Source organism: Cryptomeria japonica, chromosome 6 (assembly GCF_030272615.1).
Source record: "Cryptomeria japonica chromosome 6, Sugi_1.0, whole genome shotgun sequence".
In the NCBI taxonomy this organism is placed as follows: Eukaryota; Viridiplantae; Streptophyta; class Pinopsida; order Cupressales; family Cupressaceae; genus Cryptomeria; species Cryptomeria japonica.
Window position 1 is genome coordinate 638,924,930 of NC_081410.1, and position 144,179 is coordinate 639,069,108.

The window sequence follows — 144,179 nt, forward strand, 5'->3', positions numbered from 1 at the left end:
TCTACCGGTAAAGAAGAAATCTATCTTCTCACCATCGACTGAGGTTAATCTGCATGATATTCAATTTGCTACAATATCCCCAAAGGGTTACTTCTCAGTTGGATGAAGATTCTCCTATAGGTGGAGGGTTACTCTGTTCTACTGGTGCAGAGACAGTTTCATCAACATTTTGATCTCTCTTCCTAATCCATTGTTTTGAAAATTCTTGCTTTACCTCATCTACCTTTTCTTTGCCTTTCAAACTGGATCCTTTATTATTTACCGATGAAGTCTTACTTCTACAGAATTTTTCAATATTTCGAATCTTGTTACAAGCATAACAAGTTACATTATTCTTATGTATAACCTTTTCATATCCTACGCCGGTTTGTGTTTTGCATTGATTAGATAAGTGTCCATATCTTCCACAAACATAGCATCTCACATTCATTATGTAGTTTTCTGAATTATGAACAACTTTGTTGCATTTGGAACATTTACCGGTGGGTGCATTAATATTATGATTGTTTCTAAATCTACACTGATTTGCTCTATGACCATACTTGTTACAGTTAAAGCATTTCCCATTAAATTTATAAGCACTAGGTTGTCTTACCGGTTTACTGTGATCATGATTGCTTGCAGTACTAGAACATTCTCCAACTTCAAATCCAAGTCCATTAGTATCTCCATTTGGTTTCTGACTTTTCAGCATATCATCAAGTTCCTCTGAACTTTTCTTGAATTTCTCTTTATGTTGATTTGCAGTAGCCAAGTCATTTTCCAGAATTCCCTTTTGTCTCATAAGCTCAATTTTATCATGTTGCATGTGAATTAGATATGTCTTCAACATATCATTTTCATGACTAAGTCTTAGATTTTCATTTCCAGCATCATTGAGTCTCCTAGCCAAGTCTTCTTCATTCTTCTTCCTCTCTTCAATGTCTTTACAAAACCTCATAGTCATATCTTGCATTTCATTCTTCATGTTACAGTTCTCTAATCTCAACTTGTTCGCAAGTTCATTAAGAGTTTCCTTTTCATCATCATCTTTTTGCATCTTCTCATGAAGTTCTTTTATTTTATTTTGAGCTATAGTAAGATTCTCCTGAAGTCCTTGAATGAGTTCCTGTGTAGTCCTCAGATCATCTTCAAGTTTGATATTCTTCAACTTCTCTGCATCATAATCTACAAGAGCTCCTTCCAATTGTTTTCTTAAGTTCTCCATCTGTACCAGTGTCAGAATCTTCTTCAAGCTATTAGGCTTTTGAAAATAGAGGACCAGACTCTGATACCAATTGTTAGGATTAATGACAGTCCCAAAGATACTGAGAGTTGGGGGGGGTGAATCAGTATCTAACCGGTTAGCAAAATATTTAACCTTATTAAGAACTCTACATCCCAAAACAGTGTACCAATAAATAAGAATTAATGCAGCAAATAAGAATAATAGAGACAACATAGAGAACACACCATAATACAAGATATTTAATGAGGAAACCCGGTGTGGGAAAAACCTCAGTGGGATTTGTGACCCACAATATTGACTCACTGGCCAATGAATAAATATTAATTACAATGAGGGGCCTGCACATGCAGGAAGACTAACTGCCTAGAGCTCACTGCTCAATAAGAGTCACACTGACTACAAAAGTAGATTATGAAATCCAATACAATGTACAACTTCAAATCAACATCAACTATGCCAGGTTCAGTACCGATTTAAGCTCATTCTACAACCAAAACCTTATACAAAATTTACCTTATGCATTTGCATATAACATCCTTCCTTTTCCTTATTTTACTACTCTCTCATTCATTACAAAATGACTTACAAGATCTCATACATATATGAGTCTATTACAATGTACCATGTCGGCTTTACAAAAGATAATTACATTTAAATACAATAAACAAAAGTTTATTCCCTATCGGCTGGGGTGCCGGTATGCATTGTTGCCGCTACCGGTGAATGCCTGTCTGTGTATGTAGATGTCTATTGCCAGTGCCAGTTGTAGACACCCAAAATTGTCATGTCTAATTAAATAAATATTTTATTTATTTAATTACTTTAGTCTAATTCTTCTATTAATTAAATAAATCTTTATTTATTTAATTAATTCATTTATCCTCTTCTAGCCTTATTTCTCATTTAAATAAATACATTTATTTATTTAAATTATCCTTTTCCTAAATTAAATAAATATTTTATTTATTTAATTGATCCCACTTCTTCTATTAAATAAATAAATATTTATTTATTTAATTAAGTCATTAACCTTTTCTACCCATGACACATGTCATTCATCTCTTAATTCATACACTACCTACCCCTTTCATTATTTTATTATTTCTTTTACCTACCCTCTAATCATAGCCGACCTCCTTTTACACCTCTCAATCTTATCCCTCCATTTTATATTGTGTCTTCTATATAAGGAGATGCTTCCTTCATTATCAAACCCTAATCATGCATTCTAATAAATTTTATACACTTGACTACACTACGATCCTACTTGCAACCACATTCCGTTCTTTGTTGAGCTCTTGTGCACATAAAATCTGAGAACAAATATATCAAGCAAGATCAATGGAGATAGGAAGAATGGAGATCCAAACCCTATTGGACATGTGATGGTATAATCTTTGTGATTTCGATTGATTTGCATTGTCTTAGGTAATCTTCATATGTTATGGTGGATCTTTGTTGTTGTTAGGCTAGGGTTTTGTGGTTGAATTCATTTAGCCTTTCAATATTGTTATTATTGTTATCCATTTTCACCATATACATTTTGGCACGCCCGGTGGGACTCTTGTCCCTTTTGCATTTAACATCCTGGTTGCAGATTTTGTATTTTGAAGTTGCAGATCTGACGTTTTCGGCAGCATTTTGATATTTTCGCGTTTGCGCACTTTCGGATCGTGTTTTTGATTTTCTGGCGCATCTGTGACATCTGGAGTCGCGTCTGTGTTATTGGCAATATTTTATTTTGTAGGTTCCAGGAAAGTGCGTTTGTGTTATAAAATCACGTCTGCGATGTTTTTAGCCGCGTCTGTGTCCAAAAGAAGCGTTTGCGTTCTGTAGTAGCGTCTGTGTCTCACAGGACCGCGTTTGTGTCACCCAGTCACGTCTGTGTTGAGGGTAATCACGTCTGTGTTCACCAGTTTCAAATTTTGGGTTTTTATTGATTCAGTTTTCAGATTTTGCATTTAGGGTTTCAGATCTGGTTTATTTTGAGCTAACATTTTCAGATCTAGCTAACGAAATTGGCGCAACTTGTCTTGAAAGCTAAATCGTTTGGTTGAAGGCCCCTATTTTCACAAAGTCTTTTGAGTTTAAAATTTACCTAACTTGTGTGCTTGCAGGAAGAGGTAATCATTTGAAACAATCCAAACTACTAATAAATCTTTGTTGCAGGTCCTTGGCAAGGGTTTTTGGATTTTTATTGTGTGCCTTGTTTTCATAGACTAGCAAACACTTCAATTGGTGCACTAAAATTGAATCATTGTCTTTTGTGTCTTGAGCAATAGGCTTTTTTTGTTTAATCTTTAGAGGGCCTGTCTTCCTGTGTGGTCATTAGGACTACTAGTGAGAAGAGAATGACCCGAGTGGTAGAGAGGAAAACCCACCTCTTCCAAACCACTATAAACAAATGTATTCATGGTGAAAACTATGGATAACGTGTGCTGATTAGTTCATACCGACACTATGTCTCCCCATAAACCCGTTTGATCAAATTTATTTGATCAGTTGTAGGGCGTAACCCCTACCAGCTGGGAGCCTGCTGTATTTACAGAGCTGAAAGTGCCGCATGTATGGCCACACGAGCGGATGCCTTTACTAGCACCTTTTTGTTTTAAAGGCCCAAATCCTTCTAGTTGTTGGGGCAGGAGGTCGGACCTTTGGTAGCGGCCCACACACATACAGTTCTTAGTAGAGATACAAAGTTCGCCACGGGGAGTTTTCGTGGGGACTGATGCTTGGTTGACCCGAGAAGTGAGTGCCGAGGGTGGAGCCAGTGAGGTCAAGCATCTAAGTATCCGCTCTGAATAGCGTAGCCTCGAGGGTAAAACCTCATGTGGGATCAACAACTATTGTCTTGGCCAACCATAAGAATTGTGCTTGACTTATGTTAAACATTCAAAACATTCAAGACCAAACAGCAAAACATTGTGTTTTTTGTGTCTTCAAGTGTATGCAAAACATTTTTACATCAAACAACACAATTTTATTGGAGTCATTTTGAGTCTAAACACTTGCAAACATTGAGTCCTCATCAACATTGTGTCCTCTTGTCATGAAAAACAATCAAACATTCAGATTTGGTCACAACCAACAACTTCACAAATTGGAAAAATTTTATAGTCCAGCAAACAAGAGCAATCAGTTTCGGAATTCTTGAGCTTCCTAGGCTGTTTCTCCAGGTTTTCATCTAGCATTCAACTTGTCTTTGGGTCTCACAAAATCCATCATTGCTTTACACCTTACATTACATTCACATTTGTCTAAACTTGAGTCAAAAGGTCACTTGCTTGTCCTCATCATACTTTGTCAACACACTACATACAACAACATTTTGCTAAGTGGTTCCTCATCAAGGTTTCTTACCTTTGGGTCTCATTTGGTCTTACTTAGAGTCAAGGTCAACTTACCTCATCAAGAGAAACTATCCTCTCTTTGGAAGTCACACCTACTCTACTACATACATACTTGGTCTTACACTTTGGACATTGCAAGTACACCTCAGATTAATTTACATTCCATCCAACTCTTGGTCTTCCATACTTTTTCCATTTTCATCTAGTCTCACACATCTCGGTCAATACCTAGTTCATGGTTGAAACCCGTCTTCAAAAATCTAGGAGAGAAACTAAAGAGGCTCAAGAGTCCGCAAACATGAGTTCTTATGAGTATGACAATGATATCTTTTTCAATTCTGATCATACTACATTACCTGACATGGATGTCTATAGAAACATTCCAAATGTTGAGAACATGGACACTACAAACAACAATGCTACACATAATGACAATATGGACAACTTTTCCGTACATTCAGCAGATGTGGAAGAATCCATTATGGATCCCTGTTTCAATCGATTGGTTGAGGAAATAATGAGGAGGGATAGACAATACTTCTTACAAATGATGGCACAAAGTGGAGCCAAGATACCTCATGATTTTGACATGTCTCAAATAATGGAAAATCGACCTTTGCAACAACCTCACTCCAACATGGATCAAAGGAGACCTAATAGTGGACGCAATAGAGGACCACATATGGTACCTAAATCACCATCATCTTTGTTTCAAAAACCAGAGGTCCCACATACACATGGTCAAGCATATGATACTCACCTTCGTAGACCATTATGGAAGTCTTATGTAGAGAAATATGCTCAATCACATATCAACGCTAAGGATCAACCACCAAAGCAATTGGATATTCAAAGGCATGCTCAAAATTTGGACACAAGGAAACCCCGTGTCAAATTTGGGGGCAACACATTAGAACATGACATGCCTGTAGAGCATGGTATACATGGACAAAATAGATATTTCATTCCTCAACATGAATCTATACCAAGTGGTCCATATACGCAGCATCACTATAGACCTCCTCCATATGAACATGTGTATGATCAATATCATCCATATATGCAACATGCTCCTCCTCCAATTGGTGCCTCAAGCATGGGGTATGGTCCAAGAAGTCGATCTCCACCTAAGAGTAATTTGGAGCAACAAATCAGGGACTTACAAAAGAAAATGGAGGACATAAATACACCAAAGCCAACATACACAATGAGAGACATATGTCCCTATCCATTTGACAAAAGCATTCCAATGCCTCCATTTCCTACACACTTTGTGACGCCTAAGTTTGATAAGTATAGAGGAAAAGGGGATCCTAAGGCACACATAAGACCGTTTTTCACATCTTGCATTGAGGTAGCAGCAGAAGAGACATATTTGATGAGATTATTCCCACAAAGCCTAGGTGATCAAGCTATGGAATGGTTCTCCCAACTTCCACCTGGTATTAAGTCATGGGGTGACTTAGCAAAGGAATTTGTTCAACATTTCTCCTACAACATAGAGATAGACATATCAGTCACTACTTTGTGCAACACCAAGCAAAAAGAGGGAGAGTCTTTTGCATCATTTTTATAAAGATGGAGGAATCTAGCCAACAGATGCTCTTGTGAAATTCCACAAAAACAAATGGTAGAGATGTTCACCCAGAATGTTAAAAAAGACATTGGTTATGATTTAAGAAAAGCTTGTTTGTCCACCTTTAAGGATGTCATTGAAAAAGGCTTAGCGACAGAAAAGGTCCTAATTGAACAAGGAGTCATTAAGATATTCAAGGAAAACAAAGATGACTTTAAAGGAAAAGACAAGCCAAGATTTGGGAATAAAAACAAGAACACAGTCAATGATGGTGTTGTTGATGCCAATACAGTGCGACCCAAATTTATTTTTTCTGGATCAAATCAGGTGAATACTCAAACAACTTCTAAATCATGAAGGAAGTACACTCCATTGGGAGAACCACTTGAGTCAGTTTTCAAGAAGCTAGTGGCAAACAAAGTAATCACTATTCCAGATTTTTCTCCATATGAGCCAAAGGTCAAACCAAATTGGTGGAATGATGATGAATATTGTGAATTTCATAAGAGCAAGGGTCATAAGACAGGAAATTGTCATCGAATGAAGAACATCATACAAGATCTCATTGATAGGGGTGACATTGAGATTGAAGGACACTCATCCAATCAAGAATATGAAATGTTTAAGGAACCATTCCCAAAGCATGACAAGGGAAAAGCTAAAGCCACAGATGACCAAACCAACTATACTAGAGCATCTTATAACTATGATTCAACCATCCATCACATCTCGATGGACAATTATGTCTCTACCATTATCATCAAGGACAAAAACCCTGAGAATTCTACCCGGAGACCCAAGATTGTCCTAAAAGGCATTGGATCCTCTTCCGAACCTACCTCTGAATGTCATGTTACAACCCGCTGAGGTAAAATCATTTTGCAAGGTGCTCCAGCCAAGAACACCACTTCTTCATCAACTAAGCCTGAGTACGACCTTGTAGAACAATTAGGGAAGACACCCGCACTCATCTCCATTCTTGAGCTCCTATGCATATCCCCCGCACATAAATCCATTCTTGACAAAATCTTGAGAGAAACTGTCATTCCTACTGATCTGAATGTGGACTAGTTTCAAGCCATGGTGGGATACCTTTCCATTCCACACTCCCTTACATTCACAGAAGCCGATGATGCCTTCGTAAGTCAGCCACATAATGCACCATTACACATTGAAGCCTTCATACACAAACATAGAATCAAACGAGTCCTGATAGATGGAGGAGCAGGTCTAAACATTTGTACATTGAGCACAATTAAACAATTGGGATATTCTGATAAAGCTGTGAATTCTACAAACAAAATCACCATCAAGGCATATGACGATGAAGAGCGTTCATCCAAGGGCACAGTCACCTTACCTCTCAGAGTTGGGCCGGTTACAAAGGATGTGGTTTGTCAAGTCCTAGATCTAGATCTCACATACAACATACTCTTGGGACGTCCATGGATTCATGAGATGAGCGTAGTCCCTTCTACATATCATCGATGTATCAAGTTTCCACACAATGGAGTTGAAGTGACCATCAAAGCGGATCCAAATCCATTCATATATTGCAACAATCTGCAACCTAGATCCAAAATAACAATCCCAGTTAATCAACAAGTTGTTCCATCTTCAGCATATGTGGATCCAGAATCATTGAAAGCTTCTACATCAAAACAAACAGAGCTCAAAGAAAAATTCAAGGTTAAAGACCTAGGATGTGGTGAGTATATATTTCATGTTGACCAACTCCCACTATCTCCTAAGACATTCAGTCGACAAGAACAATCTATAAACAATTTACAAGGAATTGGGTGTGAACCACCTAGTGTTGTGGCTACTGAGTCTGAATGCAAATCTCCTCCAGTGGTACAAGCAACTCTTGATATCAATAGTCCTAAGAGTGGTTCCAGTGAAGAATCTATTGAGCATATCGCCAGCCCTCTTGATAACTCACATAGCCTTACCATATCATCCACTTATTCCATTTCCACTCCACTTCCAGACTTGGATCAACAAGAATTACAAAAGCCCTTACTCATTGGGGATCAAAAATCAAGCTTTGAAAAGAAAAATTTAAAAGTCAAAAATAAAGAAAAGTGCTTTAGTCCAAATCAAAATCAAAAGCTATTGGACTCTGCAAAAATCAAAGTCAAGGATAAAAATCCTATGAAAGAAAAAGAACAAGAATTGATCTCCCCCAATATCAAAATAACTGGGGGCAAAATTTCTAAAATTTCAAATCAAAAGGCATACTTGTTGATCCTAAGTCTCCATCATGTCATCATACTTTCACTTCTTTTCACAATCATAAGCCTTCATCACTCATCCACTTGTTCTGCACATCCTTTCCCTTCTAGCGATACATCAGGGACCTTTAATGGAGCTTCCTCGAAGGACTTTGTTATCAGGGATGCCCAAACTTCTTTAGGTGACACACATATGGGCCTACGTAGTCCACACACTAGTAATTCTATCTCAGTTCCTTTATCAAGGAAGATAGTCACTCAAACTACACATCATTCAATCAAGGAACAATGTAGCTACAATCAAAAAGTCAAGCCTCACACATTTGAGGTAGGTGATTTGGTTCTCAGAGAAAACCCCAAAAATCGGCAAGACAGAGAGAAGAAGGGCAAGTTCAAACCAAATTGGCTTGGTGCTTACATCATCACAACAACCTATGGATCTGGTGCATATCAGCTCTCAACTACAGAAGGTGAACCTTTGGAGGATCCTATCAATAGCATGCACCTTCGCAGGTTTTACACATAGCTCTTCAAAGTATCCTAATTCAAAAAATACAAAAAAATCAAAAATTTCAAAAATACAAAAAAAATCAAAAAATTTCAAAAATACAAAAAAAAAATTATAAAACAAAAAAAATCGTTACTTGGTGAAAACCTGGCAAACAGGCGCCTTGTGACACAAAAACATTGAAAAATCGAAAAAAGTAAAGAGAAATAATTTTGTCCAACGGTGAAAACCACTTCGGTGGCGCCCTGGGCAAGTACCATGGTGAAAACTGGGTCACTTGCGCCATGTGTAGAGACATTGCTCCTCCCTCCTTCAGGATTCTCTTTCATCACTTCACTTTGCACACACTCACGACCAATTCATCCATAATAAACTTACCCATTCCCATCATGGCTTGTTATTGATCTCCCTAAGATTGGTTAGCCATTCATAATAAACCTCCCTTTTCATCCCTTTCCATCCATAATAAATTAGATCCTATCTGTGGCTAAGGCAAAATCCTACGTCTAGTAATGGGTGTGGAACTAAGAACATCACATGTTTCGAGGAGTACAGTTTCTTCCAGCTTCCTTCAGTCTATTCGCGCACAATCTGCAATAAAGCAACATTTGCATCACAGATCCGCAATAAAGTTTCATCTTCTCCGCAATAAAGTATCAATTTCATGGATTCAGTCAGTTTCAGAGGAGACACAGTAGCAACAATGGGCTTCAACAAATCAAATCTTTCAACAGACTCAGACAACATATGGTTCAGTGCTATCTATCCATTTTGTGAAAGTGAACATTGTGACCACAATCAAATAAGATTTATACAAGTGATAAAAGACACTAAACTTGAGGACTACAGTGAATGTTGGTGTCGAGTCTTGGTTTTCTTTTGATTTTATCTTCTTGGTGACATGTCTTTTAGCTTTTCCAGGATGTCTCTGACTAGAGATTCTATCTCCAGGATGTCTTTGACTAGAAAGGCGAGGATGGGGTATCGTCACCTATTTGTATTTGCTATCTGTGGATTGTCTCTTAGTAATGCTATGACTTGTCCAAGGATATGAGGACACTGTGAGTCTAGTATGAACTGGGGCATTCCTTGTTTGTGACTGTCTTATCTCCATGCAAACAGGTACAATGACTTTCTGGGTCAAACATATGCCTCGATTGTCATAACCTATTTTGCCATAATAAAGCTCAATGATGATAACGCACAAGAAGCTCTTTCACTTTCATATCTTCTGCCTTCCATCCCCCTTTATTGATTGACTTCCATCATCCTTCTCGAGTCCGCGTAGCCTGCTATCACATGACTAAGTATAATGACACACCAAAAACATTTGCATTTCATGTAGTTGCACCTGCATTACCACATATAAGCATTTCATACATACATATAAATATCACAACTACATCACATCCTGCACACAACACCTGTTAGCACAATTTACATTTGCATTATCATATTCTTCCACATTTCATATATTCACATTTGCATCATGCATACACATATAAAACATAAAAGAACAAAAAAAATATATATTGCATTGCATCATATACATATTTGCATCCATAACATAAAACAAACATCACATAAGAACATCTCATCATATAGGTACACATGCATATAACTGCCGCAAAGATGAATCATCTCATATATATAATCATAAAGTGTTATGATACAATGATGTCAAAATCATATGGCTACAAAAGCACCCGTAGGTGTCTACAATACAAAAATGGTACAATACTGATACATAGGGAGCCCTCTACGGCTATGATGAACTCCCTCCCTCAGAGCCGCCTGGCCTCGATGGAATCTGAGCCCCTGAGGGACCTGCCCCAGGATCATCCCACCTGTTCCCTCTATCTGGTGGTGGTGGATGACCCATAACCCTACCACTCGATGCCTGTCTCCTCCGGCTCCCTCCCGTAGCTGTCGCTGTACGCGACGGTCTATGGAAGCTCCTCGCCTGCTGATCCACTGGCACTGCACCATAATAGAGATCCCGCCAGTAGGCAATCTCCTCCCCTGCTCGCAAGACATAAGCATATCCTGCCCCTGTGTCCTCTGTTGCCTGTCTCTCGGCCCTCGGTGCTGTCTCAGCCTCTGTATAATGCTGAATAGCCTGATCCCGCTCCCGCTCAGTATCTTTGAGCCTCTTCCTGAGTCGATCCCTCTCCCTCTCCAACTCTTAGATCTCATCTGCCTGACCCTGACAGATCTCCCTCAGCTCTATCAGCTCATCCTCCTCTACGTCATCCCCCTCCAACTCTACCTGTGGCTCCCCCTGTACGGGTGCCTACCCCTGTGCCTGTACCTGTACTGGTATCTATCCCTGTCCCTGTACCTGTACCTGTCTAGGACCCTGTGCTGCTGGCACCTGTAGTGGCAATCCACTGCGACCCCTCACCACCCGAGCTTGTCTCTCCTCTCCACCCTCCCTCCGAGGTGCAACCCTCCTCTCTCCAACTGCTCCCCTCCTCCTCCGTCGGCCTTTGCCCCCATCACCTCCACCATCATCATCATCCCCACCCCCATCTCCATCCAATGGCTCTCCCGGATCTGTTAAGCGTGGGAAGGGATGCTCTGCCCAGTATGCTGTGTACTCAACATCCATGCCGGCATCCTCAATCTCTGGCCACATGTCCCAGGGTAGGGGCATCATCTCTACCAACTGCGTAACTGCCTGATCATATGACAGCAAGGGCCCAAACTGTGCTTGATCTCTGATAGTCCGTGCATACATGCCTGAGCCCTGTGGCATCCTCTGGATCCTGCCAAACTGCCTACCAACCCTGTCCACTAGCTGCCTCTCCAGCACATAGGGTGTCTGCCCAATCAGATACCTGCTCTAGAAGGTGTAAGGAAGCTCAACTGCATCATCCTCCCATTGCTCGCATCCTAGATATGGCCTCCATATGACCACATCAATATCATCTATCACCCGCCGCCAATGCTCCAACCTGCTAATCCGTGGCTGCGACATGATCATATCATACAAATGCACAAAACTGCGTCCATGACCCCTGCCTCTAAAGTGTATCGGCCTCGTCACTAGCAGATGCTCATAAGCCCACACCTGCAGCAATGTCACCCCGCAACCCAAACCCACTGATCCATGGTATACGAACTGATGCAGCTCATAGTAGAGGTGTGCCAACACACACGGTCCCCAAGCATATCTGGTGTGCTGCGTCACCAGTGTCTCCAGTGCTCCTCCCCAACCCATAGCCAACCCTCGTGTCGCCCTATCCGGACACAAGAACCCACTGATCGCTCCTCCTACCACTACCGATAGCGCTAGCCCTGTGGCTGTCATAGTGTCCCACGCCACATGTCCTGCCCTCATCTCCAGTCTTGGGTCCTGGAATACTCGTCTCAGGGCCTCCTTGTCTCCATCTCGATCGTATGGGATCAGCGCCCCATCGATCGGTATCCTCAGTATCCTATATACATCCTCTAGGGTGACTATCATCTCACCCATCGACAAATGAAATGTACAAGTCTCGGAGTGCCATCTCTCCGCCAGCGCAGTCAACAGTCCCATGTTCGCCTGAAACTCAGGCACATACAGAACATGTCTCAATCCCATCTCCTCAATAGCCGCTCGGTCCTCGAAGGTCAGCTCAAGTCGCAACCTCTGAGTCGACGGGAATCTCTCCCGTGACTCTAGCATCGGCAAATACTCCTACAGTCAAGCAAATCACTCATGTCAGTCATAGTGGCATTCACTGTTCATCACAAAATGCTACTTTTTTATCTAAATGCATATGGCATTCTATCCTAGTAACACTCACTGTTCATCACAAAGTGTTGCTTCTATCCTAGTGGTACTCCCTATTCATCACAAAGTACTACGTGTGCGACACTCACTGTTCATCACAAAGTGTTACTCACATTTGGCACTCCCTGTTCATCACAAAGTGCTGCTCATATTTTAGTACTCCTTGTTCATCACAAAGTACTCTATCTTGGTACTCACTGTTCATCACAAAGTGCCTTGATCTATCCTAGTTTTCCCTAGAGGACCTGCTTGAGTGTATCCTCTCAGCAGCTTATCCAATCGACAATGTATGTTCATCACAGAACTGCCGATTTGACCTAGAAGACGCAACTTCACACTTTTTAAAACACAAACGCACTTACCTGACATAAACATGCTTAAAGATTGCACAGACGCGCCTGACAAACACAGACGTGCCTATGCTCTGCACAGACGTGCCTGGGTGACACAGACGTGCCTTCTTGGCACAGACGCGACTGACCATCACAAACGCGACCGCATTTGACACAGACGTGGTTTCAAATGCAGACGCGCCTGGCACAAACACAGACGCGCCTCGCGCGCACAGACACGCCTGGCACCAACGCAGACGCGCCTAGACGTTTTTGGACATTTTTTGGACCCTAGTCTAAGCGCATTTATTGCCCTACCTACCATGCAGTAATGACAATAATAAATGTGTCAAAGTACGAGGAGGTTTGGTGGTACTTACCGACTCTCCTGCCTCTGCTAGCCTCTGGAATCAGCGAACGCGGTCGAATCTGTGAACAAAGGCCATCGCTGCTGACTGCTGCTGCTCTATTTTTGCTCTGCAATCTGCTCTTGTGGATGTGTAGATGACAATGAGGATGTATTTTCCCTCGTGGTCTATCTTATAGCCTACCCTACCCCTAGCCCTCGTTTCCTGAGTCACTTTATTCGGTCAGTCCATTCTATCCCATCTTTCTTATTGAGAGATTGTCTGCGATCTTTTCAGACATTTTTTCATCCAATCTCTCGAGGGGGCATATCATTCCCATCTTGGGGCAACTTTGTATCAGTTCATCTTATCTTCTTTGAAACAACGCGACAAGCCGCATTGTCTCAAAGAGGGGCAAAATGTAAACATCCAAAATTGTCATGTCTAATTAAATAAATATTTTATTTATTTAATTACTTTAGTCTAATTCTTCTATTAATTAAATAAATCTTTATTTATTTAATTAATTCATTTATTCTCTTCTAGCCTTATTTCTCATTTAAATAAATACATTTATTTATTTAAATTATCCTTTTCCTAAATTAAATAAATATTTTATTTATTTAATTGATCCCACTTCTTCTATTAATTAAATAAATCTTTATTTATTTAATTAAGTCATTAACCTTTTCTACCCATGACACATGTCATTCATCTCTTAATTCATACACTACCTACCCCTTTCATTATTTTATTATTTCTTTTACCTACCCTCTAATCATAGCCGACCTCCTTTTACACCTCTCAATCTTATCCCTCCATTTTATATTGTGTCTTCTATATAAGGAGATGCTTCCTTCATTATCAAACCCTAATCATGCATTCTAATGAATTTTATACACTTGACTACACCACGATCCTACTTGCAACCACATTCCGTTCTTTGTTGAGCTCTTGTGCACATAAAATCTGAGAACAAATATATCAAGCAAGATCAATGGAGATAGGAAGAATGGAGATCCAAACCCTATTGGACATGTGATGGTATAATCTTTGTGATTTCGATTGATTTGCATTGTCTTAGGTAATCTTCATATGTTATGGTGGATCTTTGTTGTTGTTAGGCTAGGGTTTTGTGGTTGAATTCATTTAGCCTTTCAATGTTGTTATTATTGTTATCCATTTTCACCATATACACCAGTAACTGCTGGTGGCTTACTAGATGAATGCTAGAAGGTTGCCAGATGGTTGCCATCAATGACAACATCAACTATTCTCATAAGAGTGTAGGATGCCAACAGATAACTAGAAGAGATTCCCTCTTTTAACAATTTTCTTAATTTCTAGCTTAAGTCCTTCTTGAAGCCTCAACCACTTAAATTGTAGCTTAGTTTCGTTGTTGATTTCAATAGGCAAAGGAAAACTCATTTTTTTTTATTACTTTACTTTCATGATCTTTGAAAAGACAACCAACTCTAGATCATCCAAGATCCTCTTCAGAAGCTCTATCAAAGTTCATTATGATCCACCCCCCCTTTGACAAAATCCATCTGTCCTTAAGCCTATGCTCTTGCATAGACCCTAGCCACCCCATGAACTAGGGTTAAAAAAATAAATATTATTTGTTTAAATATCATCCATTTTAAATAAATTTTTGCAAAGATAAAAATACCAATTACATAGATCACACCTTAATTTTCAATTATAATTTTTTTTTCACAATTTAACAAAACCATTTTTAACTCTTAGTTCACATTTCCTCATTTAAATCAAATTAACTTAAATATAATAAATATGAACAAAATCATTTATAAGAATGCCCTCTACTTTCTAAAATTATCATGTAGTTTTTTTTTCTAGTTCAAGGGTTTTATATCAAACTTGAATTTATTTAGCTATTTGATAAGAGAACATTAGCGATAGATTGAACTTCTTCAACTACGAGCCAAGGATTGAGGGTTATCCATTTTGTCAAAGTCATTTGAGGCACGATCTCGACTTCATCCCTTATGATATTAGAGATTTGCATTGGCCCGAGACACAATCTTGACCTCATCCCTTATGATGTGAGATCGTTGCACTTGAAAATACTCCATATTTCATAAACTCATTTATAACCATTCAACTTCCATTTAGACCAAAAAAAACCATTGAAAATTATATATTTTCAAACTTAAAAAACCTTTGATGTGTTGGAAGACTACTTTCCTATCTAAACCCTTTTAAGGCATTTCTTTTGCCAAAGTCCGCCAGGCCAAAAATATAAGCCAATATTTAGGACACTCACTTATCTTATTTACACTTGGCAAGATTTGATGCGAATTATTATTATTTTAATATCCGAGATGCAGGTTAATGCGATCAAACAATGGAAATATTAAAATACAAAAGCAAACAGGCGGCTTCAAATCAGAGGCCTCATCCATTAATTCTTTCTGAATCCAACATGACAGAGCTTTTAAATTTGGAAAACAAATTTTGTTAGAACACGTTTACATATTAATGCGATCTGAGAACTAAGAGAATGGCGTTAAAATTTATGTTGTGCTTGGCATTGTTATTTATGTTGGGCGTTTATTGCAGCAATGAAGGCGATAACAGATTTGATCCCCAGTGGCAGCTGCTCACTCGCAAGAATTTCTCTACACAGATCCAACAGCGCGAATTTGTGCTTCTTATGGTAACCGTTCCATGTAAGTTTGTTTTACTGTGATTCTTGTTTACAGCCATTCAAATCTTTTCGATTTATAAGTAACTTACAAGATGCTTGAATTTAGTCGACTGTTGTATTTATTGAAACAATGGTTTGTTTTACTATAGTCTTTGTTTACTACCGTTATTTTCTTTTGGGATTATATTCAACTTACAAGCTCCCTTAACTGAGTTCATATTTGAAATTTAATCAACCAAGGGTTTGTTCTTCTATTTTTTGTCGATCTTTTAAATTCCCCCGGGACTCCGTCAGCTTAGTTACCATGATTGAAGTGTATATCCTTGTTCATATTTGTATCGCATCTACAATTGAATGTTGTAGATGATGCAATTTCAAACCTCAATATTTGTAAAGATAACTATATTACATGTATTGTGGGGATTTAAACACGAGTCTCTACTATTAAAGTCTTGATGATTTATTGCTTGGTTTCATCTCATTTAACTAGGTTTATTTTAACTCTAGTTTTTATTTACTACCATTCTTTCAATTGGAATTATAAGCAATTTAGATGCTCTGAATTTAGTTGTTGTTGCAATAACTGAAAAAATGGTTTGCAAAAACAATAGTGCAGAGTTAGGATTGGATCTTATTTAATTTTCTGGTAAAATTTTGGTTGAGGTTATGGGTTTGCTTTAATCAAGATCAAGTTGAAATTCTCCTTGTCATTTTTACACTATATTATACCAAATTTGTGTTGGAATTATGCGCTGGCTTCTTACGGTGGATAATTCGAATCTGGTTTGTGGTTTTAATAGTTCTCCCTATTATAGATAGATGTTTTAGATGTTATTTTATTTGCTGGGTAGATCTTGGTTGAAATTATTGCTTGCCTTTAATGATGGTCAAGTCGGAATCTGTACCTTGATTGTTACATCACAATTATGCCACATTTCTCCTGGAGTTATGTGCTGTCTTTTTGCTATGGGGGATTTAAACGTTGGTCACAGTTTTAGAGTTATCCTATTACCATCAGACTAAGGCTGCAGCCCCTGAAGTGCACTTAACAATAGTTCCACCACATTCTCCCATGTTTGTTATAGTTGCCAAGAATCAAATGTTAATAAGGGGTTTGAATGTTAATGAGGAGGAAGCTGAAAATGCCAAGAATGAATGGAGCAGCAAAGTCAAGAGTCAAACTTATACACTTAAATAGGTTCTACAAACCAATTTGATCTATGTGGCATTCATCATCATCACTTTATTATATTTGGGAAGTTTGAAACTAGATAAAGCACTTACTAGTTACAAGTGGCTCCCATAACTATTAAACTACAACTCTCTGGACAATTTAATTGGGTTGTACACAACACACAGAATAGTTTTATTCTGATGATTTTAAATTTTTTAAATAAAGATAACCTGAATCTTGAAAACCTAACCAAACCCTTGATGCCTTCACCAACCACAAAACCCTGCTATAACAAGTTGGAAACAAGTCACGTTGCTGATGAATTGCTGAAAAATCTTTCCTTTTGTTGACATTTTCACCCTGAAACCCTAGATTGAAACTTCACAAAATCCGCATAAATCTAATTTGTGCTTGGAAATCCTAAGTTTTAACCAACAAATCTGCAATAAATTACCTCAAATCCTAGCACCTATTATGCCTTTGAATGCTCCAACTTTGCTACAATTGCACCAATCTAGAATATGAAACAATGAATCAACCCTGACAACATAAAGAAGGGAGCTTTTTAGGTGTTTGGTTTCACTTTATGTTCCAAAACATGCTAGAAGCACTTTTGAGGAGTCTCTACCACCAGAAAATGTCATAACCTTCCTAGGGGTTCTTTTCTAATGTCTTTGTCATTTAATTTGGCAAAATTGGTCAAAGAGCACTCCTTGGTCTTGTCTTCTTAAAACTTGGTCTTATTAGAATAATATCTTTCTCTTTGTGTTATTAATGGTCATTTAAGTTGTTTCTAATTTCGCCTCTAGTTAACGATTGTTTCTTTGAGAAACATCATCTTATTAACTCTATTTAAAGGAGCTTTGTCTCCTCGATTAATTGAACAACATCGATTCTTTGAAATCCATATGCTTTTGCATCTGTATTATGGTATCAGAGCCTTGGTTATTTTCGAAATAATTTTTCAATTAAAAATTCGTCATGAATTTTTAATAGTTTTTTTGAAAAATTTCTTTGTTTATTCGAAATTGCTACTTTGGCAGTTCATTTTGGCTGTAGCTACTAGGGTTTTCTCGCTATTTTCTGCCCCCTCCCGCGACCCGTCTCTTTTGCATTTCGCGCAACCACGCGACATGTTTTTTCCCGCCTGCAGATTTTTTTTTTGCCATTTTTGGAAGAAAATCTGCATTTTCGGCTAGGGTTTTGACCCTCCAGATTCAGTTGAAATTTTTTTTTGAGCACAGATTCGTGGTGGGTTTTTCGAGATCTCAACTGGGTCATCATTAGAATTTTCTGGGTGTCTCGATTTTCGTGCCAACGGATCGAGATTCCGACAACAGATTCCTTCTAGGTTTTTTGCAAGGATTTCTGGGTTGTCTTCAGATTTTTCTGGGTCAACTGGAATTTTTTTCTTGAAATTTGTGCCCGCCGTACTTCATTTTTGAAGTCTGTACCTGCATCTGCCTTTGTTTTTGCATTGGGATTCGAATTTTTTGAATTCCGTGCCAGTGCCTCTTCTCAGTTTTTCATTTTCTGTGCATTGGGAAGCGTGCAAGATGGCGTCACTGACCAACTTGATGTTGGAAGGCAGTCAGGTTTTGTGCACTTAGCATCTTCTCAACACCTCGTTTTTCGTGCCTCGAAGAGCGTGAAGATGGCTTATGGGCATCGATGTTTGTTTTGGTTTTTAATATTTTTTTACCTAAAAAAAATTCTGATGGGTTTTAATATTTTTTCCCTTGAAAAAATCTGTGGGTTTTAATAATTTTGTCCTAAAAAATTATCTGTGGGTTTTTAAATATTTTGTCCCTGTAAAAAAAAAATCACAAGGGTTTATGATTTTTTCCTCAAAAATTGTACTTTGCTGTAGTCTGTTTTTAGTCGCACCTGGAGTTGTTGTGCGAACATCTGCACTAGTCTCTTGTTTGCAGTCTATTTTCGGGCATCTTGCTCATCTGCAATAGTTTGGAGGGTTTGCTGATTTTTTCCTCAAAATCGTGACAGCGGTTCTTGGTGTCTCTGGTTATAGGGAGGGACAGTTCTCCAACATCAGGTTGGACGGTTGGTGTTGTTTTGGGTATCTCCAGAATTTCTGCAGTTTCTGGGAGGGTCGGTGGCAGACTCATCTCAAGTGACAGAGTTAGTGGCAGGCTCTTGTCTTCTGTTGCAGCGTGTTCTAAGAAGAAGGGGGCAACCTTCTCTATTATTTCTCTTGGTAGTTAGAACAATGACCATTAAGGGAGGGTATTAGAATAATATCTTTCTCTTTGTGTTATTAATGGTCATTTAAGTTGTTTCTAATTTCGCCTCTAGTTAACGATTGTTTCTTTGAGAAACATTGCCTTTGTAACTCTATTTAAAGGAGCTTTGTCTCCTCGATTAATTGAACAACATCGATTCTTTGAAATCCATATGCTTTTGCATCTGTATTAGGTCTAATCACTCTAGGATTGCTTTTCTATTATCTCTACCACTTTACTTGGCAAAGAGCAATTAGGGGTGCTTTTTTGTCACCTATCTCTAGCACTTAACTTGGCAAACAAAGCCAGGAGCACACCAAGGGACACTTTGCCACTTAAAGTTGATTTAAATACACGAGGAGCACTTTTGGTGGGTCTTCACCACATAAAAGGGTTGAAACATGTTGAAAGTAGTTGTGGAGATTGTCACCAACTTAAATATTGATACTAACCTGCTAGGTGTGTTTCTGGTCCTTTTTCATCTCTTGGACACTTAGATGAATTCATTGCTTCTTGCTTTCACATACAATTGGACAAAGCAACCTTAAAAATGACACATCTTGCTTAGGTTAGAATAAGCAACTAATATATCATGGAAAAATTAATGACCCTTAGCTATTAATTTGCATCAAATTGACAAATGATCATGACATAAATGCAAAAAAGGCTTCAATGTTTAAAGTTTTGTACGGTTGCAAAACTTTTTGTTCCAAATTTCTGAAAATTTCATCTTTCAAATCCTCCCAAGGGTTTAAATGGTTGTTGTAACCTCATCTAAAAATGTAAATGAGAAGTGAGAGTTCCTACATGGACGTTTGTATGGACTATCTCCTTTAACCTGGCATACAAATAGTGATGAGAAAGTTCTGCTGAACATTCAGTATACATCCTCAAATGCCTGGGTGATATGATATTTGTGTTAGCATGTAAATTATTGGATTGAGAGGAAGGAATATGATTATCAATTTAACGATTTATCATCATTTGTAATATCCTCATTTTACGCTATACTATTCTATGAGTGTTGACTAGTTCTCAGGGTTTTCCAAAGGTTTCCAAGTGAGTTTGGAGAGTTCCAACGTTCTTGGAGAGCTCAATTTAGGGTTTTCTTGGCATCCGATGGTGCTTTGGAGTTCAGTTGGCTTTCAGGTTTGTAGTGACACTCTTTGTAGCGTTTTGGGCCTTTTGGTTTGTTCTCCACAATTCTTGGAGAACGCTTCTATTTTTATTAAGTGCTTGTTCTAGCACCTAACATCATTCTTCAATGCTAGTTCCTTCTTGGGGTGTTCAATTTCAATTTTCGATGTCTTCGGGGTGCTTTCCACAATAAATGATTTTTAAGTGAAATTACTTAAATATTTGCACTAAAGTTATAAGGTAACATTTTAATATTCTCGTTATTGTTTAAATATTTTTAAAGTGATGTTATGTACTTGTTGATGTGTTTTTTATGCACTTCGAACACATAATAAAATACCAAAGCATTTTACCCTCCCTTGAACAAAATCACCTCAGATGCTAAATATTTGATCAACTAAGACGATTCCAAGGTTTCTACGGTCAGTTCTTGATATGTGGGTAACTCAATGGTTTGATGTGAATTGCTGTTTTCATGCGGGGACTTACACAATTGTTCTAAGATCTCAAACTTATCATGAATGGAGTAGGCTTGCCAATGATTTCAAATGACTTAGGATTTTGCAATTTGAGCTCTCAATCTATTCTAACAAAGATTTTAAAATAAAATGCAAAAGAGGAAGGGTTTAGAAGTTCTATTTTAATCTTATCTTAAACCTAGAATGCAAGAGATAGTGAATGATTCAATGAAATTCAACTAGGCTAGGTATTGCCTATTACAAACAGTAATTGGTAAAAAATTGGATATATTATCAAATGATCATATGATCATTAAATAGAGTACAAAGGATCGATGGTTCTAAAAGAAACAATCGATAACAAATAAAAAAATTAGAAACTTCTAATATGTACAAAATTACATTATATTGACCATTAATAACTAAAGACTAAGATATTATTCTAATACCTCCCATAATTGTCAATCTATCAACTACACCAAGCTGCCCCCTAAATTTTACAAACTTTTCTAGGTTGAGAGACTTGGTGAGAATATTTTCAGTCTGATCCGCAGTTGGAACATATTGCAACTAAACTAATCCGTCTTCAACAAGCTTCCGAATAAAATGACAATGAGTTTCCACATGCTTGGTTCTTTCATGGAAGACATGATTCTTGGCAAGTTTGAGTACTCCTTGATTATCACAGAACAAGGGAGTTGGACCTGCTTGAGATATTTGCATATCCGCAAGCATCCGACGAAGCCAAACTGCCTCACAAGCTGCCTTAACTGTCCTCGATACTTTGCTTCTGTCAAGGAGAGAGCCACTGCCTACTGCTTTTTAATAGTCCATGTGATTGCACCAAATCCCAAACTGAACACATATCCAAATGTTGATTTCCTGTCATCAACCGAACCTACCCAATCTGAATCCGTGAAACCATTGAGTCTAGGATCGTGACTCCTAGTGTAAAGAAGTCCATAATCAAAAGTGCCCTTCACTAACACAGCACATGCTTCACTACTACCCAATGATCAATCTTGGGGGCTGTCACGAAGCGTGAAATGTAGCTCACTGCAAAACTGAGATCAAGTCTAGTGGTAGTGAGATAGATGAGACTGCCCACTAGTTGCCTGAATGTTGTTTCATCTACAGGAGGAGAATCAGACTTTGCTGACAACTTCAGTCCTGTCTCCATAGGCGTGGAAGTAGGTTTACAAACCTGCATTCGAAACTTGTCAAGCAAGTTCCTGGCATTCTTAGACTGAGAAATAAAAATGCTACCATCAGTCTGCCAAACCTCAACATCTAAACAATAATGGAGAAGCTCCAAATTTGTCATGTCAAAAGCCTTGCACAGGTCTTGTTTGATTTCTGCAATCAAATGTGTTGAACTACCAGTAATGATCAAGTCATCCACATAGAAACAAGAAAGAGAACATCATCACTAGAGTGTTTGACATACAGATTTGGGTCGGAAGGACTACGTTGAAAACCATGAGCAACCAAGTATTGATCAATCTTGATGTACCATGCTTGAGGAGCCTGTTTGAGTCCATAGAGTGCTTTCATGAGTCTACATACTTGATGTTCTTTGCCGGCAACCTTGAAACCAGGAGGTTGCATCATGTAGACTTCTTCCTGCAACTCACCGTTGAGGAAGGCACTCTTAACATCCATTTGATGGACTTTCCATCCAAATTGAGTTGCAATAGTGAGAAGAAGACGAATTGTACTCATCTTGGTAGTAGGAGCAAAAGTCTCCTCATAATCAATAAACAAATTTTAAACAAAGGAGAGAAATACTCCTTATATAGAATATTACAAGAGGATCTTTCCATAACAGAAACAACCAAAAACAAAAACAAGAAAGGAAACATTTTAGACAGAAACTAAACGACTATATTACAATATTACTTTAATATTAGAGACTTCCTTCCAGATGCTAATAGAGGAGATTTGTGAGGCTCCAACTTTGCACTTGTTCAGTCTTTAGAAATGTTAGCAAGTGAATTGGTCATTGTGATTATTTCCTTGACTTGTCCCATGGGCAATAATGTGAGGTTGCAATAGCAAGAGTTATTATTGTTTGACAAGTGATTTTCCTTTGCATTTTAGAGGGTCAGCTCTCTTGTATGGTGAGGTTTCTGGGTACTTTTAAATGGAAAATATAAATGGGAACAAAAATGGGAAAAACAAAAGTAGGAAATTCTTAAATGGAATAATTGCTGATAACCATTAGGGTTTCTTAGGAAAACAAGAAAAGGATCAAAAGAGTATTAAGAATTAAATAGAAAGGCAGGGTTCAATTCCACATACACCATTAATATATAGATAAAAACTAACTAATTTGCATATTCTATAAAAATGCAAGGAAATAATGAAGAAAAAGCTTCCGTATTAAGCATAAAAATAACACCTAAAACCACAAAGGGCTAAGAAGGCACAAAGTCCATCAAAAGCTGCATCTTATTCTCCAACTCAGTTTGGTTGGATAAACAAAACTGCAAAAATGTCCCTTTACATCCTTTTCTTTTTACAATACATAGGCATTAAAACCTTACCTTGTCCACTCACAACTATTCAACTTCTCTTTTAGGGCTTTTCAAATGTTTTAAAATAACTAAAAAACAATGCATTACTCTCTTATCAAATGCTGGGACAAACTGAGCTAGGAAATCATCTTCTTGTTTTGAAACATCTTCTATCCATGATCCAACCTCTTGATATTTATTCCTCATTGCCTCATAATCAAAGGGGTATCCATGAGCAATAGAAATAGGTGAGACAAAGGTAGGATCCTCACGCCTTAGGGAATTCATCCCTTCAATATATTCTTTGAGTGTCTTGTTCTCACTCTCAAGCATCTCTTTCTTTTCAATAGCCTAATCCAACCATGCCTCAATTGCCTTGATAGTATCATCTAGCTCTTGAAACTCTTGCTTCTTTGTAGTAGGTCCAAGGTCAATTGTGGTAACTTGATAGTCCATGGGAGTGATCACATCTCTAGTCTTATCACCCGTCGGGACAACCACTTGTGCAAGCGCGCTCCTGTATCGTCTCTAGTAATACTAGAGAACATCTTCGCCTTCTCCTTTTCCTTTTCCTTGCCAACCCTGGCTAAGAAGTCATAAATATCTTTTGTGGGCTGTGCCTCTATCACTTTCTTCTCTCCATGTTACTCAGCAACCAATCAGGAATTGCAGAAAATTCCATCCTATCTTTGTTGTATAGATCCTAATCAAGTTCTCTCAAGGCTGAAATAACATCATCCTCCATTTCTTTCTCCTTGGTTAAATTCACCACATTATTGCCCAAATTGACCTTAAGCTGAATTGTGGGAGATCCTTTTTGCTCTTCATCATCTTCATGTGGTGCCGATTGTGTTGTAGCATGTAAATCTTGATCATTCTCCAATAGGATTTCTGTGTCGGAACCTTGTTCGGACTCATTGTCCTCTGTCATATCATTCTCCTTCACAGATGAGGAACTCATGATAGATTGAGGAGCGTTAGACTTATGCTTCTTTTGCCTTGAATCCTGGCTAACAATCTCCTTGCCTTTTGTTTGTCATCCTCCAGGCATACCTTTCCTTCTTTTGGGAGCTTGACTTTCCTCATCATTGTGTGTTCCAACATTGCTTATTGTCCTTTCATCATCATTGAGAGAGGACTCCTCATTTCTCATCTTCTCATAGGTGAGGGTGACCTCTAGTTTTCTCAACTCATTAATGTACTTGTCTACCCATTCCTTGGAGTGATCATTTATATCTATCATCAAAATATTCAAATCTACTAACTCAGGTTGCGACCGACTAGGCAACATGATAGGCTTGTCTTTCTCCTTTGCATACTGTGGGTGGATAGGATCCTCATCATCCTGCACCTGATTTGGAATAGAGAAGAAGTTACACCTCCTCATGAAGTCCACTGACATCCAAGACCACATCTTTCTTCTAACTGCGAACTCATCCATGAGATTGGCCCAATAGTCCTTGATGTCAATCTTGTGTATAAACTTCCCTCTCATAATCGTTACAATTCTCTGAAATGGATCGAATCAATCCCTGCCTCTATAGATTCCAAGATGAAAGAATTCCAATTCCCCATTAATTGTCTCTGCTGCTACTGCGGTGGGGCATACCTCCATCATCTTCCCAAGTGTGATAGGAAAAGTAATCCCTTGCCTGTGCTTCGCCTTCTGGATGAAATCATATTCTTAGAGCTGCCTCACTACCTCAAGTAACACCATTTTATCTATCGGAACTAGGAAGTTTGTATGGTTCTGACGTGAATCCCTGAATCCTTAGGTATGTGAAGGTAGGAAACAGGATATACTATGATCTGTACTTCTCAATGAGCGTCATTGCCTCTTTAGACGATTGTTTATGTATTCCGCCTTGCAGCAACCTTGTGATGTACATGGTGAAAGCATCATTCACCCTTCTATAGTGTTCAATCTCATGCAGTTGGAGTTGTGGATAACACTTGTACACTTTGTATTGTCCAGGCTCGTTACCAACTTCGCCCTTGCATATCAATCCTTTGTATACAATATGTCTTGCAAGCATGTAGACTAGGTAGGAAGTCATGTAGAATGTCCTTGTTTTTCTAAACGTCTCAACTGGATGTCTAGGTTGTCACTTATAATCTTTGCCCAGTTGATCATCACCATTCCTCTCGCTATCTCTTCAATGAAATAATACATCCATGTCTAAAATAGCGCCCCTTGAGGTGCTCCCATGACTCGGTTGAGTAGAAATATCAAATCACTGTACTCCTTAAAGTTTGAGCATAAGAGTCTCTTGGGTAACCTAGAGTGCTAACACTTTGTCTCAAGGACCCACTCGTTATTGATAACTGTCAAACATGACTCCGATCTTCTTTCAAATTTAGCTTGAGCCTCTTCCTTGGTTTTCTCTTGCATGTCTTGATATCTAGGGATTCCAAATGCCTCCCCATTAGACTCCTCAACTAGGTATGCAAGCACCAACCCTTTAGGAGATTTGATAGGCCTGGTTTGTGGGTCATAATGCTTTGCACACTCAATCATGAGTTCATTGCACTGAATAGGTGGTGGAAAACCAGTTGCGTGGTAAATTCCATTCTTCATAATATTAGCTGCCAAGGATGATGGAAGGTGATTATTCGTTCCAAAGATTCTCTGTCTCATCCTCCTCATATCCAGGTGCTTCATGTTGGTGTCTCCAATCTTCTTCCATCGGGATGTTAGCTGCGACTCTCAATAGTAACCTTCTTGCACAACCTTCAGCTGAGTCTTCCTTGGTGATATCTCCGCTTTCGACATGGCACTTGTATGAAGCTGGAAGTCAATATCATGACAAAGTAATTCTAATAATTCATTTTCAGAATTACCCTAAGTTCTGATTTTTCAAAATTTTCAAATTTGTGAGCTCAAAAATCAGAAATTTAAACAATTTATAATGCGAATTCTGAAAAATGTGTGAATTCCAATCAAAATAAATTATATCGCCTCTCATAAACCTGAATTTCAGACTTTATACAATTCTGATTTGATCACTCAAGTCTGAAAACACTTCACTGTACTCAGAATATAGAGGAATTTGATGTCTAAATTGTCATCTCAGTTCTGATTTTCTGAGTAGAGAGGTCTGAAAACACCTCTGCAACCTCTGTTTCAATGGCTGGGAACCTTCACAAACATAGCGCTACCTCCACACATGGGGCAATTTTGCCCAATAAGGTGGAAATTAAACACGTTAAGGCACAAACAATCGTTTGGATCTGCGAATGAGAGCTGGGATCAATACAATGCAAAGTAATGGTGGCTGGAAATGTTGTCACAGCTGGGAAAAATGTCTTCAACCAGCAATGGCGCCCCTTCTCAATGCTTAAAAGGTCTCCCAATAATGTCGCCACAAGGGTCTTGAACCAAATTGCGCCTTCCTTCAGCCGTAGCAAACCTCTCTTTGTCTTCTTCCAGCTCTTTAACTGTCAAATCAGTCACAATATAATATAATATAAGGCGCTGGACTGTATGTTTTATTCATGTTTTCACCTTGTAAAGTCACCACACAGCCAATGTGGGATAAAAATTTACTCTTACCAGCACATAGGAAAATCGATGTCAGCTGGGACACATTCACCTTAAAAATTTCACTTGAATTCAATCTTTAGCCAGTTGGGGAAAATTGAAGTTTGAACCCCATTGGGACACATTATTTTCACTTAAATTCATCCCATTTTGCAAATTATAACCTTGAGGGGAAAATGGACCCTCATTTGGACATTGAAATCCCATCACTTAACTCATTTTACCTTACAAATCCACTCCGAGGGAAAATCGATAGTCATCTAGACACATAAATTTGATCATTTTCATGTAAAATACCCTTGGTAGAAATTTGACCTTGATTGGGACTCAGCTTCCCGTCAAAATCTTGTCAAAATTCATCAAAATGCCCTCCAAGGGAAATTTGAACCCCATCAGGACACATTAAACTTGTCATTTTCCATCATTTTGTCCCTAGTGGAGAATCGACCTCCATTGGGACACATAAATTCATCCATATTTCACTTCCTTTCAATCATTTTCCCTTTGGTGGAAAATCGAACCTCATGAGGACACTCAAATTGCACTCAAACTTGGTCATTTTACCCCTTAGTGGAAAAACGTGGGTCATCGAGACACACATACTTCATACATTTTGCTCTTGTAGGCCTAGTGGAAAAACGACCTCCATTGGGACAACCTCAGTGGAGATTCCTAATGCATCGGGATTTTCCCCAAAAAACACTTGCAAATTCAGTCCATGAGGGGAAAAATGCACCTCATCGGGACTGAGACTGTTTTCATCATAAAAACAACTCTTTTTGCTCAAAAATGGAGTGGAAAATCATGCTCCATTGGGACAAAGTCCATTTTCACCTTTATTGCTCAATGGAAAAACGCCTCCCATTGAGACTTTTCACTTTTATGCCTTAATTTCATTATTGGGGAAAAACATCTCTCATTGGGACTGTGATGATTTTCACACTCAAAAAGCCCAAACTTATCAAATTTTATGATTTAGCAAAGTGGAAATTCTATTTCTATTGGGACTTTTAACATTTTAGCTGGATTTGAGGGGTGGAAAACTGGAGTCCATGAGGACTTTGTGCATTTTTGACCTATTCCACCTCCTAGGAGTGGAAAAACGACTCCTATAGGGACTTTTGATGCTCTAGCACAAAATTCGCACCAATTTGCAACATTTAAAACACATTTCGCTCACATTCTAAGGCAAGTTGCAACCTCAAAACTTAGAACTCAGGATCACCTTGACATTTAACATTTTTAAACATTTTGGATCCTATTGACTTCAAAAACTCAAAATTTTAACATTGCTCACACATTGAAGACCTTTGAACATGATCATATCAAAAATGAGACTTGGGCATGAAAGCTCAAAATTGCCCCTTGGCTGCCAAAATCCCTAAACTAACAAAGCGGAAAGCAGGAAGGAGGGGGTCCCTGTTTGCAATGGGGTGATGTGTGAAAAGGTCACAACAGTACCCGAGTTGGACACCTAGGGAAATGGGGAGTTAAGTTGTTTTAAAATGCTAAAGAGGCCTTGTTTAGGGAAAATTAAATAATTTAAAAAGTTAAATTGCCCTAATTCCCTCCAACTCTATAAAAAGGGATTTTGGCTCTCATTCTTTTCATTCAGAGTTTGCACACTTAAGGAGATGTTGTTGGAATGAATAGAGGAGTTGTTCTAGGAGATTTTGAGGATGAAAACACTCTTCAATCTTATTAGTTTTGATGGTGAAAGATCCATCCTATCGAGGCCAGTGTTTTCACACAGGAAACGCATTGATTTTCATGAAGTATTGATTTCTGGGATTTTGTCAAATGAAATTTTTCAAGGTGAATTGATTTGCAAAATTTCTGAGGTTATGGGTGATTGTATTTTGGCAGATTTTGGTGTTGTTTGAGAAGGTTGCAGGTGCTTTTCTAGCCCTAGCTGTACACCCTCTTTGAGCAGGTCAAACCTAACATTTTTGGATGGTAGGGTTAGATGAGTGATCACATTTTTGTGGGTATCGATTCGATGGATTTCTTGCTGCTAGGCTATTAATCTTCAAGTGTTTTTGAGGACTTTTCTGCAGGGGTTTATTTTTCTAGTGTGATCGAACGTTCTAGCAGGCCATCGCCCGTCCCACTAGTTTGAGCTTGGCATGGGAGTTGCAGGGTTAGATGCCTTGCTTTCTGGGGTAGTTTCCTGTCACAAGTAGATGTCTAGCACTTGGTTTTCCATTACAAACATTTCCAAGCTGATCTTTGATGTTTTGGGGAAGTTAGTTGAAGGTTATGGGCAGTTTGCCTCTGTTTTCCAAAGCGCCTGGTAGCTGGAAATGACTGTCATTAAATTGCAGACCTGTTGCTTGCTTTGGGAATGACAGGAATGGAGTTAAGTCCTTGATTTTGGTGCTCTTTCATTAAAAGAAGTTTGGTAGGGGCTGTCTACAGTTTGGATACCTTTCAATGCAATATTCATTTGCTGTTCAGGCTTTCAACAGCATGTTTTTGGATCCAGTTCAGACCTGTTCACCTTTGCATAACAGTTTCAGATCATGGGAATCATCCGTAGTATCTATTGTTGAGGTATTTAATATGTATTCCTTGAGAACTTTCCAAGTTATGTAATGAAACTTTCAATAATATTTATATGCTTCAGTAAATTTGCATTAGCAGCCACTGGTATGTTAAACAGTTATGTATCAGATTTATGACAACAGCATAATATCAAATGCATGTTCAAACTCATAAATCAGAATTTATAACAGCAAGGAAGTCTATGGTTTTGTGATGAGTTTCATTCCTGTCTACGAAATGAGTATCCATTTGATTTGTTGAACACCAAGATATGTGAAAGTAGATGAAATGACCAACGAAGCTCTATAACAGAAATTTATGACACCAAACCAAAGACTTTGTATGCTCATCATTTTGTCTCGTATTGTGGTTTCATTCATAGATGGAACACTCGCAGAATACTCGGTGAGTTTCAAAAAGTCAAAAACTCGCCGAGTTTTTGAGTCTGCAAGTTTTTACGACTTTAACTCGCAGCAAAAAAACTCGCCGAGTAAGCAAAAACTCTAGGGGAGTTTCTTTTAAAAACTCCGCTAGACTAGAAACAAAGGCCCAAACATGTCAAAAAATTATCAAATTTTGTTTTTTCAGGTCAGTTTCATTCTCTTCATCAGAATATACACATGAAATATAACATTTATATTTCATGCATAGTTTTAAGACTCGTGGACTTGCCACGGACTCGCGAGTCCATGGGAGCCACGAGTTGACCCACCAAGGACTCGCAAGTCTTTCAAATGGACTCGTGCGACTCAAAAAGAACGTCTTGCAAGCTAAAAGTGAGTTTTTTTTTTTTTTTTGCCTTCATTTGGCATAACTGAGGGAGTGAAAAATAAAAGAAAAATAACACCCGACGCCTTTATAAAATAATAAAAGTATTTTTGGCCTCGCGGGGCGTTGCCCCTTGACCCGCAAGGGGCGATGCCCCTTGACCCCAACTTGGGGGCGCTGCCCCCAAACCTCCATCGAAAAATATAGGGGGAAACTGTGCGATGGAAGTAGGGAAAATTTAACCTCCGAGTCTGATTAGTCTCCATATAACAACATAATTAGCATTGAAGAAATCTTGGTATTATACATTTTAGAGTCGAAAGTTTGAAACTATGAGTATGAATGATGAAATTTCAAATATTGCGCGTTTGTAGATCATATGACATGTGTAATGTTTCAATTATGGCTCTTATGTTCACAAAAAAATTGCGCTCAGAATCTTATGTCAACATTGTAGTTCATCCAGTTGTGAGCACAATTAGAGCTTGTTTGAAGCCATCGACATGAAGAAGAGGAGAAAGCTAGCTCAAAAACACCTCAATGACCTTGTCTTTGTGCAATATAATTTTTGATTGCGCGTAAGGAAGGTAGAGGAAGTAGCAGGTGGTCTACTTGACTTGGATGATATAGATCCTTACAAGGATTGGACATCACAGGAGCAGCCTCTATTGTTTTCTGAGGATGACAACACTGATTTGGAGAGGCAAGCTATGGAGGAGGAGGGGGGTGGATTTGGTTTCACGCTGGATGACATTGAGGAGGAAGAGGATGAGGATGAGGAGTCATTGCCAGTGCCACAAGCAGGTGGAGACATAGCTTCATCCAGGATGGAGGATGAGCTAGCCATACCGAGCGAGGAGGCACAATCATGCCCACTGCAGACTTCTAGGACTAGACCCTCTAGTTTTACCTCTCCCCTAGTTTTAGCTACAGCTGGGAAGAGTAAGTTGTAATTGTAATTTGTAATGATGTATTTACTATTGTTTTACAAAAACTATTTACTATTTTGCTTCCAGCCATCAACATTCCTCATGAGGATGCGATTTTGTAGACACTTTGCATTTAAATATATCTAGAATCAGCTTGTTTCTTTTGTGTTATCATTTATTGACTCATTGGATGCATCTTCTCATTAAATTTTGCAATAAAAATGCATTTTTTATTAAAATTAAGCGTGTTTTTACGTTGCTGAGTTTTTTGCCGAGTTTTTTTGAGTTTAACCCGAGTTTTTATCTCAAGGGCATGGCGAGTCGAGCCGAGTCGCGAGTAGTCCAACTATGGTTTCATTAACTGGAAATCTTTCAAAATTTTTTAGGGGGTGTTATTACATCATTGTGTAAGCTTGAAACAATCTACTCACTTGTACTGAATTGTGAAATGTTACTTACCCCTCATATACCTTAGGTTGCACTTCACTATATATTGATAACTATACTTTATAATGTTCATGAAACCATGACACAATACAGATAGCATTACAAATATTCGGTTTGGTATTTGTCAAGTAAATCAGGCTACTAACTAATCTTTAATACAAAGCCTCATTACTGTGCTTCAAGTACTCTATGGACAATTGTAGTCCTGCCATCTTGAGGATTTTTGAAGGCCCACACTTTTCCATTTGGAACTTCTTCTAATACTGGATTTTCTATCTACAATGACTTTGTTCTGTTAGGTTATCACCAAGTTAGGATTTGTGAAAATGATACATGTAAGATAGTGCTCAAGACCAAGCAATGCCTGTACAAATGGTAGGCGATCTGGTTTTGATTGTGTAATGCATCATTCACATTCATAGCCTCAAATTGTCATTGCATATCTTACTGATATAACTATGTTTGAGATGTGGGAAAGGTGCTTAGATTATTTGGAGCAAGTTTGGGAACCCTACGTTATAATCAGCTGCAAGTGAACCTCAAGAAGTGAGAAATTGTGCAGCAATCACTTGCTTATTTAGTCTTTCTTGTGGAAGGCAGAGGGCTGACAGTTGATCTTTCCAAGAATTGTGCTATGTAGGTTGCAGCATAACCCAATATTTTGATGGAGGTACAAAAATTTCATGAAATCAATTCCACATCTTCATAACTTCTTCAACAAATTCTTAAGCACAATATAATTATTGAAATACTTTGTCAAAATAGTAAAACCCCATGACCACGATTTATTGAAAAATATCATGAAAAACAACCCACCCTGATTTTTTTTGGAAAAAAAATCTGAAAACCCATGAAAAACACTTGCAGAGCCATCGTGGTAAAAGCCCTAGGTGCAACAAAAACCCTACATTGAGCATAAAAAGATAACCCACTCCATGAATTCCAAAAACTGAGCAGAGTGGAAACCCTAGCTGACGTGAGTAGAAGTTTGTGCAGACCTGCTGCCGTCGCGATCATACCAGTTGCTGTGAGAAGGTTATAGAAGCACATCTTGCAATAAATAATTTTCCATCCAATAAAAAAATGCCCGATTCTCCACACTAGAAGCCAAATTTATCAAGAATGTGTTTACAATTATATAGTTTTTCTATTAATTCTATGCCTCTCTCCCCAATCAACAAGATCTACAATGTACCACAAAAATCTAAAATCAATCCCCTTCAATACCACAAAAATCATTGTCAAACTACAAGAGTAGACTCACACCAAGTGATGTTTCTTTACATGTGTACAAGCCATGGTTCAATAACAGAGAAAGGTATTGAAAACCATTAAAGACAATGAGGAGAATAGGGAGATTTCGAGAAGGAAGAATGAAATGAGGAGACAAAGGAGGCTGCTTATCAAAACCTCAATCCATGATTAAATTTTTCCCATGCATGAACAATGATAGAATGCAAAAACCTTACCTGTGCCATGTAACCAGCCTTCCGTTATAATGCACCGAGTCTGTAATATCCCACCTTGATTTGGATATTTTGTTTTGAAGTTTGTCATTTTGATTTTTTGTGTGTTTACAATTTCTGATTTTTTGATATTTTTGCATGTAATGGAAATACAGGAAATAATAATGAAAATACTGAAATTACAACCCCTAGACCTTTTCATCAATAATCACCCCACAAATCAGAACTAAATATTTGCTTAAATCTGGAATGATTACATAGCCAGTTTGTGTGCTCTGTCTGCTACGAAGGATCAGCAAGGAATAGCACTGTTTGAAACTATTTTAACTTAGCCAATAATCAGCAGTTACAGCAAATCTGTATGGCCTAGGGTTTAAACTAAAAATCTGCAATTTTGGTGCCCTTGGGTATGCTGATAATTCTGATCCAAAATTACTCCAATTTAAACCTAGAAACCCTACACTGGGTCCTTGAAATGAATCAACCAGCCCTTGAATTGGTGCAGTCAGCAAAATGAATGCTTAGCACCACTAATCTGCAATTCATCCTTGTCCAATCCGCCCTTTGTTTTCCTCTTGTATGACTGATCTAAACTTAATCAGATTGAATTCCAATGAAGCACAAGCACAACCCCTGAAATGGAGTTATCAGTAGGGTATTCTTGGGTGATCTTTCACACCTGCAAATACCATTCCTCTTGAGGGATTTTGTCCTCAAAGAGCCATTACTCTCAGCACAACCAGGAAACCCTTCTCAGCTTTTCTTTTATATGTGTTCAAGAATGAATATGAGAAAGCATTAAGTATGCTTTTATACCTCCTTAAAATCCAGGCCTAAAGTGACTTTTTTAAAAAACTTTTAAAATTATTTACTTTCAATGTCTTTTCAACTTCATAAAGTTGGTGGTCATAATCACTTAAATTAAGTTACTTTATGATGCATATGTATTTAAGTCACGTTACCCCCGTTATGTCGTCATATCATAAGTCACTTTATTTCATTAATATCATTAAAGTTTAAACATTAATTTAACTTTAATAATAACAATATCTTAATTTAATTCTCCAAACCACGATGAATGCCAAATAATAGACCACTGTGACAATTTGCCAACATTTCCCGATATAGAAGTTGCCAACTGAATGATCCCATGTGAAAGTATGAGCAACATAACTATGTGACTTACTAAAAATACTGAGTTTGAATAAAGTGGTCCGAGAATGCTCTAGAAGGGCCACTGCAAAATCCTTGAGAATACTGAATTAAGCACAAGATGGTTGACTGAAGAGCCATAGAATACCCTTAGAAGGGCCCCTCCACACCATATTATTTCATGGGGACTATGTGATGAACCAACCTCTGCAATTGATATCTGCCTAGGAAAAGGGGACATTACAGATTCTGTAATGTCCCCATTTTTCCAGTGATCACTCAAGAATCTTAGAGTTGCATGTTAGCCATCTCCATAGGCAAATGATGGGGTTAGGAGATGTTTGGTCCACTAGGAGGAGCTATACTTAGCCAATTTTAGAGCTTGGTGGGAAATTATTCAATAAAGTTTATAATAAAAGCTTATAAAAGCTTATAAGAGGTTATAAGTTACTTTTTTCTAGTAATAGAAATTTTAATAAAAGTAACTTTATGAAGTTATAACTTTATTATTCAAAAGTTAATAAAAGTAACTTTATAAGTTACTTTATGACTTAAGTGAATTTATAATAAAAAGTTCCTTGCACACATTCCAAGGAGAGTTTAATAATTAAAAAGTGGTTAAAATTTCATGATGAAATAACCCTCTTGCTGGGTGTATCTTTTTAAGAAGAGAAGATTCTTTTGGAATCTTGAAAAGATGCTTTCAGGGGTTCGATTTGGGGTTTTGGAGAGAAAAGGACTTGTACGTGCATTTTGGGATTCATTGTGATTGAATATTTTTGAGAAGAAAACCATTTTGCAGGTCTGCAACGTATTTTGCAGGTGTGTGGATTGGAATTGGGGACGTAGACCTCCATTTCTGAGAGAAAGGACAAAAACCCTTTCATATTTTGTCAATTTGGAGTTCTGGGAATGCTTATATCTGACCAACAAGGGTATTAATCAAGGAATTTTGACACTTACAGCAGCAACTAATCATGAGAATCAGATCTGAGCAGTTTGAGGGCAGATTCTGGTGAATTATTGCAGTTTTTGGCCAGCCATACCTCTCCCAGCCTAGCCGTACATTCCTAAGTTGCTTGGTAATTCACATAAAATAAATTGGAGGGTTTACGTTTGGTTTTTTTGTGCAAATTTCATTGTCAACATTAGGAATAAAGATTAGAATCATTCTTTCAGGTTTATGATTTCCTTGGAGAGAGATATGAACAAATTAGTGTGGAAAATTGACCATTTTCAGTGAAGTCTCTTGGGGGCCTGAGGGATACAGCAGCAGTTTGGTCTATTTGTGTTAGATTTGTTTTTGATAATTATTATTTAAGAGAACAAAACTCATTGGAGCAGTTAGGATACATTGGAAGCTCCTGTAGCAGCATTTGGGTTCATTCAAGTCAAAAAAACAGCCTTATTTATTGGCATTTTTTAATTGCTGTTAGAAAATCAGTCACTCTGAAATTTATTTGCAGTCATTAGTTTATGTTTTATCATTGTTATTCAATTGCATTGTCAAAATTCCAAGGCACTTATATTGCAAAAACACAAAAAAGACATAATATCACAAAAACAAACATATGAAACCAAATTCCCCTACCGTTGGCCAAAGAAATCAGAATCAGAAAATTAAATCAGATTGCTACATTCAGTAGTCAGCATCTTTTAGTGGTATCAGAGTGATGAACGTGCCAACCTGGGGGTCATCAGAGTAATTCTATGCATCGGGGCAGATTTGGTACCTATAGGTTTTACACACGCAGGAGACCTAGAGTGGATTTGAAGTTTGTCACTGAACCACCATTTGAAACTAATATGGGTGATATTCCAGAAGGACAAAGGAGCCCTCCTAGAAGGGAAAGACAAAACTCACTCAATCCTGATGACATCATGAGGAGCTTGGCTGAATCACAGCCAAGAATTGTTTAGGCAATTAACAGTTTACAAGACACACTGGAAAGGATGGATTTAGGGAATCACAGAGGAAGGCACAGGGGTCGTAGAAGGACAATTTCAGCTGCAGGGAGTCGTGGTAGCAGTAGGACTTCATCTTCCTTGGGAAGTGCATCCATTTCACCCCGGAGAGATAGGACCCACACGAGGACAACTGATAGGCCTATGCTTCCTCGGTTCACTCCTAGAGATGAACCACCAGTGGCTGATCCACATAACGAAATCACTTTCCAGGATTCAGTTATGGTTGCCAGCGATGAGTGGGCTCGACTTCTAGCACATGTCAGAGATGCATTTCCCTCGCTTCAATATTGTATGCAACACCGTGATTCCATGAGAGGGGACCTAGACAGTAGTGGAATAATGATATGAAGAAAGCTACTGATAAGTTGACCTTATCCACTTTTGATGGCAGTGGCTCCATTAGTGCACGAGCGTGGTTCCATAAGATGAACATATACCTATCCTTGAAACCCATGGCTGAAAATGAAGCCATTCAGTTTGCTGTCCTGCATTTGGAGGGTGTTGCCTATGATTGGTGGCACCATGGATTGGTCACTCAGAATCCTGCCCTTATTCATTCATACCCAGAGTTCACAGAGAGACTGATTGCTAGGTTTGAGAAGTGGAACTTTACTACAGGGATTTAGCTCTCTTGAAACAATCGAGACATATATATTAATGAATTTCATCGTATAGCAGTGATGGTGCTTGAGATGCCCGATAGGAGGGTAGTAATGCTTTTCATAGAGGGTCTTCATGAGAGATACCGTGGTTTAGTCAAGGCTTTGAAGCCTAAGACTTTGCAGGAGGCTATACAACTTATCTTGGACTTGGACACCACACCTCCACCTTCTACATTTCAGCAGAACAGGAAATCTTCTGAAGGTTCTAAACCTTCTCAGAATTCATCTTCACAGTTACCCAGTGCACCACCTCCTCCTAAGATGGATCTTGAATCACGAAACAAATTAAGGAGGAAGAAATTGTGTTTCTCATGCAAGGAGCCATGGGAACCAGGTCATAGATGCCTTGGAAAAGGCAAGGCACATCTTATAGAGGTCTTTTCTGATGGTGAGGATGAATAGCTGCAGGATACAGGTGATGAGGATACATTGGCTTTTGCCAATATTACGATTGCCTCATCAGGAGTACCTTGGGGTTGAAAGGAATTCTTGGGGGGTAGCCAGTCGATTGCTTGGTAGATACTGGTGCTACCTACAACTTCCTTAGTGAGTGGACTGTAGAGAAATTTGGATTACAGGTTGAGAAACTTTTAGGATTTAGAGTGACAACTGCTAGTGGTAATACCTTGAGTTGCACTATGAGAATTCCTCAACTTAGCCTTCAATTGGGAACTTATCTCTTGATTGATGATTTCTATATGATATCGATAGAGCAATATGATGTGGTTCTTGGTATGCAGTGGCTACAATCCATTGGTAGGTACACATTTGATTATCATAAGATGCAGTTAGAGTTCTCAGTGGATGGGAAGGAAGTGGTGTTGAGAGCTTCAACGGATGGCAAGCCTAAAAGAATGATAGCATGCTGGTTGGAAGCTAATATTGTTACCAAAGTTTTAAAACTCGGACTCGCCACGGACTCATCAAACCAAAAATTTGGACTCAAACTTGGACTCGTGAAAGACTTGGCAAAAAAAAAACCGTAGTTCTACAAAAAAACAATAAAGAAATTAATGCATTTAGAGAACATAAGAGCCATAATGGAAACGTTACACATGTCATATGATCTACAAACACGCAATATTTGAAATTTCATCATTTATACTCAGTTTCAACTCTAAAATGTATAATAGCAGCATAAGTTCATAAATGTTTACAAAATTACATATAATGATATGTCCAACTCCAAATGTGAAAAACAACAATGAACAAACTAAAGAGAAGACTACATCTTCCTCTTTGTATTTCTCCTCCTTCACACCCTACAAACCTGTCATAACCAAGCAAGAATGCCAAATGAGGGCAAAAAAATTAAAAAAACTCACTTTTAAAGCTTGCATGATGTTTTTTCTGGGTTCCACGAGTCCATCTGAAAGACTCGCGAGTCCGTGCAAAAGACTCTCGAGTCTTTCAGACGGACTCACCAAAACTCGCCTCGCGAGTCGACTCGTGGCTCCCATGGACTCGCGAGTCCATGAGTCTTAAAACACTGATTGGTGCATCTTGTAGTAAATCAGATTTTGTGCACTTTGGAACAGCTGATATAGAACAATCTTAGAGGTTGAATGAGGATTGGTTGGCAAGAGCACGACATGCCAAATTGATAGCCCAACAAACTAAGAAACGTCTCCTTCATATTCATGACATTTGCCACATGGATGATAAGAAGAAATTGGAATTGTCTAGTTCTGATTTTTTAGTTGATGTTGGTCACCTTCCATATAATGTTGATGAAATTGGATATGATTTTAGAGGAGGGACAGCCAAGGACATGTTTGTTAGCGCCAACTTGGATGACACCATAGGAATGAATACAAGGGAAATATTCAGTCCCGATTTTCAGACTTATAACAACAGTGCTTCATGGTTCTCTTGTTATGGTATTGGTGCATATAATCATGGGAAAATGAGCCATAGTAATTCTGTAGTGTTGGGTACGCATGATACATGCTTTGGTTTTTCTCATGATGATGGACATGCTTCAACTTTGGGATTGCCACCGGCTCTTTTAATGTGTCAGCGTTATTCTTATTGTGTGATGAATTGTTTGACTTCGCATTCTCCTATTTCAGCTCCTACCGTGGATTCCTCATCTTGATATGGGATTCCGGAATTGATTTGCTTAGGAAATTTTATTAGAGTGGAGCAGTGGGTTGCTTCATGTTGCTTGAGGACAAGCAATCCCGGGAAGGGAGGACTGTAATGCCCCCATTTTTCCAGTGATCACTCAAGAATCTTAGAGTCGTCTATTAGCTGTCTCCGTAGGCAAATGATGGGGTTAGGAGATGTTTGGTCCACCAGGAGGAGCTATATTTAGCCAATTTTAGAGCTTGGTGAGAAATTATTCAATAAACTTTATAATAGAAGCTTATAAGAGGTTATAAGTTACTTTTTCTATAACTAGAAAATTTAAATAAAAGTAACTTTACGAAGTTATAACTTTATTATTCAAAAGTTAATAAAAGTAACTTTATAAGTTACTTTATGACTTAATAAGTGACTTTATAATAAAAAGTTCCTTGCACACATTCCTAGGAGAGTTTAATAATTAAAAGGTGGTTAAAATTTCATGATGAAATAACCTTCTTACTAGGCGTACCTTTTTAAGAAGAGAAGATTCTTTTGGAATCTTGAAAAGATGCTTTTAGGGGTTCGATTTGGGGTTTTGGAGAGAAAAGGACTCGTACGTGCATTTTGGGACTCATTGTGATTGAAGATTTTTGAGAAGAAAACTATTTTGCAGGTCTGCAACGTACTTTGCAGGTGTGGATTGGAATTGGGGACGTAGACCTCCATTTCTGAGAGAAAGGACGAAAACCCTTTCATATTTTGTCAATTTGGAGTGCTGGGAGTGCTTATATCTGACCAACAAGGGTATTAATCAAAAGAATTTTGACACTTACAGCAGCAACTAATCATGAGAATCAGATCTGAGTAGTTAGAGGGCAGATTCTGGTGAATTATTGCAGTTTGTGGCCAGCCATACCTCTCCCAGCCTAGCCGTACACTCCTAGGTTGCCTGGGAATTCACATAAAATAAATTGGGGGGTTTACATCTGGTTTTTTTGTGCAAATTTCATTGTCAACATTAGGAATAAAGTTTGGAATCATTCTTTTAGGTTTATGATTTCCTTGGAGAGATATATGAACAAATCAGTGTGGAAAATTGACCATTTTCAGTGAAGTCTCTTGGGGGCCTGAGGGATACAGCAGCAGTTTGGTCTATTTGTGTTAGATTTGTTTTTGATAATTATTATTTAGAAGAATAAAACTCATTGGAGCAGTTAGGACACATTGGAAGCTCGTGTAGCAACATCTGGGTTCATTTAAGTCAATAAAGTAGCCCTCCAGGCAAGGCGTTGGACTCCTGGTAGGCCAATTTTGGCATATCATTGTTGAATTCTACTATTTATTGGCATTTGTTAATTGCTGTTAGAAAATCAGTCAATCTGAAATTTATTTGCAGTCATTAGTTTATGTTTTATCATTGTTATTCAATTGCATTGTCAAAATTCCAACGAACTTAAAGCACAAAAAAAGCATAAAACCACAAAAGCAAACATATGAAACCAAATTCCCCTACCGCTGGCCAAAGAAATCAGAATCAGAAAATTAAATCAGATTGCTACATTCAGTAGTCAGCATCTTTCAGATTCTATTCTCGAAACCTTCAAATAAAGATTTAATGGGGCCTTGTAATGCCTTAGGATCTATCCACATCAAGCTTAACCAAATTAGACAATTAGGCAAATTGTTGGCATTGGAATTTGCAATTGTGGAGAAAGTGTCTTCACTTGCACCATAGTTAGCTAAGAAGTTTGCACTCTTATTGGATTTGTGCTAGCAATGAGGAAAGCTTATGAACTGATATTTGGCCACCATTAGTCTTACTTATTGTAGAATGCCAATTATTTTGGAGCTGTCTTCTATTTATAGAGAAGGGATGTGGAGCTCTAGAGGTAGTTTGAGTCCTTTTACTGAGATCCAAGCCTTCATTATATGTTTCATGAGGATGAACATTGAAGAGGCCCTAACATTGAATCATGGAGGCCATTCATATGCTGGTTTTCTATTTTAGCAATGACTAATTTCAGTAGTAGTTATTTCTAGTGTAATGTTTTGGGCGAAGGAGTGCCTATTTCTAGGTCTTTTTTATTAGTTTTTTATTTTCTTAGTTGTACTTTAAATTATATTTTCTTTAAAGTACCTTTCTCTGTGCAGCTTTTCAACAGCCTATAAGCGTTTATTTTTAAAGCTCACTTTTTGGGATTAAAATGATTATTTTAAAGTCCCAAGGATTGGGTATGTGTAACCTATAGATAAGTGCTTTGAGCATATAAACCAGGGGAATAGAACATGCTATGCTTATACTATAAAAACTTTTGTTCAAGTAGAAGTAATTATTGAAAATGTGTTTGTAATGCCATTAATTAAATTGGAAAGTGGATTTTACCATCAAGCTTTGCGTTGAGGTTATTTGTCTACTTAGGTTGTGGCTTTGTATATGATCTAACTTTTTAATTTATGGAATCATGTGTTCCCATGTGTTATTCCTTCAATTGTTGTTTTCATTGAACATCCGGTCTTTGTTTTAGCCAGTTGGAAGGTTTTGTTTGTGTGTTTAAATTATTTCATTCTTCAATTTCAAAAACCTTGTTTGGAAGGCATGGGTATTAACACCCTGGTGCTTGTATGATGTATCTAAAGCAAAAAAAAAAACGTTGGCAAATAGTTATTTTCTTTACGAAAACCACCCTTAGAGAACATTGTAAAGTGTGCGTAGCTGTATATCTTTTTTGTAAGTTTTAGTTTAAGGCCAATTTAATTGAGGTTTAAGTTAGTTTAGGTCTTAGGGGTCTGCCTTTCCAAACTTGAGTTGTTTTACCATGCACATCTTTCTATTTTAAGTTGTCTTGTAAAAGACAAATTAAAATGCTAATAGGCACTATGGGTCTACTTTGTTTTTGTGTTGGGACCTTCTAAGACACAAGCCCATGGTCAAGAGGTAGGTGAACTTCACTAGTTTCTTTGCAATTGGGTGTTCCTTAGCCTTGGAGATTAGGAAAGGTTGCACTCTAATTCCTTATGGGATTGTTTAAACAAGTTCCTTAAACCTGGACATTTTGTGATTATTAGGTCTTTCATTGTGCTTGATAAAGACGCTATTTGTTTTACTGGTCCAGATCTTGTTGCAGATGTGTGACGATGTTCCCTCTTCATTCTTGGTCACTCATTTTGATATCTTTAGCTATATTTTTCATTTGGGGTTCCTTTTCCTACTTGGTTCACCACATGTAGATATGGTTTTGGGGTATTAATCATTTTTAATTTACCCTCTCTTTCTTTGATTCTTTGTTTTTGCTTTTGTGTTTAGTTACTTTTATAGCCCAAGTTCATTTTTCTTTAGTTCTTCTTTGTTGTAATTGGTTTTTACTTTTGTGTCTGATTGACCTTATTTCATATAATATTTTCTATCAATTTGCTTTCTTTTGGGGTGTTATTCCTTGTCATTCCTGATTTCTCTCTAGGATTATCTAGAATATGCACTAGGCACTCCTTTCACCCAATTTGGTCATTTGTGTACAACTATATATGCATATGTAATTTACATATATACAAACACACACACACATAAAATATTCATTGTAGTAGTATTCCATATTTATGGCATTGACATGGTGTCATAGAAGTATAAATGGAATTCAATTACCTAGTTTCAAAGTAAGAAAAACTTGGCAAAAGCTGGGGAACTAAAATGCAAGTACTATCACTATTGGTAAAAACAAAGAAAAAACTTATTTCATTATTTCATGTCAAATTTAGTGCATATAGATCAAAATAAACATTATACATTATAAACATGTTAAACAATAAAAAAATGCTTAGGACTTTAAAAAAATCCTTTTTACTTTCACTTACAGGATTTATACAAAAAAAAGCAAATAGCTGCCCTCAAATAGTAGATGAACTCGTCATGAAGAATGGCCTACTATTTCAGGGGCAACCTTGTGTTTTCTTACCTAAACTCTCATTAGGATATAAATTAAAGCAAACCCTCATTGTGGTTTAATTTTCTTTTTGAAAAAGAATCTATTCAAAGTAAAAGAAATTTTAAAATAATTTAACCCCAACCCAAAACCAAAAATGTTAAGTTGGTCTTTGCTCTATATTTTTCTAGCGTAAAAATGAGCTAAAAAAGATATATAAAAAATAAATCAAAACCACTCTTTGAAAAACTTGGGAAATGACATGGCAAATGCTGTAGGTTGTGATTACTGGGGTATTTTCAAGTGCATCGATACTATGGTATATATTTGTGTTTGTCTATGTGTAAGGTGCATATATGTGTATACACATATATATGTATGTATGTATATTTATTTCTTAAGACAATTACTGATTTTTTGCATTCAAAAACTAATGCAGGGTCTGGAGAATCTAGAGCTTTAAGGAATGAACTAGTGCAACTCATGAAATATTCGGATGCACAATTTGAAAGCCTAAGATTGATGCTGATCTACAGAAATGTTGAAAAACTTCTTGGCGATGTACTGGTTGGGAACAAAGCAGTGAATTTGTTATTCTATCGACAAGGCGAGCCATATAAATATAGTGGGAAACTAAGTGCTCAAAATATATTAGCTTCTGTTTGGCATGCTATGACAATTCCTTCTTGTGATATACCTCTGAAACAATTGGCCACTTTAGAAGATGTGGAATCCTTTGTACAGTCGACAGACAAAGGAGTGCTTCTTTTTGACAGCTGTGGATGGGCTCAAAATACATCAGGCAGTGAGAAAACAAAAAAGAGATTCTCTGCCATTAAAAAAACTAATTTTAAAAAATCAAACAAAGGTATTAGTAGCTTTAATACCATTTCAGAAATGAATATACGTTCATGTTGCGTATTATTTCATATTATTTTTATTTGGTATAGTAGGATTTATTTTGTAGTCTATGCTGGAAATTGCTTATGGGGATATCTGGGAAAGGAATCTGAATAACTATCATGCTGGGTTACCTATGCATATTTGATGTCCTATGTCAAACAGAACCATGAATTAGAAATAGAAAATGTTCATCTCTTTATTGCATTGATTTGAAGCTAAGATATTGATCAAACTAATGCTCTTTCTGTTTCAGAGGAGAGTTTTGGAAGGAATAACCCTGGAACTGTTTCCAAGAAGTCAACTCTTACAAGCCAGTTGAAGCTTGAGAGTGATGACACTGTCAAGTCCATAACAGTGAATAATCTAGGGAGAGACAAGAACATAGAAATGTCTCCTAAATCATTATCAATGATTGCAAAGGAGCATGGGTTTGTGACTGAACATGAAACTTGTGAGAATGCCAGAAGCAGTTTCTCAACTCTCTCAAAATATGGTTTATGCTTTGCAGGCCATGACAAAGATTCAGCAGAGACAGAAATAAGCACAGCTGTAGTGTCTAGTGGGAAAGGAAGTTACCATTCTTCAAGTGAATACAAGGATACCCTCTTCAATAAATCATCTTGCACTTTAGAAGAATATAATAATTTTGAAATTTTGTATGCTAACCTGTCTAGGTTTGCAAGGGATAATATGCTTCCACCAGAGCGACAAAAGTTTGGGATTATTTCTAATAGGACAGCCATTTCTGCTCTGAGCCTTCCATTTCATGACAGACCATCAATTATTCTACAATTTCCAGATTGTCCAAACTGCTCTAAAAGTTTTAATAGGGGAAGTGATCTTGAGGAATTTATGATGACATCTCATCCTCTTGTTACTGAGGTAGGCCTCTACTTTTGTTTCCATGCAAACCTTTTTATTTTTCTTGAATTATACAACTCGTATGCATAGTTTAAGTTTCACAATATTTCAGCATACATCTGCATCATTTTAGAAATTCAGACTCTGAAACGTAATACATTCATAGCTGCATATAGATTTGTATAAACCATGTGTTGTGCCCATTATCCTGTTAGATTGCTCAATAATTCTGAATTCTGAATAATAACCATCTTTTATTGTCTTTTGATGAACATTTCTTTGAATCAATCATATTCGTTCATATAAGCTTCTACCAATTTCTTTTGGCAGTTTGTTAGGGTTACTGAAAAACTAAAATAGATACAAGTTTCATATAGTTTGGAAACTATTGATTACTAGTAATATCTATTGCATGCACTTCGATGACATTATGTCATCTCATAAGCCTTTTAATTCTCATTTCAGATCCCATTTAGCTATTGATAGTAGAAATGAGATCAGTGACAACCAAGTATCGGGCTTTTAAACTTAATTACATCCCACAATGATTCTCCAGAAAAAAACATTTGCATTTTCAACAATTTTTTAAAATGATATCTGAGCACATTCCTTCTTTGTTCAAGTTTACAGATAAGAGTTTCAGTTTATGCTGCTTGTTTTATGGCCAACTCTCCAAGTTTAAGTAAATAAGGTCAATTGATCTTAGAAGAAATATATGTAATTGAATGAATAAGATAGTCAACCCTAAGAAAGGGGAAATTGATGCAGCTGATAAATAATAAGCGTTGCAATTAAGGCCAATAGAAAAGGAATACTAGTTTTCTTCATGTACGTTCAAATGCATTGATTGTCTGAGGAGAGAGAGTGGGAGGTATTTTGGAAAGTAAATGGAAAAAAGGCTATAAAAAGCATTTATTTGAGGAAAGGCAAGTGGTACTGGCAGAAGGGCTACCTTGACAACCAAGCTGATAGCAAAGAATTTTCTCAGATGGTCTGACCAGACTTTCTTTAGCATCTTGTGACACTGCTTGCGCTTTCTGTTTCAGGGAGATAGGTGAATATTTATATTGTCAAAATAATTGCTATTTCTACTTTCCTTGCTCCTCAGCTCATTTCTTATAATACTATAATTTTAGATACTTGTTAATGCTTTCTCTGTTGTCACTTTCTTGCAGTAACATTCAGTGGCTATTTATGAATTCATTCTATTCTTTTGCACCATGTAATGTATAATGCTATGTTCCATGGCGTTTCGGGGACAGGGATGGGGGGATGACAGGGGATGCATTTTGGGGACGGCAGTCTGAGGGCCTTTTTTTGGGGACGGCAGGAGGAAGGCAGTCTGAGAGTCAATTTTTCTGAGTCAATGAGCAGCAGTACATGTTTAATACCATATCAAGAATTTTGAAGTTTGCAACTTTTTTGAATGATGAAATCAGAAATCCAAATCATTGCTGTTATTGTATTATATAACTTATATCATCAACTATGAATTCGAATCATGATATATCTATTGCTGTTGTACTATTGTTGTTGTTGTCACTGTTGTAATGATTAATTTAATTGCTGTTATAATGCTGTCATGATATATTTATTGCTACTGTTATAAGTGCTGTCATGTTATACTGCTGTTATAATGCTACCATGATATATTTAACCAGTCTTTTTTTAATTCTTATGAACTTATGTTTTATAAACATTATAAAAAATTGCTTTTTGGATAGCTGTCCCCAACATGTTTCCTATTGTCCCCAATTTTGGGGTTGCATTCTAGGATGTTTTCGAATTTTCTCATATTGGGGGGTCGGCTAGGGGACATCCCCTAACACCCTGAAATGCCTTAGGGGACAGGGTCAGGGGTTTGAGGGGTGTGAACAGATCCTCGTGTAACATATGTATAATGGTTAGTGAAAATAAATTTAATTCTTTCTGGTAAGTGGGCTCCTTTCCTAGTAATCATTAACATAGATGAGGAAATAAAATATTAAAATGTCGTTAGTGTAAATGAGTCCCATAACAGCGAAAATTGTTTGGGAAAAAAATTGGTAGATCAAAAGTATAGGAGCAAAACAATTGGATTTAAAAAAAACGTATATTATTTTATTTTTTGGCAAAGCGCTGAACGAGTGTATATATATATATATATATATATATATATATATATATATATATATATATATATATATATATATATATATATATATATATATATATATGATATCTACAAAGATTAAAGTATGACAAAAGGAAGTCAGACTCAACATCTGAAACCTGTTTGGGAGCAAAGCTCAACCAGTAACTATAGATAAGAACAATAAAATAGATGCTGAGAAGACCAAAATGGGAGCCATGCTTGACCAATAGCAAAACAAAGTACTAAAGATGTTTATACAATATATTGCAAAGAGAAACTGAAAATTTGTCCCAGTCTAGGATATTCTCCTCAATTTTCTCTTCTTTCACCTTGACCTGAGGGGTGAAGAGAGCAGTGTGATGTGGTCCTTGTATATTGGTTGCATTGGATCTGACTGGTTTATCTGAGAGCTCTATTGGTATTTATGGAGATTTGAGACGACCCAAAGTATTGATTGTGTATTTTGGCTTTGGTCTGTGAACATGTTTGTGGCTTACATGATTGACATGTAAATCAATCGCTCAGAATTTGTTCTAAATCTGCTCCATTTTTACAGGTCCCAACTGATCACCATATGTAAATAGGGCCTGACCAAGACTGCCTTCATTCTGCACTTCAAGAGCAACTTTAAACACATCACATATTGAAGCATGTGTGGAGGTTTCCATTAGGAAAATCCCTCCATTTCTTCCTTGCCCTCGAAGAAGTTATATCCTCTAATGGCTTCATCTTGCTTGATTGGCTATATATTCATCATGCACAAATTCCACCGCTCTGTACCAGTTGCCCATAAGATTGTATTAAATCCAAACAGTTAGACAAAAGTATGGAAAGAATTTGAATTTTGAGATGAGAATAATAGCCGAGAAGGGGTAAAGAGGACGTGTTCGCTTGTAGTTTCACTAATCACTTCCTCTACTTGGTTGCAACTGAGAACAAAAGTCCTGCACAAATGGTCATGGTTGAAGATATCCGAGACGGGAAATTCCCATGTCCTTACTAGAAGTAGGGTTGATATGCCAAATTTGCTCTGTTGGAGGATGTTGCCATTGGCAAGAAAGTGAATAAAACAGAGTGGTTTGAATGCATCAAATGAGGGCCAGTTTCAAAGATATAGGAGGGATATTACAATTTGCCAGCTCACATCTGCCAAGAAATAAATGTCAAGATATTGCTTGGGATTATCTGTGTTGTGAAATTGCCCTGTTACACATGCGAATTGATGCTTGCAAGATGACACCGCCACTGAAATATATTGGGATTTAATGCGAAAGTCTTTCCAAAGCATATGGTGATGTACTCCACATCTTATTTGGGAATGTACTTTACAGCTGGAACATTATGTGAAATGATTATGAGGAAGTCTCAAATCATTATCATGATGCAATGTGATGCATCATATTTTTTTTGAATTGATACCTGCAAGACCAAAAAACATGTTAGAATTATTAAATATTATGCGCTTCGCTTTGGATGATTTCTACAACCTTTTGGTAACATTGGATAGAATCATGATTAAAGGTATTGATGTCTTCAGCTTGATCACATCTTCTATTTGCTATCCAATCTACTAGCTGATTATGTTCCCTGTAGCAGTGAATGATCTTGAACTTATTAAAATTATTCATTAAGTGCCACACTTGTTGCAAAATATATTGGATCCTCCAATTTTGTGAGCGTATGTGTCTATAAGCGTTCATAATTAGAAGTTAATCTCCTTCTAGTTGAATGCACTTTATTTTTAAACTAGTGACAAAATTAAACCTTGAAGCAATGCTTGTGCTTCTGATGTGTTATTTGTTCCCATGGGAAGACTTATTGCTTTTATAATGACTATTTTTCCTGAGTGATCACAAATCACACATCCGTCACTTGATTTTCCTGGATTTTCTCTGGCAGCCCCATCAAAGTCTAGTTTTACTTTTCCTTTTGGAGGTGGGATCCAAGAAATTTCGCTTCTATCTAGCCTTGGCTTTGCATGTTGGATAGACTTCCTTGAAAAGGGAGCAAAATGGAAAAGGGAGCAAAATGTGTTTCCACTCCTTAAAAATGAATGAATCCCAATCTGAGAAAATTGATTCCACTTTTTTTGTTTTCACTACATATGCATTTACCACTTCTGAGATCGATTTCTCAGTTTTATTAGAGATTTGGTTTACATCTGGTATCTCTTTCTTGAAAATTCTTTTGTTCCTTTCCCACCAGATGTTCTAGAGAATCATTGGTGGCACAATTCTCCATATGCTTGCATAGAGTGATGTCTTCTGAAGTATATGCCAGTTTGAGAAAATTTCCCTGAGTTTGTTTGGTAATGGGGCATACCAATTTAGCTTTTTCTTAATGTTTAACCAATAGGTTTGAGCAAAAGAGCATTGTATTAAGAGATGATCCACGTCCTCTTGAGTTTCCCTACAAAGAACACATTTGAATGGTTGTAAAATCTCTAATTTTGTTAGCTAACCAAGTAAAACATCCAGCTTTAGGAAGAATCATGTCATTCCAACAAAAGGAGTAAGCTCTTTGGTTCTTTGTATGTTTTCCTTGACTCAACAATGATTAGTAACTTAGTTTGACCGTGTAGGCACCTGATTTAGAGGGCATCCAAATTAGTCTATCAGGTTCATTTGTGTTGGATATGACCCTTTGGTTTAGAAGACTTTGCAATATCTCTTTTTGTTCATTTAGAATTGGAATATTCTTGAGATCTTTCCAAACCACTACCTGAGAATTGTCATAAGTTGTTTGAAAGTAATCTTTTACTTTAATGCGCTAGGTAAAAGATAATGTGTCTTTAGCTTGTCTAAGCTCTTGAATGCTGTTTAAAGGTGGATACCCATCGCATGAATCATCCTAGAATAGTGCATGATCTCCATTATGGATTTGCCAAGAGAGATATGGGGTTATGACTTCTTTGCATGATATCATGAAATACATGGCTGATCCTATTGGTGGATTTGAAATTGTAAAAATTCTGCTAGGAGCTGCTGATCTAAATATTTGCTTTGCATAATTTTACACCAGCTTGCATCTCATTTTGAGTACATGTGTGTTGTGACAGATACACACATCGCCCCATTGCAAATGGGGACCCCTGCTTTTTGCCTTCTGGGGTGTGTTTTCTAGGTCTTTTAGGGTTTTGTCTTTTAGCCTTTGCTTTTCGAGTGTCGCCAGGGGGATCACTAGGATGGCAGGCTTTGCTTGAGCCGAGGTGAGTCTTTGGGGCCCCAGAATTAGGGTTTCTTTGAGAGTCTTCCTTAGGGCCTGGTTTTGCTCTTGTTACTAATTGTGTCTTGCTTGGTGAGTGAGTGTCATTCTTGAAGGTCTGAGCTAGGTCAAGTTGGTGAGTGATGAAGTCTGGAATGTCATCCTGATCTTCAAAGGCCCTGAAATTTGGCTAAGTCTGGAATGTCCTGATCCTGAAATTTGACTGTCTGGAAAACTGAAGAATCCTCCAAAAACTAGATTTTGCAATATAACTCCTGGAGGTCCGAAACCACTCTCAAACATCCTGACAGTATATATGGAATATAACTTAAAGTATAAGAAAGAAGAAAGATATAAGGAAATGTCACTTTAAAGTAAATGTTATATTCCATAAAATGATCCTGGCAGAGAGTCCAAAATGTCAAATTTCGCTCTTGACCCTTCCAAAGGGTCCAAAGCGAATTTCGCTCCTGACCCTTCCAAAGGTTCTAGAGCGAAATTCTTGAAAACACTAATTTCTCCCTTAGCCAAAGTCAGGATCAAGATGGAGATGCATGAGGAAGTATCTATGTTTGCTTCCCAAGGAAGATTAGAGTTTGAAAAATCAAGAATCAAGGTCAAAACATGATTTTCGCTCCTGACCCTTCCAAAGTGTCCAGAGCGAAAATGTAATGTCCCCACTTTAGCAGTTGACCAAGTGTGTGTGCGTTAGCCTTGTTCTACATGGTCCCGAGGGCTAACGAAGGGTTTAAAGGGATCCTGAAGTGTTTTGGCCTAGTCATTTCCAGTTTGGGCCAAAACGAAGTTGATTTACTCAGTTTCAGGCATACTTACTATTTTTAGTAAGTCAGCAGGACATAGTGGAGGCCAGTTTTGGTGTTTGGATTTGACACTCCTCGGTGAGAGCTTTCTGATGAGCTATCACTCGCATTATTCGGAGTCCGATTGCTAATACATTTTAATGCCTGAAGTTTTATTAAAGTAACATTTAATTTAATTGTAAAATATTAAAGTGTTACTCTAATATTTATTTTATGGGGATCTGCACCCAAGGGAGACATAAGTGAATATTTTTTATATTGCTCATCTTTTATCCCACATTGCCGATGAGAGTTGAGTTGACCCTTGGAAAAAGAATAAAAGAAAGCGTTTGTGGCTTCAATTAGATATGTTGAATATGAGAAGAAATTGGTGTATGAGTTGCAGACACGTTCTTGGCATCAGAGGACGTCTATCCTCTCTTGTGACATTCTAGACGTCATTCCCCTGGGGTTTGGCCTTTGGAATCCATTGCTACCAGCTTCATTATCAGGCAGTTTGGGCACGTTTCTAGCTATAGGCAGATTGGATGTCTTGCTGATAACTTCTTCTCCGTTTGTCCGATGCTTATGCCACTTTGAGGGGATGATATATGAAGACATTGGACTGACTGAAGATAAAATATTACTGTAGCAACCGTGTCACTGTAGCAGCCGCGTCACTGTAGCAACGTCACTGTAGCAGCTGCATACTGTAGCATCTTGTTAGCAGCAGCCTAATGCTATGGCCCAGGCTATCACTCTTTGAAAACAATATTCATGCCATTCTATTGCTGGAGTATTTAGTGAGTTGTATCATTGCCAATATTGCACTTAATCTGAAAATTATTATAAATACAGTGTGCTGGTTATTTCAGTTGTGTGTTTATGCTTTCATTTTCATATTCATGTTACATGCATAGATCCTTGTTAATAGGGCACAAAAAACAATACAACAAACCATTCCGGAGTCATAAGGGTTGTAACACAAAAAACAGAGAAATTAGGGACTGCAAGCAAAGTGTTTGACGGAATTACTTTATAGCTGTGATTTCCTTTAGAAGTGGATTTTGGGGTAACCATTACAGAAAATCCTTATAACCCTTGTTTTTTTCCTTATTTTGGCTTGGTGTTGGCTTGATGGAGGTTGAATGGGTATATTTTTGCCTTGAGAGGGAGTTAGAAGCTTTGAAGAATCAAGATTTTAGCTCAAAAGGAGAATTTCGCTCCTGACCCTTCCAAAGGGTCCAGAACGAAATTTCCTATAAACTTCATTTGCTTCCTTGTTTTAGCTTGAAACCTTGCTCCTTAGATGGAAAACGATCTATATTTGCCTCCAGGAGAAAATTGAAGTTTGAAAAATGAACAATCAAGCCCAAATGGTGATTTTCACTCCTGACCCTTCCAAAGGGTCCAGAGTGAAAATCAACCTAAGAATCATTTCTTGCCTTATTTGACCAAATTTTGATTTGTAAGGCATCTTGAAGGGAAGAGTGGACATGTTTGGACATTGGAAATGTTTGAAAACTTTGAAAAAATGAAGGATTCTAGCCAAGAAGGTGAATTTCGCCCCTGACCCTTCCAAAGGGTCCAGAGCGAAATTCCTTGCAAGCCTATTTTTTGACCTTGCTTAGACCAGAAACCTTGTTTCTTGGGTGAAGAATGATGTTTTGTTACCTTCTAGAGAAGATTGGAGTTGAAAAGATGAAGGATCAAGTCAAGAATGAGATTTTCGCTCTTGACCCTTCCAAAGGGTCCAGAGCGAAAATCCTCCTAGACCTCATTTCTTTCCTTATTTGGCCAAATTTTGATGTCCAAGGTATGTTGAAAGAGAGAATGGGCATATTGAAACCCTTAAGGACGTTTGAAAGAGTTGAGGAATGAGTGTTTTAGCCAAGGAAAGAAATTTCGCTTCTGACCCTTCCAAAGGGTCCAGAGCGAAATTCCTTACAAGCCTATATTTTTTTACCTTGCTTGAGCTTAAAACCTTGTTCCTAGGGCGAAGAGAGATGAGATTTTACCTTGCAATGAAGATTGGGTTTGAAAGAATGATGATTTTGGTCTAAAAAGTGAATTTCGCTCTAAAAAGTGAATTTCGCTCCTGACCCTTCCAAAGGGTCCAGAGCGAAATTCCTAAAAACCCTTATTTTCTTAGCAAAATCAACTCAAACTTGGGTTTCTATAACTTGGATGTGAGAGGAGAAGTGTTTTCTTGCCTTTTAAGGTGGATTCAAGTTGAAATGATGGAGGAGTGAGCCTAAAACAAGATTTTCGCTCCTGACCCTTCCAAAGGGTCCAGAGCGAAAATCCTAAAACCCATCATTTTTTCCAAAATTTGTGCCAAGCCATGCCTAGACTAAGGTGAGGGATGCCCTTGAATTGATTGTTGTCTCAAAAAATGATGATTTTGGGCTAGAGGAAGAATTTCGCTCCTGACCCTTCCAAAGGGTCCAGGGCGAAATTAATTATAGGTCTTGTCCCTAGCCATGATTTCTAGCGAAATTCTCTTTTCTAGTCACTTTGAGGTCAAGCGAAATGTTGCAAGCATGGGAGAGGGATCCAAGGATAAGAGTCCAAGTAAACAAAGTGAAAAGAATGGAATTGAGTGAGGATAAACAAGCAAATCATGAAATTCGCTCCTGACCCTTCCAAAGGGTCCAGGGTGAAATTGTGCAAAACCTATCTTTTCCCTCAAATTTATGCCAAGTCTAGTGTGGGTCAAGATTAGAGGTGTCCTTAGGCATGTCCTTGAATTGTCAAGAGTCATCAAATATGAAGAAATGAGCTCAAAATGAGAATTTCGCTCCTGACCCTTCCAAAGGGTCCAGAGCGAATTTTCTCAAAACCACCTTTTTTCCCAATTTTGTGCCAAGCCTAGTGCTGACTAAGGTGAGTTTTGATGGGAGATGTCCTTAGAAATAACTTTGACTTCTCAATGATTATCAAATGTGAAGGAATTGAGCCAAAAAAGTGATTTTCGCTCTTGACCCTTCCAAAGGGTCCAGAGCGAAAATCTTAAAAACCATCTTTTCTTCCAAAATTTGAGCAAAGTCAAACTTGGACAAGGGTGAGAGAAGTCATTTGGATTGCCTTAGAGTGGATTTTAGTCACCAAGAATGCAAATTTTGAAGCCAAAATGAGAATTTCGCTCCTGACCCTTCCAAAGGGTCTAGAGCGAAATTCCTAGGATCACCCTTTTTTCCTTGCAAATCAAGTCAAGTTTTTGGTTTTTATGGCCTAAATAGGAGTGAGGCGATGTGTCCTTGATCTTGGAGGTGGATTGGAGTTGAAAAGATGAGGAAATAAGCCTAAAATAAGATTTTTGCTCCTGACCCTTCCAAAGGGTTCCAGAGCGAAAATCCTAAAAACCATCTTATACTCCAAATTTTGTGCTAAGTCAGTCCTAGACTAGGGTGAGAAAAGCTATTTGGAATGCCTTGGAAAGATGTTTGACCTTCAAAAGTGTGAATTTTGAGCTAAAAGGTGAATTTCGCTCCTGACCCTTCCAAAGGGTCCAGAGTGAAATTCTTCATCTACCTATTTCCTCCTTGTGTCAAGTCAAGACTAGGAGTCCTAAGGTGTAGTTGAGGTTGAAATGATGTTACTTTGCTCTGCAAGATGAATTGAAGTGAAGAAAATGGAGAGTTGTGACCTAAAAGGTGAATTTCGCTCTCGACCCTTCCAGAGGGTCCAGAGCGAAATTCCCAATTTCACTCAAATTGCTCATGATAGAGGTCAAGGCGTGGATCCCTGAGCTCTGGAGGAAGAAAAACTAGTGTGTGCTCGCCTTGGAAGGTATTTTGGAGAGGAAACATGATAGATTTTGTCCTAAAAAGTGAATTTTGCTCCTGACCCTTCCAAAGGGTCCAGAGCAAAATTCTTAAAAACCTCTCTTTTGCCCCAAATTTGCATCACGATTGGTGTTGGTTGAGAATGAGGGCGTCCTTGGGCATGTATCTAAGCAAGTACGGTTGCAAAGTGAGAACAATTTGAGCCAGGAATGCAAATTTCGCTCCTGACCCTTCTAGAGGGTCCAGGGCGAAATTCTTATAGGGCCTATCCCTGGAAAGAATCTTGAACAAACTTCATTTTAACATCTTCTTTTTGATGATTTAAGGTAGGAAGTGCTATGTTGAAATAAATCAATTATGAGTCCTTAATCATCTTTTGGTTTGTCTTGCAGTTAAAAGAAGACCAGGCCAAGACAAGGACGACCTTCTCCAATTCAGCATCAACAAGGACGGCCTTCTCCGGTCCAGCATCATCAGGGACGACCTCTTCCAGTCCAGCATTTGAAGGAAAGGTACACCATCCATCCTGCACATCAAAGACAAAGGAGGTTAAAGCAAGGGTTCGTTGAAGAAGCAGACAGTGTTAGAAGAGTTAATTAAAGTTAGCTTCTCAACACCATCAAATTGAGCATCTACCAAGTTACAAGTGTCAGACAAGGTGGCATCCCAATCATCACTCCTCCAGTCGGATTGGTCCACCTCAGCGTGTCCAAATTCAATGTACCTGACTCATTGGAGATGGCACAAACTTCGATGTACCTACCCCGGTTATCCATTGGTCGAATATTCCAGAGAAGACGTGTCCAAATAATGCAATTATTTCATTGGCCATAATTGAGTTGTAACAAACCCTAATTAGGGTTTTCATTGTAAAATCTCGGCCATTGAGCTCAAGTTGATCTGAGCCATTGAATTGTATTGAGGGCACTATATAAGCCCTGGCTCCTCATTTGTAAAGGCTAATGGTTAGCTAATAGACAACAGGGAGAAAATAGTTGATAGTCGATGAATAGGTCATAGAATAGCAGATAGAATAGCAATTAGAGTAGACTAGGAAGAGAAGACAAGACATTGTTGCCTTAATTGTAAAGGCTTCTTTTTCATTGAAGATATGGTGAAATATGTCGTTTCGTTGCAATATGCATGGTCTCTTGTTGAATCTTCATTTTAGATGATAGATAATTAAATTGAATGAAAGAAGTCGTTGAATGCACCTATGTGGAATCCGTGTAATCCATACCACTAGCCTCTTACTGATTGTAAGTGCGCCCTGCATGGTCAACTGGCATAAAATGAGCTTAATCTCAAGTCGTCACATGTCTATTGTTCATGCATTAACTTGAATGATGATTAGTATCTGATGGTGTCCGATTTGAATATATTTGAAGCATCCCCCAGAAGATTGCACTGAGTTGGTGTTGAATTGTTCAACTTGATGGTGAGACCCAGCCCAGTAGGACTCCACCTAGTCGTTCATCCATCTTCTCGCATTCTAGGTAGTAGAGTAGACGTCCTGAACCCTGCATCTTTTGTCATTTGTTTGTCTTCCAGTTAGTTAATAGGACCTGTGATTCCAGCAAATCAGATGTTTAGGTCGTCAAGTGTAAGTCCCCTTGTGATTCCAGCAAAGTCACATCATACCATAGAGAGCTTATCCACACGTAGAGATCCTACATAACAAAACCTTGGAGTTACTCCGACTGATCCTTTAGTGAGATCTTCAGCAGTCGGGAACTTTGTTCAAGAGAGGATAAGATACTTCGGTATTTTATTCTGTGTTTGTATGTGCATAAAAAACACATCAACAATGTGCCAAACTGTGATGTCCCCATCTAAACAATCAAAACATGATAATGCCTGCTCTAAAATAGAATTTAATAATACATAATAATACAATTAAAATATTAAAAAAACCAAATATATGAATGAACTAAATAAAATCTTAATAATAATAAGCAAGATTTAATATATAATTTATATTTATTAAACATTAATATTAATTTCATATTTATCAAATAATAATATAAATTTTACAATTTTATTTCTGTTTTTAATCCTTGAGCTGATATTTGCTTTTGAGGCTTTTGCCCAAAGTCCTTGCGGGCCCCACTTCTCTCTTCTTAATGGTGAAGGAACACAATGGACCACTGAGAGGGGGGTGAATCAATGGTAATCAATAAAAACTTTAAGCTTCTAAAAGATCTAAGCATTAATAACTTTAATCACAAGACTTATGAGCAGAGATGTTGAACAAATCAACACACACATAAGAGGCAACCCATAACACAAGTGCATACAAGGAAAACCCACGGTGGGGAAAAACCTTGGTGAGAAATGCTACTGGAGTCTACTGCTCCAATCCAGCCTCACGGGTAAATCACTGAATACAATATTTAGGGCACCAACCCAAGGAGCACCAACCCCTGAAGTTTATGGGCACCAACTTAAAAGAGCACCAACCCCTACAGTTTATGAGCACCTACTCAAATGAGCACCAACCCCTGGCTTTAGGGAACCAACCCAAGGAGCACCAACCCCTAGCTCTAAGCACCCACTCAGAGATTACAATGAGTATAGATTACAAATACAAGTTATATACCTTGTTGCAAATGAAGTTTTGCAACACCTTACTGATGTGCTCTCTTTTTGATCTCTTCTTTGTTCTTTCCTCTTTGTCTTCTCCCTCTCTGTTCTTAGATCCGTGCTTTCTACTCTTTGTTCTGCTCTGCTTTCCTTCTGCTGCTCTTTTTGCCTCTGCTCAACTTCTTGCTGCCTCAAATTGTCTCCGCTTTCTGCACTCTGATCACTGGACTTTGCTGCTCTCTATCTCTAATCTCTGCTGCTTTGTCATCTCTTCTCTTTTCCTTGCTTCTAGCTGCCTCTCTTCATTTTAACTCTCTGCGACCACACTCTCACAACTGTCTGGTGTCACACTTGACGTTCACTCCTCTTTCTTGGTCGCAGATAATTATTCTGCTATGCTTTCTATCTCTTAACATCTACACATCTACATCTTACTACAGGCTCAACTGCTTGTTCACACCGTTCACTCCATGTGAGCCAACTACCCCAGTCAGATCACATTCACTGCCTTGCTCTACTCTTCACCGTTGCATCCATCATCAAGACCTGCACAAGGTCGGTCTAATCTTAACTCATTAGACATTAGACAAGATTTGTTTGCCTCGTTATCATGCATCTGATCTACACACATTCCTATGCAACATACATATCGTCCATTTAGTCGGTTTGCATTCTCCCAGTTGGCAATTCAAGTTCCAAGACCCGCCAATCTGTATCCTTCACATACTTTGAACTTGAGCCATTGATTTGATGGATTCAACTAGGAAGCCTTGAACTCAGCTGTAATTGTGGTGGTTCCACGTGCCACATCATCATACACCTTAGCCATTGCGTTAGACCACTCTCTGTCAGTTCTGCCACTTGTCCTCAAAGCTTTGCCAACTCAGCTGCCTCATCCACTCTTGTCGAATCACATCAAATTGCCTCTTCATTCGGTCAACTCTGTATCTGCAAGATTTCCCTCCAAATCTACAAGCTTAGCTGCTTCACCTATAGCTATCTGATCTCATCGCCTGTCCGTAAGATCTAATTTCCTGCATGTTTATCATCTTGAGCCGCGCACCTGTCTGCTACTGGATCGCCATTAATGAAATCACCATCCTTTGTCGACCTACCCAGACAAGATCGATAACTATCATACTGAAATCCACCGCCACCAACTTTTGCGTATGTGATTCGTTCTCTGTTCATCAGGGAGCCTCATGTCTTCATATTCTTCTTCCAGATCAGATGGTCAAGATTGGTCGGCCACCATGTAGATCATTTTGCCTATCGACATGCAGACATCTTCTTATTCAGCGTCCAAGTCACTTGGTCAATCCTAGTCAATTTTCCACGTGGACCTCTGAGTCTATCGACTTGTAGACATGACCGCAAAGTCGGTCACAATCTTCAATTCTGTCGGCAAAATACCCTTTCATCATTCCGACAAGTGTCCTTTGATTTGATCTGTACATGCCACATCGTCAGGTCAAACTTGGTCAACGCCCATGTCGACTATCGGGCTATCCAGATCAGTTGAACTCCATGCTGTAACTAACCTTTGTGTTATGCATATTGCATGTATATCTGCTTGTTCTACCCATGCGGGATAAGCTTTTGTTTGTTCTCAAAAAGCCTCCCCTTTTCTTTGTTAGCCCGCGTCACATATGTGTAGCTTCTTAACCTACGTGAGATAAGCCTTTGTCTTTTGCCTTATTACTTTCTTATCCCGCGACCTTCTCCTTATCGCCACGGGAACACACAGGATAAGCTTTGTCTTCCCTTGACAAGCATCTTCTTCTTCTATGTTAGCCCGCACAAGATTTTGTGTGCCTCTTGACCCACGCGGGATAAGGTTTTCCTCTTTTTGTCTTTTCTTTTCCTTATCCCACGGGATCACTGCATAACCATCTGTCTCGTGTGGGATAAGGTTTTCTTCATGGCATGCTTTCACTTGTTAGCTCGCACCACATTAGCATAGTCTCTTAACCCACGCGGGTTAAGGTTTCTCCCTTTTTGTCTTTGCTTGTTCTTATCCAGCGAGTCTCTTCTCATCCCTGCTTGGTCACGCGGGATAAGCAGACCCTTTAATGCCTACTTCGCTTTTCCTTAGCCCGCGGGCTTCTTCACATCCCATCTTGGTCACACGGGATAAGCAGGCCCTTCACTTCCTTTTGTTTTCTTATCCTGCGGACCTACTGACATCATCCTCGTCTCGTGTGGGATAAGCGCCTTCAAGTAATCATCCTTCGATTCTTGTCCCGCGAGACCATTTCTCTCCAAGTTTCACCATGCGAGATAAGGAGGCACCTTTACTTTTGTTAGCCCGCATGACATTGTGTGAGCTTCTTAATTTGTGCGGGATAAGGGAATCTGCAATCTTCCCTTCAGTTTCTTATCCCACGCGAATTTTCACTGCCGGCTAATATGATGTGGGATAAGAGAAACAACCTTGTTTATCAAACTTAAGTGATCCCGCGCGACGTTTGTTGGTCATTTTTGACACCACGGGATAAGAGGAAACATCTCTCCACTTTGACCTCTTTTGACTATCTTATCCCGGACAACCATCGTTGATCACTTTTGACAACGCGGGATAAGAGGGACTGCCTTGTTCAGCAAACATAAGTTACCCTGCACAACCATCGGTGGTCACATTTTGACAACGCGGGATACAGTATAACATTGTTCTCTTCACTTAAGTGTTATCCCACAGGGTATTCAACACTCAACCTCAATGAAACTCTTATCCCGCACGACTAGTGCATCTCACTTTTCAACGTCACGAAGTAGCGGGATGCCGACTCATGCATAACGGGTCCCACATAGACATAGCACAACTTGAGTAAACCACTGAGCCACCAACACATGAACATATGCACGCACTAGGATAGATGGCGACCACTCGAATCCAACTTGGCCTTTTCGGTTAAACCCAATACTTTGATAAGCGACAGAGGCCGTCAAGTTGAACTACCATGAAACAACATATTTGAATATGCAGTCCTTAAGAATCAAACCTGATGGGTCCAACGTACTGTGAGGCATATGTAGATCAACTCTAACACTAATTTGCACTCTGTAGTCCATATTCTTTTGCAACATGCAACGTTACTGCATAACCTATGTGTTATGCGCTTCTCTTGACTTCGTGTTATGCACACTTGCTACTTGCTTCTCCGCATCTTCACCAACTCAGCTCTGCATACACACATGTTGACATCAATGACAACTTCAATGCCAACAATCTCCCCTTTTGGCATAGATGTCAACACCAATCTTCACCAACTCAGCTCTGCATACACACATGTTGACATCAATGACAACTTCAATGCCAACAAATGGCTGGTGGCTGAAGATAGTGGAAGGACCCAAGAAAACACACATGAAAATTTCTCAACTCACCAGTTCCTTGAGCTTGATGGTTGCTGCTATTTATAAGTATCTAGCATATCAAATGGTGATCTCTGTGGCAAACCAGATTTGATGTATGTCAGAATGGTCTCCCTTGCAACAATATAAAGTCCTTCCAAACTCTTCTAAAAGTGAAATACGAACCACTCAATGAGCCACATCACCTCTTGTCTCTATTCACAGGCATATCATTCCCTATGCTGCCAATATAATAATCTTCAGAAATATTATTGCCCACGCAAGTCGTCATTTGATGCCATAACACATATGTATTGAATCGTCTAGGAAGTGATTATAGAACAAACATTATACTTGCCAGCGAATAAGGTATAAACAATTACAATACACAAACAATTATGAAGGGCATTAAATCCTCATCATCGCCGCTCAAGAAGTATATCAAGGGATGTTATCTAATCACCAATTAGTTACCCATTCAAAGGGTGCAATTATCATGGGAAGTTAAATATTCAAGCGGTACAATTTGCCCATGAAGAAGTACGAATATGAATAGGTGTGTCTATTCCCAAACATATAGTTGCAACCATACAACACCATAAGATATTTAATGAGGATCAATCTCATTCATAGTGATAAGGAATTGGGAACAGAAACATATCGCTGTTAGCAATACCTGAAGATTGGCATAAGCAGATTGATATATTGGACAGAGTAAACCATTGCCAAAGCAATATATATCAATTGTGAGGCATATCGTACATCAGACCAGCATTATTCCTTTATCATGATTAGTGATTAAGTGATTTCATTTCTAGTATAACTCATAATTGTATATTGGATGTTGCTATCAATTCCATATCAATCTTGCATATTTTTGTAAGAAATAACAGTTGATAATTTGTGTAATATCTCTCATTGGTTTAATTGCAATCATTTGATATAGTGAGAAAGGGAATACACTAATCATTATCACATTTAAGAGATGCAATCTGTGTGAAGAGTCACGATTAGGGAAATACATGTCTCTTATAGTCAAGAGATGCAATCATTCAGATTACAAGATATATATTATGGATCAAATGGGAACAGTTTAGGGGATGGGTACAAAAAATGGGTGGTGTGTATATGTGCTTTAAGACAATCATTATAAACACCTAATGGTAAGAGGGCTGTCCCTGAAAATATTATATCAGAGGAAGTAACAGCAAGAGATTTGGATTTTGTATCATCTATTCATTACAAGCTATCAAGATAAGTTCTCCATCTTGAACCATTCTTAGAATTATAAATCAAATATTATAATAAAATGTTTCCAGTTTGATTAAATTTTATTCAGAGAAACGAGACTCGCCCGAAATCGCCCAAACTCGGCGATTCCGAGTCCGAGTCAGGCCAAACGAGTCCCAAGGGCTCGGACTCGGACTCGGCCGAGTCTGGAGAGTAAACTCGCCAGACTCGCCGAGTTGGCAATTTTGGCTCAAAATGCCCAGACTCGGCGAGTCTTGAGCCCCAGACTCGGCTACTGGCTGGGTTAATAAAATGACAAAAAAAAAAAACATTTTAAAAAGTTTTTTTAAAAAGTAATAAGTTTTTTTGGAAGGGCGAAATTTGACATTTTGGTCTCTCCGTCAGGATTATTTTATGGAATATAACATTTAAGTATAAGTACTGTCAGGATGTTTGAGAGTGGTTTCGGGCCTCCAGGAGTTATATTGCAAAATCTAGTTTTTGGACGATTCTTCAGTTTTCTAGACTTAGTCAAATTTCAGGATCAGGACATTCCAGACTTAGCCAAATTTCAGGGCATTTGAAGATCAGGATGACATTCCAGACTTTATCACTCACCAACTTGACCTAGCTTGGACCTTCAAGAATGATACTCACTCACCAAGCAAGACCCAATTAGCAACAAGAGCAAAACCAGGCCCTAAGGAAGACTCTCAAAGAAACCCTAATTCAGACTTGTAATAAGTTTTTTTGGCCTCGCGGGGCGCTGCCCCTCGACCTCGCCCTGTATCGCGACAGGGAGCGCGCAAGGGGTGCTGCCCCCAAACCTCCGTCGAAAAATATGGGGAAACTGCGTCGATAGAAGTAGAGAAAATTTAACCTCCGAGTTTGACATTGATTGGATCGACCAGGTAGATATAGAGGTTGAGACTGTAGCCATGGCAGAGGAGGAGCGGAGAGCACGAGCACAGACAGGAGATTCAGAGGCAGATAGTGACACGGATGTTCTTGATGTTGGTGAGCATGGCATGGTGTCACGGGGAGCGGCTATGGCAGTTGAATCATCCAGGACCTACCTTAGACGCCTTTGCAGGGGGGTGGGGCTGGAGGGTGCAGGCTCCTCTAAGCCATAGACTTGTAGTTGTATTTACCTTTGGTATTTGTATGAAACATTTGATGATGATCATATGATGACATGGATTTTTTATTCCATGAGTTTTGTAATATTGTATACATTTGACAATATTTATATATCTATGTTTGTTATTTTCTTCAGCTACAATTTGCGTTTATGCTAATGTGATTGATGTATACTATGTATGTAATCAAATGAGCCGAGTTTGATGATGTTATTGTGTCTTTAAGGTGTATTCAATAAAGGGTGTCTGAAACAAGTTTTAAATATTTAAAAATCTCTAAATTTCTTGAGTTTTTCACTATCCCGAGTCCAGCCGAGTCTGGAGCCGAGTCTGACGCCGAGTCCCGAGTCCGAGTCCGAGTTGGCCTTGCCGAGTCCGAGCCGAGTCCGAGTCCCGTTTCTTTGATAAATATATTACATTTCTCACTATAAGCTGGAATTGTTGTTTCAGGACTGAATTATTGTAAAATCTCAAACTGGGGACATTACACAAACCATTTTAGCTCCTAATGATAGGTTACGGGCCTCTAGGTTATGTATCCCTACTCTTTTCAATTAATCATTGCAAATGTTTTCCATTGAAATCAGAGGAATCTTTTTCTTCTTATCCAAATTTCCTCTCCAAAGAAATTGCCTAACAATTTTCTCTATCATAGATAAATGGTTTGTGAAGCTTGAAGAACAGCCATATAATAATTGGGTATTGCTGAAAGAACTGATTTTATCATTAGTAATTTGCCTGCTAGGGAGAGCCATCTTCCCTTTGAAGTGGATATTTAGTTTTGGATGCTAAGAATAACATCGGTCCAATATGCTGTTTTGTTTACTCCCATAAAAAATGGGATTTCCAAATATTTACAAGGAAAATCTGCTAATTGAAAACCCAAGGTATGGACTGTTCTTTCTGTTGACGTGGCTAAAGTCATGCTCTGATTCTCTCCGGTCAACACATAATAGAATGCTGAGTATCCTATCCTCTCTTGAATAAGGAGATCCCTAATGCTGTTTTAAATGATCAATGGGGACAACCTCAAGGTTCCAAATGTCAAGTCTTGATTGTGGGATAACTCAGTGATGTGTTTTGCTGATAACACAAGGGGGCTTACGTTTACAACAAGCTGGCCTGCATTTGACGATGCTGCGATTCTCAAATTGTGGAAAATAAAAGCAAAAGGGAAGGGTTTAGGGATCCTAAGTGCAATGCTATTAATGGCTGGTGTTGTGGGTAGACAAATTTCCATAAACTAACCTTTGCTTTGCTAGAGATATACTCACAACTTAACAAGGATAGTACAAGCTCCAAGGGAATGAAGGATTTTCAGACTAGAGGTACTTATTTGGACACCAAATTTTGGCGTAGCCCAAGACAAACACCTATAGTTGAACTAAGCACAATAGTAAGGTTCAGACTAACCATACACGGTGGCCTACAATTAGTAGGTCCCCAATGGTATGAACCTGAAATGCATAAATACCCCCCACATTTTGCCATTAAAATCACTGAGCTCTACTTAACCAGCTGACGGGAAACCATGCAAATAGAAGAAAACAAAGTCACAAACACCATACTTCAATGTTCATATATTGATATCAACTGCCATTACAACTTCTTCCGGCAGTTATAGTTTACTCCTAATCTACCAACTACAACTACTTCTAACTATCTAACCTTCTAGCTGTCTAAAAATTCTAACCTCTAAGAGTCTAACTTTCTAACTACTAAAATCTAACCCTTTACAATGAGAGGCAATGCCCCTTTTATAGATTTTACAATTCAGATCAAGGGCTAGGATTGACTGCATCCAAAGGCTACAATTTGCCTTCTGGAAGCCTAGTAGCTTTAACCCATAGTTATTTTTAGTTGTCCTCCCAACCACCTCCTCGGCTACCGACCACTATTTGACAACAATTTTCGTCAATCAGGTAGCTAAGGCATAACTGACCTGTGTACCCCCTTGTTTTAAATGCATTAAATGGGCCCACAAGTAGCTATTTACAATAAGGCAATTCAGTTTTTATAAATAAACTGATTTTCTGGAATGCTCTGCTGTGTGATTTCTGAGTGTGTATACTTCTACAGCATTCTGAGTGTTCTTTTGTCTTCAATCTTGTTGGTGGATTTCAACTTGTTGTCCGGTGGTGGTGCGTATGTCTATGCTTTGATTGTGATCATGTCTCCAGTTTGCGCTTTAGGTTGCTACTTGATTCCTTGCAGCGACATCGATCTACAAAAGTGAGTTCAAATTGAATCAATCACCTTGAAAAATTAAAGTAATTTTGACAAATATTAAATGTTTTCAAGGCAACGTTGGGCTTCGAAAATGAAAGATGTTTTCTTTTAAAACAATTTGAACCGTTTTACCTCTTTTCATTTTTGATTTAAATTCGTGCCACTTAGAGGGAAAAGTTAGGTATTGCGAGACGAAAGTGTGAAAAAGTTCCCTTCTAGGGAAAACTTAGGTAGTGAGAGCAAAAATGCAAGAAAGTTGCTTTCTTTCCTTTTTAAAAAAAAATGTTTTCCCTCTCCCTTTTTCTTTGCCTTTTACTTAACTCTTTGTTGAAGAAAACTTGGCTTTGCAAGTCAAATTGCCAGTTTGAACGCCCCTTTTATTTTACTTGATTTTGCCCCCTTGGAATTTTGGAACACAACTTGCTAAGGGGAGAATTTCGGCTTTTTTAGGGAAATTGCAAAAAGCCGACTCCCCTTTGTTTCATTTTTACTTAGTAAAAAAAAAAAGGGGTGAAACTTGGATTGGTGAGGGAGATTGTGTGAATTTGACTTTAAACGTCTCCTTGCAAATTTTCGCCCCTCCACTTTATATCTTTTCACCTATTTTGGCAACTAAGGGATAAATTCGGCCATTAGAGGTAAAATGTGAAACATCGAAATGGGCCCAAACTCGACTTTGCTAAGAAGAATGTTCAAAGACACTTAGCAAAAAAAACTTTAAATGCCTCCTTTATTCGCTTCATGGTGCCTTGGTTTAATATGTTATTGGCCCTTAGTAAGGGATATATAAAAAAATAAAGCCTGATTTTGTTTTGAATTTTAATGTGTGGGGCTTCTATCGACATTTTATTGGCTATTCCTATTAGGGATTTCTCGGTGCCTGAAGGCGAAACTATAATAAATGAATCTTATTGGGCTTGAAAATGCCGAGATTGGGGCTTTATTTCGTTTCATATTATTAGCATTGCTTCTTCAGTTTCGGGATTTTATCGGCAAAAATAGGGGGTTTTACAGGCCACGTGAATTTCATATTGTGCCTTAAAATATTTCAACCCTCGACATTACAATTTCAGGATCATTTTCGGCATTTGTAGGTGTGATGAGAGCCAGAAAGACCTACGATTTTGCCTTTGAAGCAAGAAAGCTCGAACTTATCTTATCTTCATTTCGAACTTTGTCTTGACATTTTGGGGTTCCTGTCAGGATTTTCTCGGCATTTCTTTGGCATTTGCAAGGGGATTTTCTCGGCATTGAAAGCTCAGGGCTGAAAATAAGATTTCGCCTTGTCAATTCTCGAACTTGCATTTTGCTTGAACTTGTTTGGAAGATTGAATATGACTATGGGTGTGATTTTGGGATTTTGCGTTGGGTTTCTAACTGGTGCGATTCAAACACAAGCCTCTCTCCCTCCTACATGGGCAGACCAAAAAAGGGGGTCCCCGTCAGGGATGGGGTGTGATGTGCATCGCACAACACTTCCCTTCAACAGATTGGTAGAGTTAAAGATGTCGATTTTGGATTTATTTGCATCTGCGTTTTGACTTTAAGTTGAAGTATATTTTCTCAACAAATTTTTGACATGATTTGCTTCAATTAAAGAGGCCTTACCAAATAGAATTGTTTCGTTTGCAAATAATGAATGAGTTGTTGAAATGTTTGTCCCTGGGATTGAGATACCCTTCCACGTGTCTTGATCATGAGCTAACTTGTTAGGATGATTGAGTGCTTTTGCTATTATTATGATAAAAAATGGGCATAGTGGATCACCTTGCCTTACACCTTTAGAAGATTTAAAGAAGTCAATTGGAGTCGTGTTGATGGTGTTTTTACGCACTATGCAACACAGAATAAAATACTAAGTATTCTATCCTCTCTTGAAAAAAGACTCCCAAATGCTGAGCTGCGTGATCAAGTGGGACGACTCCAAGGTTCTCGAATGTCAAGTCTTGACGTGCTCTTGGATAGACTCAGTTGTATGTGATGTGATATTGCTAGTTTCACAAGGCGGACTTATGTTGAATGCTTGAATGCTGGAATGATGCTGGAATGTGGAATTTAAAAAAAGGAAAAGAGATAAGGTTTAGAAGGCTATTCTAACTCTAAGAATGTAAGGGCAAAGGACAATCTTTGATGAAATTCAACTAAGTCTTGCTTCAACATGCAACAAACATCTCCACAAGGCTAGTGTAATCTCATAAGGATAGCTTTATGATTTTTAAATCATCACCACAAGCATAGACACCATCAAGTTGATGCCTATCAATGAAGAAGCGATAATTGAAGTTAAGCTTAAGCTGAATGATTCCAGTTGACCATGCAAGGCACTTTACCATCGGCAAGGTGCTAGTAGTATGGATGTACTAATTTCACCATTGATCATACACAAAGTCTTCCATTCATCTAAACAACATGAAAATCAAATTGAAAAGTAGAGACCATGCAAATTGTTGAATTAACATATAAAATTCACCATATCTTCAATGAAGTTAAATTTTTTTTTTTGCAACAATGTCTTGACAACAATCTTTGCCTTCTCTTCCTACTCTACTCTATTTGCTATTTGCTATCTACTATTGAGCTACTACTATTCTTTATTGACTCTTTGCTATTAACTTTACAAATGAAGAAGTGGAGCCTTATATAGTGCTCTCATTACAATTTAGTGACTCGGATCAATTTGAGATCAATGGCCAAGATCGCAAGATAGAAACCCTAATTAGGGTTTGTTGAACCCATTACAAAGTATTTAATGTTTGACCAATGATATATTTGCATTTGATGGGACACATGTCCTTCCTTGAAAATTCAACCGATAGATGATGTCTGTAGGTGCATCGAACTTTGTGTCCATATGGTAGTTATCTTCTTTGTAGGATGAGTTTAGGTACATTGAATTTGGACGCCTTCTCTTGATTAGATGTGATTGGATAAATGATGACTAGGGGCCACCTCATCTTGCTTTTTGTAACATCATCACAATTTGTGAATGTAAATGAGGCATATCTCTTGATACTCAACATTATCAAGCTCCTGATGTGATGATGACTTTGCTCAAGTTAATCTTCTAACTTTGATTAACTCTTCTGAAACTATCTCGTCTTGATCTCTTGCATTCTTGAGCTTCCATTTGGCTATACTGGCAATGATTCTTGGATTTCCGAAGGAAATTCAAGATTGTGAAAATTTCCATTCTCGAATGCTTGATGTTGATGCTATCCTTTGCCTTGATGTTGCATTTGGTGTAGAACTTGTCTTGCCTGTAGTCTTCTTGTACCTGCGAGAGATACTTAAGTTAGTTTTCTGAAATGATTTTTGCTTGCAAACAAAAATTTATCACCTAGACTAGGACTTGTAACTCTAAGAAGGATATCAAACCTTTAACATGAAATGATCAATCTTACTAATTATGAATCCTTATTAATGCTCAAAAGCTGATCAAAATACACCAAATAAACCTTTCTAAGGTGAAAATTTGATGAATAATAGGGTATACCAATACCAAAATGAGGTCTGATATGACGAAATAAATCTGTCTCAGACCTGCGAACTGATCCAAAAGGGGCTGGTAATCAATTGTTTGGACAAAATTATCCTTTTTCAAGGTCTTGATGATATCGACTTGGGAATATGTCAAGTTATAGGTACAAGATCACTAATTACTTCCAGATTCGGTGTTGATCAAGGATGATTTCGCTAGGACTCAATTCACTGTTATCCAACCATCCCAATATCGCCTCCTTCACTAGCAATTTTGCTAATCACACCCCATGCATTCACCGCATCAAAATTGCTTTGCCTCAATTTGGAAATCGCTCTCAAAAGGAATGCATTCACTTTAAATTGTTTGATCAAAATGTGTATCGCTGGAAATCAAATGAGTGCAATTCTGACTGCAAATTTGGGCGCAATCTGGGTCAAAATCATACGCCAAAGGTATTCGTTGTAGCTTGTGTAATACGAAGTTGAGCCTGTATGATATCAAATAATTGCAAAGTCGCCATCTTAGATGCCAGAATTCGCTCCATTTTGACACAAATTATTGCTAAATGATGACCAGCTGCTGATCGCTCTTGATCAAGATCAAAATCGTGACCACAAATGGATGGATTCTCTGACAAATTCTCTGTTCTTTGGAAAGAAATTCACTGTGATTCCCCTTCAATATTGGCATAGACACAGATAGATGTTCTTACTGAGGTTGAGTTGCTGATCAAAACATAGTTATTTCGCGTTGAACCGGAGATGAATTCGCTGTCAAGAAGCACGAAGTTGTCACCTTCAAATGAAATCGCTGTGTAGGCAATCAAAATGGTGACTTACTGCTGTGTCTTTATACAATCGCTTTACATCGTAAGTCGCATGGCCATGGATAATAAAGTCGATCCACATGAGAATGAATTCGCTGGCCTCCAACAAGATCGCTGATCACAGAAGCAGGAGCAACATCGATATTAAATTGATCAAATGAAATGATCAATTTTGGACTTATAGCCGTTTTAGGGAGATTGACACCTCATCATAGCTATTCTGGCGATTTTATTTAATGCGCTTCGATTTGGATGACAAATACCTTTAATTTCTTCATTGAATATTGATTGCAAATGATAAATTTGATGTTGCAAATCATGGTGCATAGGGGATTCAAACTCACCTTTCATAATCGATTCTTGAAGGCAAGGCATCCTTCATTAAATGCTTTATATTTATCATTATCAAAACTTCGAACTTTGCCCCTTTCGAATCTTAATCGCCTAGATATCATTTCATAAAGGTGAATGCTGCAATTCAATGATGTCTATGCAAGCTTTCGTGTTTTGCAACTCAAGTCATTTATTGTAATTACCTTCGCATCATTGAATGCAATACCTTTGCATTTATCGCATCCCATTCATCAAATAAAGCTACATCGCATTTATGATCCTTGTCAATTTCCACAATATCGTGGGGCATCAATTTTAAGTGTTTGCATTTGTGCGACAATTCTTAGTAAATGCACTTTCATTTATCATTTAATCCTTCATCGAACTTAGAACTTGCATTGATCATATCACAAAATTTCATCGTGCAAGCTTAGTGTCATTGATTGCATCGCATGTATTGTGGCTTTTTATTCATTGCATCCCACATCGTAAAAATTATCACCTTTCCTTCCATAACTGATCTTGACTTAATCATATTCTTGCTTTCCTTCCAACTTTCTCGCTGTGATTGACAAAGGGTGCCATTGAAAGTGGAAGGAGGGGTGCGAAAATAATGGAAGGGGGGTGCGAAAGCACTGGAAGCCTAGATCATTTTTATGCCTTAGCCAATTTTTTGATTTTTCAATTTTGCACATTTTTCAAATAAAAGCTAATAGCTACATGACTACAACTATCTTAGAAACCCAAAAACAATGGGTGTCTCCATATGAAATGAGGCGATGTGTGAACACGCCACAAGTAGTCCCATTTATTAGCATTGAGAATTTTGCACCTGATAGGCAAGAGTAAATCTGTTTACACCAATATTAGTGCAAAACCAATTTTTTTAATTCTTGCAATAAGATTTCCCAACCCACTTTGTCATATGTCTTCATCATGTCTAATTTGATACGAAGGCTGGTATTAATTGGTTTAAATCAGAGTTCCGTGACTCGCGGCGAGTCATGCGAGTCAGCAGGTTGGGTGACCCCTGCCGGGTCACGGTGACCCTGACCCGGGCTGGGACGGGTTAGGGGGCGTGACTCGCTTGACTCGCCGAGTCCGAGGGTCGTGACCCGATTGACGTCACTTAAAAAAGTGCAGTAAAAAAAACAACATTTTTTAATGATTTTTTTAAGGTTGTAATGCAGCGCTTTTGGATGTGAGCGCAAGTGGAGCATGTTTGAGCACATCCACTCGAAGAGGCAAAATAGATTGTCTGTGGAGAGGTTGAATGATCTAGTCTTTGTTCATTACAACCTTCGTCTCGGGACCAGACAAATTTTGGACGTTGACTCCTCTCCAATCACTCTAGAGGAAGTCGACCCCGAGTTCGATTGGCTCACTGAGTCCACCGATCTAGTCTTCACTGATGAAGACCTTGAGTGGGTTGACTAGGCAGACAGAGAGGCTGAGGTTGTGGCTATGGCAGAGGAGGAGGATAGAGCACGATCAGGCACAACACCTATGGCTACTCAGACTGACACATCACAGGCAGAGACTATGGCTACTCAGTCATCCAAGATCTACCTTAGACGCCTTTCTAGGAGGCAGATAGACGAGCCAGAGCCAGAGCCTGAGCCATAGACTTGTTTTTGTTTACACTTTACAGTTACATATATGTTTGGGAACATTTGAAGTCATGGATTTTATATACATTGGACAACATTTATAACTCTATATATCTATGTTTTCTAATTCCTTCAGCTACAATTTACATTTCTACGCATGTGATGGATGTATGTTTATGTATGTGATCAAATTAGCTTCTATTTGATGATGTTATAGTGTCTTCAAGCTTAATTCAATAATGGGTGTATGAAACAAGTTTTAAATCGTTAAAAATCTCTAAATTTCAAGGGTATTCTTATTTTGCCGAGTCGTTGCTGAGTCATTGCCGAGTCCGAGCCGAGTCACGAGCCGAGTCAGCCTTGCCGAGTCAGAGCCGAGTCTGAGTCTGGGAACTTTGGTTTGAATTGAGTGCAACAATTCTGTTGATGTGTTTTTTACGCACTATGCAACACAGAATAAAATACCTAAGTATTCTATCGTCTCTTGAACAAATCCTCCCAAGTGCTAAACTGTGTTATCAAATGGGATGACTCCAAGGTTTCAAATGTTAGGTCTTGACATGCTCTTGGTAGACTTAGTGTCTATGATGTGATACTACTCGAATCACAAAGGGACTTATGTTGACACTTGAATGCTGCTGGAATGTGGAAATTCACTTAACTTAAAAACAAAAGATAAAAGAGATAGGGTTTAGGGAGCTAATCTAATTTTAGAATGTAAGAGACTATGAATGACGCAGTGAAATTCAACTAGACTTTGCATGCAAGCAACAACTCCACAAAGTTTAGTGCGATATTCTAAGGAGAGCAAATTGATGTTCAAATTACTACCAACGACATAGACACCATCAATGCAATGTATATCAATGAAAAAGTAGCAATTGAAGTTAAGCTTTGGTAAATGAGTTCTGTTGACTACACATGATACTTTACGATCAATGAAATACTAGTAGTGTGAATATAAGAATTTCACCATTAATCATCCATAATAGCTTCCATCCATCTAAACAACATGAAAATAAATGAGAAGTAGAGACCAAAGTTCCCAAACTCGGACTCGGCTCTGACTCGGCAAGGCTAACTCGGTTCGTGACTTGGCTTGGACTCGGCAAAATAAGAAAACCCTTGAAATTTAGAGATTTTTAATGATTTAAAACTTGTTTCATACACCCATTATTGAATTAAGCTTAAAGACACTATAACATCATCAAATAGAAGCTAATTTGATCACATACATAAACATACATCCATCACATGCGTAGAAATGTAAATTGTAGCTGAAGGAATTAGAAAACATAGATATATAGAGTTATTAATGTTGTCCAATGTATATAAAATCCATGACTTCAAATGTTCCCAAACATATATGTAACTGTAAAGTGTAAACAAAAACAGTCTATGGCTCAGGCTCTGGCTCAACCTCGTCTATCTGCCTCCTAGAAAGGCGTCTAAGGTAGGTCTTGGATGACTGAGTAGCCATAGTCTCTGCCTGTGATGTGCCAGTCTGAGTAGCCATAGGTGCTGTGCCTGATCTTGCTCTATCCTCCTCCTTTGCCATAGCCACAGCCTCAGCCTCTCTATCTGCTTGGTCAACCCACTCAAGGTCCTCGTCAGTGAAGACTGGATCGGTGGACTTAGTGAGCCAATCGGACTCGGGGTCGACTTCCTCTAGAGTGATCGGAGAGGAGTCAGCGTCCAAAATATGTTTGGTCCTGAGACGGAGGTTGTAATGAACAAAGACTAGATCATTCAACCTCTCCACAGACAATCTATTTCGCCTCTTTGAGTGGATGTGCTTGAACATGCTCCAGTTGCGCTCACATCCAGAAGCGCTGCATGGCTGGCTCAATATGTAGATGGCAATTTTTTGAAGGTTTGTGGTTGAAGGCCCAAACATTTGCCACCATCTATTTGAGAATCAATAAAAATTAACATAATCAATAAAAATTAACACTTACTTCTTTCAAATTTGTTGAGAAGTGTTTGAAATGAGCTTCTATGGACTCCTTGATGCTCTCAATGCAAGTGTAGTGCTGCCCCAATGTGATTTGTGCAAGATTTTCACCTCTTCATCTGAGCTGGTTGCAAAACTATGGCTTCCTATTTTTCTCTCTTCCTCTTTTTTTTCTTTCTTCCACTCATAAAAGTGAATGCCAATCCCTTTTAGGGTTATAAGAAAGGGAAATGGCAAAAAAAATCATTAAAAAATGTTATATTTTTTTTGTTTTTTTGATTGCACTTTTTTAAGTGACATCGGCCGGGTCACGACCCTCGGACTTGGCGAGTTAGGGAGTGACTCGCTGACTCGGTGAGTCAGGCGAGTCACACCCCTGACCCGTCCCAACCTGGGTCAGGGTCACCGTGACTCAGCAGGGGTCACCCGGCCCGCTGACTCGCGTGACTCGTTGTGAGTCACGAAACTTTGGTAGAGACCATGCAAAATGTTGAATCAACACATGAAGTTCTCCATATCTTCAATGAAATTAACATGATTCTTGCAACAAAGTCTTGACAAGAATCTCCTTTTCTCCTACTCTACTCTAGCTGCTATCTAATTATTGACTACTAAACTATAAACCTTTACAAATGAGAAAAATGACCCTTATATGGATAGCTTTTTACAATGAGTGGCTTAGATTGATTCACAATCAATGACCGAGATTACAAGATGAAAACCCTAATTAGGGTTTGTTACACCCATTACATAGCTTTTAATGCTTGATCAATTATAGAATTACAAAAAATAGGACACATGTCCTTCCTTGGATTCCAACCAATAGATGATGAGGGTAGGTGCATCAAACTTTGTGCCCACATGTGGTAGTTATCTGCCTCATTGAATGAGTCAAATGCATTGAATCTGGATGTCCTTTACTTGGAACGATGTGATTGGCTTGAAGATGACTGGGCGCCACCTCGCTTGCTCATGTTGTAGATCATCACAAGCGTAGGCGATTTGGACATATCTCTTGATACTCAGCATTTCCAAGCCTATGATGAATGAGATGATGGTGGGAGATGTTCCCAAATTGCATCATCCTCTTTGACCTGATCACCTTCACCTATCCTTGATCTTGAATCCCTTCACTTGAAGCCTCCATCTTGGATTACTCTCTTTCTATACTGGCAATGATTCTTGGAGTTTTGGAGGAAATTCAAAATATTTGTAAAATTCCTTCCTTTAGCACCTTCAGTCATGCTTTCTCTTTCATGACATTGATCTTTACTTTGTGATGATGAGTCCTTACACTTCCTTTTGCAATTTTGATGAATCTTGGAATGTTCTTCATGTGGAGCAATCAGCTTCCTTTTCTTAGCTTGATATATTCCTTTGTAGAATCCTCTCTCTTGCATTGTTGTCTTTGTGTTTGATTCCTTGAGCATGCTTTTTCACATCAAACCTTGATGCTATTTGCAGCCAACTCCTTCATCTAATCATCTGCAACAGCAAACAAGATAGCATAAAACATGACTGATTTATACTGATTTTACCTATTTTTCAAACTCTCTAATCTGATGCATTGCATTCCTAATGACTTTACATGTCTGATTTCACTGGTTTCAGGTTTGATTGGGACTTTTCAGTCTGAGATTTCACCCTTTGTAGGTCTGATTCTCCACCTGTACCTGCCATGGATTTTAATGTGAAGTGGAAGACTTCTTCAAGCTGGTTGGGGATTTGGGCTTGAAGTGGAAGGAAGTGGAAGTGCCCTACAGGAGGTCGGGGTTTTGATGAGGCGTTGGAAATGACATCAAGTAGGTCAGGGATTTTGCCATGAAGTGGAAGTGGTCATCAAGTAGGTCGGACTTTTCACCCTCAACTGGAAGTGTTTACTGGCAGGTCGGACTTTTAGGGACCAACTGGAAGTCATCAGCACATAGTTCGGACATTTAGGCTCCTACTGGAAGTGCTGGCAAGCAGTTTGTGTTTTTTAGGTGTCACTGACAGTGACATATAGCAGGTCGGAGTTTTGAGGTGTCACTGGCAGTGACATATAGCAGGTCAGAGTTTTGACCCCTAAGTGGAAGTGATAGCAGGTGATCTGAATTTTGACCCCTAAGTGGAAGTAATAGCAGCTGATCGGAGTTTTCACCAGCAAGTGGAAGTGATACAAGAGGGTCATAGATTTGAAGGGTGAGTGGAAGTGACTCCAAAGTGTGAATATCACTCGCTCAATAAACATATCAAGGTGTTTCCACTCATTCTCAGCAAACTTACCAATCTAAAACAGCATTAATCTTCAAAACATCAAGTATTCTTCTCCCTCAGCATTCAACTCACCAAGTATAAGGACATATTCTTTCTGATCGGGCTTATGACAGCCAATTGGAAGTGCTTGTAAGCTGATCGGACTTTTGGAGGGTCACTGGAAGTGACTTGAAGAAGTTGGTCGGGGATTTAGGATGTGGTGTCACTGACAATGTCAGTGATTTTGGGTGTCACTGACAGTGTCAGGGATTTTGGGTGTCACTGATAGTGTCGAGGATTTTGACCCCTACTGGAAGTGACTTGATTTGCCCCCTTTTTGCTGCTTCTATCACTTCATCCATTCCAAGGGTTCTCCATTCATCTCATGAAAGCAACCTCATCTCTACAAGGCTTCTTCATCATTTCTAATGCCCTGACTACCCTCTTACCAAGCATTTCACTCTGTCCGATGCTTCTCCACACTTGGACTCAACCTTCCTATCCTAGAACTTGAAAGCTGCATGGTGATGATCAAATGAAATGATCATCATAAATCGTTCCATCACCAAGGCATTGAAAGCTAAACTGACCTCAATTCCAATTGAGAGAGAGACACATGACTTGATCATTTCTTGACAACCTAAGGCACTACACCTTCTCAAGTGAAAGTCTAATAGCTAAAAACACTAAAACTATTGCCAAGCTAGACTACTAAACTAAGACAACCTAGAAAGTGAAAAGTGAGGGTCCCCATTTGTAATGATGCGATGTGTGAGAATGTCACATCAAGTTCATGTGCCATCAAGGCTTCTTTTGGCGTCTCTCTACCTAAGTCAAAACCTCCTTGTTCCTCCGCTATGACCTTTGTGGTGAATGGATGGAGTCTCAAATATATTGCCTTGGTGAAAATTTTGTATATTGTGTTGCATAAAGATATCGGCCAAAAATCTGAAAAGGAATTTGGATTTTTCACTTTTGGAATTATTGCTATTTGAGTAACATCGAACTGTTTCAAAATGGTGCTTGTTTTGCTTGACTTTTCTAGTACTCGGAGAAGATCAATACAGATAAAATCCCAACACTTCTGGAAAAATATAGCTGTAAATCCTTTTAGGCCTGGGGCCTTGTTAGATGGCATAGAGAAGACCACTATTTTTATCTCCTCCATAGAGAATGTTTTAAGCAAGTGAAAGTTGCCCTCCTTGGTAATCAATGAGGGGATGACTTCTAAAAGCTCTTCCGTATTTTGGGCTACTTGTGGGTCTTGCTGCAAGGGTCTATTCAACAGATTAGAAAAGAATTTAACTGTCCCAAATTGAATATCTTGTTCTTTATGGAGATTGCCCCCAAATATACTATCCTTTATTGAAAAAATTGTGTTCATTTGCTTCCTGATTTGAGTTGATGAATGGAAACATTTAGTGTTACGATCTCCTTTTAGCCATAGCTCCCTTGACTTTTGTCTTCAATAAATCTCTTCCTGGGCAAGTACTTCTTCCAATTCTCCTTGATGACTTTTTTGTTGCTCATATGTGACAACATCCGAACCATGGGAAATGATGTAATTGTTGATGTCAAACATTGTAGTTGGTACAAGTTCTTTTTGTTCAAAATTATTTTTAAAAGATTGAGTATTCCAATTTCTGATTTTGCCTTTTATATTGGAGTTTTTTGCAAAATTGGAACATTCTAGAGCCTTGGATAAATGGTGCATTGGCCTACCAATCTTTGAGAAGAGGTAAGAATTGTGCATTTCTGAACCACATGGTTTCAAATTTGAAAGGTCTTCTATTTTGTGCAATCTGCTTTGTTGCTAAAGGTAAGGAAACTGCATAATGGTTTGATCTTGTATAAGGCAAAATTTTTGAAGAATGATGAAGGTCACCCAACAACCAATTTGATTTGATCAAGAATCTTTCAGCAATTTGAAGGAAATCCTTGCGTCTATGAGTCGAAGTAAACCTCCCATTTCCTAGGGCCATGCCAACTAAAGCATTTGCATGGATGAATGTTGAAAAGTCTTCGATAGTTTTTGGAGGAGGTAGAATACCTCTCTCTTTTTCATACATAGAAGTTATTGCATTAAAATTTCCTGCTAAAATCACTTTTTCATCTACAAGCTGATCAATTATATCAGAGAATGTATTCCATAGGAGCTTTTTGTCTACCATAGATGAAGGGCCATACACATTTATTAACCAAAAAGAAAGATTGAAATGTGTTGCTTTAGTCAATATCTAGTTCTTTTGATATGAAATTACCTCTATCACTACTAATTTTGGATTCCCTAGTATATATGGCAAGCCCCCTTGAAGCTCCTTGAGCTGTTGAATAGCTATACTTTCATTTACCCCAATTCTTAAGAATTGACAAATTTATGTCATCTAATAGTTTGGTCTCTTGCAATAAAGCAATGTTTGCCCCACAAACATCTAATTGATGCTTGATTAGGGTTCCATTAATGCCTCTAACATTCCATGAAAAGACCCTCATTATTTTCGAGGAGAGTGACATGCTATATTATTATTATTACATATATAATAATAACAATTCGTTAATATTAATATATTATAATTATATCATATATTATTAATATTTATATACATAATAATAATATGTATAGCTATATAATTATAGTTATAAGATTTTTTAATAATATAATATAATTAATATAGCTAATATAACTTCTATATGAAAAATATAAGATGTCACTCTAATATAAAATTCCTTGCTAAAATCACTTTTTCATCTACAAGTTGATCAATTAATAATATAAGATTTTTTATTAATTAATATAATAATATAATAGCTATATAATTATAGTTATAAGATTTTTTAATAATATAATATAATATAATAATATACTCTGTTACCCGAAAACACGTTTCTGGCTTCAAGGCACCTGTTTCGGAAACTGTCCCGGTTTTGGGACTTGGGGACGGTCGGAAATTATTATTATTTTAAGAACAATTAATTTAAAAAAATAAATTTGGATACTTGATTGTTAAAGTAATTTTTTTTTTAAAAAAAAAAATCGCTTATATAATTCATAATATTTATTATTTATTAATAATTATTAATTTTAATAATTATTAATACATAATAAATATTATAATAATTTTATAATTTCAAAATTACAAATTAATAAATTATAATTTATAATCTATAGTCTGTAGAAAAGTTAATAAGTTTATTAACTTTATTATTATCACCGGCGATATCATATAATATCATATCGATATCATATGGGACAGTCACGCATAAGTAAAAAAAAAACAAACCACCAATGGCACAATTAGCTAAGGCGTCACCATTTGGCATATGACGAACAGGTGAAAATAGGCTCTCGACCACAGATGGATGTGTTGTATTCATGCATAACTGTACAAAGAGATAATAGTTTTCTTATTTACAAATAGGAAATGGATAAAAAATGACAAATCCTGTATTTATTTCTATTGGTGAATAAAAAAAGAACAAATAAAGTTCACCATTATTCACATTTTTTTATTAAGAAGTAAAGTTTTATTTTGAATGCAGATACATTTGGAAAGACAATCCTAACCTAAGGTAATATTTAATGATTTATCTTCTCAATGTTATTATGTTGCTACTTGCTATTATTAAGTTTCATCATATATATATAGCTAGCCGTCCCTTGCCGTAATAAAAAAACAAAAAACGTTCCTCTTGACTATAATATAATAATTAAGAATTATGATATATTAACATAATAATACAGAATTATAATATATTAACATAATAATATATAATATATAATATATTATAATTATACTATATTATTTTATTATATAAGTTTAATACCATAATAATATAATATAATTATTAAAATATTATATATAGTATATTATATATATTGTATATATAGACCTGAAATAGCGTATATGTATGTCTGGGGTTGTATAGCGGGATATAGACCTGAAACAGGGTTTATGTATGTATGGGGCTGTATAGCGGGATATAGCAGTTGTCTATGGTCGATCAGTAGCTTCTGTCATGAATGATATGCTCCATACAGGGCAATTTTGAATCTCTGTACTTTTTTGCAATTAATGAATATAATCTCTTCGCTTAGCAGTTTATGGATCAAGAAAAAATAAAAATTATATATAATATTTAATAATATAATTATAGTTATAAGATTTTTTTAAATAAAAAAATGAAAAACGTTTGTCCTTGTACATCCAAGCCGTGGTGCCCAAGATTGCTTCTTTTTCATAGAGCCTTTTGCCATTTCTGGGTCTGATTCACTAGACGGATGGGATTTTTTTTTTAAACAACCAAAGTAAAAAAAAAGAAAAAACCCTAACAAAAATTGCAGATAACTCTACTAAAAACTGTGCAAAAAGAATCCACATGTAGAAATCCTAATATTTTGCACGATTAAACTTAAAAAAGGGGCAAAAATCAGAGGAAACTGGTAAAAATAGACAGTCAACAAAATCAAAGGGAAAAAATCACATTTTTAACAGGGAAAAATCAGGAATTTCATAGATGCAATTTTTCCTGATTTATGCTTCTTTGTAATGACTACTCATTGAAGTCATCTTGAGATGACTTAAAATTTGACGTGGTTCAAATCCCACAAAACTAAAAAATTCGAGATAAAATGAGATTTATACATGATTGGGTTGCACTTGTGTTAATTCCACATTGGTTAGAATTACAAAATAAGGGTGACTTACCCCATGTCTCCATGTAGCTTCTGAAGTGCAACTTCTGCTTAAATTTAAGTAGCTAGAGTGTTCCCTTGCAAATTTTTAATTTCGTGAAAATGATAAATTGGAAATTTTCTCTATTTTAGTGGAGCAGCTATTGCTTAAGAATTGAAAATAAGCTTTGAAAAGAAGGGGGGGCTGGAAATAAGCAGCAATTGCATATTGAAAAACTGGACATTTGGCTCCACAATTTTTTTTCTCTTTATTTGCCTCCAATGTTTTATCCACATTTTACCTGAAAAATTATTATTAATAATATCATTTAAAAATTCAATTTAAGGTGACTGCTTAAAAAATAAGCAACAAAATTAAATATTCATGGGGCCATGAGTTCCACAAATTGCTGCTTTAAAAGTTGAGCAGTGGCTGCTAGCCAAAATGATCTATGCAGCTGCACAGGGACCCGCCCTTATAAGGCATTACATGCTAGAAAGAGCTTTGCCTATGGGGAAAGAGGCTAGAGGGTAAAAAGCGCCTAAAGCAGTCAACATCATAGTTACCATTTTAAAAAATTTGAATCGTTCATTAGGCCAAACAAGTTTGGAAATCCAGAATTTTCAAAAAAATTCAGTAAACTTCCTATAGGATTTGAAAAGTCTGGATGGAATTAGACAAATTGAGCCAGGTTTGAACCAGATCTGGCTGGATTTGATAACAGTGGTGAACATTCACCATTTCTTTCCCTGCTAATAAATGTTTAGAGGTGCTTGTATGTGAAGTTGGCTTCCTTTCACAACATACATGAGGAAATAAAATGTCATTTGCGTAATTGATTACTCGTGAAGATGAAAAATTAAGGTTCTAATTAAAAGGACTGTGAAATCCTGCAATACTTAACAAAATATACAATGCTTTTCTAGATATGCTTCTCACCTCAAATAATAATCTATAATAGGGGAAGATGAACATAAATATTTTTTATCTAGTCTTTTGGCTTGTAATTTATTTGGACTATTTAGAATAAGTTAAGTTTGTTCTGACGAATTTTCTAGTTCTATCTGAAGGGTTGATTGCATGCAATTGTCGATATTGCTATTGGTATGTTCCAATTGCAAAAAAGACTTTTTGGGCCTATTATATTTTAAGATTGGGTTTCTGTTGTGTTCTTATGATTTTATTGTATTTCAGTACACTTTTACAGCAATATAGCTATCTCAATTCATGATTTGGATGAATGCTTTTTTTTATTGCAGTTGGAAGGTGAGGGGTACAAGCTCATGCCTCCTTTATCGACTGAAACCCCTTCCTTGATTCTCTTTATTGATAGGGCTTCACCTTCAGCAGATTTGAGGAGAAGAAGTAAAGATGCTCTACAAGCACTCCGGCAAGTATCATTTCATTATACACAGTCATCTCAGTCTGCGAAGAGTACTAGGCAAGATAAAGGCACAGGAAAGAGTCACTTAAGTTTACAGGACAAAAAGAAAATACTCTTCCCTTCCTCCAACCATTTGCAAATGCAATTTCATCAGTCCCCTGAACTGCTGAAATCATTGAGCTTGGATAAAAACAATGTATTTCAGGTAAAAGCTACTGGTGGTGAGCTTCAGATTGTTAACTTCAAGGCAGATGACAATTTGTTTGGGGACTCTGCTCAGAAAATTCTGGATTATCTGCTTCAGCAGAAGTCAGGCGTACAGTTGAAACAGGATAGATTGGCTCTTCTAGCAAAGAAAGCTGGGTTTCAGCTTTTGTCAAGTGATTATGTTCTTGATCTGAATCAACTGTCTCAGATACCAGAAACTTTGTCATCCTTGATAGAAAAGACAAGTGGGATACCAGAAGAAGATTTCAAGAATTCAGGTAGAATAGAAAATAAGGAGGCAGAGGAACTGCCCAAAGGATTAGGAGATGAATTGGATAATATTCAGACACATATTGTTGGTGACCAAATGGGTGATACTATTGCAGATGTGGAACAAGTAAGTGGGATTGATCTTGAGAATACAAATCATGATTGCAAGCCCTCTGCAAATGTGAATTATGACCATGCAACAATAAAAGGCTGTTCTGCTACAACAGGGCATGATGAATATAAGAGTGAACCCTCAGCAGTTGAAGCTTTTGATGATAATAAAGGTGAAGGGGGAATGCCAGAAAGAATTGACTTAGAGGAACGCATTTTTTATCTAAAGGAAAGTACAAATAAAGATTCTGCAGATGAAGAATATGCAGAGAAGGTAGATGTTGATAATAAAAAAGATACATGTCCAGAGATAGGAAATGGAGAACAAAACCTGGAATGCACATCAGCATACAAAGATGAGCATGTGCTTTTTGAACGAAATGGTGAGGAATCAGAAACTTTGGGTGATGCACAGGATGAAAATTATGGTGATCATATTTCATTTTTCTTTGCAGAAGGTGGTGATCAACTTAGGGAAATTTTAAGTTCAGATGTGAGCAGTCCATCAGTGGTATTAATTGACCCTGTGGATAAAACTCATTACGTTTTACCTAAAGAAGTATCTGTGTCTTACTCCTCCCTGTTGGATTTTATAAAGGCATTTAAAATTGGGACTCTTGGAGAATACAAGCGCAGTGAACCTTTTCCACCAAGTCCAAGGGAGCCTCCAAGGCCACCATTTGTGAATAGGGATTTTCATGAGGTTGATTCTACTCCTCGAGTTACAGTTGGCACTTTTTCCAAGTTGATTCCTGGTTTTGAAGGCTGTAATGAAACTGTTGAAATATCTTGTGCCAGCAGTCACCATCCTGGAGATGCTTGGGAGAAGGATGTGTTAGTGCTTTTTAGTAATGATTGGTGTGGGTTTTGTAAGAGATCACAGTTGATTGTTCGTGAAGTACACCGCTTCTTTAAGCGCTGTTCAAATTTTATGCACGCTGAAGGTGAAATTGCACCAAATGTGAGTGCTCAAGATATGCCTTCTTTCTCAACACAAATGAACAGAGGTGAATTTTCTTTTATTCTTTTTCATTGGATATTTCAACTGTGCTGCACAGATAAATCTTTTATATCACTCTGCAAGATGCCTTTTGCCTAGACATTAGTTCAACTTATGTATAGAAATGATAAAATTTAAGTTCACATTATTTTGATAATTTGTGTGGAGAAAATTGATGGAAGAAATATGGAAATAACGAAGGAAAGAAATATTGTTGCCACAGTGACAAATTGAAATAGGTCACTGGGACTCAAATTCATATTCATATTACAACTGCAAAGGCAGTGCAAGAGCTATTTTTTGTAAAAAATCTAATAAAACAAAAATGTTGCAGTCCAGAAAAACTAAGGAAGGATGGAGAAATCTCAATGCATGAAAATACATAAAAAGGAGAAATGGAGAAGGAAATTATTTTGTAGTCCTTCCAACATGAAAAGCATTTTTGCATCACAATAACTAGAAGGCCACAAGGCACGTCTTGGATAGTGTGACGTTTGGAGGATTTGCCAAACGGATAATTATCTTCTGTACAATCCTAGGATGCATAATAGTATGCTGTGCTAAAATGACATCTCTCCTATCTCCAAGATTCCTAGTACTAGTAAAGAAGCTGGTAGTCTGTCAACAGTTCTTGTGCAGAGTATGGAGGTGACTCATCCTTTTTTGGTATTTCACCTTTGCTGGGATTGAAATTAGTTCCAACCTCTATTTAGTTACTACTTCAAAATTGTTTTTGCTCCTAGTTATTTCTGCTGGTTGCATTTTGAGTCCCATTGACTAATTTTGGTCATCTGCTGACATTAATATAATTCCTTTCTTTCTTGTTTGTTAAGTTAAGATTGAAAAAAAAAAGCAATCAACCATATTACCTCTTTGGAACTCTGATGCAATTTATGCCTGCTAGTGACAGCCTCCCTGAGAAATAGAGTGAGACATTTCCAATCAGGATAGACAACAAATGTTCAGAGGTTATCTGTTGTATCTCCAAATATGCAGTGGAAATTTTCATGGATCTCATGATAAGTTTAATTATGAACCTAACATGATAAGTTTAATTATGAACCTAACATGAAACTTTCCTTAGTTTTTGTCTTTTGAAGGGAACAAAGCTTGCTAATACGATCTTCTCATGGGTTGGGTGGTCAGTCTCAACAGAGATCTGAATTTCAGATTGGAAGTTGGAATTCCCTAATGCTATCAACTTCATGTTTTGGAAATTCTATTAATTTGCAAGTACAGTTTGATTGTATTACAATTTAACTAACATGAATGATTCATAACAATTCATCCTAGAAGTGTAGCATGTAGCAAGCTGTCACACAGAGAGAGACAACTAGCTTAGTGCACTGTCCAATCTCTCATTCTCTGTCCAAGACCAACATACTTTACTCTCTAATCAACCCCCTTCTAATGCACATAGCTAAGTGGTTCAGTTTTGCCACCAGTATGCCGAGATAGATATCCAGACTACTTTAAGTTCATTAATGACTTGATCAATGCTTCTGATGCTGAAGTCCTCCTTTGAAACTGTACTGGTGAACATTCCTTGATGCTTTGCATACATTTTTCATGTACATTTAGGTTTGTGGTTTTGTAGTTGCTCATCTTACATCCAGAGTAGAATAAGCAGCATTTTAAGGATTTTAATTATCTTGAAGTTTTGAATGAGAAATCGGATGGAATATTATTATTTCGGAGTAAGTCTTGTCTGGTTTGAAGCTTGTTTATGTCTCAGCAGGTGATTTAAACTCATGTATGGGATTTTTTTTAATGTTCAAACATAGGCCTGTTTCATTTATTGCACCTATCCTATTAAATAGATGATTGTGAACCAATACTTTCAAATTTACATGCTCTTAGAGGGAACTTAAGTCATGCCATCGTTCACTTGGATGTACCTTTTTGTAAAATTTAGTTGATTCAAATATCATATTTAAGGTATCTTTCAGTGTATGAGTTCTGTATGGTACGCTTAGGATTTGTAGATACTTCAATTTTAAGATAACTGATATTAAATTATATCCTTTTCCAAAAACAAATAAGGGTAAACCATAAAAGTATGTTTTGTCATAACTTTTAGTTTTTGTTACAGAGAATCTGGTGGTTGATTTTCTCAAGGATGAACCAACTAAGGGCGATGTTTTGAAGGATGAATCAACCAAGGTCTTTCCTTCTATATTTCAGATTGACTGTACTCTAAATGACTGCAGATCAATCTTGAAATCTTTGAATCAGGTATGGTGTCAAAGATTGAGAACCATGTTCTTCTTGAAGCTCCCAAAGAATTTTTTTTAGTTGAGCTTTCGTCCAGATAATATCATCCTTAAACCTTGTGCATCTTAAATATTTCAATTTTCTTCTTGTCATGTATACATAAACACTTGCTGTCTTTTCATATAGAAGCCACAGCTAAGATATGATGACTGGTCTGACTGAATGTTAGCTTACCATTCCAAATTGATTATCGGAAAAAATCCACTTATTTGTATCTTTGCAACACTCTTCTCTAGGATTGTCTAATTTATCATTCTTTTAGTATAATACCAGCACAAAATATTAAATCTTCTTGCTTTTATCATTTTACCCATGTAGAAGGAGCTGTATCCAACATTACTATTGTTTCCAGCTGGAAGAAGGGATAAACCCATTGCCTATGAAGGGGACATCTCAGTAAACAAAATAATTGAATTCTTGGCTGCTCATGGAAGCGTTTCTGGTCATCTTTACAGTGTAAGAGGTATTTTAAATTTCCTTCTATGCTGTCTAAAGATTGTTATTTTATGAACATTGTTGTTTTTGTTTATTTACAAGTTTGGTCTCTTGAATCTTTTTATTGATGTAAAGATTTCATAGGCTTCACCATTTGCAAACAATTGCAGCAATTCATCCTGCTATCAGTTGTTAGGGGTTGGTAGGTAAGTCAATTGCAACTAGACAAAGTGGGCAACGTTTTACCTTGTGATTTATAGAGTACTAGTAGTCTAACAGAAATAAACAAAATAGACTGAGAAAAACAACATTAAATATAAGTTTGAACAATGTTATAGAGTACTAGTAGTATAACAGAAATAAACAAAATAGACTGAGAAAAACAACATTAAATATAAGTTTGAACAATGTTCCTTGCCCTTGGAATGACAAGGAGCTTGTATTTGCCTAGATACTTGTGAGTTTATTGCCCTTGCTTTTCCTACACAAGAATCCTTTCCTCTAAAAAATAGACCCCTTCAACAATTTACACATATTAGTATGTCTACAAGGGAAAATTATAAATTTGCATGCCAATAATATCTACCTGTCTAGGTGTTGTGACCTTTTCACATATTGCCCCATTGCAAATGGGGACCTCGTCTTTCCTGCTTTCCGCTCTTGTTAGTTTAGGATTTCTGGCAGTCAGGCGGCAATTTTGAGATTTTATGCGCAAGTCTCATTTTTGATATGATCATGTTCAGAGGTCTTCAATGTGCAAGCAATGTTATTTTTTTTTAAAGTTTTGGATTCAATAGGATTGAAGTGTTGAAAAGATTTTGAAATGTCAAAGTGATCCTAAGTTTTTCTAAGTTTTTGAGGTTGCAGCTTGCTTTAAAATGTGAGCGTAATGTGTTTAAAATGTTGCAAATTGCTGTGATTTTTGTGCTAGAGCGTTAAAAGCCCCCCTTTAGGAGTCGTTTTTCCACTCCTAGGAGGTGGAATAAGTAAAAAATGCACAAAGTCCCAATGGATTTCTGTTTTCTGCCCCTCAAATCTTGACCAAATGATGAAAGTCTCGATGGACTATGAATTTCCACTCCACCTTGAGCAAGAAAGAGTTGATTTAATGATGAAAATGGACATAGTCCCGATGAGGTGCGTTTTTTCACTCCTTGACTTAGTTTACAAGTAATTTTGTGGAAAGTTCCGATGAATCAGGAATCTCCACTCAAGGCAAATGAAGTGTCCTGATGGAGGTTGTTTTTCCACCAGGCCTACAAGAATAACATGCATGAAGAAAGTGAGTCCTGATGACCCACATTTTTCCACTTAGGGGTAAATGACCAAGTTTTAGTGCAAATTGAGTGTCCTGATGAGGTTCGATTTTCCATTGGAGGGGGAAATGATTGAAATGAAGTGAAACTAAGATGAATGAAGGTGGCCCGATGGAGGTCAATTCTCCACCTGGGACAAAATGTGAAGTGATGACAAAGTTAATATGTCCTGATGGGGTTTGATTTCCCTCTGGAAGGTATTGTGACTGGTTTTGATGAGATTTTAATGGGAAATTGAGTCCCGATGAAGGGTGAATCTGCACTTGAGGGTAATTTGCATTGTTTTGATCAAAGTGAATATGTCCAGATAGGGGTTGATCTTCCACTCAAGCTATAATTATCAAAGTGGGACAAATTTAATTGAAAATAATGTGTCCCAATGAGCCACGATTTTCCCCAAGGGGCTGGAAATCAGATTTAAGTGAAATTTTGAAGGTAGTGAACACGATTTTGATGGCAAATCAGTCCCAATTGATATCGATTTTCCACCATTGGCATTTAGTGGATAATCAAGGTGAAAATAAAGCTAAGTGTTCACATCCCAATGCATATTGATTTTCCTACATAGCAGGTAGGTGCAAATTTTTATCCCACATTGGCTGTGGTGACTTTTCAAGGTAAAAGAGTGAATAAAAGACACAGTCCAGCAACTTTTTTATTATTATTAAGTGGCTGATGTGACGCTTCGAGGGCTCAAGGAGGAAAGATTAAGGCGCAATCATTGGAGAGGTGCGATTTTGTGCCTAAGGCACCAAGATCGCCATTGTTGGAGAGGATTGCAACATCATTGGAGACGCCATTGCTGGTCCAAAATGCCATTACCAGATCTGAAACATGTTATTTTCAGCTACCTTCTAGAGACAAAACGCTGTTTGCAGTCATTGTCTATGCCCAAAACGTGGTGACGTTGAGCTGATTGAGTGAAATTGCTTCATGCATAGGTGTGGGGCCATGATTATGATGGTTCCCAGCCATTGAAGTTCAGTTTGCAGAGGTGGTTCAGATCTTGTACTCAGAAAATCAGACCTGAGACACATTTTTTGACATCAAATTCCTCCATTTTCTGAGTATAGAGAGGTGTATTCAGACTTAAGTGATCAAAGTCAGACTTGTTCTAAATCTGAAATTCAGGTTTTTGAGAGGCAAAATGCCTTATTTTGATTGAAATTCCCACATTTTCTGAATTTGCTTTACATATCGTTCAATTTCTGATTTTAATGAGCTCATAAATTTGAAAATTATTAGAAAATTAGAATTGAACCTGGATCCGGCTAGGTGCTAGGCAAACCGAACATGGATCCGGCTTGGTGCTAGGCGAATCCGGCAACATAGCTTTGCAACAAATGCTCTTTTTGAATTTCCAGAAGTGGATTCATTCATTTGTGTTTGCCTACATTTTTTTTGCAATTAGTATGTGCTGATTTTATTAAATGTCAGAGTCTAACTTTTAGCCTATAGGGTTTGAGGACTCCACAAATGACTGAAAGGAGGGTGTCAAGTTATTAATAACTAAAGCCACTGTATCATTCTCATCCACCTCTTTGTTTACAACAGTGAGTTGCTCCCATAATTCCTTCATTTTAAGGAGTTGCTTTGATTGAGACCTACCCTCATTGAGTTTGGTGGAAAACAAGCAATTCTTCAAGTATCCCTTCGTCTTTCTGAAGTTTGGTATTTATTTTTCAAACTACTTGTTGTGACCTTTTCACACATCGCCCCATTGCTAACGGGGACCCCCTCTTTTGCTGCTTTTTGCGTTGTTAGGTTAGGGTTTTGGCTGCTTGGTAGGCAATTTTGTGTTTCCCGTGCCCGAGTCTCGGAGTTTTGATCATGCCTAGTGCCGTTTAGGGTTTTTGAGGTTATAGGATCAAGTTGCAAACGTTGGAATTTTAATGATCCTAATTTTGCCTAAGTTTTGACCTTTTTGAGTGTTAACGTGTTTTAAATATGCACATCAGTGATTTTAAAGTGCCAAGGTATTTTCAAACCTTTTGGAGTTGTTTTCTTGCTCCTAGTGAATTATTCAAGTTGATTTAACACTTTATCCCGACAAATTTCCTTGTGTTTCGCTCAAATTTTTTGGAAAATTTGCCTAAGTCCAGTTGAGTTTTATCAAGTTTTAGAGTTTTCTAGCGATTTTGAGTGGTTAAAATGTCAAATTCCTAAGGGAAATTCATGTTCTAAGGGTTAAAAGGTCAAAATTCCATGCTAGAGGTGCATTTCCCCTCATATTCCTGACTACCCATGCTTTTCCCCCACTTAAAATCCACACTACACATGGATTTCCTTTGGAATCCATACCTGCCTCATTTTTCCACCATTGTGAATCCATACTAGGATCGATTTTCCACCAGGATGATTAAATTTTGTCTAAGTGTTGGTAATTTTCCTGACTACCTTTGAATTTCCCGTGGGGAGTGTGGATGAAGTTGCGGATGACTTAAGTGAGGATGACTATCAATTTTCCACCAGGACTTTTGTGACGAGATTTCATGAATTTTAATGTGGATAGTGAGTCCAGACTTTAGGCGAATTTCCACAAGTGATGATTTTGATAATTTGAGTCCGGATAACTGTCCAGACGGGTCAATTTTCCCCTAGAGGCAAATTTGTGCAAGTTTGATGAAATTTTGTCGGGATTTTTATCCCAACATGGGGTGAATTTCCCCCAAGAGCATTTTAATGATTTTTTATGAGTTTTTATTGGGATTTTTATCCCAACATGGGGCGATTTTCCTCCAAGGGTTAATTTTGATCTAAATTTTGGAATATTTTAAATAAATTGACCCCAAATTTAATTGTTTTTACAAGTGTTGACGATTATTTAAAAATTAAAAACAATTATTTAATGACCTGCAATGTTTTAAAAAATTAAAAAAATATTATTTCTTAGGCAAGTTGATTTTCCCACAAGTGTAAAAGAGCAAAAGTTTTATCCCACATTGCTTGTGTGGTGAAAACTCAAGGTGAAAACATGTTTAAAGAGAGGTGACTAGCATTAAAATATCATTATATTTGTTGAGTGTGATCGCTAAGTTGTTGATTTGGGTGATTTTCTCCAACTGGGTGATTTTGGTGAAGTGTCTACTTGACACATTTGGAGCTGAAAGTTAGTTTTGTTGTTCATTTTCTGCCTATTCCCAGCTGGGCGATATTTCTTGGCAGCCATTGGAGCAAGTTTTTTAGAGTAATTTTCAGATTTGGGAGGTGGCGCCATGGCTGAAATTGGGCGGCGATTTTATTTGGGAGGCTGATTCCTCCATATCTTGATGAATTTTGGTGATATTTTTGAGTGTTAAGGGGCTGCCATTATTTTCAGACCTTGCTGGGTGCCATTGTTGGGAGTGATTTGACCTCCATTGTTGGCTGGGAACACATTTTCAGAATTATCCTTCATTGCCCAGCTCATCCACACTAAGATGATTTTGGTTAAGGGCTGTTTGGAGGAGTTTTTAGTGCATTTTCAAGGGCTGCCATTGTTGTTACAGTCTGAAACTCCATAGTTGCAGGTTGTCTTCAGACTGATTTTCATTTCCAGCCACTTGCCAACTTGGAAAATTTTACTTGGACATCATTTCTTATGAGTTTTGGGGGCGCATATGGTGGAGCTTCCATTGCTGATCTAAGTTTGAAACTTCACTTTCAGATTTGTCTTCAGACTTGGATACTTTTTACCAACCTTTTGTTTGTGTCCAGATTTGACAAACTTCACTTTGGGAAGGTGAAATTCATCAAATATAGGTGTTTCCTATGACTGCGACAAGTTTAAATGACTGATTTATTGAAGTTGCAGGTTGACTTCAGACATTGGGCAGCCATTGTTGGACCTTGGAAGGGTGTCTTCAGACTTTAAGAACTAAAAATCAGACTTTTCCACACCCTTTTCCAAGCATTTTCAGAATTGTGGTATACTTCCGGGAACCATTTTTGACATTTTTTTGAGTATACCAGGTTGTCTTCAGACTAAAACTTCATTTCCAGCCACATAGTTGTGCCCAGATGTGACCATTTCTGAGTTTTGAAGGTCAAAATAATTCAAATGCAAGCATGTGACATGGCTGTGACCACTTCCAACCATTGATATTCATCATTTTCAGAGTGCCTTCATACTTTTTGGAGCCATTTTCAGACTTTCAGAGGGTGTATTCAGACTTAAGAATCAGAAAATCAGACTTCAATACACCATTTTCTAAGTATTTTCAGGCATTGGAGGGCGTTTTCAGACTGTCCTCAGAAAATCAGACTTTTATTACAACTTTGATATAAAAAATCAGTCACTTTCTGAATGTTTTCAGACCCCCAAGTGATATATCCAGACCTAGACATTCATTTTTGGGCTCCAAATACTTGATTTTCTGAGTTTACATGGGTGTCTTCAGACTTAGCAATTATGATCAAACTTATCGTAAGTCTGAAAATCGGTTTTTCTTAAGGAAAATCTTCCAGAGTTCAATCCGGACCTTCATATTTTCCAGAATTGGTGTTACAATTTTCTAAGCTTACCTATCACATGTTGGGACAAATGTCAGGAACAAAGTCCCTATGAGGTTCTAATTTCCACTCAACACATGATGTTCAGGGACAATGAGTCTGGATGAGGGTCGGATTTCCACTTGAGTACGAAATTACAAAGGAAGGAAGTTGTCCAGATAGTCATCAAATTTCCACCAAGTGAAGAATGGACAAGGATAATGCGGATGGTTTTGAGGAATGATCAGTCCATATGTGAATGAATTTCCCACCAAGGTTGAAGTTAAGTTTATCATACTAGTGTTTGATTCAATGTTTATCTGTTTTGCAGGACTGTTATGAGGAAAGGAAGCATGATGATCAAGGCTTGAGGTGAAGGAAGATGCGCAATGCGGATAAGGAAGATCAATACTTCAAAGATTGGATGGGAATTCAGGATAGAGATTCCAGAAGGTGAAGATGAGGACTAGGTCAATCATGAAGAAGACTTCACCTTGATGATGAATAAATGAAGGAAAGCAAGTTCAAGACATGAGCACAAGGGATTTCATATCAAGAAATCCGGAACTACATCAAGGATTTCCAATATCAAAGTGTGTCAAGGAAGGAAATATTTTAGGATTCCAAGATTGGGAAATTTTTCCAAACATAAGGAGGGAATAGTTCATGGAATTCCTTAACATAAGGATGGAATGCAAAATATCATAAGGGATTCCAAACATTGTGAAGATGAAGAATGTACAAGGCAAATTGATTAACTGTGCAAGGCAAGTTGAGGTGGCATCCTAGTCACCATCTGTTCGATCAAAGGGTACCAAGTCAACATTCATTCAAGGAGGGAATAGGTGACACATGGCGCTACATCAAATATTATTTATCTTACCTACCCTCATTTCTTATTGGCCAATGTAATGGTGGTTGTACAAACCCTAATTAGGGTTTTATCTTGTAACCTTGGTGGTTGATCTTGAATCAATCTGAGCCATCCATTTCTTTTGAGGCTCTATAATTTTGACATAACAAAAATTTTAAAATTAGCCATTGCAAGATGAAAACAAATATGTACCTATAATTTTTGGACCTCTTTTAGGCCCCAAAAAGTTTCAGATTTATTTTTCTAACCCTAAACCCTAGAGGGGCTTTCAAAAAATGCAGAAATTGTGATTTTTTTTCCACAACTAGATTTAAGAATCATATGGTTTTTGTTGATGTGTTTTTAATGCACCTCAAACATAGAATAAAATACCAAGGTATTCTATCCTCCTCATTCATATTTGTGATGTTGTCTCATTTGAGTTATCCCTTGAACTGATCTTTGAGTTGAGTTGAAAATTCTCTGTCTTGGTGAAGTCCTCTTTTGCACTTGGTTCCCAATCTTGCGTATATTGAATCTCTTCATTATTGTGCTTCACTCCATATCCACTTGCTATCAGTCCTTTATCTTCTCTTGAACTTGAATCTTGATTCCTCCTCATAGCATCGTTTGAGTTTCTCCATATAGTGAAGTCCTTCACTCCACACTCCATACACCAAATTGCTTGCATCCAACCTGAAAAAGAAAAAGAAAACATTTAAATCTTGATTATGAATGAAACCTTAAGTACACTCCATACACCAAATTGCTTGCATCCAACCTGAAAAAGAAAAAGAAAACATTTAAATCTTGATTATAAATGAAACCTTAAGTAAGCAAAATGCAAGATAATTCACAAAACTTGTTTCATGAAACCCTTCAAAAATCTGGAAATTGTCCTTCACATTAAAATTTCAAGGAAAATTGTTTAAAATCTGCAAATTTGACCTCAAATCTGATTGCTAAGACCTGAAAGGATGTCTTGAAGACCCTTCTTTACAAGCGATGAGGGCTTTGATCTGTGATCAGCCCTTCTCCTTAATTTTCTGCGATTTTGAAGGTCTGATTCCCTTTGGTAAATTCGCTGGTCTGCCTATTTGCTCTGCCTGAGATTGAATTGTGATTTAAATGTTTGAATTTCCTCTTTCCCATGCCTCCTTATATGTTTGTCAAGCATCCCCAATAGGGTCGGCTGGGCTGTCTTTTCTGTTAAGGATGTAGCCTCATTCGGATTGAAGCAAGCAATATATTATAAGTAAACTAATACATACATATATATGTTTGAATGGAAATATACACACACACACACACACACATTTATCATTTCAATTAAAATCGCATACATATATATATTGAATGAAAATAACATTAACATATTGCTGACTGCCTTACGGCAGATTAATGACTATTATCATCGTATCATCTGATGACTATCAAAGACATGTTCGATATTACTATCGTCGAATAGTTATGGTTAAGCACGATAGTATCGAGCACAATAAATATATCGGTGGATAACTAATATATGGTGAAGCGTTATGGTTACGTAGGGTCATGACCCTACGTGGCATAAAGCCACATAGGGGTCATGCCCCTACGCAGACATAACCCTTCACCAATATATATATGTGCCCAATGATATCGATGCTTGCTGTTAACATAATCAATAACTGTGGCAATTACGTTATACAACAAGTAGTCGATAATTAAATCGGTCATTATTTGACAAAATCAAACATATATATCAGTAATCAATATATACATATCAGCGATCACTTTGGAAGTCTGTTCTTACTATATAGCATTATTCTTACTGTTTTTCTCTATCACTGATCTATATTCCTTAACATGGTATTTTGAGCCAAATTGGTAGAGAAATAAATAAAAGATAGTGACATTTTTAATTAAAATTCAGACTTGCATTCAGAATCAAAGGAAGAACAATCATGGTGAACAGTGTTAGAGTGGAGGATAGACTCGAAGGCGCATCCAACTTTGTCTCATGGGAAATTCGAATAATAGCAATTCTTCAAGAACTTGAATTGGATGCATATATAGAAGAAGACACAAAGATGCCCGAAGACGAACCAAAGAAAACAACCTGGAAAAGACACAACAACAAGGCCAAGAAAATAATAATTGATGCTGTTAAAAATCACATTCTTCCTACCATATCAAAACTAACTACAACTTATGATATGTTCAAGACCATCCAAAATACATATGAAATAAATAATGCAAGCAGATTGCTTACTTTAAAACAACAATTGATGCATATCAACATGAACAAAGGAGAAACAATCACATCCTATTTCATGAGGATTTCAGAGTTGAAAGACCAATTGTCAACTATTGGAATCAATGTAGATGATATGGAGCTATCTCTAATAGCACTTAAGGGATTACCTTCCAGTTGGGAATCCTTTATTCAAGGCATTAGTGCTCGACCTACACTACCGAAATTCGATCAACTCAAGAACGATTGCACTTAAGAAGAATCTCGACTAATTACAAGAGGGATGGGTCCAAACAAAGAGGGAGAAATTCAAGCACTACATGCTAACACAAGCAACAAGGGGAAGAAAAAGAAGTTCAAACAGAAGAGAGGAAATAATCACAAAAATAGAGACTTCTCCAAGATTCAATGCTACAAGTGTGATAAATTTGGACACACTCACAGGTTTTGCCTAGAAAGAAAGAAAGCCCAAGCAACCATAGCTGAAGTCAAGGAAGTAGAGAATCATCTATTCTTCTTAGCCTTATCAAGCAAACTAAATTCAAACAAACATATGTGGATAATCGATAGTGGAGCATCACGATACGTAACCGGATTTAGAGATCAATTCGAAACCTTTGAAGGGCACTCAACTGAAGAAGTTACAATTGGAGACAATTCTTCCTATCCAGTGAAAGGAATTGGGACCCGCTCAATTCAATTAAGAACAGGAGTTACATTGCAATTGAAAGATGTTCTTTTTGTACCGGGTATCAAAAGGAATTTGGTCTCTATTTCAGGACTAGCTGATCAAGGATATCGCGTCACCTTCCATGAAGATAAAGTTCTACTTTGGCCTAAAAATTCTAACATAAAGAATGCTATTCCTATAGGATCTAGAAATGGTAGTTTATATAAACTATGCAATGCTAAAAAACATGCACTAAATCATGAAGTATCAAGTTCTAATGAAATTTGGCATAGAAGATTAGGACATCTTCGGTTTAGTGCCCTACCTTCTATAGGAAAGATCATCACAGGATTACCTAATCTAAAATCTGATCATGTTGGAACTTGTAAAGGATGTGCTCTAGGGAAGAACTCAAAAGGGTCCTTTCCTTCAAGTGAACACAAATGAAATGTTGTACTAGAACTTGACCACACTGATTTGTGTGGTCCAATGTCATTACCATCACTAGGGGGATTTTTGTATTGCGTGATGTTTGTTGATGACTACTCTAGGAAAACTTGGATCTATTTCATAAAACTCAAAGAATCAAATGAAGTGTTATTGAAATTCAAAGAATTTAAAGCCTTAGTGGAAAATCAAACTAGGAAGAAAATAAAGACTCTAAGATCAGATAATGGGGGTGAATACATCTCTGAAAATTTTAAAGAATTCTGCATTTCTGTTGGGATTAAGAGGGAGTGTACAGTACCTTATAATCCTCAACAAAATGGAGTCGCAGAAAGGAAAAACAGAACCATCATCTAAGCGGCTAAAGACATGATGTATGATCAAAATCTACATATCTCATTCTGGGCTGAAGCCTCAAATACAATTGTGTACATTCAAAACAAATGCCCTCATTCAATCTTAGGGAATGTAACACTTGAAGAAGCCTGTACAGGGAATAAACCAGATTTAAGCCATCTAAGAATCTTTGGTTGTCATGTGTATATTCACGTTCCTAAAGAAAAGAGGACCAAACTAGAACCCTCCGGGAAGAAAGGCATATTTGTTTGCTACAGTGAAACCACTAAAGGATATAGAGTCTATATTCCAGGACGAAGATCTATTGAAATCAGTAGAGATGTCAAATTTGAAGAAGATGCTGCTTATAACCTCTCTCTAAGTGCAGAAGATGATCAAATCACAGAATCAGATGAAAATCTTACAATTGAGAATCAGAGAGAGAATAGCATAGAAGATCATGAACCTCAAATTTCAATCATCTAATTTTGAGAATGCTGAAAATCCTAACAACAAGAAAAGACCACTATGGGCAAGAAAGATGATTGAAGAAAATAATGTGGAACCTAATGAAATCTTCAGAGAGAATAAGAAAACAAGAAGTCAATCATGCTATGTTGCACTCATGACCGAGCTTACAAAATCTGAACCACCAAATGTTGAAGAGGCTTTAACATATCAAGCTTAGAAAGATGCAATGATTGAAGAATATCAATCTATCTTAAAAAATGATGTCTGGGACATTGTATCTAGACCAAAAGACAAATCGGTTGTCTCTTCAAAGTGGTTATTCAAAATCAAATATGCACCAGATGGTAGTATTGAAAAACACAAAGCCAGATTCGTTGCCAGGGGGTTTTCTCAAAAGGCTGGAATTGATTACGAAGAGACATTTGCTCTAGTTGCCCGATATACTTCTGTAAGAACCATTATTGCCATTGTAACGTCTAAAGGGTGGAAGATACATCAAATGGACGTAAAGACCGCATTTTTGAATGGTGTTATTGAGGAAGAAGTATATATAGAACGACCTGAAGGCTTTGCTACCCATGATAGAAACCTCTATGTGTGTAAAATGAAAATAGCTCTCTACGGCCTTAAGCAAGCTCCCAGGGCATGGTATGAAAGGATAGATAGTTATCTCTCCAAGCTAGGACATTCCAAAAATGAAGCAGATCCTAACATATACTTCAAAATATCGGATGGTGACATGTTAAAACTTGTTCTCTATGTTGATGACTTGTTGATAACAGGAGAAGATCATCTTATTGCAAAATGCAAACAAGATCTTGTGGCTGAATTTGATATGAAGGATCTAGGTCTTCTGCACTATTTTCTTGGTTTAGAAGTATGGCAAAAAGAGAATAATATTTTCCTAAATCAAGGAAAATACATCACTGATATCTTGACCAAATTTGGTATGATGGATTGTAAACCTCTATCCACTCCAATGGAAACAAATCTTCATAAGCTCAAAAGTGAAGCAGTAGATTCAAAACCTACAGATCCTACATACTATAGACAAATTATTGGATCTCTTATGCACTTGGTAAATACTCACCCTGATATTTGTTATGCTACTAATGTGTTAAGTCATTTCATGTGCGAACCTAAGAATTTTCACCTAATGGATGCTAAGCATATTTTGAGATACTTGCATGGTACTATTGGACTTGGCCAGAAGTATGAAAATGTTGAGATACAACTCCAAGGGTATTTTGATTCCAATTGGGCAGGTAGTTCCATTGATCGTAAAAGTACAACAGGGTGCTGCTTCAGTCTTGGATCGGCTATGATATCCTGGTTTAGCAGAAAACAGTCAATAGTTGCTCAGAGTTCCACTGAAGCCGAATATTTGGCTGCCTCCATGGGAGCTCGTGAAGCAGTGTGGTTAAGGAAATTGCTAGTTGCACTATTTGGGAAGCCCTTGAACCCCACTGTGTTTTAGTGTGATAATCAAAGCTGCATCAAACTTTCTGTAAATCCAGTTTTTCATAATTGATCCAAGCATATAGAAATCCCTTACCATTACATAAGAGATATGGTAGACAAAGATGTTATCAAATTGGCCTACATCAGCACTGAAGAGCAAAGTGCCGACATATTCACCAAACCTCTTGCAAAGTTGAAAGTGGAGTACTTTAGAGGTAAACTTGGTACGACTAAATTATAATTGAAATTTCTGATATTGAATCTCAGTCATATGTAATTTGATATATTCATGAATATTTTGGATGCAATATTGCATCTGTGTGTTATATCATGAAAGGTGACGATCTTTCATGTGATGTATGTGTAAGATTGCTATTGTAAGGTGACGACCTCAACAATAGCTTGATCTGTTATCAAGATCGACTACATTAAGTTGCTGTCCCGGAATGTGCTGGAAATCTTGATAGTGAATTTGTTATATTTGAGTTATTGATTTGTTGTCATTAAGTGTTGTCCTGAAATATGTCGGAGATTATGATAACAATCATATCATGATTGACTACATTAATTTGCTGACTCGGATGTCATGATATTATTGCTCCCGTGATAATGACAAAAATTAATATGTTGAAGAACATAATACCTGTGATAATGACAATCTTACAGTGGTTATCAAGGTTGTTATCTGATAGACTTCATGTAGTTGTTGTCCCAAAGTGCTGGAGATCAGATAATCCATATCTCCCTGAGATATGAAGTTTTCACTGGTAAGCATTACTGAGTGAATGTATATGCTCATGCCAAATGAATATATATCTAGAATGTTGTTCCTTAAACATAATTATGAAATTCAATCCTCCTTTGCTAAGAGGGAGTGTTAAGGATGTAGCCTCATTCGGATTGAAGCAAGCAATATCTTATAAGTAAACTAATATATATATATTTATCATTTCAATTAAAATCGCATATATATATTGAATGAAAATAACATTAACATATTGCTGACTGCCTTACGGCAGATTAATGACTGTTATCATCGTATCATCCGATGACTATCAAAGACATGTTCGATATTACTATCGTCGAATAGTTATGGTTAAGCACGATAGTATCGAGCACAATAAATATATCGGTGCCTAACTAATATATGGTGAAGTGTTATGGTTACGCAGGGTCATGACACTACGTGGAATAAAGCCACGTAGGGGTCATGCCCCTACGTAGACATAAACCTTTGCCAATATATATATGTGCCCAATGATATCGATGCTTGCTGTTAACATAATCAAAAACCTGTGGTAATTACGTTATACAGCAAGCAGTCGATAATTAAATCAGTCATTATTTGACAGAATCAAATATATTTATCAGTAATCAATATATACATATCAGCGATCACTTTGGAAGTCTGTTCTTACTATATAGCATTATTCTTATCGTTTTTCTCTATCACTGATTTAAATGTTTGAATTTCCTCTTTCCCATGCCTCCTTATATGTTTGTCAAGCATCCCCAATAGGGTCGGCTGGGGTGTCTTTTCAATTCGAACCCCTTGATCTTTACCCTTTAGCCAACTTGTAAACAAAACTTACAAATGTGATTTGAATTCATTTAAGTGTTTGGGAAATGTGAGGGTGGAAATTGGCACCTCATAGGGACAAATTTGTCCCAACTTTTCTTTGATCCACACATGGGTTCGTACCCCTTGGAGATAGGTCAGATTTCATAGGGATTATTTTCGTTTTAACTTGATAACACCTTGGTGGAATAATGATATGTATAAGGACAATTCCATCCTTATGAAATCCGTTTAGCTTTTGGTTTTCTTCACCATACCAAGAGTGGAAACCCGATCCTTATAGGGACTCCTTATTCCTTAGGATTTCACATTACCTTTGCACATTTATTTCCAAGTGGAATTTCGACCTGAGTAAGGACAAATTTAGTCCTTCTGAAATTCATCTTACCTTGGCAACTTGTGGAGATTCGATTGGAATAAGGACAATGTTAGTCCTTATGAATTTCGCTCTACCTTAGTACATTTACCTTCAAGGGGATATTTGATCATGATAGGGATAAAATCAGTCCTTATGGAATTTGTTGTTCCCTTGCCAGTTTATTACCTTGGGGGAAAATTGATAGGTATAGGGATGATTCAGTCCCTACCTTTTGCTCAATGCTTGCTAGGTACTTTGTCTAGTGGAGATTCGACCTCTATAGGGACAAATTAGCCCCTACTTTTGTCCCAACTTTTGATGTAATCCCCCTCACGTAAGTTGATCTTTATACTTTGAGTGGAAAATCGAACCTCATAGGGACTTTTTGTTCCTTACTTTTGTCCCAACTTGCTTCAAAATCCCTTCATCTCCCACTTGAAGTGGAAATTTGATTTCCATAGGGACAAAATTGTACTTTGATTTCATTTCTTAGTGGAGTTTGTTTCATACAATGAATGTTTTGGCATTTCCCATACAAGTGTTTCTTTTACACAATTGTCTACAAATTTTTGCGTATGTCCATAGTTTCTTTCACACAGTGATCTGTCTATCCTTCAGTATTTCCTGACTTTCTTCACTCTTCCCACTTTTCTTCAAATGTTTATCACTCACGATCAGTGTTGTACCCTTTCCAGGCTTCACCAACACCATCAACTTTTTTTGATACCAATATTGATATGGATTGACAATGAAGAAATAAGATTGAGAGAAATCACGAGGCACCCACAATGTATGTGGGCCCGATGTTTTTTTATTATATCAAATGGGGGTAACCAAGTAATAACCTAGAGTTATAATAGGATGTTATATATTATGTAAATGAACATAACATACACAGTTATAAATTTAAGCATATCTTTAATAGGCACATCACTTTCCAGAAGTAGAAATTAGAAACTGAGATACACATGCATGAGTTCAATCCCATCTATAGTCACAAGGGAATAAAGTTAATACTTCATATATACATCAATCTATGCCAATGGATATGTGTAATGTGAGTGCTAAGAATGATGATGATGCCATTGTCAAATTAAAAGCTATAATTATATTCACAGAACAGGTACTAGAAAAACTTACAATCACGTAGGTATCTAAGAGGTGAGAAGAGGAAGAAGTGATTGTTGTTGGGGAGATGAAATATGAAGAATAATGTTTTACACAACTTTTGATAGATTCAACACAAATTACAACTTCAACATTGCCAGAATCCTCAGTTTTCTACATTGGCAATACAAAAACCTTCTCAGCTAAGTTCTACACCTCCCACGTTCCAAGTATCTGAGAATATTGTTGATTGTTGTGTTGGAAGAGAAAAGTCAGGAGTTTAAAGAGCTCAAAGATAAGTTGATTGTTGTGTTGGAAGAACCAATCGTGATATTTGAAACTTAATAGCTGAAGTTGAATCTGGTTTGAATTAACTACACACTCTTCTTTTTGAGTTACAACAATGTTTGAATAAAGGTCATGGGATTGAGTCCATGTTATGAGCCACACTAAGGGATGTATTCTAGTCAGAGAATAAGATAGAACACATTACCAAGGTTATAACATCTATGGATGTGAGATTCACATCAGAATTGGATGTTAAGGTTGTCATAACAGCTACAAAAAGAGTCACTAGATACAACAAAAGTAGAAGCAATTATAAAATGACCCACAAGAATATTGTAGGGGTATATTAATAAAGTCATGCAATTATTTGAAACCTCTAGGATTACACAATATAAAAAGAATTGATGGGAACTGGTTGTTAGCTGCCAAGTTAAAAAATTTGGTGATTATATTCGTTTTGGGGTTCAAAAGGAATGTCTCTGAGACTCGAAAGAAAATTAATGCAGAAGTTCATGACTATATAATAACCTCAGCCAAAGATTAGAAAGGATTCTAGTTTTGTCAGAGTCCTTTTCTGAGATAGTGCAGAGTTTCATTGAGATCTTGATCCTGGGAGCATAGTTTAAAATATAAACCATCATTGATATAGCATAGGTTGATCAAGATTATTTTGTTTGCAAAACCAGTAATGACAGGAAAATGTCTGATAGTTAAGTCTAAGTTAATCATTTGATTTTGTGTTGGTAATTATTAACGGCTTGCTTTTCAACTGTTGGCTGAGGCTGTGCCAACCTAAAAAACATATAAATACAGAATTCAATCTTGGAAACAAGGTTGGGAATTTTTATTTTTGTAGCATTTTTTATACCTTTCTGAGGTGACGAATGTTCCTGCAGATTACTTCCATAAAATCCAGAGTTTGTGTTATCATGGACGTGTAAGTTTGTGGATATATATATATATATATATATAGCATATGCTGTGCTGTGCTGCTTGTATGATTGGTCTTGGATTTTGATTACATCATTGGATAAATGAATGGTTGTCTAAGTTTGTGCTATTCAATTTATCTGGTTATCATCTCATTTGTACTATGTTTTGTAGATATGAACTTTTGTTGTTTTTGCTGAATATAATTTTCTTTAACTGACATTGAAATGGGTTCAAGGTTTTATATGATTTATAATTTGTTCAATCAAGTCTCTAAAATAAAAAATCTCTCCTAACCCTTGCCTCTTCTTGTTTTTATTGTGCATGGTAAATTCATAGATTGTTTAACATTGGATTTTTTGTTTGTTTTCTTTTGTGTTTTAAATTACTTTGTGTTTTTTTGTAATGAACCTGATCAAGGTATGGCAAATTGTGCATTGGATAATTCTGATTGTGGCTCTAAAACCAGTAAGGTATCTTTCCTTTTACTGTTGTGCATCAGATAACTTATCAACACTATGAAACAATTGACAAAAGTTTGCAGTTTGTGCTTTTTGGACACTCAAAAGTTTGTTATGCCTTATATAAGATGTTATCAAGAAAGGCTATGGAATTGGAGAGCTTTGAGGTTATCTCTATGTACCTCAGAATGTGCTTCGTGTGTTCTCTTGTTACCTTAGAACATAACATATTCCTTACACTGTATACTGTCAGGGCAGTTCTAGCAAAGGTAATAACACTCCTCATCAAGGATACATGTAGTTAGTTCATAAAAGGACAACTGGTGGAGAATGAAGATGAATTGGAGACTGACATTCTACAGCTTGGTCTATATCAATTGCCTTTAGTCTTGTGCCACACTTAAATAGATAGGTTGGCCAACGTATTTTACTGTGAACACCCTAATAACAGAAGACTTCAGGCATTTGTTGCAAATATTATCATTTACCAAACTTCTTAAACAGAAAACATATAGTTGGAAGACAGGCCTGCTTTGTAATATTGACTTAAAGTAGGATATTCTCAGGTTAAAGTTAGTTGTCATTCTTCAGCTCCTGGGCATGTATAGAATATGCTACTAATTCCTACTTGGTGGAATGTCTAGGTGAGTCATAGCTATCATATTGTTCATAGATGGGAACACATCTTGATCAAGCTGCATCTAGCAGCAGGAGATATCTTTCCCCTGATTGCTATCTTAACTATTATTAATACCGTATTCATCGCTGTCTTAAATCAGCAATCTCATTATTGTTATTTCGCTATTTATAGTTAACAGTTTGCATGTTCGATATTCTACGTAATGATTCTTTTAGTTAGTATCCATTTGTTAATGGATGATTAATAATGGTTGTCTACTGGGTGTTAGTGGATCGCACCCCTTCCTTGATGTGTCACCCTGACTGGAGTCATGACTTTTCACGTCTCTTGAACGGGTATTTTATCCCTTCAATCAGGGGCATTAGGATATATGATCGGTGAGTGATATGCTGTTCATATACTTGCAATACCTGTGAGTGATCTGCTGTGTATAATCGTGTGATGCCTGAGAAATACATATGCTGTGTGGTTCGTAGAAAATATTCACTGTGCACATACATGTGATCTGTGTGGATTATATGCTGTACTTATTCACCCAGCAAACACAAATAACCAATTAATCATATTGGAGGAAACTAGCGTCTAAGGGAGAAATCGATATCCTCAGCATATTGATATATTGCTTCAGATTAATACAAAATCAAAGAAACATTAATTCTGCACTTCTGCCTATTTAAATTCTGATCCAAAAATTTAACATGGTATCAGAGCGGGTCTAAGTAAAGATCGTGATCAGAATTATTTAAACATCGTGATCAGAATTATTTAATATTCTTCTCTTCTTCTTAGGGTATCTATCTTAACACCGAAAATGGTGAACGGACTCAATGTTGAAGATAGATTTGATGGTGCCTCTAGCTTCACCTCTTGGAAGTTTAGAGTCCTAATTGCATTAGAAGAAAACGATATTCTCGAGTTCGTACAGAAAGAAGTGCCTGAGCCTTCCGATGAGACTAAGAAAACACAATGGAGGAAGAATGGCACGAAGGCCAAGAAGATATTAATTGATTCCGTGAAGGATCACCTTGTGCCTATTATCTCCAAGTTGAAGACAGCTAGAGCAATGTTCAAAACTTTGGAGGGATTATATGAGATCAATAACACCGACAAAGCTCTTGCTTTAAGGCAACTTCATCACATCAAGATGGCTAAAGGAGATCCAGTCATCTCTTTCATGAAGATTACTGAACTAAAGGATCAACTATATGCCATTGGAGACATAGTTGAAGATAGGGACTTAGTCATGTTGGCACTTAACGGTCTTCCCCAATCTTGGGATCCTTTTATCCAAAGTATCAATGGAAGATATAAGCTACCAAAGTTTGATCGTCTTAGAGCAGATTGTATTCAAGTGGAATCCAGGTTGGCAGCAAGAGGTATTGGTCGTAGCTCTCACAATGAAGACAATTATGTTCTTGCTGCTCAAACTTCAAAGAGGAAAATAAGAGAAGGGAGAAAAGGAAATTTCAAGAGGAATAGAGATAGGAAATCAGATGCTGCTCCTGAATCAAAGAAGAAGGATCTCTCCCATATTCAGTGCTTCAAATGTGACGAGTATGGTCAGTATGCTAAAGATTGTCCAACAAGACCAAAGCATCATGCCTCTACTGCAGATATGAATGATGTCTCTCCTCTGAAGGAATCAAGAGATAATTCAAGTGGATTTCTATTCATCTCTGCCCTATCAAGCAATGTCCCAATCGATAGTAGCACATGGTTGATTGATAGTGGCGCTTCACGTCACATAATAGGTTATAGAGAACATCTTTCAGAATTAATAGAAAGAGAAACTCACCTTCAAGTGGTAATTGGAGATGATGCTTGCTATTCAGTAAAAGGTGTTGGAAACACCTCTCTTCACCTAGATTCTGGAATCCCTCTTCATTTGAGTGATGTCTTGTTTGTGCCAGGAATCAAGAGGAATCTTGTATCAATTTCAGCTTTAGAAGACAAAGGATATCAAGTTGCATTTTCTGAGGGAAAAGTTCTTGCTTGGCTAAAGAACTCTAGCATCAAAATAGCCCAAGTGATTGGTGTTCGTCAAGAGAGTTTATATAGAATTTCCATTCACCCAATTCAAGCGTTGATGCATGATTCCACCAGTTCAAGTGAGCTATGGCATAGGAGACTTGCTCCTTCACTTTAGAGCTCTTCCATCCATGGAGAAGATGGTTACCGACCTTCCAAAACTTAGTTAATGATACTTGTAGAGGATGTGCAATGGGTAAGAATACTAAGGGTCCTTTTCATAGTAGTGAAAGTAGATCAAAATGTATTCTAGATCTTGTTCATTCTGATTTGTGTGGATCAATGTCTATAGCATCTTTGAGTGGTTTTTGGTATTATGTAATTTTCATTGATGACTACTCTAGAAAGACTTGGATTTATTTTTTGAAGAATACTAAGGGTCCTTTTCATAGTAGTGAAAGTAGATCAAAATGTATTCTAGATCTTGTTCATTCTGATTTGTGTGGACCAATGTCTATAGCATCCTTGAGTGGTTTTTGGTATTATGTAATTTTCATTGATGACTACTCTAGAAAGACTTGGATTTATTTTTTGAAGTCTAAGGAATCTGAAGAAGTGCTTGAGAAATTCAAAGAATTTAAGGCTCAAGTAGAAAATTTGTTTGGGAAAAGGATCAAGGTTTTGAGATCTGATAATAGAGGAGAATACACCTCTGGAAGTTTCCGTAATTATTTCTGTATTGAGGCAGGGATTAAGAGGGAGTTTTGTGTTCCTTACAATCCCCAGCAAAACGGAGTTGTAGAAAGAAAGAATAGATCCATAGTTGAGGCTGCCAAAGCTATGATCCATGATCAAGACTTACAAACCTTCCTTTGGGCAAAAGAACCCAGAACTGCAGTGTATGTTCAGAATTAAAGCCCTCATCGAATATTGGGGAACATGACTCCTGAAGAAGCATTTACAGGTGTGAAACCTGAGGTTAGTCATTTGAGAATCTTTGGTTGTCTTGTTTATATTCATGTTCCAGAATTTACAAAAGTCTACAGGATTTACATTCCAAAACAGAAACAGGTAGAGATCAACAGGGATGCCACTTTTGAAGAAGACGTTGCATTCAAAAGATCTAAAGGTTCATACATGGAGATAGATAATGAAGACCACGAGATTCCTCAACACATGGACCTTGATCATACTCCCGAGATTCAGAGGGAGTCTACTGAACCTGAAGAGGCTATTGATCGAGTTGAGCCTTTGGAACCTACTGATTGTTCAAGAGATATTGCTATAGGTTGAAAGAGACCTCTATGGGCTAGACAGGCTATGCAAGATGCAAAGAAGTATGCAGCTCCTAGAGGCACATTCAGAGAAAGCAAAAGACCACAAAAGTTTCCAGGCTATGTGGCATCAATGAGCCACATCTTTGAGTCTGAGCCTTCCAGTGTTGAGGAAGCATCAAATCAACAAGTATGGAAAGATGCTATGACAGAGGAGTATCGGTCCATTCTCAAAAATGATGTTTGGGATGTTGTGCCTAGACTAGAAGGGAAATTAGTTGTATCTTCTAAGTGGCTTTTCAAGATCAAGCATGCAGCTGAGGGAAGCATTGAAAAATACAAAGATTTGGGGCAAGAGGATTCTCTCAGAAAGAGGGAATAGATTATGAGGAGACCTTTGCTCTAGTTGCTCACTATGCATCCATCAGGACTATTATTGCTATTGCATCAACTAAAGGATGGAAGCTACACCTACACCAAATGGACGTAAAGACAACATTCCTTAATGGTGTAATTGAAGAAAAAGTGTACATTGAACAACGAGATGGGTTTGTGATTCATGGAAAGGAATCACATGTATGCAGATTGAAAAAGGCATTGTATGGCCTTAAACAGGCACCTCGTGCTTGGTATGAGAGGATTGATCGATACTTGATGAGCTTGGGATTCTCCAAGAATGATGTAGATTCAAATCTCTACTTCAAGGTAATTGATGGTGAGACTCTAATATTGGTTTTTTTATGTTGATGACTTGTTTCTTACTGGAGAAGATCATCTCATTGTCAAATGCAAGGAGTTAGCTTCTGAATTTGAGATGAAGGATTTAGGTCTTATGCATTACTTTCTAGGATTGGAGGTGTGGTAGAGACCCAATGAGATTATTCAGGAAATATACTACAGATATCTTGAAGAGATTTGGGATGATGGATTGCAAATCTATGACTACACCAATGGAAACAAATTTGAAGAAGTTAAATGAGTTTGCAGCTAGTTCAGATCTAGTAGATCCTACTATGTACTAGCAGTTGATTGGATTGTTGATCTATCTAGTCAATACTAGACCAGACATTTTCTATGCAGTGAGCGCCCTCAGTCAGTTCATGTGTGAACCAAGGCAAATTCATCTAGTTGCAGCTAAGCATATCTTGAGATACTTGCGTGGCACAGTTGGATATGGTTTGAGATATTCTTCCAATGTAGATCTAAAGCTACAAGGCTACTCTAATTCTGATTGGGCCGGGAGCATAGTTGATAGGAAGAGCACCTTTGGGTGTTGCTTTAGCTTGGGATCTGCCATGATTTCTTGGTGTAGCAAGAAGCAGTCTTCAGTGGCACTAAGCATTGCAGAGGCCGAATATATTGCAGCATGTGTAGCAGCTCGAGAAGCAGTGTGGTTTCGGAAGCTCCTTGCAGGATTGTTTGGACAAACATTGGAGCCGATTGTCATTTATTGTGACAATCAGAGTTGTGTGAAGCTATCTATCAATCTAGTGTTTCATGACAGAACAAAACATGTTGAGATCAAATACCATTATATTAGAGATATGGTGTTGAGGAAAGCAATTCAACGCAAGTATATTTGCACTAATGAAAAGACGATTGATATTCTCACCAAGCCTCTCTCTAGAGTGAAGTTTGTGCATTTTTGAGACAAGCTTGGAGTTGTGGAGAATGAAGCCCTTGCTTAGTGGGAGACTCAGCATCAATGATTTTTTGTGATTTGCTATAATGCATCTTTCTCTTTGAAAGAGAAATTTGAGGTGAAAGCCCTTGTCCATCTCTGAGCCGAAGATGTGGTTCTTTCCATCCTCTGGGAGTAGCCATGGTGGATGTCATGTTGAGAGACTCCATGACAACATCACGTTGAGAGACTCTGTGATGAATCCTTTGTACTTGTGTTTTTTTTCCACACATGGGAGTAGCCATGGCGGACGTCATGTTGAGTGACTCCATGACGACATCACAGTGAGTGACTCCGTGATGGACACTTGTGCACATATTCCTTTCTACACATGGGAGTAGCAGAGAAACGTGACTTGCCTGGACTCGGCGAGTTCGGGTCCGAGTCATGCCCCCTGAGTCTGCCGAGATCGGACTCGGACTCGGACTCGTCCAGGGGGTGAACTCGCCAGACTCATCGAGTTGGCGAGTCCCGTGCCTAGGACTCGGCCGACTGGCTGGACTTAAAAAAAGGCCAAAAACCATTAAAATTTTTTTTTTAAACTTCTTTTTGTTGTTATTTATCCTTAGCCCCTAAAAGTGAACTTCATTTGATTCATTTGGCAAAATAGGAGGAGAAAAGTGAGTTGTGAAGAAAAACAAGGGTGCATTGAAGAAAAATCAGCAAGAAGGAAGCTCAAGATTTCTTCCATTTATCTCATTGGGGCTGCATTGTGTTTGGATTTGGTGCATCAAGAGTTGGATAGGAAGAGTTTGCAGCTCATTTCAAGCTTGTTGTAAGAGGTAAGATTGTTTTTTTTGAGATTTTTTGGTTTCTTGTATGCAAAAATTTCATTTTCTATTCATTTCTTTTGAAAGTTTTACATTTTTTTCCAAAATCTTTTGTATGTTACTATGTAGGGTTTGTAATTTTTTTTAAAAAAAAAGTAGGGTTTGAAATTTTGATTAAACCCTGCATTTAAAAAAAATAAAATTTACAAACCCTACCTTAGTTTTTTTGAAAAAAAATGTACAAATTCACAACAAAGAACGAATGCATTAATTTTTTTTGTATTTGTAATGTCTTATGACTTATAATTTATTGCAGCAACCTTCATTTTCTTATTTGCCTCAAGTTTCACAAAACTATCATACAATGTCTTCTTTTAGACCCCCAATTAGAAATGACCCCGCTTGGAAATTTCACGAAGATTTTCCTAAGCAAAGAAAGTGGCAGACAAAATGTATGTTTTGCAAAACAATATTCCATGGAGGAATCTATAGATTGAAATACCATATTGCTTGTGTGCGTGGCCATGATGCCGACCCATGCATTGAAGCAACGACTGAGGCATACACGAGTGCTATGTAATGGTTGAAGCAATTGAAAACAAAAAGAAGCAAAAGGAGGATCTCGCGGCCATTGGAAGTGGGACAGCTCTAGGTTGTGTTGGAGGGCCTTCTTCTATGCCTCCACATTGTCCCACTCACCATGCTACTGTTGGTGGTAGTGCTTCTTCTTTTGCAGGTGCCACTACTAATGTTCCTAGCACTGCCAATGGTAGTGGGAGTGTTAGCATTGTACCTAGAATTCGTAAATCTAGGTTGGATACCTTCTTTGTGCCTCGCACTACTCTTGGGTCCCAACAGTCGCTTGAGAGCATGGGTTGGAACAAGGAGGTCCATGATGCCACTAAAATGGCAGTTGGCAGGTTTTGGGCCTACAACAGTGTTCCATTCTTTACAACTAGGTGAATGTTTTATGTTTGATTGTTTTAATTTTGATTCTTCGTTTTATTTTTTCTCGTACATACTACATAGTACATAGTGAGTAGTCATGGTGGACATCACGTTGAGTGACTCTGTGATGAACCCTTCTTCCACAAATGGGTGTAGCCATTGTGAGTGTCATGTTGAGAGACTCCATGACATGGATATTTGGAAAGATACCTCCCTAATTAAGGGGGAGTGTTGATGTTATAGCAGCAGGAGATATCTTTCCCCCGACTGCTATCTTAACTATTATTAATACCGTATTCATCGCTGTCTTATATCAACGATCTCATTATTGTTATTTCACTAACTATAGTTAATAGTTTGCATGTTCGATATTCTACGTAATGATTCTTTTAGTTAGTATCCATTTGTTAATGGATGATTAATAATGGTTGTCTATCGGGTGTTAGTGGATTGCACCCCTTCCTTGATGTGTCACCCCGATTGGGGTCATGACTTTTCACATCTCTTGAACGGGTATTTTATCCCTTGAATCGGGGGCATTAGGATATATGATCGGTGAGTGATATGCTGTTCATATACATGCGATACCTGTGAATGATCTGCTGTGTATATTCGTGTGATGTCTGAGAAATACATATGCTGTGTGGTTCGTAGAAAATATTCACTGTGCACATACATGTGATCTGTGTGGATTATATGCTGTACTTATTCACCCAGCAAACACAAATAACCAAATTAATCATATTGGAGGAAACTAGCGTCTAAGGGAGAAATCGATATCCTCAACGTATTGATATATTGCTTCAGATTAATACAAAATCAAAGAAATATTAATTCTGTACTTCTGCCTATTTAAATTCTGATCCAAAAATTTAACACATCCCATATTTGAAATAGCATTTAGGAAAAAAAATTCAAATTTTAACAATGCACAACCTAATTTTATCAGCAACTTCACACTTAGCCAAATCCAGCTGCCAAGTTAAATTTTGATGCTACATCTAAATGTAATCTAGGTAAAGAGTACTGAGATAGGAATTTTTTTCATGGAAAATGTAATGTGCTGATTTTTTGTGCTGCAATCATGGCAAAATAACCAACAAACTAGCAGAGGCTGAGGCTTTTGTGAATGGTTTCAAATCGGAATTGTGTCTAGGCGGGCAAAATTTGTTTGTTGGATAAGGTTTAACAATATTGTTATCAATACCAAGTGTCATCATTCCTCCAATCGTTGGCTGCTTAAATCGATATGATAGACATTCAAAATCTTTGCTTTGAGAGTCGTTAGTTCATAGTGTATTGTTTTGCTAGTTGCAGCTGGATCTGACCTGTATCATTTATAATGTCCGTTTTTGAATTTCCTTGTTTTGGATTAGGTAAGCAGGGATTTTGAAAGGGCACTGACCCTTAATGGTTAAGACATGGCTCATTATTACAATAATTCAAAATTATTTTTGTAAGGTGGAATGTGGAACCCCAAATCAATTGTCTTCTTTTTATATCTGTTATACAATTTATTGTGTCAATCCTAATGAAATATTCATCTACTATTTCTTTGTTCTAGGTGTCCTTTGGAATAAGATGCAGCAGGGTACAGGCTCCAATATATGTACACTGGGGGTATTATCTTCAGTTCCAATACAAATTCAGGCTCCTCTTCAAATAGGAAGATCAGCTCAAGAGCTTTTACCGTCAACAACTGATCAGTATGGAAGCGGTCAACGTCAATCAGGAGGTGCTGATAAGTCCTCTTTGCAGAGTGAAAAGCCTGCCACTGGATCTCTTCTTGTCTCTTCTGCAAAACTTCATGGCACTTATCCCTTTGAAAATTCCATTATTTTAATAGTGAATGCAAAAATTAACGAAGGTTTTGAGGGGTTAATTGTCAACAAGCCTCTTTCATGGGATGATCTGCCAAATATAGATATACACATAGAACCTACTTTAAAAAATACTCCCATTAACTTTGGTGGTCCCCTCATTGCAAAAGGCATGCCTTTGCTTAGTCTGACACGAGTTAGCAATCTTGAAGACTTCCAAGAAGTTCTTCCAGGTATGTATTATGGAGGACCAGTAGCTACTAGTAAAATCTTGGAGATGATAAAGTCGGGGGAAATTCCAGCTCACAACTTCTGGTTCTTTCTTGGTTTCGCCACTTGGGGATGGCAGCAGCTTTTTGATGAGTTAGCAGCAGAAGCTTGGAATCTAAGCACATACAGAGAGGGTCTTATTCGATGGCCTGCACGCATTACCTAGGAATTCTGCATTGACCCAGATTCATGCATTGCCCATTTTTCCATTAATATTCATGATTTCCAATTATTTCCATATATAAAGTAACTTTCAAACCGTGGGATGAAATACAGGAAATTTTGTGCTATAAATCCATTTCCAAGTCACTGTATGGTATATATCTAGGCATGCAAATCTGCAATTGGGAAAGATGTTTATGATGATTTTGTAAAGGAAGTGCAATGCCTAAAGCTAAAAGGCAGCCCATGACGTTGGTTTCTCTTTTAACATGATGCTTATGTTTCTTTACACACATCCGGCAGTTTGCAACAACCACAGCATATAAAATGTTGCTCCTCAAAATGGGCAAAATTTGTTCATAGTGCTATTCAGGCAACCATGACAGAATATTGATGGCCACCCATTGTAACTTAGGAAGATGTTCAATTTGTTGCAGAATTGAACTTGTCTTGAGCATAGAAATACATTGATCATTTTTATTCATTGTAACATAAAGAAAAAAACAGTTGCTAATGGGTACACATCATTTGTGTAGCATTGAATATGGAAATTCTGTACTGACCATGTAGACAAATGAAATTGAACTTATATGGCCATATCAGGTGGAAACTTTGTACATGAGAAGGCTATTCATAAGATGTCCTAGAGTGGGCACACATCAGTTTTCTATCTTTGGTTGTGGAAAAGTTAGGCCTAAAATGTAAGTTGGGATTAAAAATAATTGAGATGGCTATATATTAGGCTAGCCAAGGAAAATTGAAAAGAAACAGTATTGCAACTATAATTTTTTAGTAAAGTTTATGCATGCATACTTTAAGTACAAATCTCAAATTTAAATACAAAATTTAAATCAATACTTAATTTTCAACATTGAAATTTTCACATATTAAACTTTTGAAAGTTCACATATACAGTTTAAAGTAGCTTTCTAAACCCATCTAATTTATATCAAAATGTGTATAGGTTTTGTTGGGACTCAAATCTATAATGCCTTTTTTCCTTGAGTCTCTTTTTGTGTCTTGGTAATTTTGACTTATTCTTGATGATTGATATGAGATATCCTACTTGGGTATCCTAAATGTCGTTTGGTCCCCATAATCCATAAGGGTCCAGTATTGGGGTGTTCTAGGAAAACAATTGACTAGGTGTTGTGCTTGTTGGGTTTTCAGAGTTTCAGGGTTGTCAGATCCTCACTTTAGTTCCTCTAAAGTTAGCTAAGTGTTGTGTTTATCGGGTTGTTAGAGTTTTGGTCTTGTTCATGCTTGCATACTTTCCTTGGTGATATCAACTCCTCACTTTAGTCCCTCCAAATTTGGCTAAGTGTTGTATTTTTGGGGTTATTAGAGTATCGAGATTATCCATCTTGGCATGCCCTTTCTATTGATCGCAAAACCTTCCCTAGAAACCCTTGTGAAGTTCCCTAGAAACCCTTGTGAAGTTGCTAAGTGTCAAGGTCATTGGCCTTTTAGATTGTCAGGGTTTCCATTACATTCATACCATTTTTCTCGAAACTTGAAGTTCAAAAGTCTATTAAAAATCCCGTCATTTGCATTCTTTGGACTTTTCGAGTTCATCACTTCTTTCCATTGGACTTGTCATCTTGATCTTCCCTTCTCCAAAAGTCTAATATCTCGTCATCCTAGCCCACCTTTCCTTCTAGGTCTAATTTTAGAATGTTGGAGTTTCTCATACCATTGTGCCTTTAAGAATCATCATCCCAGTCTTGTATTCCTTGAAAGTTTGATTCCTTGGCATTTTCCTTAGTTATCTCTAAAGTCTTTCAAACTTTTAGCCTTCCCTTGTTTCAGTATCTCTTTTCATCAATCCTCAAAGGCTTGATACTTCATCGATTCCTCTCTAATGTCTCTTAGAGTGGTTTTTTGGCATTTCTCATCCTTGGGTGCCCAATCTCTTTTCTCCCACCATGTGGTAGGTTGTTTGATGGAGGCTTGATGTTTGATAGATGTGTTTTGTATATTAGAGGTGGGCATGCCCATGTTTTGGACTAATAGGTATACAATTCAAGTGGACCTTATGGACTCGATTGTTTGACAAAAGCATAAGTGTTAAAGGTTTATGTTGGGACGTTAGAGTACATTATGCTCCTCTTTAGTGAGCACAAAGTTAAGGTTTGGTTTTATAGTCCAATGGTTTGAGAAGCAAAGATAGTGAAGGGGCTATTTTATTAGAGGAGTATTGAGAATACTAATGTTTGATCATCCAAAAATTTGATAAAGTATAATACAATTGTTTTAAAGGTTGTAAAGGCTCCTTGGTGCTTGGAGGGTGCGTTTTTTCAAACTTAGTTTGTGCAACAAGGTTAAACATCTGATTTGTTTTTGCAACAAGGTTAAACATCTGATTTGTTTTAAACATCTGATTTGTTTTTGCAACAAGGTTAAACATCTGATTTGTTTTTGCAACAAGGTTAAACATTTGAGGTTTGTTCTCAACTACCACCATTAATGTACAGGTTCATTCAACTACCAAAAATTAATGCTCAACTAGTTTGATCTAAGGTTCTGATTTTGGGTAGGATTCATCCTTGGCTGAGGATTTGATGTAGTTATAGTTTTGTGACCTCAAGTTTCTTTGAGTGGGGTTTTATTGTTGGATTTGGATTCTCATTTTCATCATTGGATGGTACTAGCACACATGAATGGTAGAGGAATAATCCATAAGGGCAGAAACACAAAATCAATTTCAAAGCACTCGTAAGGAGGCATGTACACTGTCAAACTATTAAAGGTGATTGTAATCTTAGTTTTCATTTTTTTTTGTCTCCATTAATGTATGGGTACATTCAATAAACACGCCAAATTTTGAATGCTCTCTTCAACACATTTGTTGTTGTAAATGTAAGCACCACTGGATGAATATTGCACGATTCTAAACCTATTACAACATTTTATAACAAATCATCTCATGTTTGCATGAACTTTTTCTGCTCATTAAGGGATAACTAAGAAAATGGAAATGGAAATAATGTTTTATAATTACATTTAGATTTGAGATCAAGGTGGTTTTATTATTGTCTCTTGTAAGCTATCTTTATCAATTGTGAATCTATCACTTGGATTGGCATCAATATCCTATGTATTTTCTCCAATCACACAAAATAAAAACAAATCAATAAATCCTCTGTTAGCTTTCGTTAAATTTGATTTATGCATGACAACACAATATAGGGAATAGTATTTATCAATTTATGTGAATAATGTATTTTGCTCCAACCTTGTGCTTGCGAAGGTGAATAATGTATAGAGGTTGTAAGGTAGTTGCTCTCAGCCCAATGACAACTTTTGGGGATGTTTCAACTTCCTTTTGTATTTGTTTGTTTTATAATTTTAGGAATACCTTCTTGAATCTAAGCTGAGCTCAAAGTGTAGAAGAGAGAACCCACTCTTGTCGAGTTGGTCTTCAACCTTCCATTGTTTTGTTTGATGAATCTTTTGCACTCATTTGATGACAACCTTGACCTTGTGAGTGGGATTTAGCTCTAGAAAGTGGAGTAATGGTTTCAGGACCCAACAAAAGGGTGTAGTTGTTGGGGAAGAATTGTTAAGCATTATATGCCATTTTGTAATTTCAAAAGTTTAGTGCGTTTGTATTTGTTTTGATTTACATCAGTAAATTTTTTTCAAGAAAATCTTATCGTTCATTAGGGAGTGGCAACTTTGTTGTAAATTTTGTTTATAATTTTTTACATTATCATGGATCAAAGAAGTTAAAGAAATGAATAACCTGCACAAGGAGCTAATGTAGGTAATATGAAGAATCAATGCACTAAATGAAAGATGAAGGATAGGGTTGTTTAGGAGAGAACAATTTAGAGACCAAGTACATCTAGTAGAGGCAATGCCTTTGTTGATATGAGAGATCCATACGAGTATACTTTTGATGATTCAACATATCAGCTACACAAAAGGAGATAGATAAAAAATGATGAATATGAGTTGAGAAAAAATAATGCTATAATGGGTAGACTAGGTATGAGTTGATTTGAAGATATAAATACTAGAAGATATGACATGCTTGATAGACACCCACCAAGTTGACTATGGAATAACTTCGCCTATTGGTACCCAAAGATTCCATTTTGATTAGACTTTTCATGGTGTTGATCATCAAATATAAGACGAAATAGACATAATCTTGGACGGGAAATTGGAATTGATTGATTAGGGCATGTAGAGAAGACAAGAACTTCAAGCTGAAATCAATCATCTAACTTAGGCTCCTGCTTGAGCTACCCAACAACAAGTAGTTTATCAACACAATGCACAAAATGCTCATAATTAGCATGTGCATGATAGTTAGCAAAACCGACATAACCTACAATAGAAAATTGTAACACAAAATGTGGGGAACAACCCCAATTCGACAACTTTGAGGAGTTGAAAGATATAGGAAATTGGATTTTTATGATATGTCCAACTACTCAAATTTAATCCCAAGTGTTATCAAGGGGAGATCCCAAAATTTCAAGGAAACAATGCAGTAAGAGGGAAGAGCATAGGTATTTTATCAATATCACAAATGAGCATGAAATTGAAGATGAGGATATGATGATGAAGTTGTGTGTGCATTCTTTGGAGAGTGCTAAAGAGTGGTTCAAGAATCTCCCCAATAATAACACCACTTCTTGGGAAGAATTTGTGGATTCCTTCAAAATGTAGTATGGAGATAAAATTGACCCAAAGTTTGTTGTCCATGAGCTCACCACAATTAAGAAGAGAATCAACAAAACAATGACAAAATTGAACAATAGGTTCATCCTCTCCATGAGAAAGGTACCTTGGCATCTCAACCCTAACGAGTTTATGTGTCTTCTATTGTATTGTAGTGCTTTTGATTCGAATATAAGATACTACTTAAGAAATAAAAACCCTTTGACTCTTAATAAATCTTATACCACAACCATAAATATCGAGAGCAATACGAGGGCATCTAATAAAAAAAGAAAAGGGTTTATGTGAAGTCACAACTTGATATGACTACATTGAATAAGCCCCTTTCAATTGTGGATAAATTAGATGAGCTAATGGGAGACATAGAAGACTTATCCTATATGGTTGTATGAAATAATACAAGATCACCAACTTATAGTGCATTCACACAATTCAATGAAGGACAAAGATTGTACAATAGGTCATACAACATAGAGTGGTCCAAAAGACCACAACACCATGACAAATGGGCTACTCAAAAGCATGTGAATTTCATTTAAGACAAAGACACACTAGGCCTCTTAAGAAAATAAAATGTAGATTATCAAGTTAATAATTATTGGTATGATTCATGTTTCTTCCCTGACGATCCTTTGAATTGTGCTATTGTACTCTCTTTCAATAGAGATAAGGAGAACTCGAATGAAGAGGGTGGTGTAGAGTATTATGAAGACAACATCGACTAGTTTGATGAATTCACTTATGATCACGAGAATGATACAATGTGCCATACCAGCCCCAATTTGGATTACCTATAAAGGTAAGCCTAGTCTCCAACACTATCGGTTTCTAGCTCACAACTTTACACATTTGAAATCTCTTATACAATAGAGATATAAGAGGATTAGGCCTTTAGATAAAGACATTAAATCCTCATTGATGCAACCGTTGTATAGGCTCATAATTGTTACCAATCGAGGAATAGAGTTGTCCTAGTGTAGGGATAACAAACTACAAAGTCTAATGTAATAGCTCTAAGGATGGACACTGGTAAGAAAAAAATGGATGGTGATGATAAATAGAGTGTCCCAACCAAGAAGGTTGCTGATAAAAGAAAAATATAAGAGCAATAAAAAAGAAACAAGAAATACTTACCCAAGGTCCAAAACCAACATGTGCTAACAAGTAATAATGTTTCCCCTAAGGAAAAGGTTGTTGATGCAAAGGAATCCATAAAGGATATGAGAAGTTATAAAACAAGCTATCTACTGATGTTCGAGCTAGAAAGGAGGTACGGGATAATGTAAGTGTTTCTTCTTCAAATCAATTGGGAATTTGCATCCTAGATACAAATAAGGTTATCATACCACTAGGTGTGCCTTTGCCAATATACACTCCAATTGATGCTGGATAGATCTGAGCCAAGTGAGGATTTATTTGCCATTTTTTGAGGTTCTCAAAATTTAGAGCATAGGGAAAGGGTTTTATCCTTCATTTATGCTAATGTACATAAACAACCAACTAGTACCCCAAATAAAGAGGAAAAGATAGAGAAAGAGGATATTGTGAAGGTGTACCTTGGTGCTTTGGTGAAGAACAATCAATTAAGTGTGGACCCTTTCTATACCACTTTGATCATCAATAGTTGGCTACTTCATAATTGCACACTTGATTTAGGTGCATCTAGCAATGTCTCATCTTTACATAAACCACCAAAGCCATCATAAACCATTTGTTGCAAAATGTATCATCTTTAAAAAAACAATTGGCTATCGTAACCCAATCCAAATCCACTATTCGTACATATTTCGTTGCTATCCCACTTTCCATTAACATCTTTCATACTCCTCTTCTACAACACATTGAGGTTCCCGATTTGGAGAAATATAATGGACAAGGTGACCCCCATATTCATGTAAAAACATTTTCCACTTTGTGTAGTGATTTCCAATATGAGCAAAGGTTTCTTGCAAAACTATTCCCTTGTTCTATAAATTGTAAATATTTGGAATGGTTTTGCTCCTTTCCTACTTATTCAATTGATACTTTTCAACAATTGGCTAATAAATTCATTCAACATTTTCAAAATAATATTGGCCGACATACTTGATGGCCGAGTGGAAGTATGGTAGGATGGAATCATGGGCTGGGTGGCTTGGATCCCTCCATTGATGTAACTATTGTAATGGAGGGATCAATTGATGTAACTATTGTAATCATCTTCCCATAAGTGGAGGTGCTCGTCAAACTGTATATTTTTTTGTGTATGCACCCTCCTTCGGTGCCTTGTTGTTGCTAAACTCAAACATTCCTGATGATATGTAATGATTATATGATATCTAATCCAAAAAAAATAATATTGGCCTACAAGTTACTTTGATTAATTTAATGCATTATAAGCAAGGTGTTAAAGAAAAAGTAACTAATTTCATTGGTAGATATAAACATTTGCATCCACAAATCTCTTATCCTATACCTTATGGTGATTTTCAATGGATTTTCATTGATAATTTGCAAAAATACATTAGAGATAAGATTTTATTTTTTATTTTCACATCTTTCATAGAATTGTGCACAAGACTTCATAATTATCGGCTTCAAGTGAGTTAATATGAACCCTCTTAATCTTTGACTCCAGTTGATAGGAATGAAGATGATCATAAAAAAATTAGAAAACAAAACAAGAAGTTCATTAAGATCAATAGAAACAATTCTTCTAATCATTTTGATTCTCAAGTGGTAGCCACAACCCTTGTTGCAACTCATTTTCTTCCAAATTCAAGCATTGCAACTTCACTCTTCTTTCTAAATATTTGCATAGCATCATGCTTAAATTGATTAATAATAATGTGATGAAGCTTCTTTCTATTTTTCTTATAGATACTTCCAAGCCTTTGTCATCTTCTTTTGATCCCATAGCCCTTTGCCAATTTCATTGTCAAATTAGACATGATATAAGAAGTACATTCGTTTGAAACATGAAATTCAAGATCTTATTGATTCTAATACTATAGTGGTGGATGGTGTGAATAATAAAAGGAAAAAAATCTGTGGCACCTCCTAATCATAATTTGCAAACCTTTACTAATTCTTTGCCTTTCCATTCTATCAATATTATTAAGCATAATTGTAGAGGATTTATATCTATTGATGATATGTCTAATGAATCCAAAAATTTAATGAACTTGATTGAGCAACCTAAGCCTGTGTGACCCTTGCATTACCTTTGACTTGAGTTATCATAAAAGCACCTAATGGACCATTATACATTACTGCGAAGATTAAAGACAAGCTTTCACGTGGAGTGCTCATTGATCTCGTATCTATGGTGAATGTTATAATGGAAGAACATCTCCATACACAATAATTTATCAAGATACATATGATAAATCTGATATTGTGATTAAGGTACATGATGGTTTCACTTGTCCCACAATAGGTTCCATCACCCTTCTTGTTGAAGTTGGTACTAAGTGCTTAGATGTTACTTTTCCATCATCCTACCTTGAACCAACTTCGTGTGAAGTTAGGACATCCTTGGCTCAATTACATGAAATCTATCCCTTCTATCATTCTTAAGTGTTTGAAGTTCCCTCACAATGGGTGATTTATAATGATCATTCATAGTCTTTATCAACCCTTAGCCAATCGTGGAAACTTTGCCCTTGCTTTCTTTTGGCCTCAAAAACCTCAACCTTTGAAATGTTGTCAAGATGTCATATTCCTATCTTATCAAAAGTAAAAAGTCTATAGGATATCTGCCTTAAGTAAAGTTTTGAGGTCTACTTCAGTTGCTCTTCCTAATGATTCTTCATTTGTGGATGTGGAAGTAGTTCCCCAAGAGTTTTTTAGTGGTGAATCTTCGCCAATTGGCGAATTCTGCACGAATAGTCTTGGGCACCATCGTGGTCAAATCGCTCGAAATTTCGGGGTTAAAGACACACTGTTGAAACTGGCTTCGCCAATGACCACACCCCATCGACGTGCATGCCTGTAATATTCGCCTGAAATGACTCGAACGTGGGTATTAGATCACCTCCGCTATTCGCCAGCAATAGTTAAATGACCACGTACCCAGGACGTAATAAGCCAATGGTAAATTACACGTTCATTGCACGCGTCAGCCAAATTCACCAATATCAAATAAAACATTATAAGCATTCGAGGACCCATTTCGCCCCACTTAAATTAAATGTTCATTGCATGCCCGTGCAATTCACCAAAAATGCAATTAAATTAAATGTTTATTCGCAATTGCGACGCCTGGGCCCTGCGCAATTCGCCAAAAATGCAATCATGGATTGCTATAAATACACTATTTCTTACACTCTTTCTTACAATTTGTTTGTGTCTGATTAGTAAATTGGGAGCTCTCGGAGTCTTAAGTCTCGATTCGCATTCCACAAATTGAGTTGGAAAGTCGAAGTTCATTGTAGGGTGGAGGGCCAGAGTTACAATCCTACAACACAGGCCCAGACATTCATTCCTGATTCCTGATTCAGAGAATTGAGAAGGCATAAAGGTGAGTAATCATTTCTTCATACTTGATAGTATTAGTTTTAACTTTTAATTCGTAGTGAGAGGTCAAGACTCAAGATATCACAGTCATACATGGGTGAGACTCCTCAGGGTGGTGAAGGGATTGGGATGTCAGACAAGGGTAAGACTCCTCAGGGCAGTGAAACTGAAGGGATTGGGAGGCCATCAAAACGCCCAAAACTTAAACTTAAAGATAGTACCATAAAGTCTTTTTTTGGAATTGGCAAAGTTTCTGGTCCATCAACCTCTGCAGTTGCAGAACCCATTCACAGTAGCTCACCACCACCAGTACCACAAGGTGGGATTGTCATTGAGTTAAATGCATCAAATGAGGATGACAATATCGACACAACAGAAGATGTTCTAAGAGATACACATAATGAGATACCATTAGCGAATGCAAATGCTAGTACTGAAGATGATGTTGGTAGGAAGAAAAGAAAAATGAAAGTAAAACTGGGGCGAGAGTGGGAGATGACAAGGAGTTTTAAGATTGATTGGGTAGCAAAGTACCCATTCATTGAACCGGTCCCAAACAATGATGAAAAACCAACAGAATGCAGGTGTAAGATTTGTAGCTAGAAAACTAAAAGAGAGAAGAAGATGGAGCTAAAGCTTGACACCATAGAAAAGCATATTGGTAACGTTAATGAAAAAAGATCATAGATGGAAAGGAAACACGAGTAGTAAGATGGAAATCAAAAGAAGAATGCCTTCATGTTAAGTATGCCACGAAATATGAAGAGCATAACCACAAAACGACACTGATTCATAATAGTGGATTTGGAAATACAATCAAGGCTGGGTTTGAACATGCAACGAAAGATGCAAACCTAGCAAAGACTGTTCAGATGAGTGTTGTTTTTCATATTATGTCGAGAGGGCGTCCTATGAAAGATTTCCCAGAATTAATAATTTATTATCTTTTTTGAATGTTCCTCACTATCCTATGTCACATTGGTCAATAAATGCTTGATGGGAAATGGCAAACTGTCTCGTTGAGGTGGAAAAGAAAAATTTACAAGAGAGTGTAAAAGAGTCAAATTTCATTTCATTATCCATAGATGAAGTTACTGCGGTAGATAACACTGCTTGGGTTTGTATGCATGTGTATACCATAAAAGAACACGTCCGCCGAGCTCATCTACTCTGTGTTCGTAAAATGAGGGGCAATTCAACAGCAAAAAAATAATATTTGGAAGTTAAGAAAGCTTTGAATGAAATTGCTGGTATGGATGACTTGACAATTGCTAAGAAGTTGGTGTGTGTTGGAGCTGAGGAGCTGCAGTAATGCAAGGTCAAAGGACCGGTCTTTGCGCAAGATTACAAATTAGTATTGCACCATACATGGTTGGCATTCATTGCATGGCCCATCGAATGAATTTAGCATATAGAATTGTAAGCAATTTCCCTATAGTGTCAAAAGTTGAAGATCTGGTATACGAGCTCCACTCATACTTCTGCCGAAGTCCTAAACGTTTTGCAGAGTTTCAGATTTTTGCTGAGGGAGTAACAGGAGGAAACAAGCTTCTCAGGGATGTTGAGACTAGATGGATCTCCTTGCATGGACCAGCGGAACGAGTTCTAACAGAATATCAATCCTTGATCGGACTAATGTATGAGCAACGCCTCACAGTAGACAAAGCTCCTGATCTCTTACATAAGTTAAGTGATATAGAGACTCTGTTAACTTTAGCTAGTCTTCTCCCCATGCTGGATTCAATGAACAAAATTGTTAAGAAAGCCCAAGACAAAACTATGTATATCAATGAGTATAGCACTCTACGTAAAATGACATGTTTGAGCCTGGATGGTCTATATTCAGATCTAATAGGGCGAAGCCCAAATTTTTTTAGGTGGCAGATAATTACAGATTTGAATCATGCTGAAATTTTTTTACATTTCAATACAAAAAATGAGTTATGTGTCTTTGTAAAAGGATTTCAGATACCAATGCACCAATCTAAGACGGGCAAGCGAGGCAGAGCACTACCAATTAAAAAGGAAGATTTTGACAGGATTGTTAAATCTGTTAGTGATAATTTGAAGTCTATTGCATATGAACTTTCAACTGAGATTCGAGAAAGATTCCCTCGAGAAGAAATACTTGAAGCCATGGGTTGTGTGTATCCTCAAATTTGGCATTCAATTGGAGATAATCCAAATGATGCAAAGATGTATCATAAACAACTAGAGGAATTGATATTGACATTTTCAAAAGATGCATATTGCAATGGACAACCAATAGAAGGAATTTTAAATTCAGATCATCTTAGAAAACAATGTAAACAGTTTGCATTGGTTATGAAACAACAGTTGGTTAACTTGGAGAATCCATTTGAACCTAGATCAATTACAAGGCTTTGGGAAAGGATAGATCAAAGTGAAGCATTGCATATTGCAATACTAGAATATTTGAAACTTGCTGATTTATGTCAAACAATGATATTGGGGTCGGTGGAAGATGAGAGAGTTTTCAGTGCATTAAGGCTTTTGAAATCAAAGATCAGAAACAAAATTAGACAAGAATTTGGAAACTTGCTTGAGGTTGTTTGTAACCCAGTATAATGTTAGAGATTTTCCATATGATAGGGCACTGGCAATCTGGAATTCCATGCGTGATAGAGGAGGGGTGTGCAACACTTTAAAAGCTAGTGGTGCTACTGCTAGTGCTAGTGCTGAGACAACTGAATATGATGGATCACAGACTCAGAGTCAGCATGAAGATGAAGACATTTTTGAATACCCGACTCAGAATGAAGATGAACCTATTAGTACTAGTCAGTTTTCGGATCTTGAGTCCATTTGGGATATAGAAGCCTCAGACAGTCGGATTGAATCACTAAAGTGAATTAGCAGTCAGTTTATAGGTATTTATAATTATACTACAATTCTTGAGTCATATTACAATTTCAATTTGCAAAATTGCAATACTATAGTTGTCATTGATGATTTTTGATATTGTATTCCTTGAATTTGTCAATCAGAAGTAGAACGGATACTTATTTCACATTTTTAATTGTGAATTTGAATTATTTCTAAACAATTGAATTATTAGTAAATTGGTATTTGGCTCCACATTATGTAACATGTTGAACATGAAATGCAACAAATTTGTGTCACAAGATCCATAAAATTATTCATATTGCATAACTGTTACTGCTAGAACCTTTCTACTGTTCTACATTAAATGCTTAAAATGATGTTCATGGCGATTAGGGTTTTGTGTTTTTTTTTTTCATAGTTGGCTAGTAAACCGAAGTTGTCGTGCGTTGAAAATCTAAGTTGTCCTCTATTTATTTGTCCATGTCAACGTCAAGTGTGGTCAAACGGTTGGTCAGACATGTTTAATGGTTATTGCTAGCTCGCAGGTCCTTTATCATCAAGTTAGTTTAAGTCGCGAGCTTGCGAGTACTGGGAGATTTTAGTTGTTGCTAGCTTGCAAGATGTTTTGCACTTGACCATTTTATGTTGCGAGGTTGCGACTGGGTGTGATTTTATGTTGTCGCACGGTCGCGAGGTGTTCATGGTTAAGTCATTTTAATTTGCGATCATGCAATGTAGTTGGTATCACAGCTTAGTTGGTTTCGTCGCTTGCTCGCAAGTTTTGAAGTTGCTTAGCATTTTAAGTTGCGATCTGGCGATAGGTAAGTATGAAGAGACACTGATGAAGAAGGGCGCTTTGGAGGAAGAATTAGTGGAGTTGAAAGAAAAAATTGCAAATGAGCCCCCTCCAATACAGATTACAGAACAAGTACAAGAAATACTAGCTGATGTGACAACAAAAATGGAGGAATACGCAGGGAAAATTGAAAAGCTTGAAATGGAACAAAATGTCAAGGCTATCTTTGTTGTGTCAAGAATTCTGAAACACAAGATTAGTGTATTGAAAGACAAATTGATGGTTGTGCATGATATGCACATTTCTTTGAAAGAGGCAAGCAAAACATCCTCTGAGGCTGTCGCTTTTCTTGGACCTTTGTTCAATGTTTGGTCAGGAAGAAGTAGATTAATGGATAAGCTAGGTACTGCAATGATGTATAGTGACGAGTTCCCTCCCAAGATCAGTGACACTAAAGACATGGTGGAGGTAATGAATGCAACTTATGCATTTTTCACAGGGAAGGATGTGCTTATAAATGAAAGATTGCAGACATTTGGGGAAGGTTATAATAAATTGGTGCCTTCAATTTATGGTAGTAATGGAGATTTGAAATTAGTTTCTGATTGGACCAGCGAATTTGATTTGATTTTGGAGCAAGAAGAAATAATCAAGCATGTAAATGAACACGTTGATGCTGATTTCCTTAACGGTCTGCTTGATTCATTGTTCAAGGTTGAGGTTGACCATGCAAAGTTTATTGTTGAGTCCAGGGTAGTTATAGATGCCAGATGGGTAGATTCAGTTGCAAAGTTGGAAGAGGTAAAGGCATTCAGTTGGCCAACAGACAAAGAGGTGGACAGGTGGCAAGCCATGCTAAAGCCAAAGAAGAAATCTCAGGTTGAGGTTGCTACCCAAGATTCCTCACAGTAATCCTAAGCTTGTTGAATCCTCAGGTTGAGGTTGCCACTTTTATTGATCAATGATGTTGAACTTGAAAACTCTTATATTAATATAGTTATAATAGCTCAACTGTTCAAGAATTTGATAAGTGCATAGTTGAATCACATTGTGAATTTACTTTCTGATATCATTATGAACATAATATCAATATCATTTGCAGTTTGAGCAATGCGATCTTCACATAATTGTCTTTGTGTTGAATTTGTGTTTTCACTGTGAATTGAATGGTCAAGGGTTTTTCAGTTTACATATGAATCTGGGTTGTGTAACTTGTATGTAATGGCATTATTCATAATTTCATTCCTATTTATCTGCAAATGAATCTTATTGAAGTTTATTATTAGGTTGTCTTGAATTGTAAGTGACTCTATGCCCTAGGATAAGGCACTGGTCTGTTGTCTTGATGTTTTACTAATTATGTTGTATAATTGTATTCCTATCTAATAATCTATTGTGGTGTTTAATACTTTCATTCTTAATACTCCTATGATTTTATATGCTATTGATGTTTATGTAATATATATGGAGGTGTTCTATGACTGTTTATAATCCGCCCACCAATTACAATGAGGTGAATCCTTAATTATTTAATATGATTCCAGACTAACAGAAATTTTGCATTCCTGGGCATAATAGGATTAGGAAGCATTAAATGAAAAATTACATACACCATAACAATGCAACAAATGGAAAAAATTAAATCTCATGATTCTGATCATTTGAAAGAGATAGAATTATACACAAAATAAATTTATATATAGACAAAGCTTGACACTAAATGCTTTTCATTTTCTCTGTAAATGACTATACAGTATACAACTTGCTCCCTTCACCTAAAGTCTAGAATCACTATTGGAACCAGAAAAGGAACCCCAATGACTATACAACTTGCAAAACTGCTTGAGCCATGCCATTATCACCCTGATGCCTTCATTTCGGATGGAATGTGAGATGTTACATTCTGTCCAAGTCCAACAGATCGTTTCCAAATTGAGGAGGAAGCCTTCATGCCTAGGAACAGAGAAAATGGAAAGAGGAACTTGAGCCTTCATGCCCACGATCAGGGAAAGTGGAAACAAGAGCTTTAGGGTAAATGTAATCTGTTGGGGGGGGAGGGGTTGCAGCTTCCATGTCATCACAAAGATGACTGGCTGCCACTCCCCACCCAAACAAATCCTTCTTTCATTCCTCTGCGGGCTCCTTCTTCAAACCCCTTGCCATCCTATGGCAGAGTAGAAGCAGAGGATGTGCCATGCTTGGCCCTTCTTGACAAAAAAGGCTTTCACACCCCCTCTGGCAATCCTTCTCACTTTCACAACCCCTCTGACAATAAACAAACTCACATAGAAGAAAACAAAAAAACACCCATCCGGTATCACAGAGCACACAACAAATACAACTCCATGCACGATCCTGCTCAAACATCATCTTCCTTTCTAAGGAAAAAAACCACTCTTAGAAAATGAAAAAGGTTTATTTTCTCTTCTACCAATTAAGTCACCACTCCATTGTATTTATAACATTTTCACACTTCATTTGGTGATGCTCATTCTGCATTCACGTGAAAAATTATCATTTTGGTGGTTTTCAACATGACTGTAGACTCTAGATTCCTAGAAGTCATCATCATGCCTATCAAATCCACTGCATCCTGCTAAGGCTCATCTATTGTGAACGATTTTGTTCTGATTTTATTCCTCCTTGATTGGACAAATTCTGCTTCAAAATCGCTGACAACAAGCAACCTGAGCTCTTATTTCTCAGAGAAGTCCGTGATCTCCCATCTCTAACTCAGAAGCTATCAAATCCTTTTATGCCTTTGAAACTGCCGTCCTTGCTTGTCTAATCAACCTCGACTCAAGAGAAACCTTCAAACTAGTCCCTCAAGGAATGAGTCAGCATCCAAGCCTTAAAAATTTTAGGTTGCGAGCTAGCGACCAGATAGTTTGTGGTTAAGTTTTATGGTTATCGCTAGCTTGCGAGGTAAAATGTCTGAAGATGTGATCAAGTCGCGAGTTGGCGACAAGTTGGTTTGGGTTTACATTGCGAGGTCTCTAGCTTTTTGGGTGTTAGCGTTTTATGTTACCGAGCTGGAGATTGTTAGTGAAATTGCTTTGGTCGTGAGGTCTCGAGTTGGTCTGAGATAAACAGTTTTATGCTGGCGAGTACGCGACAAGGGTTAAAGTTTTTAAGTTACCACTATCTCCAAGTTGCTGCAGTGATGAGGACTTAACATTTGTGGTCGAGAATTGGCGAGTGCCAGTTCAGTTTCCCTCAGTCACTAGATCTCGAGGTTAAGAAGGCTTAGCATTCTCAGCTTGCGAGTTGGAGATAGAGAGAGTTGACGACTGTGAGAGGCAGAGAGTTGACGACTGTGTGCCACGTGTTTTAATTACTTAAAGTCAATATCTTAAAATTGCCAAAATTTTATTTTTATGGTTTGAAAATAGCTTGAAATTGGCAATATTTTATTTTTATGGTTTGAAAATAGCATGAAATCGCCAATATTTTATTTTTATGGTTTGAAAATAGGTTGAAATCGCCAATGCAAATATTTTTCTGGTTTTAAAAACATTACCATTCGCCCATGCAATTATTTTTTGGGTTTTAAAAATAGTACAATTCGCCAGGATTTTTCACAAACTTTGAGCGATCACGGCTAATTCGCCAACAGAGATTATTATTTTTCTTTGTAAACCACAAAAATTTGCTAGTAAAATTAAAATTTTCCTCAGAATTATACAACTTTTGCTAGGTTTTTACACTTTGTCCAAGGGGGGGGTTTCTTAAAGTTTTCCCTGGTAGTTCCTCTTTACCTAAAATTATTCCTACTCCTATTCCTCCTATATTTTTTGTGGTTCCACCTCCCAAATCCTACAAAGGATAAAGAGAGAAATGCCTAACATCTTATATCTCTCAACCTAGTGTGGTTCCTTTCGTCCCCCCTTCCATTCCTAGAGTAAACAAACAAAATAAATCAATGTTGAGTGATCCTCAACCTTCTTCTTCACAAGCTTTGAGTCATAAAAAATGAAATTTTAGTGTAAGTGAATATTGATGAAGACACTATTCCAAGGCTCGTGATCTTGCTTCCCAAAATGATTCTTCTCCTAAGTAGTCAAATGCTGAGTTGGTCCCATTTTCCCAATCTTCACCTTATCCTAGTGTAGTGAAATAAATTGTACGCGCCTACAATTTTGTCCTCACTTAGGCCTCAGTTTGGCATTCCATCCTCCAAGGCCTAATTGCAACACCGATTCTGCTCACACCAATCATTTACCTCACATTTTCACCAAATTTCCAACTTAGCCCTCAGTTTGGAAGTCGTGATTTGCAAGACCAGGTTGTACCACATCCTTGTTCAAAATTAGGATCAAAATGTGCCACGCCCTGGTCCTAAACCAGAACCAAGATGTATACACCTTGGGCCCCCTAATTAGGCCCCAAATTGCCCCCCTCTAACGGTCACCTTTGATGAGTAGGAAATCTAGCTTCGTGTCGACCTGTTGCAAAAATTCAATCAGATTTTCAACAAGAAAGTATAAAAGGAGGTCTACCCCTCTCCTTTTAAACCTAATTTGGGAATTCAAGATCTCAATTACACTCTAGCAAATTCAAGTGAGAAAGCAGTCAGTTTTCTATCAAGCATTGGAGCAGGAGTGAAGTCAAGATTCAAGCATTGGAGATGATATTCATGTTTTATGTTTTAAGAAGACAACCTACATGAAACCCTAATTCTTTTGTGGAGACAAAAAAAACTTCATTAAGGTATATCTTTATTGTTTCAATCATTTTCAGCCTTTCCCTCAATAGGAAAGTATTTTACTACAGTTTTTCATTTACATTTTCAATTCAATTTCATGGTTAATTCCAAAACTGAGGTTTGAGCTAAGGCAAACCCCTATTCACAACAGTCTCCCCCTTCTTTTTGTGTGCATGAAACAAGTATATAACTGTGTTCCAAGAGGATCAACAAGAAATTCACAAAGATGAACAGATTCAGCTTTCGACGATGAGAAATTCGAAGGACCATGGTGAATTGATACTACCTGGTCCCGAAAAATCAGCCCGAACTTCTAGGAACAAATCCAAAACATATTCTTTTTCTCAGATCCAGGTTGGTGGCTTTGTACGACATCTGTAGCTTACTATTTTTGTCAAATTGCTTCAATAGTTCACTATCTTGCCCTTAATCTTCAACATTTCAATTCAATTCAATTTTAGGAGGAGAAATCCCAATCCCAAGAGGCTGTAATTTGATTAGAATCTTGGTCTTTCAAGGCTAGATCTATTAGATTCCTCTCCTCCCTAATGTAATTGGTTAATTAGGACATTTAATGGTTTTATTATTTTATTTTAACCCTAATCCTAATTTTCCACCATTGCATTTTGGTGAACCTGACTTCTTGCACCTTAATTTTTTATTTGTGATCTTAGATTTGATTGTTTATGCATTTTTTAATTCAAATTTACTCTCAATTTTTATTTTCAATTGAATTACATAAATGTAGAGGTTAAATTCACAAAAACCCTAATTTATAATTCCAAATTTAAACTTGTGGGTTGCATAATTCTGATTCATTATCTTAGATTTGATTGTTTTTGCATTTTAAAATTTATATTTGCACTCATGGATCTCATTTTCAATTGAATTACATAAATTTAGAGGTTAAATTCACAAAAACACTAATTTATAATTCTAAAATTAATTTGTGGTTTGTATAATTCTTCAAATCTAATCTTTATGACATGTTATGCTATGATTTAGAGGCATTTATAATTCAAATTCACAATTCAAATTTCTTATTTAATTGGTTAATCAATCACTATTACAACAAATTGCATTGTTTAAACATGATCTTCAATTGGTGCATTCAAATTTCCCTCCTTCATGCATGGTTTTTGTTACCATTAGTCCTACCTACAATATTCTTGTGAGAAGTTATATAATTAAGGCTTCCCAAGGTTTAATCACTAAGGATATGGAGCCAAATTTGGATAACTTATATCATGAGAATGTTGGTGCTTCTTCCAACACAACAAATGATGTCATTTATCCCCATTCTCTTCATAATTCTTATGATGGGGATGAATCACTAAGTAGGGTTATCATTGACCAATTGGAGAAGATTGACAATGAATTTGAAAATCTTCAACAATGGATGAGTCAACAATACCCGAAAGGTGAGGTAGTCCCATTGATTGAAGGATTAAAAAGAATGGTGCAAAGCGTTAAAATTGGTGTTGATTTGTTGTGTGGCCTTGCTCATATTGTTGACACTAATATCATGCCTATCAAAAGTTGTGTTGAAGTCCTTGGTTACTCTCAACCCATTAGTCAAGTCAATCATTCTATTCCTATGCCTACGTCCTTGTGTAGTGTGCCTATATTTACATCTTCTATCATGACTACTTCCACACAACGTTAACCCTACACATGTTAGTCATGGGGGCAATCCCATTAATCAATACTCTTACATACCCCCTTCTGTTAGTCTTCCATTTCCATCCCATTCATCTCCCATATCCACATATCATAGTGTTCCACCTCCTTATTCACAACCTCCACCTACATACAACAATGTTACTACTCCATCACAATCCAATATGTCTAATTTCAATCCATCCACTGAAGCAACCATTAATAACCTTGCCCAAGCTGTTACATCCCTACAACAACAATTGGCTTCCATTATTCAATCAGATTTTAATGTGCCCACATTTGATGTAGTGAGCCCATTATCTTATGACATTGTCCGTGATGTCCCTCCTAAACATATGGAAGTCCCTCAATTGGAGTTTTACAATGGAAAAGGTGACCTCTTGACTCATGTGAAAACATTTCAAATTTTGTGTAGTGATTTTGCTCATGACCAAAGACATGGCTAAATTGTTTACTCAAACCTTAATGGATAAAGCTCCACAATGGTATTGTTCTTTGCTTCCTTATTCTATTACATCATTTCAATAATAAGCTAATGCTTTCATTCAACAATTTCAAAATAATATTGATCCTAAACTTACTTTGACTGATTTGATACATTGTAAGCAAGGAGTTAAAGAGAAAGTGACTAATTTTATTGGTAGATATAAACATATGTATTCTCAAATTGCTTATCCTATGCCTGATCATGATGTTCAAAGAATTTTTGTTGCTAATTTACAAAAATATATTAAGGATAAGATTCTATTTTTTGAGTTTACTTCCTTTACGCAATTGTGTGCAATGCTTTATAATTATCAACTTCAAGTGAGTCAATTTGAATCATCTCCTTCAATGGCTCCAATTGATAAGAATGAGAGTGCTCAACAATATTTTGCAAAGTTTAAACTAAAGAAAGGATATATAAAGATAAACAACAATATCAATACTCAAGTGGCAGCCACACCTATATCCAAATACTTTAGAAAAGAATTTACTCCTGTTTCTCAGTCTTTGCATAGTATAATGTTGAGGTTGATAAATAATAATGTGTTGAAACTTCCTCCCATCAAGCCAATTGATACTTCAAAACCTTTTCCATCTTATCATGATCCCAAAGTCTTTTGTCAATATCATCGTCAACCCAGTCATGATACAAAGAAGTGTTTTACTTTAAGGAGTAAGATTCAAGACTTCATTGATAACAATACCATATTTGCAGCTGGTGTGAATGACAAAGAAAACAAATATGTATCTCCTCCTAATCAAAATCTCCAAATATTTACCAATCCTTTTCCTTCCCACTCTACTAATATTGTCGAGTTTGAGTCTCTTGCCTTTTCTCTCAATGACCTTGGTATTGAGTCTAATAATGTGAATCTTGTTGAAAAACCTACACCTCCTAAGGACCTATGCATTTCCTTTGTGGTGCAGGAGCACCCAGGAAGACAAGGTGGGGCAGGGTCACTGATAGGCCCTATGGAGGATTTGATGAAAAATGAAGACAAACAAGACCTATAAGGTCTTTAAGTGATGTAACATGGCCATGTGAGCCATAAAATGTACTGAAATGCAATGTAATGGTCAAAAAGTGTAAAATTGCCATTTTGAGCAATTAGGCCTAGAAAAGGCTAAAATTGGGTTTTTGGGGTAGAAGTGTGTTTAGGTGGATAGAATATGTTAAGGTCATATAATGACCATTTTAATGTTTTAGAAGGTTTAGATATAGGTTTGGCAAGTTGACATACATAGTTGTCAAACTTGACAACTTTGGAGCAACTTTTTGTTGTCAAAAAGTTGTCAAGAATGCAAACAGTTGTCATAAGTTAGTTATAAGTTGGTTTTAGGTTGGATTTCGACCTAGAAGGCCTTGAGGGTTATAAATGGAAGAAATTGAATCATTTTTGGTGGTTGGGAAAAGGTGTTTTCATCGGGTTTGGAGTTTTGAAGCAATAAAAATCTGATTTTCATGTGTATTTTCCAGGTTTCCACGTAGAACAGTATGATTTTCTATTGTTTTGAGTGCTTTTATGAATTAGTTTTGATTCCTTCATGGTTGGAGATGTCTCTATAATTAACTAAGTTTATTTTGGCTTTGGTTTGAAGTGATTTGGTTTTGTTTTGCTGAAGTTGTTTAATTTCTTGTGAAAACAGTCATATCCCTGCCCTAGGGTTAATAGTGAGCATGAAAATGTTGTATATTTTATTTCTAGATTGATCTAACCCCACAAATGGGTATGATGGTGTATTATATTGTATATTTTCATAAGATTTGGCTTTAGGAGGCCATGCACAACATGGCATGTGCATTGTGAGAGTAAAGGTTTGAAATTTTAGGGGCAGACCGTTGCAGAAAATACAGTCCTAATATGGGGGCCATATCTCACATTTCCACCGTTGGATTTTGCTGAGTTTTGGTTATGTTTTTTATAACCAAGTTATGAATAATTTCATTTGAGCTATCGAATAAATTTGTTCATTTGCAAAAGTTATGGGTGACTGTGTAAGGGTCTATCAATATGGCAGCAAGGTGGTAGTTTTGCAATGATTTTTCTTTGTCAATGCATTGAGGCAGTTTGTAAAGTCTCAAAGGGTCTTGTATTGTTAAGTTTGAGTTAGGTTCATTGAAGCTCCACATCACTTTGATCCTAGTGAGACTATTGTTTCTCTTGATTTCATATTATATATCATTGCGAATATCAAAGACAAACTATCATGAGGAGTTCTCATTGATCCAGTGTGTATGGTGAATGTGATAACTGAAGAATATCCTTACATTTTACAATTGCATCAAGTAACATATGATAAATGGGATGTTTTTGATTAAAAAAGAAGCGTTAACAAGGGCACTGACCCAATACAAAGCCAGAGGCCATCAAAATTAAAAGACCAAGTAGGGGTGCAAATCCCAAAAGGACAAAGTCAGATAGGCCAAACCAACCTGTCTAACCATCAACAACACAACCCAACCCAAATCAAGAGGGGGGAGAAAACCCCAAATCTTGACAAGGGGGGGCTTGGGAAAGGTGGTTATATTTTCCTTACCCTAAAGGGGGGCTTGGGAAAGGTGGGCTTGGGAAAGGGGCTTGATAAATGGGATGTTATAGTCAAGATGTATGATAATTTATCTTGCCCTACTATTGGCTCTATTACTCTCCCCTTTGAGGTTGGTACTAAGTTCTTAGATGTGACTTTTTCTATCATTCCTACATCCGATCAATTTTGTGTGAAGTTGGGACATCCTTGGCACTCTTCAATGAAAGATATCCCTTCTACTATTCATAAATGTCTGAAATTCCTTCATAATGGCACCATCATAACAATTACTCATAGCATGTATCAACCCACAACAAGGTGTGGAAATTTCATCGTTGATTACTTTTATCCTAAACAACTTGAGCCTCTCAAGCCTCAAAGTGATGGTATTTTTCTATCTCGCAAAAGTGGAAAAATGAGATCTTATCTTTGAGTAAGCCTAGAGACCCTAGACCTATTCCTCCTGCTCATGATGGACCTAGTATTCTTCCTACACCTTCTATTCCTCCTGCATATGTTGTAGTCCCACCTCTTATTTCTTACAAAGGAAAGCACTCGACATCCTCTATGTCTAAACCTAGTAAGGTTCCTTCCGTTCCTCCTCCTTTAAAGGAAGAAAAGCAACTTGTGTCCATTGATCCTCAACCTTCACAACCCTTGGCTAAAAATAAAAGAAACCATTGTTAGAGTGAACACCATCAAAGATGTCATGCTAAGGCTTGTGAACTTGTTTCCCAAATCATTTCCTCCTTGAAGACACAAAATGTTGAGTTGGTCCCATTTGTCTATCCTTCGCATAACCCTAGGGAGGAAGTTCAACCCAAATCACCAATGTTAAAAATGCTTAAGAAAAATGATGGTTCATGCTCCTTTCATGTTGGAGATCCTATTTTTATTAATCTAGATGATGATATGGATGATGATGATGTTGTTCATGATAGCAATGTTGATTCTAATGATTTAATGATATGTATGAGCTTGTTGATGTTATTAATGCCTTTCTTCACATTTTTCAAAAGCATTAAGCTTAGCTCCTAGTGACAAACAAAGTGACTCATCATTAGAACATGGTCCTTGTTTGGAACTTGCATTAGCTCCATCTACCGTGCTCAAAGTGGCTCCTCTTGCATCTTTTCCACCTTCCCAAAACAATGTTCAACAAGATTGGGAGGTAGATGATTTGCTTGATTAGCTTCATGTGTGTTGTAGATCCTCTCTTATCTATTTGTAATGTGTTTCCCCTGTGATGTGTTTTTGTGACATGTTCTCTTTGGATGACCCTTGTCACTCTATTGGTGTAAGGTAATAAAGAGGCCGAATCTATTGTGACATTATTCTATTTGTATCTCAATTCTTATGTATGTTGTCCCTTGTGTTGTCTACTTGGGGACAATGCGAAGAGTTGAAATCTCTTTTGGTCTCCTCCATGTTGACTCAAAAGACACATGTTCCCTTATTCCTTTGTTCTTGTAGTTCCACTACCTTTCGGGGATGAGGCCAATTCCATACAAATATTCATGAAATAGGGTAAAAGCACAAAGTCGTGTCACACTTTTATAAAGGAAATGACCAATGCTGATTCAAATTTTTAAATTGAATAAATAGAAAGTGAAACATGATGTTTTGAATTTTGAAATGATGTAAACTAATTATATATATATATATATATATATATATATATATATATATATATATATATATATATATATATATATATATATATATATATATATATATATATATATATATTGTGTATTTTATGTTTATAATTTAAAAAATAAAAAATAAAAAATTAGAATATACTTTCTTATAAAGTAAACACTATAATTTAGTTGTTGATAAAATACTAAAATTGAAGTTACACAACACGCCACACTTTATATTGTAAATTTTACTTTTTTCTCTTGAATTTTTTTGTGTATATTGATAACTTGAAACTTTAGTGCAAAAATATATTTTTAACTTTTTTTTTTGCTCGGTAATAGTTGTTAGTTTTATTAAGAAACTGGGTTTTGGCTTGGCCCGAACCAAGCAAGGCTACAACCAGGGAGTCACTTCCCCACAAACACAATAGACCCATTAACAGATCATTGTGTACAAAGCTGATTAACCTCCTCCATCTCATGAGAGTTAAGGATCATCCTAATACTATCATCCTTGGCTCTCTTATCCCTCTTCCTTTTAACCTCAATCCACCCTTCTTCTTTTGTATTTTCCAATAGCTTCAATTTACTAGCACCCAAAACCACCTTCCCCCTTTCCTCCGACCTTTGTGTGCCAACCTGGTTTCTACCAGTAACCCCTATGGCACACCTTCTTTCATTAACTTAGATTTTTTTTTGGTAATTAGACCCAAAGTGGTATAAAATATACATTTAGTAGATAATTCCAATTGGAAAACTTGTGGCCCATATATAAGATAGCTATAATGCATCTCTATAGACCATATGTTTGACTAAAAATATTTTTTAGTTAGAATTACTTAAATTCATTTGTGCTGATAAGTTGGCCTGAAACGTGACATAATTTTGTGCTTTTACCCTATACATTATTTATTATAAGAGTATGCTTACCCCAGAGTGAGTGGATCCATTATGTACTTTGATGTTTTGTGATCATTATCCTTTGATTTTTCCTTTCTTAGGGGCATCTCATTGTGGTAACATGCTTGTCTTTTGGACGCATGCTACCTTAAAGCAATTGCTCCCAATAAGGAATATGCAATCGATTTAACGTGGGGGCATACACTCCGCTCAATGTTACACTTTATGCACACACCATGACATGTTTCGATACTTAAGTTACTTTACAAACTGAGCTTTTTGCATTAGAATTTGGTATTTTTCTTTTTCATGACTCATAGTAAGTAAATCTTACTAGGCTAACAATCATGTTCTCTCTCTCTTTCCTCTTTCTCACGATGACCCTTTTATCTTGATATTGGAGTAATAAGATCGTAAAGTCCCTAAGGGCTTAGTGTCTCTTGTCTCTTTGATATCTTGATGAAAGTTTGCAATGCAGAACTTTGTACTTTACCATGAGTATGCTTAATCTCATACTCCTGCTAAAGTGGGGGCTAAATGTAGCGTCCTAAATTATACTCGCCTACAATTTTGTCCTCACTTAGGCATCACTTTGGTGTTCCATTCTCCAAGGCCTGATTGCAACACTGATTTTTCTCACACCACTCATTTACCTCACATTTTCACCAAATTTCCAACTTAGCCCTCAGTTTGTAAGTCCTAATTTGTAAGACTAGGACGTACCACACCTTTGTCCCAAACAAGGACTAGGGCGTACCATGCATTGGTCCTAAATTAGGGCCAAGGCGTATACGCCCTAGGACTCCTAATTAGACCCCAAATTAGCCCCCTCTAATAGTCACCTTTGATGAGTGGTAGGTCTAGCCCCACGTTGGCTTGTTGCAGAAATTGAATTGGATTTTTGATAAGCAAGTATAAAAGGAGGTCTACCCCTCTCATTTTAAACCTAATCCAAAAACTCAAGATCTCAATTACACTTTAGTGAATTCAAGTGAGCAAGCAATCAGTCTTCTATCAAGCATTGGAGCACGAGTGAAGTCAAGATTCAAGTATTGGAGATGACATTCATGTTCTATGTTTTGTGATGACAACCTACATGAAACCCTAATTCCTTTGTGGAGACAAAAAAAAATTCATTAAGGTATATCATTAGTGTTTCAATGATTTTTAGCCTTTCCCTCAAAAGGAAAGTATTATTTTTGATCGGTAATGGGAACTTTTTAAGGTGTTGAACACTATTGTTGTTCAAATTTGCGAGCACACTAGCCCACCAAAAGTACCAGGCCTACGAGCATAGCGGCCCACCGGGGATTTGAACCTTGGTGGCAGTTTCACCAATAAATTTTTTTAACCACTAAACTACATGGGTCACCCCCAAAAGGAAAGTATTTTACTACAGTCTTTCATTTACATTTTCAATTCAATTTCATGGTTAATTCCAATACTGGGGTTCGCCCAAAGGTAGACTCATATTCCCAACAATTTCCCCCTTCTTTCTATGTGCATGGAATAGGTGTAACATTGTGTTTAAGAGGATCGATAGAATTCACAAAGACAAACAAGTTCATCTTTCGATGATGAGAAATTCAAAGGACCGTGGCGAATTGATAGTACCCGATCATGAAAAATAAGCCCGAACTTCTAGGAATAGATCTAAAACATATTCTTCTGCTCAAATCCACATTGGTGGCTACATACAACATCTGTAACTCACTATTTATGTTAGTGTAATGCCAGCCAAAATACCCTAGAGAAATAAACCCAAAATCTACTAACAAAAGAGATAATTTTTTTTTTCTTTTAAACTAATCCTCACTACAATGTTAACATCAACATCTATTATCATTAATCAATAACACACTATTATCTACTTCACATGAAATACGTGAATGAATAAAAACATAACAATGGAACCATGACACGCAAGCGAAAATAATCACTTAATCATCAACATATCCTTGTAATTTACTATACAAGCACAACCTTTCCCTAGGGTATTCCAACAAAACCAACTTATTACATAACCATCTAAACACATCTTAATATAACTCACAACTTATCTAACCACATTACATTCAACTACATCATTTCATTAACTCATAAACCTATCCCTATCACATGACATAATCTAATCACTTATCATAATCTTTAAATTTATTAAGAAACATCTCAAACATTACTTCTAACAACCATTTTAACATTCCTTACTACAACAACATATTATCATAACTGTTCCTTAAGAACACTAGTAGAGAAACATTAAAGCTTCATTATATAATTCAAGATAACTAACTCATTTAGCCAACAACCTAATTCTTAGAACTAGATGATTTCCATTACTTAAACATAGATCATAAGAACAACTACCATCTTTCCAATTAATTTTCCTATAAACTCACACATACAATTCTTTCTTTAAATGTCAATACAAAGCAAGTATGAAACGTTGTTTCTTTCTTTCACATAACATTGTGATCAATCATTACATAAAGGAAGTATCTAATACATCAAGAATAAACATATAAATTTCATCTATCTATTACATCATATTCCTTCTCGATTACATCATATGAAAATACCTAACATATGGGTATACATTTCCTTCACAACCACATAGCATAGAAGTACATGATATATTTTACAATACAAAGCATCAGGGTACAATGTCTTCTTATTCAAGAACATAGAAATAACTCTAAGTGTAATCACATGATGAAGAATCCAAGAACCAATCCACACACCCTAACCAAGAAGAGGAATATCCCAATGGAAGAAGACATCAAACCACCCGACCTTGCGGAACCAAATAGGGACCACCCCTCATGATAAGAGATGACAAAGGTTCCAACTCACACTCAAGACCTAAGTTGACACCAAACAACCATAGAATACAACATGAAATCTCAAGACTCCAATCATAGAAAACATAACATCAAAATACAACATATGGCTAAATCAAAACAAACAACCTCTAGAGGCACAATCAATAAATCAAGGCACGTGGATAATAGAGACATGTGAGATAGAGTGTCATCCCATGATAACCTCATGTGGCATCTGTCTCCACCTTGGATTCACTCAAGGGAGATTGGGTATACCGCTCCAACGGTCTTCCCAATCTAGGATCCTGAAACCCTCTCCCCAGGTCCTTCCAATTGGGGCATACAACATCATATTCTTTATCTTGATTAGGTGAAATCCTAAATACCCAACCCACTAATCAATTATTAATTATGTTATCACTTGAAATTAAATCAAAACTCTTTATGTGGTTGCATAGGTCTATACCCCCTTCCTAGAGATCTAATACTCATAACCTAGGTCCAAAACATGCAAGAGCCAACTCTCCCAAACATGGACCTAGACCATAGGTTAAAAACATAGCAAACACATTGATGCAGAGCATCCACACCCACACACACAAGCCCTACACCTTTTAGGAATCTACTTCAGATTGTTGAGGTTTCACAATGATTAAACACTTCCCCTTATTAAGGTTTTCCATAATATTTAATAAAACTCCACACATATTGCTCTTGCCTATGAACTCAATCATACCTTCTAGACCAACTAGGATAGGTTTTTTGGCATTGAGGACAGTCATAAACCAAGGGAGTTTAAGTTTGTTTGAAGGATACCATAAATTCCTACAGCACCTTGAGACTTCCACACACCCTCTCAAAACTCATATCAACCCTTAATTATCAAACACCATGTACTCTGATCCAACCCTCAACATGTACAAAAGATTACTATTAAACAGGAATTTACTGGCCTCTTTGACACATGCGCACTCAGAGATGAATAAATTTTTCAATTAGACATATTTTTTAGATCCCTCTGGTGAGACTCTAGAAAACTTGGGTATGAAAAACATATAAAAAAATAAGAAAGATCCAACGGTTAAATATTCAGATATTGACCCCGTAGAGGGACTGTATTTTCTAATGACAGTCAAACCTTCCTGAGACAGGTTTTCAGTCACTTTCATGCCTCAAACCACGTGAAAACCTATCATGGAACCCTGTAAAAATAATGGAATGATAATATACATAATATTACATGTTTCCACCAATTTGTGTGGCTTGATAAACCAGGAACAAAAAGATATAGCATTATCTTTGTCTCGGTTTGCCTTAGTTCTGGGTTTTGACAATTTTTAGAAAACTTATTTTATCTTTGCCAAAACAATACCAAATGACATGAAACCTGAAGGAAATGAAAGGTAATTTAATATTCTTAAACCCTAAAACCATGTTAATGAACCTTCAATTCATAGCAATGGTGAAAACTAACAAATTCCAGACTGAATGTGAGGAAAGTTAAGGAAAAACACAGATTGTGCAAGGAAACCATTTACTATTATTGCCAAAAACTTCAATTTCGAAAATTACATCTTTTGAGGAGTGTTTTCACCATATTTATGGAGTTATAAGGATTCCCAACTGACCAACCAACTATAACCACCCAAAACTAACCTTTTTGCAAATGTTGTCAAGCAACTTTGAAAAGTTGCATTGACATCATTTTTTGCTTTTTGACAAATTTTGGTTTATTGTACTTATTGATCATCCAATACCTCAAATAGGTTAAATGACATGTTCTAACATTAAAAATGACACAAAATATTCCCCACAACCTTGATATTTCCATTTTGACTTGTTTTGACCACTAGGCCCTACGTGAGCAATTTGACAATTTTCAGGACATATGACTCAACTGACTCAACCTTTACATTTTATTGGCACTATTGGCCTTATTACATCATGTTGGGTCTAAATAGACCTTATTTGAATGAAAAAAAAACAAACTAAATTATGCCCCACATATGGGCCCTTGAAAGGATGAGGTGCTCCTGCACCACACATCTTACAACAACATGAAACTCAACATGGGAAGCATCCAAAATCCCATCTCAAAACTGATACAAAACTGAATCATAAAGATAACTTATGCACATACATAAAAAGCCACATAGAAAGATCATACCATAAGTCCAATGTGTAGTACCCCTACTCGTTTGAACTCATTAGACTTATATTTTATTATTGTTTGTTTTCAGTGGATACATTACCATGATGTGTTATTCATATTTTAGGGACATTATTTCATGCTTTATTTGGATATGAGATGCATAATTTATTTGCAGTATTTCAGTACATGTGATTTATGGTATTTTATGGATTATTGCTATATACTGACACTTTACTTTATCTATGCAATGTGGAATTATATGTTGTGTGTCTGCGAGTGTATTGGATGCAAGGGGACGATTTTCCTTCACTCATTTCGGTGAGACAGGGAACGTCACGATTCTCCTTCATCGGTGTGTATGTCGTGTTTTCTATATTGTATATATATGCATGTGTGGTTCGGTGATGCAGGATATTGCTGGTACAAGTACCGGGTAGGTACAGGGTATCGTCTCCACCTGGCTTCACATGTCTGAGTGTGCCTTATATTTTCTGATGGAAGTTGAGGAGATAGTAGTTGCCCCTATTTTACTCAGTTACGCTCATGTGAGTGTCGTCAGTTGGTTGTCCTATCAGTTAGTTCGGCCTTCGTATTTTGTCGTTTGATCTTTTTATGAGTATTTGCTTGAGATTTGTTCAGTTTGTGTGTTTTAGTGGATTTGATTAATTAATTGTTTACAGAGTTATCTCATAGTTGAATTAGGTATGCATTGAGATTATAAATTTAATTAATTAAAAGAAGTTATTAAATTAAGTTGCAAGTTGCATGATATTAGAAATATATTTTATTTAAATTTTAGTGGAAAAATAAATTAGATTAATTGCATTTATTGTTTCCTAGAATTTTAAATAAATAAAAGAATAAATAAATAAATAAATAAATAAATGAATAAAAGAATTCATTAAAATTATAGCATTGCTTTAATTTCTTTATTTAGAAAATTAATTAGAGTTGCATGAGAAAAGAAAAGAAAGAAAAATGATTTTTAATTATTGCATTTTTTTTTTTATCGATAAAAGGCTGAGGCCAAAGAATTTTATTAATTTAATTAATTATTGCGTGTTAACTTATCCTTTGTTAGGAAATTAAAAAATAAAAGAAAATTGCTTTTATTACTAAATTTAGGTTTTTGGAGAAAAAAATATTCAACCTAGAATTTTAGTTTAAAAAGGGGAATAGGTCATTATTTTAGGATACACAGGAAACATGTCAGGGATTTAGGTGAAGAAATTTATTTGGAAGGTTGTTGAAGGATTGGTTCTCTTCTACAAATTTTTTCCAGGAAAGCTATACCAAGTTGGGTGGCTTCTTTTGGATTATTATTTTAAAGAAAATAGTTTTATTTCTTTTATCTTTCTGAATGGTGTGTGTGTTAAGATGTTTGTCAAATCTAAAATCCTGTCTGATTATTTCTTGTTATTGGCTAAAGTCCATTCCTGAAGTTAATTTCTAGTTTATGGAAAGAAGTTATTTCTTGGATATTTTTATTTAAAAAAATTGGGAAAAGTTATTATGGCAAATTTTGCCAAGATTTTATTATGCATGGAAATTGTGAGATTGGAAGAAAACGGGTTTTTACCAGAGAAAATCTTCCCTTTTGTGGGGTTAGTTTTGATATTTGGCTATGGATGTTCTGTCAATATTAGTGTAATCTCTGGGTAATTATAAATTACTATGGTAATGGGTCTAATTTTTATTTAAGTTTATTTGGGTTTTATAGGTTATGGAGAAATTATTTTTATTTAATTTTTTCTGAATAAAAAAAATAGTTTTTAACTAAATTCTGGAAAATGATTTTTATGGTAAAAGGAAATTCATTGTAAGTTTTGTGTTATTGTAAAATATTAAAAAAATATATATAAAATAAAAAATGGCAGGTAGCA

General features: G+C 37.0%; 1 protein-coding gene across 1 annotated transcript; it reads left to right on the forward strand.

The window, feature by feature from the left end:
* Positions 1-15,642: 15,642 nt before the first annotated feature.
* On the forward strand, positions 15,643-113,219 carry LOC131068661 (uncharacterized). The gene is made up of 7 exons (XM_058003897.2): positions 15,643-16,046; positions 43,453-43,881; positions 44,170-44,798; positions 81,610-83,329; positions 85,415-85,557; positions 85,915-86,059; positions 111,860-113,219. The coding sequence occupies exons 1-7, from the start codon at positions 15,878-15,880 to the stop codon at positions 112,549-112,551; spliced, it is 3,927 nt and encodes a 1,308-aa protein (XP_057859880.2). The 5' UTR covers positions 15,643-15,877; the 3' UTR covers positions 112,552-113,219.
* The last annotated feature ends 30,960 nt before the right edge of the window (positions 113,220-144,179 follow it).

Excerpts from the sequence above, each read along its gene's own strand:
- LOC131068661 (XM_058003897.2), top strand. The coding sequence starts at position 15,878 with ATGGCGTTAAAATTTATGTTGTGCTTGGCATTGTTATTTATGTTGGGC. Across the intron at positions 16,047-43,452 it reads TCTTATGGTAACCGTTCCAT|GGTCTGGAGAATCTAGAGCT; the intron begins GTAAGTTTGTTT and ends AAACTAATGCAG. Across the intron at positions 86,060-111,859 it reads TCATCTTTACAGTGTAAGAG|GTGTCCTTTGGAATAAGATG; the intron begins GTATTTTAAATT and ends TCTTTGTTCTAG.